Raw genomic sequence first — 144179 nt, 5'->3', positions numbered from 1 at the left:
CTACTAGAAGGTGTCACCCAGTTAGGCTACTCGAGGGTCAGGGACCCACTTGAGGAGGCAGTCTGCCCGTTCTCAGACCTCAAACACCATGCTGGGAGAACCACTGCTCTCTTCAGAGCTGTCAGACAGGGACATTTAAGTCTGCAGAAGTTTCTGCTGCCTTTTGTTCAGAGACAGCAGGCCTTGCTGAGCTGTGGTGGGCTCCTCCCAGTTCGAGCTTCCCTGGCTGCTTTGTTTACCTGCTCAAGCCTCATCAATGGGGGATGCCCTACCCCCTGCCAGGCTGCTGCCTCGCAGGTCAATCTCAGACTGCTGTGCTAGCAGTGAGCAAGTCTCCGTGGGCATGGGACCTGCCGAGTCAGTCATGGGATATAATCTCCTGGTGTGCCATTTGCTAAGACCATTGGAAACGCACAGTATTTGGGCAGGTGTGTCCCATTTTTCCCAGTTACAACCTGTCATGGCTTCTCTTGGCTAGGAAAGGGAAATCCCCCAACCCCTTGCACTTCCCGGGTGAGGCAAGGCCCCCCCCTGCTTCAGCTCACCCTCTGTGGGCTGCACCCACTGTCCAACCAGTCCCAATAAGATGAACCAGGCATCTCAGTTGGAAATGCAGAAATCACCCGTCTTCTGTGTTGATCATGCTGGGAACTGCAGACCGGAAGTGTTTCTATTCAGGGACATGGATGAAGCTGGAAACCATCATTCTGAGAAAACTATCGCAAGGACAGAAAACCAAACACTGCACGTTCTCACTCATAGGTAGGAACTGAACAATGAGAATTCTTGGACACAGGGTGGGGAACATCACACACCTGGGCCTGTCGTGGTGTAGGGGGACAGGGGGAGGGATAGCATTACGAGAAATACCTAATGTAAATGACAAGTTAATGGGTGCAGCACACCAATACGGCACATGTATACCTATGTAACAAACCTGCACGTTGTGCACATGTACCCTAAAACTTAAAGTATTTTTTTTAAAAAAAGTAGCATTCCAAATGCAACTCAGGTTCTACCCTTAGAGGCTCTCACATAAGATTTTGATTCATAGCTGAGTTATGTATAGAGAAAGGCAGGGTTTGGGGTGTCCCCTTTTGCTAATGGAGGTCACGGCTGAGGTGGCACATTTGTGCTGGCAGCCGTGGCAGAGGCTTTCTGATTCAACAGCTCTTGGAAACTCAGTCTGATTCTGCAATAACCCCAACAATTGAAAAATGAGCTGCCCATATCCCTTAAACAGTCCCTGTCTTACACTAGTGGAGTGGATGATTCTGTTGCCTGACACAGAAAACCCTGTCTAATAGTGAATTAGAGTGGGTCACAGAGCTGAAATCAACAATAACAGGAAAAGAATATGCCCCCTTTTGAACTGCACATTTAAGAATGCTTAGAGCACTTACTCTGCATCAGACACCGCGTGCACTGCTCAGAGTACAGCCCTCAAGGAACTACCTGTGTGAATTTCTAAACGTGGGTGTGGGCAGTGGGATGGGCCTGGGTGTTAGGAGTGGTTCACAGATAAAAATAACCAAATATTAAAAGTGATTGTAAGCACAACATATAAAGCTTACCACTCTTGGAAGCCTGCCACCTTTTGAAATCAGACAAATCGGGAAAAAGGAAGAAGGAAAGAGAGGAAAGCAGGAAGGGAAATAAGAAAAGGGAAAAAAAGAAACAGGAAAGAACACTTTATAAATACTTGATCTGCATGATGCACAAACATTGTCTTATTTGAAATGCCATCATGATATACCAAATAGGTCAGGAATATTGGTTCCATTTTAGAGGTGAGAAAATCAAGCCTCAGTCTGGGATTTAAACCCAAGTCCGTCTATCCCCAGAACCCACACTATTTTTAATGTAGTTTAGTGTGATGGGGGTGGTGAGGGACTTAGTAAAACTTTGAATTATCTTTGCAAAGTTGTTAGTTGGATACCTATCAAAAGACTTGACTGTAGAATGAGATTGAGAATTGTGAGCATCTTTTCCCTTGAACTTTAACCAGAGCTTAGTGACTTTTTTCCTCTACATAAATTCAAACCTTTACACTTTGGATGTTTAAACTGGGCAAATTTCAAATGAGGACATGCATGTTTCCGGACATTTCTTCCCATTCCTGAAAATTTTGTTGATTTGTCCTGATGATGTCTATAAATAACTCTGTGGGATGGAGAACTGTAAAGCTAGGAAGAACAAGCCTGCCGGAATGAACTGTGCATTGACAACACAAAATTTCCTTATAGATTTAAAGTAAGCAAACATGTAAATGAATAACCTTTTAAAGGACAAGCTAAATCACCAATAGAGCTTACTTAATTTATTTTGACAACTGCTTCTAATTACTTAATATAACACATTATATGGGTAATAAAAACAGTTAATAATGTAAAACCTCATTGCTGTTTCAGGTTGAGTGAGAGATGTGTGCATATATTCTCCAGGAGTGGATCATGTTGTGAGCGCTCTCTCTCCCTCTGTGTGTGTGTGTGTGTGTGTGTGTGTGTGTGTATGTGTGTCTGTTGGGACAATTTCTTCAGATAAATTTTTGGATTCTCAGATGTGAAGAGATTGAATTCCATATGGAATGTGAAAATATAATTAGTAAATATTGCCAATTCTCAGCTCTGAAAAAAAATGGCTAAACTTTATTTTAGCTATACTATATACTATAGCTAATTTACATGCCTGGCCTTTATGGGGCATCCTGTTATATGTTAATCTAGCGCCCTCTTGTGTAATAGATTTTAATAACAAAGTTTGAGAGTATGTATCATGTTTTGATTTCTAATTTCTAAAGGAATATACTCATTGGATAGTGTTATTATTTTATTTTCTTTGTGTTTTTGTATTTCCAAAGTGTACATAATAAAAATATAGAAATTAACAAGACTGAATTTTCAAGTCTTATGTCATGCCCATGACTGTCAGTAAACTAAAACCACTTTTCTGAATCAGGACATTTCTTAAGAAAGTCAAATTTACTCCCAGGAGGCAAAGGAAAAATAACATTGTAAAACTGTATAATTCATTTGGATCAATTCTTAGAATTTTAGAGCAAGAAGAAAATGTAGCGATCCAGTGAGGGCTAGGAAGTGGCTGGTACTTGCTTTTCGTCTGTGTCATGCTGCTGTCACTGCCCGGGCTGGCACAAAGCTAAAGGGCATTGCTAGTGTTTTATAGAGAAAACAGTTTTCTGATCATTTTTCTTTTTTCAGGAACTCTCACGTGAAAATCAACATGTAAACAGGGAAAGACAGTGCTGCTCTGATCCAAGACAGGAAAGGCGAAGCCCGGTCTACTGTCCCTGGGAGGCAACTGAGGGTTGTGTAGTTTGTGAATCCTTAGGCTTCTTAGGGTCATGGTTTGACAGCACAATTATAGACTTTGCTCTTTTGTGCTGTTATGAATTGAATTGTATCTTACAAAGCTTGTATGTTGAATTCCTAACCCCTCTAGTACCTCAGAATGTGACCTTATTTAGAGACAGGGCCTTAACAAAGGAAGTCAAGTTAAAATGAAGTCAGTAGGATGTGCTGTAATACGACTAGCGTCCTTACAAAAAAAAAAAAAAAAGGAGGAAATCGGTGTAGATAAAGGCGGAGGTTTGGGTGATGTCTCTACAAGCCAAGAAACACCACATATTGCCAGCAAACCAACAGAAGCTAGGAAAGAGGCATGCAACAGACTCTCTCTTACAGCCCTCAGAAGGAACTCACCCTGCTGACATCTTGGTCTTGAACTTCTAGCCTCCAGAACTGTGAGAGAATAAATTTCTGTTGTTTTAAGCCATCCAGTTTGTGGAACTTTACTATGGCAGCCCTAGAAAATGAATCTACGTTCGTACTCAGTGGCATGGTGGGTTGTTCCTGCTGGCTGAAGTAGTACAGTCAGCACAGATTGTAGGTTTAGGCTGCACAATTAAAAATCCCCAGAGATAGGATAACTTTGTAGTATAATGTAATAAATAATCTATTGTAAAAAATAATTATCTCAATAAACAAAGTGCTTTCTAATTGCCCAGCAGTCTTCTAAATGTTTATTTTTATGCAGAATTATTTTTATTTATTTATTTTTATTTTTTGAGATGGAGTTTCGCTCTGTCACTCAGGCTGGAGTGCAGTGGCATGATCTCAGCTCACTGCACACTCTGCCTGCTGGCTTCGAAGGATTCTCTTGACTCAGCCTCCTGAGCAGCTGAGACTATAGGTGTGTGCTGCCACACACGGCTAATTTTGGCATTTTTTGTAGAGTTGGGTTTTTACCATGTTGGCCAGGCTGGTCTTGAACTCCTGACCTCAAGTGATCTGCCTGCCTCTGCCTCCCAAAGTGCTGGGATTATAGGCATAAGCCACCGCGCCTAGCCCATTCTTTGTTTTCTATTTGGTTTATTTTTATATAATTTTTAGAGCTTCCATACACGTTGCCAGTTTCATGCCTCATTATTTTAAAGTAACTGCTGGCCATCAAGACATTTCACTATACCAGTTGCATGACTTAAAGATAAGAGCATTTTCATATTTAGCCAAAATAACATTTTCTCACTTTAAAAACATTATTTTTAAAATAGTCATCTAATAGCCAGTCCACATCTAAATTTCCCTAAAAGTCCCCCAAATCACACATACTTGGCTTGTCCAAAACTGGATCCAATTTGAGACCACACATTGCGTCTAACTGCCATTTCTTGCCCCTTTTAATCAGGCCAGTCACATTTTAATGGCACTGTCTTGCTGAAGAGAATAACTCATAATGAAGAAAATATATCAAATTCTGGATGTCTGATTGTTTCTTTGTGGTATCATGTAGCTTGGTTCTGTAAATTGGAATTTAGGTATAAAGGCTCTATTCGATTTGGGCTAGACTACATCACAGATGATGTGTTTTACTTCGTATTGCATCTCATCAGTAGGCCCACAGTATCTGGTTGTCCACCAGTGGGATGCTGAGAGAGACCACTGAGAGTGGGGATAACATCTTGATCCCTCTGTTGCAAGAACAAACTAATCTCTGTGGGGTTATCATGGCCTCATACAGGTGCCTAGTTCCCTACCCATCATTCATCTGATAGTGTCAACACCAGTTCTTGGCCTGACTGGTTAATTTAATTAAGTGTTTCAAAATGATTATTTCCTAATCCTGTCACTTCATATGTGTTGATTGGGAACATTCCTTATTAACTGGAGCTTTCTGGTTACCCTGTGATACAGTCTCTGCTTAAAAGAAAGATGAATTGTTTATTCTTTCCCATTACTCACAAATTTTGAAAATAAAGAACTGGTTTAATAATTGTTTTAATTAATGATATGTGATATCCTTTTTTCCTTGACTTTCTTTTTGTTGGTGTCATTATAAACTCTGATTTTTAATACATTTAATGCATTTCAAAAAACTACAATCATAGGGCAGGGGTGGTTGTTCAAATGGTTACAAATGTAATCAGTAGAAGACACTTTAAATCGCCTTCTGAGTCCTTTTGATAGGACTCCATTAATCTTTATGAGTTTCCTTGCTTGCTTTTGGGCACAAGATCTAAATCCCTTCAGTGGGAAATCATATGAATACTTTGGTTTGAATGATGATGCACTCACCAAAATTCTTATGTTGAAACTGAACTGCCAGTGTAGTAGTACTAAGAGGTGGGGTCTTTAGGAGGTTATTAAGTCATGAGGGCAGAGCCTTCATGGAGGGGGTTATAAATGGACCTTATAAATGGACTCGAGGGAGTGGGTTTGCTCTCTTTCACTCTTCTGCCATGTGAGGATGAAGCGTTCCTCCTCTGTGGCCCTTCCATCCCTTCTACCACATAAATACAGAGTGTTCCTCCTCTCTGGAGGTCACAGCAACAAAGTGCCATCTTGGAAGCAGAGAGCAGCCCTCACCAGACAATTGAACCTGCTGGCACATTAATCTCGAATTTCCCAGCTTCCAGAACTGTGAGAAAATGGAATTGTGTACTTTATAAATCACCTGGTCTCAGACATTTTGTTATAGCAGCACAAACAGACTAAGACAGTCAAACTCACCTTTCTAAGAGTGCTAATTGCTAATGCCGTGACATTGTATCTTGGATATACCATGGACAGAGTTGGAAGTTGGAAGATAACACTTTTTTAAGAACATGAGTTCATATTGGTATTTTCAGCTTTAGCATTGCAGTGTTTTTACTTAATTTCTTTAATTTTATAAATGTAACTCTTTCCTTTTGTATTTTTTCCTATAATGTAAAGAAAATACTTTTAAGAAACAATACCAATATTACCATTGAAAAAAGTTTTAAAAATCTGTGTATTTTGTCCTTAGAATGCATCTCAAGGACTGCTGGTAAGACGGCCGAATAGAAACAGCTCTCATCTGCAGCCTCCAGTGAGATCCATGTGGAAGGCAGGTGATTTCTGCATTTCCAACTGAGGTACCTGGTTCATCTCATTGGGACTGGTTGGACAGAGGATGCAGCTCACGGAGGGCGAGCCAAAGCAGGGTGAGGTGTTGCCTCACCCAGGAAGCACAAGGGGTCAAGGAATTCTCTCCCCTGGCCAACGGAAGCCATGAGGGACTGTGTCATGCCATGAGGAATGGTGCATTCTGGCCCAGATACTGCACTTTTTCCACAGTCTTCACAACCCGCACACCAGGAGATTCCCTCTGGTGCCTAGGCCACCAGGGCCCTGGGTTTCAAGCACAAAACCGGGCGGCCATTTGGACAGACAGCAAGCTAGCAGCAGGAGTTTTTTTTTTTTTTTTTTTTTTTCCATACCCAAGTGGCGCCTGGAACATCAGCAAGACAGGACCGTTCACTCCCCTGGAAAGGGGGCTGAAGCCAGGGAGTGAAGAGGTCTGGCTTGGCAGGCCCCACCCCCACGGAGCCCAGCAAGCTAAGATCCACTGGCTTGAAATTCTCGCTGCCAGCACAGCAGTCTGAGGTCGACCTGAGATGCTCAAGGTTGATGGGGGGAAGGGGCATCCACCATTGTTGAGGCTTGAATAGGGTGTTTTATCCTCGCAGTGTAAACAAAACCGCCACGAAGTTCGAACTGAGTGGAGCCCGCTGCAGCTCAGCAAGGCCACTCTGGCCAGACTGCCTCTCTAGATTCCTCCTCTCTGTGCAGGTTATCTCTGAAAAAAAGGCAGCGGCTCCAGTCAGGGACTTTTAAATAAAACCCCATCTCCCTGGGACAGAGCACCTGGGGGAAGGGGCGTCTGACGGTGCAGCCTCAGCAGACTTAAACATCCCTGCCTGATGGCTCTAAAGAGAGCAGTGGATCTCCCAGCACCGTGTTTGAGCTCTGCTAAGGGTCAGACTGCCTCCTAGAGTCAGTCCCTGATCCCTGTGTTTCCCGACTGACAGACACCTCCCAAAAGGGGCCAACAGACACCTCATAGAGGAGAGCTCTGGCTGGCATCTGGCAGGTGCCCCTTTGGGACAAAGCTTCTAGAGGAAGGAACAGGCAGCAATCTTTGCTGTTCTGCAGCCTCTGATAGTGATACCCAGGCAAACAGGGTCTGAAGTGGACCTCCAGCAAACACCAGTAGACCTGCAGCAGGGGGACCAGACTGTTAGATGAAAAACTAATCAACAGACAGGAATAGTATCAACATCAACAAAAAGGACGTCCACTCAGAGACCCGCTCCAAAGGTGACCAACTTCAAAGACCAAAGGTAGATAAATTTACGAAGATGGGGAGAAACCAGCACAAAAAGACTGAAAATTCCAAAAACAGGAATGCCTCTTCTCTTCCAAAGGATCACAACTTCTCGCCAGCAAGGAAACAAAACTGGATGGAGAATGAGTTTGATGAATTGACAGAGGTAGGCTTCAGAAGGTGGGTAATAACAAACTCCTCCGAGCTAAAGGAGGATGTTTTAACCCAATGCAAGAAAGCTAAGAACCTTGAAAAAAGGTTAGATGAATTCCTAACTAGAATAACTAGTTTAGAGAACATAAGTGACCTGATGGAGCTGAAAAACACAGCAAGAGAACTTCGTGAAGCATACACAAATATCAATAGCCAAATCAATCAAGCAGAAGAAAGGATATCAGATATTGAATATCAACTTAATGAAATAAAGCAAGAAGATAAGATTATAAAAAAAAGAATGGAAAGGAATGAACAAAGCCTCCAATATGGGACTGTGTGAAAAGACACAATCTATATCTGATTGGTATACCTGAAAGAGAAGGGGAGAATGGAATCAAGTTGGAAAACACCCTTCAGGATATTATCCAGGAGAACGTCCACAACCTAGCAAGACAGGCCAGCATTGAAATTCAGGAAATACAGAGAACACCACAAAGATACTCCTCAAGAAGAGCAACCCCAGGAAACATAATCATCAGACAATTCAGGAAATACAGAGAACACCACAAAGATACTCCTTAAGAAGAGCAACCCCAGGAAACATAATCATCAGACTCACCAAGGTTGAAATGAAGGAAAAAGTGTTAAGGGCAGTCAGAGAGAAAGGTTGGTTTACCCACAGAGGGAAGCCCATCAGACTAACAGCAGATCTCTCTGCAGAAACCCTACAAACCAGAAGAGAGTGGGGGCCAATATTCAACGTTCTTAAAGAATTTTCAACTTAGAATTTCATATCCAGCCAAACTAAGTTTTGTAAGCGAGGGAGAAATAAAATCCTTTACTGACAAGCAAATTCTGACAGATTTTGTCACTAACAGGCCTGCCTTACAAGAGCTCCTGAAGGAAGCACTGAACATGGAAAGGGACAACCGGTACCAGCCACTGCAAAAACATACCAAATTGTAAAGACCATCGATATTATGAGGAAACTGTATCAACTAGTGGGCAAAATAACCAGCTAGCATCATAGTGACAGGATCAAATTCATAACATAACAATATTAACCTTAAATGTAAATGGACTAAGTGCCCCCAATTAAAAGACACAGATGGGCAAGTTGGATAGAGTCAAGACCCATTGGTGTGCTGTATTCAGGAGACCCATCTCACATGCAAAGACACACATAGGCTCAAAATAAAGGGATGGAGGAATATCTACCAAGCAAGTGGAAAAAAAAAAAAAAAAAGCAGGGGTTGCAATCCTAGTCCCTGATAAAACAGACTTTAAACCAACAAGGATCGAAAGAGACAAAGAAGGCCATTACATAATGGTAAAGGGATCAATTCAACAAGAAGAGCTAACTATCCTAAATATACATGCATCCAATACAGGAGCACCCAGATTCATAAAGCAAGTCCTTAGAGACCTACAAAAAGACTTAGACTCCTACACAATAATAGTGGGACACCCCGCTGTCAATATTAGACAGATCAATGAGACAGAAAATTAACAAGGATATTTAGGACTTGAACTCAGCTCCAGACCAAGCGGACCTAATAGACATCTATAGAACTCTCCACCCCAAATCAACAGGATATACATTCTTCTCAGCACCTCATCACACTTAAATTGACCATATAATTGGAAGTAGAATACTCCTCAGCAAATACAAAAGAATGGAAATCACAACAAAGTCTCTCAGACCATGGTGCAATCAAATTAAAACTCAGGATTCAGAAACTCAATCAAAACTGCACAACTACAGGGAAACTGAACAACCTGCTCCTGAATGACTACAGGGCAAATAAACAAAATGAAGGCAAAAATAAAGATGTTCTTTGAAACCAATGAAAACAGAGACACAACGTACCAGAATCTCTGGGACACAACTAAAACAGTGTTTACAGGGAAATTTATAACACTAAATGCTGACAAGAGAAAGCAGGAAAGATCTAAAATCGACACTCTAACATCACAATTAAAAGAACTAGAGAAGCAAGAGCAAACGAATTCAAAAGCTAGCAGAAGACAAGAAATAACTAAGATCAGAGCAGAACTGAAGGAGACAGATACACAAAAAAACCTTCAAAAAATCAATGAATCCAGGAGCCAGTTTTTTGAAAAGATTAACAAAATAGACCACTAGTCAGAGTAATAAAGAAGAAAAGAGTGAAGGAGCAAATAGATGCAAGAAAAAACAGTAAAGGGTATATCAGCACTGATCCCACAGAAATATAAACAACCTTCAGAGAATGCTATAAACACCTCTACACAAATAAACTAGAAATCCTAGAAGACATGGATAAATTCCTGGACACATACACCCTCCCAAGACTAAATCAGGAAGAAGTTGAATCCCTGAATAGACCAATAACAAGTTCTGAAATTGAGGCTGTAATTAATAGCCTACCAACCAAAAAAGTCCAGAACAAGACAGATTCACAGCTGAATTCTACCAGAGGTAAAAAGAGGAGCTGGTACCATTCCTTCTGAAACTATTCCAAACAATGGAAAAAGAGGGAATCTTCCCCAACTCATTTTATGAGGCCAGCATCATCCTGATACCTAAACCTGGTAGAGTCACAACAACAAAAAAAGTTCAGACCAATATCCCTGATGAACATCAATGTGAAAATCCTCAATAAAATACCAGAAAACCGAATCCAGCAGTACATCAAAAAGCTTATCCACCATCATCAAGTCAGCTTCATCCCTGGGATGCAAGGCTGGTTCAACATACACAAATCAATAAAAGTAATCCATCACATAAACAGAACCAATAACAAAAACCACATGATTATCTCAATAGATGAAGAAAAGGCCTTCAACAAAATTCAACAGCCCTTTATGCTAAAAACTCTCAATAAATTAGCTATTGATGGAACATATCTCAAAATAATAAGAGCCATTTATGACAAACCCACAGCCAATATCATACTGAATGGACAGCAGCTGGAAGCATTCCCTTTGAAAAGTGGCACAAGACAAGGTTGCTGTCTCTCACCACTCCGATTCAACATAATATTGGAAGTTCAGGCCAGGGCAGTCAGGCAAGAGAAAGAAATAAAGCGTATTCAAATAGGAAAAGAGGAAGTCAAATTGTCTCTGTTTGTAGATGACATTATTGTATATTTAGAAAACCCCATTGTCTCAGCCCCAAGTTTTCTTAAACTGATAAGCAACTTCAGCAAAGTTTCAGGATACGAAATCAATGTGCAAAAATCACAAGCATTCCTATACACAAGTAACAGACAAACAGAGAGCCAAATCATGAGTGAACTCCCATTCACAATTGCTATAAAGAAAATAAAATACTTAGGAATACAACTTACAAGGGATGTGAAGCACCTCTTCAAGGAGAACTACAAACAACTGCTCATGGAAATAAGAGAGGACACAAATAAATGGAAAAACATTCCATGCTCATGGATAGGAAGAATCAATATCGTGAAAATGGCCATAATGACTAAAGAAATTTATAGGTTCAATACTATTCCTACCAAGTTACCATTGACTTTCTTTACAGAATTGGAAAAAACTACATTAAATTTCATATGGAACCAAAAAAGAGCCCACGTAGCCAAGACAATCCTAAGCAAAAAGAGCAAAGCTGGAGGCATCATGCTACCTGACCTCAAACTATATTACAAGTCTACAGTAACCCAAACAGCATGGTACTGGTACCAAAACAGATATATAGACCAATGGAACAGAACAGAGGCCTCAGAAATAATGCCACACATCTACGACAGTAACCCAAACAGCATGGTACTGGTACCAAAACAGATATATAGACCAATGGAACAGAACAGAGGCCTCAGAAATAACGCCACACATCTACGATCATCTGATCTTTGACAAACCGGACCAAAACAAGAAATGGGGAAAGGATTCTCTATTTAATAAATGGTGGGAAAACTGGCCAACCATATGTAGAAAACTGAAACTGGACCCCTTCCTTATGCCTTATACAAAAATTAAGTCAAGATGGATTAGAGACTTAAACGTAAGACCTAAAATCATAAAAATCCTAGAAGGAAATCTAGGCAATACCATTCAGGACATAGGCATGAGCAAAGACTTCATGACTAAAACACCAAAAGCAATGGCAACAAAAGCCAAAATTGACAAATGGGATCTGATTAAACTAAAAAACTTCTGCACAGCGAAAGAAACTATCATCAGAGTAAACAGGCCATCTATAGAATGGGAGGAAATTTTTGCAATCTATCCATATGACAAAGGGCTAATATCCAGAATCTACAAAGAACTTAAACAAATCTACAAGAAAAAAACAAACAACTGCATCGAAAAGTGGGCAAAGGATCTGAACAGATACTTCTCAAAAGAAGACACTTATGCAGCCAGCAAACATATGGAAAAAAGCTCATCATCACCGGTCATTAGAGAAATGCAAATCAAAACCACAGTGAGATACCCTTTCATGCCAGTTAGAATGGCGATCATTAAAAAGTCAGGAAACAACAGATTCTGGAGAGGATGTGGAGAAATAGGAACACTTTTGCATTGTTGGTGGGAGTGTAAATTAGTTCAAGCATTGTGGAAGACAGTGTGGTGATTCCTCAAGCATCTAGAACCAGAAATACCATTTGACCCAGCAATCCCATTACTGGGTTAGGTGTATACTCAAAGGATTATAAATCGTTCTACTGTAAGACATATGCACGCTTACATTTACTGCAGCACAATTCACAATAGGAAAGACTTGGAACCAACCCAAATGCCCATCAATGATAGACTGCATAAAGAAAATATGGCACATATACACCACGGAATACTATGCAACCATAAAAAAGGATGAGTTCATGTCCTTTGCAGGGACATGGATGAAGCTGAAAATCATCATTCTCAGCAAACTAACACAAGAACAGAAAAAAACAAACACTGCATGTTCTCACTCATAAGTGGGAGTTGAACAATGGGAACGCATGGACCCAGGGAGGGGAACATCACACACTAGGGCCTGTTGGGGAGTGGGGGGCTAGGGGAGGGATAGCATTAGGAGAAATACCTAATGTAGATGATGGGTTGATGGGAGCAGCAAACCGCCATGGCACGTGTATACCTATGTAACAAACCTGTACGTTCTGCGCATGTACCCCAGTACTTAAAGTATAATAAAAAAAAAAGAGAGAGACAATTATTAACTTCAAGGATAACAAAAATTTGTGTAGAGAAGGAAAAGTAGTCATGACGTTTACTATATTTTTTAACTGATCTAAAGTATTTCCGTGGCTTAATGATATAGGGTGACTATGAATCTAACCAAAATTATATCATAATTCCATAGGGGTGAAGGAGTGTAGCAAGGTGTGCGGCAGATGCGCCTGACAGCAATAACTCAAGCATACTCTGAGGATGACCCTGTGTGCGTTTCACAATCTGAGCTAAGGAATCCGGGAGTGGCGAACCCGGAGATTCACTCCTTATCTGTGAAGGGCATCTGAACCCCTGGTTTGTTACTTTGAACACAGATGGTACAAGGAATCTAGGCCTTTATTTTGGTTTGAACGAAGGTTGCTAGGTGGAGGTTGCTAAGTGAAAATGCTATGTAAACTGCATGCTTTTTACAAACAGTAGTGATTCTCCTGTCCAGCTGCCACTCCTGAACTGCTGTGTATTTAAGCCCTCAATAAACCTTATGTCTCATTGGGAAAAAAAAAGGAATGCATCCCATTAAGAAAGTACAGTCAGGTTACTTAGTTTTAAACTTACTTAAAATATATCTTTCCTCTGTGGAGCTTCCCTAATAATTTTATATACAAAGAGGTTTATTTGCTTTGTTTGGCTTTCAATTTTAGCAGTTGAGATTTTAATGACATTATATTATTTAGTAGATAATGACTCAGAAATTAAATTCAAATAGAAAGCCCTCCTTTCTCTCCTTACTCGTCCACCTCATTTCTTCTCATGATAGGTAGTCATTTTTAATTGTGTCTTCTTTATCCTTCCAAAGATTTTTGTAAGTCCGTTTTTGCCTTATTTCCTTCCTTTCCTACACAAAAGGTAGCATATTATTTATTGCTATACTCCCTTGTTTTTGTACATGACAAGATAGCTTGGCAATCTTTCCACAATAGTGTGTCTCTACCTTCTTTTATGATTGCATGCAGTACTCCGCTGAGTTTCCTAATTGAACACTTTCTAAACACTGTCACTCTGGTTCAGGACTATGTAGCCTCAGGAGTGTAGATGGAGCCAAAAATATATATATATTATTTTCATGTCTCCTCTACCCCACCCACACCTTGCAACAATGGCATATGAGTATTTCCTGGATTCCTTCAATCAGACTGCCCTGGAAATGAGCTCTTGGGGAAGGAGGCTTTGCATAATGCCAATTTTGATGGTGTGGGTGGCAGCAGGGTTGTTAGGCTTTTGAGTGGTTCTCAGCTTGGTTTCTGGTGGAGAAGTGGCATGGGTGATTTTAGCAGTTGCAGATATGGTAGAGTCCACTTCCCGGCAGCAGGACAAACAGCAGCACCTGGTGCTGAAGCCATGGTGAGGGTCTTCTTGTCAGACCCCCTATGCAGTGATGTTGGAACCTTGTTCCCAGAAACTTAGCCTTGAGCCTGGTGTTCCAGACCACACAACACATCTCTTAGCTGCCTGGGATCCTTTTAATAAATTCCTTTCCTGCTTAATTGACTAGAGTATGCTTTTCTTGCTTATATCTAAGAACTCTGACCTAAATACTCTATGAGAAAATAATGATTAACAACACTAAATATAGAAAGTGAGAAAAGGAATGTTCTGCTGTCCTTCATTTGTAATAACTTTGATCTGCTCTCTCTCAGTCTGTCTGTGACATTTCTTTTCTCATTACTCTGCTTTAAAAAATGCCTAAGTTTTGAATTCCCTATGTTGCTTCTTTCTTGTGTACCAGGATGGTAACTGGAGATATGAAGCTGAAATTTAGCCCTCTACCTGTCAGCATTTCTCAGAACCCATTATTCTTGCTTTGTTCTGGCAGCAAACATGGCTTAGTGAATGGACTGCTCTCAAGAGAAAAGAGAAGAGAGTCAAATTCGGGATATGTTAATCTTCAAAACATAGTCTTTTATTCCAAAAGCCAGATGTTTGAAGATGCCAAGAAGTTTGTTTGGTTAATTTCTTTTCTCTTCTTTTCTTTTTGAGACAGATTCTCACTCTGCTGTCCAGGCTAGAGTGCAGTGGCACAATCACAGCTCACTACAGCCTTAATCTCCCATGTTCAGGTGATCCTCTTGCCCCAGCCTCCCAAGTAGCTGGGACTACAGGTGCGTGCTGCCACACCTGGCTAGTTTCTTGTGTTTTTTGTAGAGATGGGATTTCACCATGTTGCTCAGGTTGGTCTTGGACTTCTGAGTCCAAGCAATGCACCTGCCTCGGCCTCCCAAAGTGCTGGGATTAGGGGCATGAGACACCACGCCTGGCCTGGTTGGCTAATTTCATAACTGGTTTTTGGAAGTCCAAAATCTTATCTTCAATTATCACCAGCAAAACTTGGAGATCTCACAGATTAATTTATACCCAAACCATAGAGCTTAGACATATGAAGGATGTGATAAGAAAGGGTTTGGGTTTTTCTCTTACTCCTAAAGGAGATGCAGCTGAGTAGGCAGGTGGACCTGGAGAATCCCTAAGTTGATACGGGAGAATAGGAGAAAGCTTTGCACGTCTGGCTGCCCAGGAGCAGAGGGACACAGCAGAAGCAGTCAACAAGAGAGTAAAGGAACAATGAACATCAGCAACAGGTGTCAGCAAAGAAGACAAATGACAGGCCCTTGCCTGCCCTTGGTACCAGGATCCTTGTGATGAATGACTTGGCCCACTTCCTGGATTATGGGAGCTATGTGAGAATGTTGTTGCTTCATGGTATTATCACTATTGTTATGAATAGGCAGGAGCACTCCTCAGCCACTGCTGGAACCGAGCACTTGACAATTACTGTAGGCTACTAGAAGGAGCAACCACTGACTCCTTAGAGAGCATCAGTGCACAGCTGGGCCCCCCACACACTCAGACCTGGGAGGCTCAGAGTTCAGAATGAAGTAGAATGTAGGATTCTGAGAAGCCAGGAGTCCTGCATCCCACTGGTGACTCCACCAGTGTCCAATGTTGAAGGAGCTGAAGTTAGCCTGGAGAGATTCAGAAAAGGGGGAAAGGAAGAGGGTGATCCTAGGAGGCTTGAGATACAGAGAGAAAACTTGGATATTCAGGCATCACTGAACCCCTAGATGCAGATCTGGGTAAAGTCTGATGTGGCCTGGACAAGGCTACTAACAAGGGTCTTAATTGTTCCTTCTCTTTTGCTCTTCTTTAGCCCACAAGTGATCTCGGATGCTTTCCATGGCTCCTTCCTCTTCCACTAATCCTCCCTTGGAGCTGGGATGACTCCAAGTACAGGATTCTTTGATTGGCTCAATGAGTCTCATTTTTTTGGCTTTTGGCTTTTAATTCCTGCTTATTAATCTATAGGAATTCAACTGGTTTTTATTATTAACATATACATGTTTATAAATTAAAATGTGTGGGGATTCGTACTCCTTCCAATAACAGACTGGAAGCTCTTATGAGACAGGGAATTCACCTTCTACAGGAGGCATTGTATTTTAAGCTATGCAAACAGGAGAATTTTAAAATGTTAACTGACATCTATGCTTCTCAGTTCTGTTGGGAGGAATGGCTGAGTGTCTGTCCTCAGCGTCATAGGTGAAAATACCAAACAGCACTAGATGTTCCAAACTTGTTTGTTTTTCTTTCCCAAGAGCACTGCCTTGCACCTCCCTAACAAGTTTCACCTGGTGGCTCACCAAACCATAACCTTATTCAATAAATTTGCCAGGAAAATGATGTCACAGAAGCTGAACTTAATAACCTTTAGAACAAACCAGGATTTCTGGCTTCCCTGGTTGACTCAAAGTATCTGGAGTACTTGTTCCTGTTTTCTTGACTTTATTCTACATTTAATTTTATTTAAAACTTTGTATTGACTGGCAAATTAATGAGGTTTAATGAGATAATATATGTAAAATATCTCATACTTTACACAGCTTTGACACCAGGCAAGTTCTCTCAATGTGTGCTCTTCTTATTACCTGACCTTTGGAGAAGTTCTCCTATTTTACATCCTCTGATGTAATCATGTACCACATTATATGAGAAAGTAATGTCAAAGTTGTTGAACATGCGTGCCATGTTTAACATTTTTAAGGTATCCTCCCTCTCTTATTTTCCCTGCATTTTCTACTTTCTAAAATGGCCTCGAATATTAACACAGTAAAAACTACATGAAAAGAAACTGCGTTCTCTGTGCATTTCATGGCCTCTTTACCCAGAAAAGGCTGGCCTAGTTTCTTATTTCCACAGGGACATTTTCCACAGCCCGCATTCAGCTTGACTGTTAGCAGCCGTGGCATGTGTTTTTGTTTTTTTTTTTTTTCAGCCAAATCTAGACATCCACACAACCCTGAAACTTGGTGAGAAAGCTGACACGCCTCTTGGGAAATGGATTTGTAAGAAATTTACCATTCATTTGGGCAGACTGACTATGCTGAGATAGATCTCTGAGGATACGACGATGAGATTCATGTCTAGAAAATGCGTGGGGGAGAGTTTCTTGTCTTAAACTTGCTTATTCTCAAGAAGAGAAGGTAGTGTTACCTTTTGCTACCAGGGAGCTTTACATGAGGATGAGCAATGACAATGTCAGTCCGGTTCAGTGGTTCTCAAATTTTCATCTGCATCAAAGTCACTTGGGAAGTTTGAGAAACGACAGAATCAGGGCCCCTTCCCTCTCTCCTCCTCCCCCAACACGAATATGCCTTAAAACTACTGCACCGACTCATTGGCAGGTGGTCCACGGACCAAAATCTAAGACACACTGGTAGGGTTCCTTCACAGCCTTTCATTTAATAATAATTTACTTTCATTTAATGAGAATGTCCTGGGTGCAAATGATTGAATTGGCCATTATGAACAAAAACTAATGCATACAGTGTATTAGAAAGAGAATACAATATACTGATGGTATAACACTATCTGGCATTTGCATGGAGTTTCTCAGTTTTCAAAGCATATTCACATTCATTGCTTCCTCTTTCCATCGACTATGTGAGAGGGGCAAGAAAGAGACTGGCATTTCCAACTCACACACAAAAGAAGAGAACTTGAGTAATTTCCCCAAGTTTCTATGGCTACTGGCTGACAAACATGGATCATATCCAGGATTTTTGACTGCTGGGGCTGGAGGTCAACTTATCAAACTTTAATGAGAGGTACATTATACTCCTGTAAGATACAGGCACAAAGCTGTACTTATACGAATGTTCACTGCTGTGCTGATCACAGGGAAAAAGTGGAAACACTCTAAATGCTCATCAATAGTGGCCTGGTTAAAATACATATATATCATTCATCCATACAGGCAATGTTCTGCAGGCATTCAAAAGGATAAGGCAGATCTTTATTAACATAGAAAAATGTCCATGATGCATTGTAAAGCTAAAAAGAAGTCACTGAAATCTATGCAGAGGATGGTCCATTTATGAGAGAAAAAAGTTTATGCATGAATTTAAAACTCTGAAAGTTCACTTCCTTCTACACATCTAGAGGGAAAGAGGGACAGAGACAGAGATGGAGAGAGAGATGCAGCTTACTGGTATTTTGCCTGGTGCCCTGGGGAACAGGTGCTGTCGGGCCGACAGTGATCAATAGAATCTTTTCTGGACCCTAAATGGAATAAAACACTCAGAAGATAATTTCTCCAAATTAAGTTGTATGTGAATTTGGAAAATATCTGGCAGAGAAAAAGAAAAATAAAATAACTGCATTGGGGGTGATGGCCATTGGTTGGGGGCTTCTCTCCTGAGTATCACAACTCCATTCTTAATTATAATTATAATACTTACCATTCCATTTTATACAACATAACACTGTAGCACTAATGTATTTTCAAACTGCAATAAATTCTGTTCAAAATAAAACAAGTATAGATGCATTTCTCAAATAATGGGTCTTCATTTGCAAAAAGGCTCTTAGATGAAGAGACTAGCGTCTTTAGTGGCTGATTTATGTTTTTAAAAATTAAATGCATTTTGTGCTAGTCAATATCCCAGAAAACTTTTCTTTGGTGGACACAGATGATTATTTAAATTCTTCACTCTGTTAATGAAGACAAAAATCTAAATGAAAAGAAATTAATTCCCCTAAGAGTGGTTTGTAACATTTCTAGGTCATAGGCCCTCCCTTAAGAATCTGATGAAAGTGAGGAACTGTCTTCTGAACACACATTCCCATGATATATTATAGACAACTTCAGAAGCTCAAGGACCACTGAGCCCATCCACGGATGCCAATTAATCAACCCTGCTATAGAAGCTTGTTCTTTTAAAATGCAAATCTAGCAATATTTATTTAGAGAATATTTTTAGAGAACCCATCCTATGCAAAAGCTCTATTAGGTGTGCAGTAGCAATCTGTGTTTTAACAAGCCCTCCCGGTGATTCTGATGCACGCTTGTTAGAGATTCACTGGCTTAAGCCAAAATACACCATACTCAGGCCTTGCTCCCAGAAGCTCTGATTTATTTGGTCGGGTGTGGAGCCCAATCTTTGGTGTTTTAAAAACCTCTCCAGGAACTTCTTACATGCAAGCATTGTTGAGACCCTTTGGTTTAAACACTGGGGATGTGCTTTCTGGTTTCTGATGAACATTTATAGCCTCCAAAAGAAGAAAGTCTGTTGTCCACACCTATGTATCAATATCTATGGCTCCCAGCATGCATGGTAGCACAATGTGTTTAGTCTGAGAGGCAGCAGCACTTCAGTCATGTGGCAATTAGGAGACTGTGTTCTAATATCCCCTTCACCCCCCTAGTTAATTTACTCTTCAAGAGCAGGAGCCTCAAATCCTGCTTCTAGTTAATTGATGAACGTTAGTTTCTCTTTTAGAGTTGTGTTTTTCTTTTTTTTTTAATGGGAAGGGTAAGTACAATCTCTGAGTGCTCTATATGAAACCAGAAGATAATAAATCCATTCTTGGGGTGGAGACTTTTAACTTCCAATTGCTGTCCTTAGCAGCAAATAGATCAATTTTTGTTACTGATCAGCTGCTCTGCTAACAGTTTCTGTGAGAAACATCTATTTCACAACTAATGGAAAAATCTTGGCTTTGAAGAGTATCTAGGCTTTCAATTCACACGAGAAGCAATTTTTGCAAGTCACTGCCCTGTGGAATATTTGCACGGAGTCACTAAAGTCAGCTAAAATAGACATTGCCTTATTCGATGGAGTGGTCTTTATTAAATGAATATATATATTATATCTATATTATATACATTATATACATTCATCAAATACATATTTTATATATTCATCAAATACATATTATATACATTCATCGAATTTATATTATATATATTCATCATCTTCAAAGCTTGAAGGACTACTTTATTTATTTATTTTACTTTAAGTTCCAGGATACATGTGCAGAACACATAGGTTTGTTACACAGGTATATGTGTGCCATAGTGGTTTGCTGCACCTATCAACCCATCGTCTAGGCTTTAAGCCCTGCATGCATTAGCTATTTGTCCTAATGCTCTCCCTCCCCTTGCCCCCACCTCTGACTGGCCCCGGTGTATGTCATTCCCCTCCCTGTGTCCATGTGTTCTCATTGTTCACCTCCCACTTATGAGTGAGAACAGGCGGTGTTTGGTTTTCTGTTATTGTGGTAGTTTGCTAAGGATGGTGGCTTCCAGCTTCATCCATGTCCCTGCAAAGGATATGATCTCATTCCTTTTTATGGCTGCACAGTATTCTATGTTGTATATATGCCACATTTTCTTCATCCAGTCTATCACTGGTGGGCATTTGGGTTGGCTCCAAGTCTTTGCTATTATGAACAGTGTTGCAATAAACATACATGGACATATGTCTTTATAGTAGTATGATTTATAATCTTTGGGTATATACCCAGTAATGGGATTGCTGGGTCAAATGGTATTTCTGGTTCTAGATCCTTGAGGAATCATCACACTGTCTTCCACAGTGATTGAACATTACATTACCACCAATAGTGTAAAAATGTTTCTATTACTCCACAGCCTCGCCAGTATCTGTTGTTTCTTGACTTTTTAATAATTGCCATTCGGATTGGCGAGATGGTATCTTATTGTGGTTTTGATTTGCATTTCTCTGATAATCAGTGATGTCGAGCTTTTTTTCATGTTTGTTGGCCGCCTAAATGTCTGCTTTTGAGAAGTGTCTGTTCCTCTGTTCATATCTTTGCCCAGTTTTTGATGGGGTTGTTTGTTTCTTGTAAATTTATTTAAGTTCCTTATGGATTTTGGATATTAGACCTTTGTCAGATGCATAGTTAGCTAAAATTTTCTTCCATTCTATAGGGTGCCTGTTCACTCTGATGATAGTTTCTTTTGCTGTGCAGGAGCTCTTTAGTTTAATTAGATCCCATTTGTCAATTTTGGCTTTTGTTGCAATTGTTTTTGGTGTTTTCATCATGAAATCTTTACCAATGCCTATGTGAAGGACTATTTTATAAGTTCCTATGAAGATGTTAGAAATTCTTTGGCAGCACAAGTTCATTGACTTGTTCAGGTTCACATGGAGTTGACACAATAACACAGTTTAGCATTATAACCACACACCAATTTTACCTCCTTATGTTGCAAATTTGATTCATAAATGGTAATATAAACTTTCAACTTTATCATGTTGGATTATAGAGGTAAATGTTACAGAAAAACTAGAAAATAATAAAGTGACAAATTTAGGGGAAAAGGAAAGCTTAAGCAAAAATAAAGTAATTTTGTTTCTGTTTTTAAATTTTCTCATACTCCATTTTGCAGATGAATAATAAAGCAATTTTGACCTAGATTCCTTGTTTTCTCACCACATCCATGTCCTCTGGATGCTTGTACCTTGTGCTGATGTGGAAATGGCAAATTTTGAAGAAAGAGATGAGGTTGCTGATGTTAGGAATACTGTTTTCTCTATCCATAAATAAATGTTGATTTGTTACATTGAGATACCTTTTCAGAAAATTAGAATTTTAAATCCATACAATATTAATCCTGTCAAGGATCTAAGATCTTGGTATAGGTAAAAAGAGAGATGCCTAAATTCAGCAATTATTATATCAAATGCCAGTGTCATTCATTTGCATACTGTTTGTGCTGTTTTGGGAAATCAAATGCTGAAATAATTTTTAAAGTTTAACAGTATTTTTAATAGTAGTCAAAAGTGAAATCTAAATATTCATTATTCAGATGAATTTATGATACAATCGCTTGACAGAATACGAGTATATCTTTAGAAACATTTTAAAATAAGTTTTGATAATATGGAAGTGTTAATAAAATAATTCTAAGAGAAAAAAGCAAGATATAAAATAGTCCCCAATGAACAAAATATGTAAATACACAAAATATTAGAAAGTAATGTGACAGAATATTAGCCGTATTTGTATATATGGGATGTAGGATTGTGGATGATGTACATTTTCTTGTTTATTCTTTTGAATATTTTAAATATTTTATAAGAAAACATATCCACTTAAAAAATTATTTATTTATTTATTTTTGAGACTGAGTTTCATTCTGTTGCCCAGCCTGGAGTGCAGTGGTGCGATCTTGCCTCACTGCAACTTCCACCACCCAGGTTCACGTGATTCTCCCACTTCAGCCTCCAGAGTAGCTGGGATTACAGGCACATACCACCATGCCCAGCTAATTTTTGTATTTTTAGTAGAGACAGGATTTCACCATGTTGGCCAGGCTGGTGTCAAACTCCCGACCTCAGGTGATCCGCCTGCCTTGGCCTCCCAAACTGCTGAGATTACAGGCGTGAGCTACCATACCCAGTCATTATCCACTTTTTAATAAGAAGAAAATGTTAGTTTTGTCTGTCAGCAGGAAGAAAAAGAAAAATTATAAAGGATCTGGCAAATCACCCAGTGAATAGCTAACAATTGACTAATTGAAGTGATAAATGTCCCCAGTCAGTCTCATTAGAGATATTTGTGTTTGGATGCAAAACTTTTATGAAAGTATATTTGTTTGTAGAAAACCACAGGTTCTTAATACCTTCCTTGGAAGTTTTTCTTATAACATATTAGTTTGTTTATATTCATTGTTTTTGTGCCGAAAGTAGAGTACCAAATGCTTGTACAAAGTGTGTTCTCAATAAATATATCTTGAATGAATGGATGAGCTTACCAACCAGCACGTATGTCTAGAAGTACTTGTCATATAAATGTTTTAATCATGATTTTCTCTAAGCCTTCTCTGGGAAGATTAGTTTTAATATATCATAAACAAAGCAATATGAATCCAACTAATACTAAAACTACAGGTGTTTTAATACAGGTGTGACATACTTTTTTTCTGTTGTAGAAAAGAGAGTATCAGACCTTGAACTTGCATCCAATTGTCTGAAAGCATCAAAAACAGAAGCCCCTCCCCAAAGCACAAACTTTCCCTGATGTTGACTTGTAACAGAGTTTGGCAGCCAAGTTCCTGGATGTTACACATTAAATGCTGCTCATAGTCCTGCCTCCAACTGCCTTGTTGGCAAAAATGTTGAAACTCTAGAAGGACCATGCTCAGAAGCTAGACCTAGGGGGAATGGTAAGCAATGGAAACTCCTAAATCCAAGAAAGGAACAGTGACTGCATTCACCCACTTAAGAAACCACTTATCCTTAACAATAGTTGTTTTTTTACTTTTGGGGGTTTGTGGCTGTTCCTTAAGATCCTTTTTTCCACTGACTTTTACAAGCAATTTAGGGCCTCTTTTTGAACAGATATAAGTAAATCAGCCTGTGATATTTCAACATAAACTGTTTCAAAACATTTCATATGACTCTTTGTTTATTTATTTTTCCCCGTGCTTTGAAATTATAAAAAAATTTGAGGGTGATTTTAGGCTACACATAAAATGTGATAGTCAATTTGTTAGAGAATATAAAATTACAGTTAGATAGGAGGAATAAGTTATAGGGTTCTACATCACTTTAGGAACTACAATGAACAATAATATATAGTTTCAAATAGCTAGAAGGAGAATATTGAACATTCCCACACAAAGAAACAATAGATGTTTGAGATGATGGATATGCTAATTACCCTGATCTGATCACTGTACATTATATGTATCTAAATATCACTATATGCCTTGTAAATATGTACAATTATTATTTGTCAGTTAAAATAATCAGAACCAGAAAAATTAAACTGTACACACACACACACACACACACACACACACAAACCAATCTGACAAACACTCAAGTAATACAATCTGACATAATTGGCTACAAGTAGGAAATAAATTTTGCTTTGAGTTTCCTGGAAAACAGAGTCCAAAAGAAAACTCAGTTACATAGTCTTCATTGTACAAAAGAAAGAAAACTTGAGTTTCTCAGGCCAAGAAAAGATTTCATAGCACTAAGTTCTGAAAGAAATTACTCAGTATACTTGTGTAGGGATTTTTTAATGACATGGTACACAATGACCTCAATATCACACAGGATACACAGATACAGATTTTTTAAAGCTGCTTCTTGTGCTCTTCCAAACAGGTCAATTTCATGATACTAAAAAACCAGCCAGAGACATCAGTCTGCATTGAATCAAAATAGTGCCCAAGGATGTCACATTCTTAGAATGAACTCTGAATAAACCCTACACTAAAAATCAGAATGCATGGATTGCTTCACCTTCGATTATTCACCTGTTAATAGATACAGATATGAAGTATCACTGATCAAAGGAGGTTCCAGTCAAACGTGAAGATGAAGCAAATGGTGGGGTTCATATTCTTTGTTTTTCCTTCTTTTTTTATAAATTTTATTCTATTTTATTTGAGACAAGATCTCACTCTGTCGCCCAGGCTAGAGCTCAGTGGTGCGATCTCAGCTCACTGCAACGTCCACCTCCCAAGTTCAAGCGATTATCCTGCCTCAGCCACCCAAGTAGCTGGGACTACAGGCATGCCACTACACTTGGCTAATTTTTATATTTTTAGTAGAGATGGGGTTTCACCGCGTTGGCCAGACTGATCTCGAACTCCTGACTTTAAGTGATCTGCTTGCCTTGACTTCCCAAATTGCTGGAATTACAGATGCACACTACACTCAGCTGATTTTTTGTACTTTTTGTAGAGATGAGGTTTCACCATGCTGTCCAGACTGGCCTCAAACTCCCGGGCTCAAGTCACCCGTCTGCCTTGGCCTCCCAAAGTGCTGGGATTACAGGCGTGAGCCATATTTTTCAATAAAATCAAGGGGTATGCCAGTTCATCCTGAGAAGTAATTCTAACTTGACTGACAAAAGGACCTGCACAGAAAATTAAGTTTTGTTTAAATACCAATCTTGGTACTACTTGTAGATCAAATTGCTTTTCAAATCCACTTTTTAAAGTGTCAGCTTGTAACATTTGATGTTTGTATGGTGTAAACCTGTAACTAAATGGGACAAAATATTTCAAAATTATCCAGTAAAATGATAGTATTTGGACTAAAAATTACTCTGCTCAAAATTAGCTTCCCATTAAAATCAGCTTTGGGCAAGTTAACCAGCCTCTTTGAACTTATTTCCACTTTGGAAAACAGGAATATATAATCAAAAGTCAAATGGCAGCCAGTAATCTCATGCCTGTAATCTCTTTGGGAGATTTGGGAGGCTGAGGTGAGTGGATTGCCTGAGTTCAGGAGTTTGAGACCAGCCTGGGCAACATGGCAAACCCTTGTCTCTACAAAAAAACATATAAAAAATTAGCTTGGCACAGTGGTGAGCACCTGTGATCCCAGCTACTTGGGGGACTGAGGCGGAAAAATCACTTACACTCGAGGTGGAGGTTGCAGTGAGCCCAGATCGCGCCACTGTCACTCCAGCCTGGGTGGCAGAGTGAGACCCTGTCTCAAAAAAACCAAAAACCAAAAAACAAACCAACCAAAAAAAACAAAAAACCAAGAACAACAACAACAAAAAAAAAACAAAGAAAAAGTAAATGACATAAATAACATAAAAGTGTGTTTACACTATGAAACACCAGGCAGATGCCAGAGATTATCATTACACCTGTTAAAGTTTTTTAAATGACCATCAGAACTTCGCTCAGACTAAAGATTCTGAAAATGACTCTCATAATTTCTGCCTAAAGTTTTTTACCCATTGTGATAGTTACACGATTTTATGTGTCAACCTATCTGGGCTGAGACGCCCAGAAAGCTGGCACAATACTACTTCTGGATGTATCTGTAAGGGTGTTTCAGTGAGATCCTAGCATTTGAATCAGTAGACTGAGTAAAGGAGAGAGCCCTCACTCGTGCAGCAGGGCATCGTCTAATCCACTGAAGGCATGAAGAGAACAGAAAGGCAGAGAAAGGACAACTGTTCTCCCTGCATGAGCTGTGACATCCATTTTCTGCCACTGCAGGACATTGGCAATCCTGGTTCTCAGACCTTCAGACTTGGACTGAGACTTATACCATTAGCTCCTCTGATTCTCAGGCCTTCAAATTTGGATTGGACCCGCATCCAACACCACTGGCTTTCCTAGCCTTTCAGCTGGCAGACAGCAGATCGCAGGACAGCCTCCATAATCTAGTGACCCAGTTCTTCATAATAAATATCTTTCTCTGTATCCGCATATCTTTTATTGATTCTGCGTCTCTGGTTTACTCTGCCTAATGCACCCATTCAGTTTAACATGTAGTTGTTTGAGCACCCACAAAATGCTTTCAGAGAGACAAAAGAAATGAAAACATGGCTCCTTAACACAGAAGGGATTAGGAGACAACCTTTAGAACTGCATTCCATTACATGATGATGTTATCAAATAATGCAGTGAGCATTCCTGGCAATAATAATAATTCTGCAAGTTGAGAGCTGTAGGAGTTGGGACCTTTGTGGGCTGACTGGGAAAGCTTCTTGAGGCAGTAGAATGCCACAGAGTGATTCTCTGTCTTTTCCTTCCTTCCTTCCTTCCTTCCTTCCTTCCTTCCTTCCTTCTCTCTCTCTCTTTCCTTCCTTCCTTCCTTCCTTCTCTCTCTCTCTTTCTCTCTTTCTTTCTCCTTTCTTTCTCTTTCTTTCTTTCTTCTTATGGAATCTCACTCTGTCACCCAGGCTGGAATGCAGTAGCTCAATCTTGGGTCACTGCAACCTCTGCCTCCTGGGTTCAAGTGATTCTCCTGCCTCAGTCTCCCAAGTAGCTGGGATTACAGGCACCCACCATCATGCCAGGCTAATTTTTGTATTTTTAGTAGAGACGAAGTTTCACTATGTTGGCCAAGCTAGTCTAGAACTCCTGACCTCAGGTGATCTGCCCACCTGAGCCTCGCAAAGTGCTGGAATTACAGGCGTGAGCCACCGCGCCCGGCCCCATAGAGTGTTTCTTCTCCTCTTCTAATCAGGTCCTCTGTAATCTTGTCACACAGCTTTCATTAAGTATTTAACAACTGGTAAAATGTCCAATGAAGTATTTTTTAAAATTTCCCCAGGATTGAGATTCATATTTTAGTTTCTGTGTGAGATTAAATTTTTTTGCCTGAGTTCAGATCTTAAAAGATTTAACAAAGTTTGAGTCATTTTAATATCACACAAGAAGGGGAAACAATTTTATTTCTGTACACTGGGAGCACTATGTATGATGGCTAGCTGTCAAGATAGATCAAGGTACTAATTGGACAATGTGTGAGGGATTGGAAAACTCCTCCACTTCTTTAAAATTTCAGAATCTATATATGTACAATTTACTTCAGAAACTAGAATAGATAAGAAATGTGACCAAAATTTGATTCCGAAAAACATACAGATGAGATGGTGTAAGACATACTGAAATAAGCAGGTCTATTCAGAAGAAAAATAAACCTGCTAATTTCTCAAGCCAGTTGAGATCAGTCCATCCAATCAGAAAATCTCATCCATTCACTCCAAAATTACAGTCAGGGATTATGGTAAGGTTTATTTTTATTTTTATGTTTTAGACTCAAATACCATTTAATGGGTCATTTATAAGAGAAATGACAGGATCCTTAATAAAACCTAAGGTTATTTTTTTTTTCAGACAGGGTCTCAGTTTGTCACCCAGGCTGGAGGACAGTGGTGCAAACATGGCTTATTGCAGACTCAACTTTCTGAGTTCAAGCAATCCGCCCTCCTCAGCCTCCCAAGTAGCCGGGACTACAGGTGTGCACCACCATGTTCAGCTATTTCTTAAAAATTTTTTTGTAGAGACAGGGTCTCACCATGTTGTCCAGGCTGGTCTTGAACTCCTGTGCTCAAGCAGCCCTTCCACCTTGGCCTTCCAAAGTGCTGGGATTACAGGCATGTGTCACCATGCTCAGCCCAACCCAAGGCTATCGAAGTAGGTCCAACAAAGAATCTTATACACCCCTTCTACATGTTATTTGCATCTTTCAGTTTGTAAAGATCAAGCCTACTCCCTTCATATCCCCTTGGAGTTTCCTCTGGTAGTTTCCCTCTTCCTTACCCTCAGTTACACCTTTAGCTTCAGGAGAAGCTGGTATCTAAGAGCTTCAGAGGTTGGATGAACAGTAAATCTTTAAATTTTAGCAGAATTCCCCAGGATAGTAATAATGACCATATTTTTAGATTTTCTCATATGGTTCTGATTTCATTTTTTAAATAATAAAGGTGATATATTTAAATTTTTAAATTTAAAAATAGAACAACATCAGCATTACAGCTCCCTGTATCACGTTTGCAAAAATAGAATTTCCTCTATTACCTAAAACTCATCTTGATTTCTATTTCATAGCCCCTCTCCCACTTGGCAAGAAACACCCTCAATCATTTGCCATTTCCCTCCATGGCCCCTATCCTGAATTGGGTCACAGTCTTGCCCAGGGCCAGATTTCAGTGTGAACGGTGTCCCATCTGGTTTTCAGTCCATGCAGGTGGCCATGAAGGTGTCCACAAACCACAGGAAAAATTCCTGTGCACCCAGTCGTCCTCAATTGCTGCCAAGCTGTGACTGGGGCAGAAATCATTCTGATTGCTCTCCATCCACCTGAAGAAACACACCTCCCTGTCATGCCCAGCTGGTTGTTGCAAGATGGAATGCGGAGGATCTTAGGGGAGAACTGGCTGCCCAGAAACCGAATTCTCTCCCAGAGACCAAACCCCTCTGTTCTGATGGCCTCCATGTTTCCAGGGGTATCTCTAGGTTTTTCCCAGAAGAAATCCCTTTCGTTTTATAATTTTGGCCAGAATACTTTATTTAGACCCAAATCCTCTCTTTACTCCAAGACTTTAGGAAATAAAAGCCAAGAAGTTTTGCAATCTTGTTCAACTCTCTGCCTTGCCACCTCCCTGCACTGAAGCTGGAAGCACAAACCTGATTCTCTCTTAGGTGAGGAAAGACGGAAAGAGAAAGATACAAGGAAAAAGGAAACAATAGATTTACTGTCTCAAAATGTTTACTCTCCTCATCTGTAAATAATTATGTTTCTCCAGTCCTAGTAGTAAAGGTTTATTTGTTTATGTCTAGTAATAAAGCTGGAAAGATGGTGAACCCTAGTTCCGATGTTACACGCTACTGGAGAATGATCTCTTCAAATGTTTGCCCAAAATGACCATGCACAGTACAGATTATTTTAGGGATCACTTAGTCTTCCCCTCTTCTCCCTGACAGAACATCAGCCTCTGCAGTCCTGCTAACGCACAGGGCCACTCAGACCAGTTATTTACAGTATAAATTGCTTAATGCTTATTTATGCATTTCACAATCATCCTTTAATTGTCAACATCAAATGAGGTAGGTAGAAGTTGCGTCATGTCCTGACTTTAAGACTTTTTTTACACTCCCCTTTCTCCGATATGCTTTCAGTTAACATTGAGGAAACAAAACTCTCAACTAACTTGTGCAGAAGCCAAATGATAACTATAAAACACTTTATATAAAACCCATCACGGCCGGGCGCGGTGGCTCAAGCCTGTAATCCCAGCACTTTGGGAGGCCGAGACGGGCGGATCACGAGGTCAGGAGATCAAGAGCATCCTGGCTAACACGGTGAAACCCCGTCTCTACTAAAAAAAAAACAAAAAACAAAACAAAACAAACAAACAAACCAAAAAAACTACCCGGGCGAGGTGACGGGCGCCTGTAGTCCCAGCTACTCCGGAGGCTGAGGCAGGAGAACGGCCTCAACCCGGGAGGCAGAGCTTGCAGTGAGCTGAGATCCGGCCACTGTAATCCAGCCTGGGCCACAGAGCGAGACTCCGTCTCAAAAAAAAAAAAAAATAAATAAATAATAAAATAAAAAACCCATCACAACATTTTTGATAGACTATTAATAATTTAAAACAAAATGTGATGTTAAAAGCTCGTTTGAAAATTCCAAGAAGCACAACTAACTATATAGATCATGAAGCAGTGCATGTAATCAATACATGTGGAAAAACATTTATTCCCATTTGTGTTTATTTTCTGGGCTTGTTTATGATAGAATTATTGGTAGAGAAGAAAGCTAGCTAAATATACTAGAAGCATAAATAATGCATTATTTACGAGAGTGTTTAACCCCACTAAGATCATTTAAAATGAGTAGGCTGAGTATGAGGCTCATGCCTGTACATCATTTTGAGAGGCTGAGGTGGGCGGATCGCTTGAGCCTAGGAGTCTGAGAACAGCCTGGGCAACGTGGCGAGACCCCATCTCTACAAAAAATACAAAAATTAGCTGGGCATGCTGGCACATGCCTGTAGTTCCAGCTACTTGGGAGGCTGAGGCAGGAGGATCACCTGAGCCCAGGGAGGTTGAGGCTTCAGTAAGCTGTAATTGGACCACTGCACTCCCACCTGGGTGACAGAACGAGACTGTCTCAAAAAGAAAAAATATAATAGTAACAATAATAGATAAAATGAGTAGTGCTTTAGCAACATCCTTTGCTTGCAGTTTATGTGTTAGTTTGATGTATCTATAACTTCAAAAATGTCAGCTCTTTTATTTACTATTTTATTTGAAGGTAACATGTACTACTTTAAGGAAGAGCTTTTATTTCTTCCCCATTTATTTACTTATTCCTTGCATCACCATGGACTCAGAAATTCTTATTTTACTCTACTTGTTATAATCAATTACCATCATTATTTATTTTGTGGCTTTGATTGCCCCAGATTTAGCCAGTCTTTTTACTGCTATATCTTTTACATGATCCTCTTATTTACTTATTTGAGACAGGGTCTTGCTCTGTCACCACGGTGGTGCATGCCTGTAGTCCCAGCTACTCGAGAGGCCAAGATAGAAGGATCACTTGACCCCCAGGAGGTGCAGACTCAACCTCCCAGGTGCAGACTCAACCTCCCAGGGTCGAGTGATCCTCCCATCTCAGCCTCTTGAGTAGCTGGGACTACAGCATGCACCAACATGCCCGGCTAATTTTTGTATTTTTGTACAGCATGTGGTTTCACCATGTTGCCCAGGCTGGTCTCGAACTCCCGGGCTCCAGCGATCCACCCTTTTTGGCCTCCCAAAGTGCTGGAATTACAGGTGTGACCACTGTGTCAGCTGATCCTCACATGTGTCGAGCACTTCCTTACTTTCCGGTACCACAAGAAATTTCAGGCTTATTTTGTACTTGCAGCTTATACTTTCTCTCATCTAGTCCTGGAATGACCCATTTCTCTAAGAAGCCCTGGTGCCTTTTATTTGAGAATGGTAGATGGAGACCAAGATGCATGTGCAGAGGTACCCATTGGTACTGGGAAATCAGTCTCCAGCCTTTTTCAGCAGAGAGCTGAGAAATATATGTACACACACACACACACACACACACTCTCTCTCTCTCTCACACACACAGTTCTTATTTCTATATCTAGTCACCTGAAAATATATTGAAAACCATGAGTTCATATGGATCCTCTGACCTAACACCACTGAACGTATTCTAGCCTTTTGCCTTTCCTTATATCTAACTCCTTTTTTCAGACTGTGGGAATCCTGGCTTTCTTTTCCACAATTTATTTACTTGCCATATGAAAGTAAGGTCCTTTGTCCATATTTCCCCCTTTGTTTTCCCTTAATGACTTTCTAAAAAAAAAAAATTATTTTTAATTTTTGTGGGTACATAGTAGGTATATATATTTATTTTGAGGTACATGAAATATTTTGATACAGGCATGCAATGTGTAATAATGACATCATGGAGAATAGGGTATCCAGCTCCCCAAGCATTTATTCTTTGTTTTACAAACAATCCAAATATATTATTTTAGTTATTTAAAAGTAGAAAATTAAGTTGACTATAGTTGTCCTGTTGTTCTATCAAATAGTAAGTCTTATTCTTTCTATTTTTTTTGTCTCCACCTCCCCCTATCCTCCTACTACCCTTCCCGGCCTCTGGTAACCATCTTTATACTCTCTATGTCCACGAGTTCAGTTGTGTTCATGAGTTCAACTGTTTTGATTTTCAGAGCCCACAAATAAGTGAGAATAGGCAATGTTTGTCTTTCTGTGCCTGGCTTGTTTCACTTAACACAATGATCTCCACTTCCATCCATGTTATTGCAAATGACAGGATCTCGTTCTTTTTATACCTCAATAGTACTCCATTGGGTATATAACACATTTTCTTTATCCGTTCATCTGTTGATGGACATTTAGGTTGTTTCCAAATCTTGGTTATTATGAGTAGTGCTGCAATAAACATGGTAGGGCAGGTATCTCTTCAATATACCGATTTCCCTTGTTTTGGTTGTGAGATCGCTAGATCGTATGGTAGCTCTATTCTTACTTTTTTGAAGAACCTGTAAATTGTTCTCCACAGCGGTTGTACTAATTTACATTCCCACCAGCAGTGTACGAGGGTTCCCTTTTGTCCACTTCCTCACCAGCATTTGTTACAGCTTGTCTTTTGGATGAAAGCCTTTTTAACTGGTGTGAGATAATATTTTAATTTTGATTTGCATTTCACTGATGATCAGTGATGTTGAGCACCTTTTCATGGGCTTGTTTGTCATTTGTATGTCTTCTTTTGAGAAATATCTATTCAAATCTTTTGCCCATTTTTTAATGGGGTGACTATTTTTTTCCTAGAGTTGTTTGAGCTCCTTATATACTCTGGTTATTAATCCCTTGTCAGATGGGTAGTTTATAAATATTTTCTCCCATTCTGTGGGTTATCTCTTCACTTTGTTGATTGTTTCCTTTGCTGTGCAGAAGCTGTTTAACTTGATCTGATCCCATTTGTCTATTTTTGCTTTGGTGCCTGTGCTTGTGGGGTATATTACTCAGGAAATTTTTGACCAGACTAACATCCTGGAGATTTTCCCTAGTGTTTTCTTGTAGTAGTTTCATAGTTTTGAGGTCTTATATTTAAGTCTCCTTAATGATTTTTAAGAGCTCCTTTTCACTAGGGCTGTTGGCCCTTTGTTGCTCAAAGTGTTTCAAACATATTTTTTCATTTACTTTTTTATTTTTGCTTTACAGTATTTACAATTTTTTTCTCTTCTTTGGAGTTAGTGTCTTATATGTGGTAATGGTATCGTGGATGTATGCATATGTCCAAGTTCTTTAAAATGTATACCTCAGGCCAGGTGCGGTGGCTCACACCTGTAATCCCAGCACTTTGGGAGGCCGATGCGGGCAGATCACAAGGTCAGGAGTTTGAGGCCAGCCTGACCAACATGGTGAAACCGCATCTCTGCTAAAAATACAAAATATTAGCCGGGCATGCTAGTACGCACCTGCAATCCCAGCTACTCAGGAGGTAAAGGCAGGAGAATCACTTGAACCTGGGAGGTGGAGGTTGCGTGAGCTGAGATCGCACCACTGCACTCCAGCCTGTTCGACAGAGCAAGACTCCCTCTCAAAAAAAAAAAAGTATACATTAGATATGTATATTTTTGTATGTCAACTATAAATGGATAAATATTAATAAAGCTTAAATTTTTCTTAATTTAATTGAGAAATTAATCAAGTTTATTACTAGAATTTATTTTTTTAAAAATAACATAAAATGATGGAAATAGACAATTACCATCTGGCAAACGTCACAGAAATAATTTACTTTAGTCAAGAATCATCAATGGATGCTAAACTTAGTGGATCAAAGTGTGATGAGAAACAGGATAATTATATGATATTAAAGTATTGCCCCCACAACATACTTATTTATTACAGAGGAAAAATAGCAAATTTACAGAGGAGAAACTTGAGAGGTACTACTTTAACCAAGTGATTAAAGTTAACACTCACAGTAATGGGACAGACCAACGTCAAGTCCCTCCTAATGTGATACACTGAGAAGTACACCACATTGCTTTTGTAGCATTCTTGAACAAATGCGGAACTTGAATTTAATTAAAGAAGACCTTGGATGAATTTAAGTTGAGAGACTCTTCAAAAGTCTGAATTTGATGTAAGACAGAGAAAAACTGAGGAACTGTACCAGGGGAAAGGAGACTAAAGATACATGGCAATTTTTGGCAAGCTGATCCTGAGTTAAGGGTACCGATCATATATGATTTTCCTGGATCCCAAACAGCAAACATCATGGAAGCAAGCACTAAGTAAAATGATTATTCAGTAAATACCTATTCGCTGATTGATTATTAAAGAATCTAGATGTGTAGAGTCTTCTGACTTTACCAGCTCACCTCTTCCTTAGTAGGAATATTTGTTCCAAACTACCCACAGAATATAGGTGTGCAGTTAGGTATGCCAGAGGAGTTCTGTCCTTCATCAGATAATTTGTAGCACATAGGCTGAAAAAGAACTGAATAGCTTTGAAGGTGCTAGACTCCGCCAAGTGAAGATGCTTCATGATCTCAGCCATTACTCCAGTGTATTTGTTCTTGACCCTGAAGAACTAGAGAGCAAGGCCTCCTCGCAGACGTGTCATACCTTCAGAGAGTCTATATGGGGGATGGATATCTCGTTTACTTCTCCTTTTGGGAAATGTCACTGGGAAGATCATAAATTAAACTTCCCACTGCATTTTGTCTATTTTCAAAAATACACCTGTAGACTTTCAGCTTCTGAGAATGGGAAGCTCACATAAAAATAGCCAGGATTCCAGAGTCCCTGAGCCTACCCTGGCTCAGAAGGCTGCCCAACAGAAAAAAGAAAAGAAAAGAAAAATAGCCAGGATTTTTGTAAAAAAAAATGATAAATAATATAAATCTACACATCCATAAAGCCTAGAAAATCCCAGAGGGATATATGAAATCCAAAAAGGATGTATAAAAATATATACCAAGGTACATCACACCAAGGCTACAGAATGTCAAGGTAAGAGAGAGAAATCTGAAAACCATCTAGACAAAACCACTGTCCTCCAGAAATGCTTCAATGGCAGTTTAGATGAATTAGTTTCCAGAGCATGAGCCAAGCTATTTTATTTTGCAAAAATACTACTATCTCTTAAATTAATACAGTTTTGGTTTTCTTTAATAATTACAAGAAACTGATATCAAGTGCTAATTTATAGATGTAGTAAAACACTTCAGCAAACAATAAAATTTTGTTTTAGTTTTAGTTTTATTTTCCAGAGAAGTTAGATTTTGAGGGCATCCATCACTTAATAGACCAAATCAAGAGAAAGAAGGCATGGAAAAATAAAATGTAAACTTTGATTGACTATCTGCTTTTATGAGAAGACATGTTGGATTTTCTCCAGGTTATTTTTTCTGTTTTTCAGAGTGTGTAGTTCATTACTCATTGGTTTCAGTTTCTGAAAGATTCTGAAAATCCCTTTAATCTCTTAAAACCTAAAGGTCAACTCTTGTTTACAAGAATGAAGAAATCCTGCAGGTTTAGGTGACATGAGCATGTGGGAATAACATTAGAAGTATCCAGTGTTATCCAAGAAACATGGAGGATCCAAGAAATGTGGATTTCATTCTCAGTTCTAGACTCAAGTAGCTATCAAACTTGGAGAAGCTGCTCTACCTCAGGGGCCACAGTTATTTCATATCCTATAATTCTATGGCCCAGGCCACAGTGACCTTAGAATAAATCCAGATCTCAAAAATGGACATGCACAGTAGTTCCCTGGCTCCGATCCTCACCCACTAGTGCAGAATGTTAAATCTTTGAATTATTCCTAGGAATACCAAGAGGCAATCCACATGTGCTCATGAATCTACTGATTTTAATTCCCTTTTATTTACACCTTCCGTCTTCTTCTCTATTTTTAGACTCTCTTTAGGGTTCTGTAGCTGAAGACTCCAAAACAAAACTTGAATATCTTCCCCTTGACTTCAATGCTATAGTTCAGGGACTGGTTTGGACATTGGGTGACATCTTTGGACACCTCAGGACACCAAAGTGGCTGTTGTTCCCTCTTTGGATTCCTGTCTGCCATCTGGTCCCAAACAGTGCTGCCTTGAGCTCCCTATGCTTATAGAGAGAACAGTTGCACTGCTCTTTAACAGTTTGTTTCCTATAACCTCCACATTCATAAGACAGCCACTTCAAGTCTGGTGGGGTAAAGAGAAAAGAAAGGAAGGAAAGGAAAGAGAAGGCCTCTATTAACATATAGTTGCGAAACAACCGGAGCCAGACACTTCTTCTTATCAACCTTCTTTTTATGGCGACCCACTCTGCTTAGGCTACTAATATGCCTTAAGGGGTTAAGAGAATTCCTACTCAAAGAAATGACTGTGTAACTTACCCAGAGATCATCCAGTTTGAACATTTCCATAAAATCATACTGTGTAGTGTTCCAGGACCAGGTCCAACTTTACTGTATTGGATATAAGGGGTCTAGGCAATGCACCAAATAAAATGATTCCCTGAAGTCTCCCCATTCAAGATTTAGTCCTTCAAATTTTGTGTATATTCCAGTCTTTGGTAAAAGTGCTAAGAATCCTGGGCCTCATTTGGAAATAATTCTTATCCGTTAGCTGGCTGTTGAAAAGACAACGCAGAAATGGGCTGTAGTTTGGAGCATCAGAAAGAAAAACAAGTAGAGGGCAAGAGTGTGTCATTTTTTTTTCTTGTCCCTCTCATTATGCAACTTTTTTTTTTTTTTTTTTTCTGAGACGCAGTTTTTCTTTGTCACCCAGGCTGGGGTGGAGTGCAATGGTGCGATCTCAGCTCACTGCAACCTCTGTGTCCCGGGTTCAAGCGATTCTCCTGCCTCAGCTTCCTGAGTAGCTGGGATTACAGGCATGTGCCATCACGCTTGCCTAATTTTTTATATTTTTGGTAGAGACAGGGTTTCACTGTGTTGGCCAGGATGGTCTTGAACTCCTGACCTCGTGATCCACACAAATTTGATAACACTTGACTTTTCCAAGTCACTGACAAAAATGTTGAACAAGGCAACACTTTTGCAAACACTCTGTGACATTCCACTGGAAACCTTAACCCAGATTGGCATAGCTCCATTAATTAACCATCAGTCGAGGTATTGCCTTGGCCTCCCAAAGTGCTGGCATTACAGGCACAAACCACTGCACCCGGCATCATTATGTAACTTTTAAATTCATACTTTCTTCATCATTTTGATAATATTAATTGGGGCTGCTAGGGGTTGAATTACATCCCTCCAAAAGATATGTTGATGTCCTAACCTTCAGTACCTCAGAATGTGGCTGTATTTGGAACCTGGGCCATTTCAGATATAACTAGTTAATATGAAGTCATACCGTGGGGGTGGGGGGCCTTAACCCAATATGACTGATGTCCCTATAAGAATACAGCCATGTGAAAACACAGAAACACAGGGAGTGTGTCAAGTGAAGACACAGGATTGGAGTGATGCATCTAATGAGCCAAGAAATACCAAAGACTGCCAGAAAACCTCCAGAAGCCAGGAAGAGGCAGGAGGGATTTCCCTGCAGGTCTCAGAGGGAGCATGGCTCTGCCAACACCTGGATTTCAGACTTCTATCCGCTAAACTATGGACAAAAATTTCTTTCTTTTCTTTTATTCTTTTTTTTTAAGCGCCCACTTTGTGGTACAAGTACTTTGTCACAGCAGCCATAGGAAACTAATACAAGCGCCTATTATGCGTCATATCTCATTCCAGTAGCTTTGGATCAAGGCCAAATAAGATGTGGTCTCATTCCCAGGAAAATGCCAGATAGGATTTTTCTTTCAACATGTGGTTAAGAGATCTGCAATGTTAGAAGGGCTTTTGAAACCTCAATATACATAACCCTAAGATAAATGAAAGAATTGGAGCTGAAAAAAGTAGATCTTTGGTAGAGTGATATTGGTGAGACATACCCTATCTTCTTCCTTTAGAAGTCTTGAGATGACAGCTTTGGAGATTGAAAAAAAAATAGCTTGTGTTAATAATAAAAAGGAAGCAGCAATCACTAGAAGTCAGCATGAGTTCACCAAGAACTGGACCTGTCAAGGCCAGCTCATCAGCTTTGACAGGGAAGTCGGATTGGCAGAAGACAAAGGCAGTAAAGTGTGGTGAGATTTTATTGAGACACCTGATAAATTCCCTTATGATGTCTTTGTGAACAGGATGGAGTGGTTGAGTTGGAAATTAGTAATCAGTTGTACCTCGCCTGATGATTAATTAATGGAGCTATGCCAATCCGGGTTGAGGTTTCCAGTGGAATGTCTCAGAGTGTTTGTAAAAGTGCTGCCTTGTTCAACATTTTTGTCAGTGACTTGGAAAAGTCAAGTGTTACCAAATTTGTGTCTGATGGACCAGATGACTCCACCTGTATTTGGATATGTGCACTTTGTTCTGGATGCCCTATTTAGGAAAGGCAGAGGGAAGCAAGATGTTCTGAAGAAAGCGAGCAAGTTGGTGACCTGAAGGAAAGTGGCAACTAAGTAACACAAGAAATTGGTGAGGTATTTGGGAATATTCAGCCTAAACAGTAGAAATCCAAGAAAGACATGACAGCCAAGAGATAATGTACTTTACTTGGATTAAAGAGTGGTGACCAATGGTTCAAATGACAGGAAGGCAATCTCAGCTTGGCATACGAAGAGCTTTCAGGATGTGAATTTTTCAAAGAAAAAATTCTAGCAATGAAATTTGAAAGTTAGCAAATCTCTATGCATTGATTTATAAATTTAGTAAAAATTCTAGCAGCATATTTTTAAGGAATTAAGTTATTCCAACTATAGGAGAATAAGACCCATAAAAGATAAATCAGTTTTGAAAAAGAAGAGCAAAACGGTTACTCTTGCCTAAACAATGATAAGATGTACCACAAAGCCGTATTGATAACCTGATGGACCTGGTGCAGCCATAGGTAAATAAGTCAATGGAACAGAAGAAAGAGGTTAGTGACAGACAGCACTCCAATCAATTGCAAAATGAATGACCGTTCAATGGGTGTTGTTGAGGAAACGCATGCGTGGATGATACAGGAAAAATAGACTTGGAAAATGTACACAACATACAAAGATGGATTAAAGAACTAAGTGAGAAAGACAAGCTCTAAGTCAAATGGAAGAAAATGTAAAAGTACATACCTACAATTTGGGGGTTGGCAGGACTTTAGTAAGACTTCCAAAGCACAAAGCATTGGGGGAAATTATGCAAATGTTTATTTTAAAATTGAGGATTTTGAGTGATAACATAAAAGGTTATCAGATTTCTGACAGGTTGGGAAAAGTTATTTGCGAAGTCAATGCCATAAGAGGTTAATATCTAGGCCCTATGAGGAATACCACAAGTAAATATTTAGGATATACAAGCAAACCCACAAGAAAAAGATAGGAACCTATTTGGAAAACAGTCCTATCAAAATGGACTCATGAGACTTTATTTTCCTCAGTTAGCCATTCAATAAATATTTATTGAGTGCCTATTGTATACCAACACTCTTCTATGCCCTGGGGATACAGCAGACAAAATTCTCTGACCTCATGGAATTTAAACTCCAAAATGTTCTTTCCCACCAATAGGAAAAAGAAATTAGTTTCTACTAAGTGAATTTTCCCTTTAAATTACAATTACATAATTTTAAAGTCAGAAGGATCTTTAAGGTGCCTTTATTTTAAATTCATACTTTTGTATGGTGACAAATGGCAGCCCAGGGGCATAGAGGCTGACACCTCCCCAGCGTTTAGACTATAAGCTCAGCTGAATCCAGCTTTTCTTCTACAACCTGTGTTGGCAATGTCTCTGAGCTTCAGTTTCTTCGTCAGTATAATGGCACCAATGATAAGACTTCACGTAAAATTGGTATAAATATTAAATAAGGTATTTTGAAACAGAACAGCATCTGACACATGGTAAAAACTCAGTGTTAGCTATTTTTATTTCTATACTTTGATTATGATATGACTCCACAATTATTTTCCTATACACCATATTTCAAAAATGGTAACCTCTCTGGGTTACCAATCAAGTAACTAATTTTTTAAAGTAATAATTTAAAAAAAGAAAGTTATATACTCTTTATGATAGTGTACCCTAAAGGTTTATGAAATGTCTCTCATGGATTAATCGTTTAACCTCATGTGTGAAATCTTAACTCAGGATATTAGGGCTGGAAGGGATGTGATAGACAATCCTGCCAAGCCTGGCCCTTCTTCTACAAGGAGGTCTTCAGAGATCTGGAGGAGGAAAGTGCCTTGCCCTGAGTTCGCTGAGCCAGAACAATAGGACTTCTTCTGTAGTTGTGAAACTTGTCAATTGTCTAAGTCTAGGTTAATGCCATCTGGCTGGCTTTTTAAAAAGAGTGTGAAGTAAGAACATGAATAATTGTCACTTAATTAGAGACCTAGACTCAGAGGAATTATAGTTACTCCATGTATGAAAAATTGCAAGACTGTTGACTCTGTCATTCTTCAGTTTAGTGGGTGGAGCCAGCTGTCCTCATTAGAATAAAGGTTGTTTATTCAACCCAAGTATAAATGGAAAAAAAAGATGTGCCCTCTGTCATTGAGGGTTGACTGACTGGAGAGCTCAAGTGCAGCAAAGAGAAGTGTCAGAGCATGAGTGCTAAGTCCAGAACCATTGGGATTATTGGAGCTCCTTTCTCAAAGGGACAGGTAAGGAAAAAAGTCTTTCTTTGAATTCCTGGAATTTAGTTGAAAATTTTGGACTTCGAAATTTGTAAGGTGTTATTGTCTAGTTAGTTCAGTTTTCTGATACAACCTATATTTTAAAGTCCTCTCACCATTTTCCAACATTGTATAATTATACTCACATACCCACTTACTCTTGCGGCTCCTGATCTCAGCTAGAGCTAAATTCATTTGAACCTACAGAATGTTTTCTCATATTTTTTAGGAGAAAATATTTTTCTTTGAATTGAAATGGACTATTTCTGCATTGTAGCTACTCATTTAGGTTTAGTTGCTCTTGTTTTTGATGTTACTGTGTGTGTGTATAGGAAGAGAGAATTTTAAGAAATACATTTGTTTAGTTACATAATTAATGCCTAGAAAAATTTAATAGTTTGGCAGTAACCTTCAGACTTCTTATGATTTGGATAACCGAAATATTATTGCTTCATGCAACTTCGTGAATAATTCATGTTATGTTAGGTTTTTAATGATTCTATGAAACTGTTCATTCATGGTCTAGATAGAATCCTTTATGTGCCTCACATGGAAGGGGAAAAAAGAACAAAAAAAGAAAGAAAATCCTACTGCAGTTTGGCGACTCTAAAAGGATTTTAATGGATTTATGAAATTCCCAGACTTCCTTAGAGCCACCAGCTGTGAATCCACACATGCCAGCAACATCTGAACACACTTTTTTTTCTGCCTGGGCACACTTATTCTAGTAAAGAGAGTGTGATGACAGAACACCATAGACTTCAACACACATCTGTGCTCAAAAAGGATAAAAAACAAAGAACAAAATCAAACAAGACAATGTGTGAGTTGAAACTGCTAAGGTTGATTTTCTCCAGGTTTCTCAGAATCTGGGCAGCGTTTTGCTTCCTTTTAATTTGGAACCCTTGCTGTGTACTCTGACTTTTTACTGCAAAACAAATTGAGAGAGGCCAGAGGTTAGAGGCCCAAACAGCATTTGAACTGTCAGTAAATACTACTTTGCTTCTCCTGGAAATCCTCCAAAAGTCTCTCCCAAACACAGGGACATTTTGCTGACACAGAAGTGCTCCTTTTAAAATCCACACTGTTCTCACCTACTCTTGAACAGGTTATAATAAATACATAATTTTAAAAATTGACAAAAGGGAAGCAAGTCTCCTCCTTTTACCACCCTTCTCCCGTTAAAACATGGTCATGAGAATGGAGTTCATTGTCTCATGATTGTAAGGACTAAGAGAGAGAGATTTTTTTACACTAAGTCACAGAGTAGAGAGGATAAAATGGCCAAGATGTAAGTATTTGTCCTCACCTAAAGGAGTTACAGGTTTGACAGGTAGGCAAAAGGAAATGATTAGAGAGCAGATGACTAAAGTGTGAAGTCTGAGAAAGGGCTTCATCCCTGTCTCACCTCGTTGAAAGGCTTGCAAGGCAGTGAACAAACAATAAAGTAGGTATTATTTTTACCTTGCAGTTGGATTAAAAAAAGGCTCAGAGAGGTTTGGTAATGTGCTCAACATCACACAGGCTTGACTGCACAATTCCAGACAAGATAATCTGATTCCAATGCCTATGCCCTTGATTTGCACTGATGTCTCTTCAGACTATTCAACTCCAAAGGTGACTTTATACTTGTGGCCATTGAGGGATTGGGCCCAGCTTAGAAAGTCAGTGGAGCTGACAAAGCAATTTCCAAAGTGGGCAGATAGAGCAAGCAAGAGGAAAGCCCAATTATGAGAAGCCATTTGAATAAAACAAATAAAAATGAATGCTAGAAAATGTAATGGCTGTGTGATAGCAAATAGAGTGTCAACTAAGGGGTCTATGAGCTTTGTTCTAAAGTCTGAAAGGAAGAAGGGTAAAAAAGCCAATGAGTTTTATCAAACTGAGGATTGAGTATCACTGTATGTCAGCTCTACACTACAAAATATAGGCCCCAAATGTAAAGCAAACTGGACTGAAATCTACCAACGAGGAAAAAACAAAAACAGTCACAAAACTAAAGGCAAAACATGAACCAAGCAGCACCCTATTGGGGTTGAAAGAAGGAGAAATTGTGTCTACTTGACTGGGGAGAGGGAGGCGTGTCAAGCAAAAAGGTAGTAAAGAAGCAAAATGTGTCAGGCAGAGGATAGGGTGGGTGCCTTGATGCTAGGGACAGGAATTTAACATAAAGGATTTGCCTGGCACCCAGGGCAAGTCTTCTGTTCCTTTGAATGGGGAAGAAATATTTGCTTGCTTTGATGCCACAGCCCCAATCTGAAAGATAGACACACGCGTCTTTTAACACATTGTCTCATCTGACAACATGTAATCATTTTCTGATCTAAAAGCTCGTCGGAAATTAAAATCAGAAAGATTCAGAAAAGAACTGTGCCTTTAGACCTCTAATTGTTCAGGGGGCTGAGGAAGACTTGCCCCTTGGAGGAAGAGTGTTAGCTTCCCTAATGTCAAAATGGCAAGGGTAGAACTTCCCATCTGCTGTTTAAGCAGGCCAAAACTTGAAATTAGTGGGTGGGTCTTTGTTTGTAGTTTTCAGCTCCCAGGTGATGACTTTTTCTGTTGCCTGCTTTCTCCCCAAGAGCTCTAGCTTACTGCTGTGAGTACATGCACATAGGCCTCTTTCATGTCACACTCTTTCGATGCTTTTGCCCAATTGTTCCCTTGGTTTGCAGAGTTTCTCCGTCACTCTGTCTTGTTTTCCTAACTACCTACTCATGTTGCAAGACTCAGCTTAAACAGTATTTATTTCTTGCAGCCTTTACTGACACACCCTGTCCCCAATAGTATTAAGGGCATCCTGTTTTTGTTACTACATTTTATGTCATCATTGAAGCAGCTATGTATTGTAATTGGGGTTAAGTGCCCATATCTCCTATCAGCTTATGAGGGACTCAAAGTCAAAAGCTTTTTCATTATTGGATCTCATCTACCAGACTGCTTTTGCACAAACTATGTGCTCACTATGTTGATAACATGGGTTGACGGGAAGAGGGGATGCAGGTTTTGGAATCCAAAGACCTGAATATGAACACAGGCTCTGCCACTTATTAGCTGTGTGCCAGTCTAAAAACCATATAACCTTTGTGATTCTAGTTCTTTCTATTTGGCTTAAGAGTCATTCAGTCTACCTTGCTGTGAAGATTAAAAGAGATGATGTAAATTCCTGGCTCTGTAGGAACTCAAAAGATGATAGTTACAGTTCAACTGATTAAATAATGAAAAGGGTTCCTGCTGTGAGCATCTGATGGTCATGATAATGTCTGAAGTGCTTTATTTTTTAATTGTTCAGCCACGAGGAGGGGTGGAAGAAGGCCCTACAGTATTGAGAAAGGCTGGTCTGCTTGAGAAACTTGAAGAACAAGGTAATTTTTAAATTGAAAAATGATCAGCCTGATTTCCTCCCCACTCTGAAGGAAGGAGCAGACCCCTGTCAACCTGGAGTGTTTCTGGAATATTTACACCAGAATTGCCGTACTGGCTTTAACCTGAGAAACACATCCTACAAAAACAGCAGGGCATGGGGAGAATGCTCAGGAATTGCTGATGTACATCCTCACTCAGATATTTTATCTTTCCAGCCAAACTACAGTATAAGAGAAATTGCAGATGCAGGAACGGGGGTTGGGGTGGATGGTAGGGGAGCCGGGGAAACAGCAAATGGAAAGCAAGGTGCAGCAGGAAGTATGCTACTAGCAACAGGATCCCATTTGTGAAATAAAATAAAATAAAACAGTAATAATGATAATAACAATAGTGCCTAGTGTTTGCGCAGTGTGTATATATATACATATGCATAAGCATGCAAATGTAAGTTTACATATATTTTTAAAGTATGGGCTCAATTATTTGTTATCTTTACATATAAGATGCTGATAAAGTGTTGGTCAGGATGTGGAGCAACTAGAACCCTCATATATTTCTGATGGGAATGCAAATAATACAGCCACTTTGAAAGTAGGTGGGCATTTTCTTAGGTAAACATATATTTACATTTTAACCTAGCAGTTCTACTTCTGGGTGCAGAGAAGTACAACTACAAACATTCAAGTACAAGTTTTCACTTCTCTTGGGTAAGAGATTTGTACTTGAATGTTTGGGGGCAGCAATATTTATAATAAACAAAAAATGGAAACAGCAAAATGCCCATCAACTGGTAGATGGTTAAACAAAAAGTGTCACATCCATGCAATGAGATAGTACTCAACAATAAAAAGGAATGGACTGGCTGGGCGCGGTGGCCCAGGCCTGTAATCCTACCACTTTGGGAAGCCAAGGTGGGCGGTGGACTGTCTGAGCTCAGGAGTTCAAGACCTGGGCAACACGGTGAAACTCCATCTCTACAAAAAATTAGCCAGGCGTGGTGGCATGCACCTGTAGTCCCTGTAGTCCCAGCTACTCAGGAGGCTGAGGCAGGAGAACTGCTTGAACCTGGGGGGCGGAGGTTGCAGTGAGCCAAGATTGCGCCACTGCACTCCAGGCTGGGTGACGGAGCGAGACTCCATCTCCAGAAAAAAAATAAAAAGGAATGGACTGCAGACACAGGCAAGAACATGGTGGATCTGAAAAACAGCAGGCTAAGACACAAAAGACTACACATTGTGTGATTCCATTGATACGACATTCTGGAAAGACAAAAGCATAGCAAAAGAAAGCAGATCAGCAGTTCTTGGGGCTGGGGGCAAGAATTACCTTTAAAGGGGCAGGTTGGAATTCGAGAGAGAATGGAAATGTTTTAAATCTTGATTGTGGTGGTGGTTTCAAGACTAGATTTTTTCAAACTCATTGACCTGCACACTTAAAATCAGTGAGTTTTAGTGAACAAGAATTACATCTCGTAAATCTTGAAAAAAAAAAAAAAGACAAATACAGACACCCAGCTGAGAACAGAATGCTTGGGTAAATGGACTTGTCCCTTAACTGACAAGAATAATTTGGTCATGTGTTACAGCAGGTGAAATTTCTTGGAGGCATTACTAAATCAGATTCAGACATACATGTAACAAATACCATATTTAATGGCCAGTTAGTTCAGAACACTGAACTGATTCCATATAACAGTTTTACGTGAAACTCTCTACTTTTCAAGCCTAATTCAAGGCCTTTTAGGGAGCACACTCAGTCCTTAGGAATCTGGGGTTACCTGCAATTTTTCCTTACTAAAAAGAATAACTAAAAAGCTTTATTTCCTAAGCTTCCAAAGTGTTAGGTTCAGTGCTAAGCACATATTCACATATTCTTATTTATTTATGATAATACCACTATGAGGCAGGTTCAATGGATATTTTGTGTGTGTGTGTGTATCCAGATGAAAATATACCAGTGCTTTTTAAATTTTCTGAGAATACATATATATATATAGATAAATATATATTTAATTTTTATCAAAATGAAGCATGCTTACTATAGAAAGGTAAAAAGTACATAAGCAGAGAGAGACAGAGAGACAGAGACAGAGACAGTGACATTCCCTATTAAGCCCAAGCCAGAAGATTATCACTGTTCTATTTTGGTGTCTAGTCTAACTGGATGAATTCAAGAAGTGCTTACTGAGAGCCTGGTATGCAGCTGCACCAATGTGTGGTACTGGTAACATGTCAAGCAAAAGCAGACATGGGTCTACCTTCCTGGGATTTACAGACCTTTCAGGGTTTTCGTTTGCTTATACTTGTGAATATATGCCTATTTTATATAATTGGGATCATCCTACATAGACTGATTTGTAATCTACTTTTTAATTTAGTAACTAAAAACTTTTAATTTTAGAGTGTGATGTGAAGGATTATGGGGACCTGTCCTTTGCTGACATCCCTAATGACAGTCCCTTTCAAATTGTGAAGAATCCAAGGTCTGTGGGAAAAGCGACTGAACAGCTGGCTGGCAAGGTGGCAGAAGTCAAGAAGAATGGAAGAATCAGCCTGGTGCTGGGTGGAGACCACAGGTCTTGTTGAATAACTGTGTCTATGGGAGTCTGGCACAAAGGAAATGTAACCAAGGCCAGAAGAAGAGAGAAAATATAGAAATATAGATGGAAAAGCATTGACCTATATTTAATATCAAATTTTCTGCCTTTAAAAAATTTTGTAGGTTACTAACTTTATTATAGAAACAGACTTAGCTCAATCTGAGGTCTTACAATATCTGTATTTTGACCTAGTACAGCAGAAAATGTATGAAATATGAATGGATTTCATCTAAATATTCATCACAAGCTTACATTTCTAAATAAGTACATGAGGCAATTCATAGCTTATTTGTTCTTAATTGCTGATAATATATACAACTCATACAGGTCAACAATTTCAAAGTATGGGTTTTTCATTATAAAATAATGATTATAACATTTTTGAAAGCATCAGACACACACACAAGAAAAAAAAGTGATAATCATACTTCTCTAACAACCATTTCAACCAGAATTGAAAATCTGGCACATTTCTTTCATGGCATCTTTTTTTTCCTTGTACATGATGATTTTGTTTAACAAGTGTGTGTGTGTGTGTGTGTGTGTGTGTTTGTGTAAGAGAGAGAGAGAGAGAGACAGATGTCTATGTTGTGTTCTCACTCTACAGTGCAAATTTCCTTGTTGCTTCATGGGATGTGCATAAGCATCATAAGCATCAGTTTTTTAGTTGCTGCATGATTTTTCATCAAGGGGTTACATCGCTATATATGTACATATTGTCACATATTCAGGTTACATTGTAATTTTCACCATTACAAATAATGTGACAAAGGCCATTTTTGTGCATGAGCCTTTTTAAATATTTACCCTCAAGGCCTAGGATAATTTTCCCTGAGAGGCCTGATTAGATCTAAAACCAGAAACACTTCTATGGCTCTTGAGCTCAGTGACTTCAGGCCTCCTCGGTTTCCTCTTCTAAAGCCAAACTGTTACCAGGGCCTCTGTATCAAAACTGCAATTGGGAAACCGAGGCTCGTTTTCTTTTGTAAGTGGAGAAATTTGTAAATGGAAATCTGAAGAATGGCACATGGCAAGACAAGAAACCTGAAGGGAAAACAAACGTTACATTGAATAATCCATACCTGAACATGAAGGCATGATTGCTTTCACTTCGAGAATCTAAAAGCTAATGATTCTCTGAGTGATACTTAAACATTCACAAATGGGAGAATACAGGCATTGTATAGTATTAGCTTGGTGCAAAAGTAATTGCAGTTTTCAAATGGCAAAACCACAATACTTTTGCACCAACTTAATATATCCTAACTTTTAACTTCTGTGCAAGATATCATTTATGTCTTCCATTCCAGCAAAATGTCTGGAGCTTGAAGTATTTGGGATGAACTTTGTTCCTGGTTGAGTGGGTAACTAGATGCATTGAATAGAATGAGTGAACACACACGCCATACGCTGGCTGAGGAACTTCTGAGTAAGAACATGTAAGAACTTCTGAGTGATGCTCCCAAATTATAAAAGAGCTGGATTTTAAGAAAAATTGAAGGACTTTGTCATAGTTCACTTGAGAGAATTAAGTATTTCCCAAGAGAGATCAGTGTGCAGAAAATGATCCAAATTTAACTCTGAGAATTGAACAGTGTCTCATGCTAAGGAATTTCTTGTGTAGCTAGTGTTTTTATACTCATTTATTTTTTGGCTAAGCTCTAATCTGTGGTTTTCTTACAAGGTGGATTTTGGGGGTAAAAATCACAATTTTTTTAGTAATGCAATCGATATAAATATAACTAGTTAGTAAGCACTAAGTGTAAGTGATGTTTTCTCTATTGTTACAACTGATTGGCATCTTCAATTTAGAATCTATCAGAAATATCAGACACTGTGACTTAAAGGAAAACCAAGCGGGAGCATTAAGTGAGTGAATAATATGATGTATGTAGTGACACTGCAAACTTGATGTTCACACAAAATTTTTCCCCCAAAAGTTTGGCAATTGGAAGCATCTCTGGCCATGCCAGCGTCCACCCTGATCTCGGAGTCATCTGGGTGGATGCTCACACTGATATCAACACTCCACTGACAACCACAACTGGAAACTTGCATGGACAACCTGTATCTTTCCTCCTGAAGGAACTAAAAGGAAAGGTAAAAGACTGGTTGGTACTCTAGTGCGGAAGAATACTTTTTAGGAGACATTCAGGAAGTGGAAGGGAAATGAGAAATTCCATGTTATCTTATTCTTGGTGTAATCTCAAGTCATTTTCTCTGCAGCCAGTAAGCAAAGGGTTGGTTGATAAAAGGCAGTAAGGCTGTCTATCTCTGCCTTGCAAACTGACTTAATATATATTTTCTCTGATGATTCTTAAACTATCCTTTTAGTAAGTGGGGCAGAGAGTAATCATTTATAAACAGGTCACTGGAGGTTCAGAGGTTAACCAACTTGCCCAAGATATATGCCAAGCCTATAGTGAAGCAAGGGCTAGCACCAGGTCTCCTCATTCCTTCCTCTTTCCACTACATGCCACACAGTCCTGCATTCTTACCGAGTAGTCTTTCTATATCATAGAGTCTTTTCAAAAAAGAAATTTGAAAATTTCAGATACAATGGTTTATGGACTAATGTATTTACTGGGAGAAGAACCTGTCTAAATCATAAGAGAAAGAACTATCTCCCTGCTCCCTAGAAACTTCTTTTCTAAAAGATGGAAAATAAAATGTCAGATTAAGATTTAATATTATAGCTTATAACTTTTGTTGATATGCCATAGTGTATCAATAAAGTTTTTATTGATATAATTATAATATTTTGTCCTTATGATGATACAAGAGGTTAAAACCTCCTTATGTTAAATGCTCAGAAATAATGTCTTTTGAACTAATGACCAAGGGATGGGTTTATAAACTTGCAAAGTATCTACCTAGCACATGGGAAAAACTAAACGTGGCTCCAGGACAAAGCAGATATCATCATATTATGATGTGAATAACCAAAGGACAGGTCACGAATTTCCCTCAGCTGCTCTAGGCCATCCTCTGGATTAAGAACTTACTGAGAAAGGGAAGTAAAGAAGGAAGCTACCAAAGTAATGGGAGCACACTCATTTCTTTATAGAGGAGCCCTGGGAAAGAAGGGCCCAGCAGGAATGGGGCACAAAGTAGGTAAATGCCAAGTGGTTCAAGGCAAAGTCAAAGCAATCAAGGGGAGGCACACATCCCCTTCTTAATTATGTATAATTTTTACACGATTTCTTCTATATTTATATTCTAAATATAAGATATTTGCAGTCCAATAAGTGTCTTTACCTTTGAATGTAGGATTTGTTCAAGAGAATCACACATAACCAAGTGAAAACATTGCAATTTTAGATTCCCGATGTGCCAGGATTCTCCTGGGTGACGCCCTGCATATCTGCCAAGGATATTGTGTATATTGGCTTGAGAGACGTGGACCCTGGGGAACAGTAAGCTTATTCCTTGATGTGATTTGCCTTCATTTTTGTCCCTTTGTGTGCTAGATGTGCTTTACTGACCAAATCTATGAGAGAAAATTAAACACCAAGACACATACACACACATACACCCACACACACATATTTATATACATGTATATACATATGTATCCAGGCAATTAAATCTCAATTGACTTGCTGTTAAAATACAAATAAAACTATATTGAGTTAGGTTCACAGAACCTAAATATTTTATATATTTTACTATATTGATATTTCCCTTAAAAGGAGACAGGCAGGCACAGTCAGCCTTATTAATTATCTTAATTTCTCTTTTATAGCTACATTTTGAAAACTCTAGGCATTAAATACTTTTCAATGACTGAAGTGGACAGACTGGGAATTGGCAAGGTGATGGAAGAAACACTCAGCTATCTACTAGGAAGGTAGGATTCTTTTGTGTGTGCACACGTGTGTGTAACATAAAAAGTTGGTACTGACATTAACCAATGTAAGTTATTAATAAAGTCTTTATGTGAAATAATGGGTTGCTACTTTTTATAAAGCAAGGCAACAGATATATTTATTGATGAAATGTGAAGCCATCAATCTTAAACTGAAATCCTTTCCCATTTTTTAAAAGAAAGAAAAGGCCAATTCATCTGAGTTTTGATGTTGATGGACTGGACCCATCTTTCACACCAGCTACTGGCACACCAGTCGTGGGAGGTCTGTCATACAGAGAAGGTCTCTACATCACGGAAGAAATCTACAAAACAGGTAGTTAACAATCTGAGGGAATAGAGAAGCAAGTGTACACTTGACTAATATATATTCATACCTCCTTGACCTGAAAACAAGTCCCAGTTGACACTTACAGAATGTCCATCAATCACATGATGCAATAACTAAAGTGTTTTCCATTGGTTACTACCTTTTTCTGTTAGTGGATAATCTTTCAAGTCTGTCTGTGCTAATTTCAAAATGTCAACTATTTTATAAATTACATTATTACAATTTGTTGTTGTAGGGCTACTCTCGGGATTAGATATAATGGAAGTGAACCCATCCCTGGGGAAGACACCAGAAGAAGTAACTCGAACAGTGAACACAGCAGTAGCAATAATCTTGGCTTGCTTTGGAGTTGCTCGGGAGGGTAATCACAAGCCTATTGACTACCTTAACCCACCTAAGTAAATGTGGGAAACATCCGATATAAATCTCATAGCTAATGGCATAATTAGAAATCTAATCATTTACTTAAACATAGAGTTGTCTTCCTAAAGATTTGTTCTTTCAGAAAAATGTTTTTCCAATTAGTATAAAACTCTACAAATTCCCTCTTGGTGTAAAATTCAAGATGTGGAAATTCTAACTTTCTCAAAATTTAAAACTTGTATTTTCTAACTTGGCAAAAGACTTATCCTTAGAAAGAGAAGCATACATTGATTTCCAATTAAAAATTTGCTGACATTAAAAATAAGCACATTTACATAAGACCCCATACATAGAGTGAGACTCCTGGAACCGGGAGACAAAGCTACCCCATCTGGAAAGGCACTATGTGTTCATGTCGTTCAAAAGATGTGATTTTTTTTATAATAAACTCTTTAAAACAAGACTGTATTGTGTCTACATATTTCTAAATACATGCCACACACACACACACACACACCCCCCACATTCACAATATGTCCTGCTTAAAAACTACGAAGATTGTATTGTGTCCACATATTTCTAAATACATGCAACAGACATACACACACACCCCCCACATTCACAATATGTCCTGCTTAAAAATACTAAGCAGGACGTATTTAAGAATTGTAGGCTCATGCCCATAATCCCACTGCTTTGGGAGGCCAAGATGGGAGGATCTCTTGAGGCCAGGAACTTGAGACCAGCCTGGGCAACACAGCAAGACCCTGTCTCTAAAAAATAAAATAAAATAAAATAATAAAACTATTAGTTGGGTGTGGTGGCACATGCCTGTAGTCCCAGTTACTCTGGAGGCTGAGGCAGGAGGATCACTTGATTTCAGGAGTTCAAAGCTGCAATGAGCTATGATTGTGCCACTGTATTCCAGCTTTGGTAACAGGTGAGACACTGTCTCTAAACAAAAAAATTTAAAAAACAAAACATTTTAAAAGTCAACAGTGAAATCATCATCCCCAAAACACTGTGAGGCCTTGAAGCTATTTAAACTCCCTGGCTATGGTTTCTTCAACTGTAAAATGGGTAATAATAGGTTTGGGCAATCTCCAAGTTCATTGGGCTAGATGTCCACATTTTACTTTTTCTAAACCTCATACATGATTCTGGTTAATATTTTCAAAGCATGGTTGCTATTCAAGTAGCCTTTTGGGAGACGGAAGATATTCCTGGCTGGGTGTGGTGGCTCGCACCTGTAATCCCAGCACTTTGAGAGGACAAGGAGCTTGAGTCCAGGAGTTTGTGACCAGTCTGGCAACATGGTGAAACCCCATCTCTACAAAAAATACACACACACACACACACACTAGCTGGGCATGGTGGTGAATATCTGTAGTCCCAGCTACTCAGGAGGCTAAGGTGGAAGGACTGCTTGAGCCCAGGAGACGGAAGTTGCAGTGAGCTCAGATTGTGCCAATGCACTCCAACTTGGGCAACAGAATGAGACCCTGAAAAAAAAAAAAGATATTCCCCAAAATCGATTCAGGACCCACATAAATCAAATTGCTAGTTTGTTTTTAATAATTACTAATTCAGCTGAGGATGTCATCTAAAATTATCTGTCGCTTCCAATGTTTCACCTTTCACTCACTACAATTACAGTTTAGCCATATCCTAAAAACTCATCTCGGTTCTGCAATGTAGTAAGGAAAATGGAAAAAACAAACCAGAGTAAACAGTAATCAAAACAAGGGAAGCAAAGTTTTTCTCCTCCCAGCAATTAATGTGAAAACTCCAAGAGGTTCTGTAAAAAAGGCAGGTCCATGAATGGATTTCTTCTGTGTTTTTGGTTTAACAGTATATGATAAAGGGCCCCTACAATCTGATTTTTCAAATGTAACACAGAATTTAAAAACTGTTACCTCTAACTACTAGGCCTTCGAAAGATACACATTTTATTGAATTAGTTTTAGACGGTAGCAATTATAATGGATCTCACTCTAAGATACATTGTCTAATACAGTAACCACATGTGGTCATTTAAAGTTTAATAAAATGAAAAAATTCAGTTCCACATTTCAAATGCCACATAGATAAATGTAGCTACTAACTAGTGTATTGAATAGCACAGGTAAAGAACATTTCCATCACTGCCGAAAGTCGTACTGGACAGAACCACTCTAAACTTACTATTAATTTTCAAAAAGAAAAACTTTTAGGATGTGATAAATACAAAGACATTTTTCCCCCCTCTGCTGTATTCTAAACCCAAATAAAGTTTTTGTCTTCCATTAGTCTCTGACTAAAAACGTACTTAAAAGCCTATCCAGGGAAATTACATTCCCATGTTTTTAAGCTAAAGAGGGAAAACTGAATTTTTAATAAATTAATTAGAATGTTCATGTCCTTGAGAAAGTGATTATATTGATTTTCATTTCCTCTGTTTGTATAATACTAGAGTCATAATTTTATTCTCATTCTAGGATCAAAAAGCAACAAATTCCTCAAGGCAGCAAGAATATACTGACACTATGTTAAGATTAATACTTGAAATAATTTCTAGCATTTTTTCTGGGTAATTTTAAGAATGAGTCTAAAGGGGCCGGGCGCGATGGCTCACGCGCAATCCCAGCACCTTAGGAGGCTGAGGCAGGCGGATCACGAGGTCAGGAGATGGAGACCATCCTGTCTAACACGGTGAAATCCTGTCGCTTCTAAAAGTACAAAAAAAAATTAGCTGGGCATGGTGGCGGGCGCCTATAGTCCCAGCTACTCAGGAGGCTGAGGCAGGAGAATGGCATGAACCAGGGAGGCAGAGCTTGCAGTGAGCCGAGATCATGCCACTGTACTCCAGCCTGAGCGACAGAGCGAGACTCTGTCTCAAAAAACAAAAAACAAACAAACAAACAAAAAGAATGAGTCTGAGTCTGCAAAAATTACTTTTACCATTATATAAATTTTTAGCTGGACTTGCATGGCCAGTAATGATTTAGTGATGGCAATAACATGAGCTACAAAGAAAATAAAGTTCTAGGAGGAACGTATTTAGAAATATGAATTTAAATTACAGTTGGTTAAATTCACTAGTTCTTTCTAAAAGAATCTGTAACTCTTAATTCCTAGGCCAATGTCAGTCACCAACTGTAGTGTAGGACCCACAGAATACCGCATTTCCAACTGACCCCAGCCAGCACACCGCCTGGCACACAGCCGACGTTCATTCCAAAGGAGTCATGAAACAATCACGTGGTATATTCATTCAGCAGACTTTACTTATTTTCAAGTCTTTCACAATGCCAATGCCAATTCCCCCAAAATTAACGTCTCTCAAAACCCAAGAAATTCTGAAGAAATAAAATGTGTACTGTATTTACAAATACAAAATTAAAAAATTTTAAGACTATAAAAATTGAAGAATTACGTCATCTGTCAGGTGAGAGTGTCAATCTGCAAAAGCAAGTATTTTTAAAAAAAGAAACTGGAGAATCAATCAAGTTCAAGAACTTTCAGATGTTATTTTCTTACATGGCTTCCAACTCATTTTATACAGTAAGTTCGAATCCATAGCAAAGGTAATAAAACTACCAACTGACCTTGATAGAAACTATGGAAATTTATAACAAAATTTCGAGTCATTTTAAAAAGAATATGAAGCCTTGTTTGCTCCTACAACGCAACAAAGTCTAGATTCTTTTTCTTGATAAAAATCTTATTATTCTGAAAATCTATCAAGAGATTTATGCATAAAATATTTGTAATAACTGTTTTACATGTGTGGTGCCTTTAAAATAATATATCTGAAGACTAAATATGTCATTAATAATAAAAAATACAAACAAAAACAATGGCTAGAATAGGAAAGACTGAAAGTGCCAATGACAAAAGTCCTTTGATCACAGATAACCTCTATGTTCCTATGTAGCTCTAATAAGTTGTTATGAATATGAACAACACGTATCTTACTTGATCTCTTAGAGACAAAAATATAGATAGGGAGATGGGAGTTATAAGGTGTCCACAGATTCATCATTTGAATCAAAATAAAACAATCTGAACATCATCACTGCTTCTATCACCATAGCGTGATCACATTCAGATTGAAAAGGTATGAGTCCATTCTCAAAGATGGATGTATTTCCACTTTCTCCACAGTACAGTCTGGCTTCACTGAGTTACCGGTAAAGACACGGGCACCTGATTAGACTGAGGTGCTGGAGACCCACTGTTCATAGCTTGTGGAGGCACTGCAGCTGGTTCCATCTTGCTAATGTGTGTGATGAATCGAAGACGAAGTTTTAAAGCTGGTTTTAAGTTACAGATAATTTTCTCTACCTAAGAAATAAAAACACATTAAAACGTACTTTAATCAGAGAATTTCAACTTCTCACATTTAAAGCAGGATTTACACATATCCTGAGACAATAAACTAAGGAGTGGCGTGGGGTAGATGAGAAGTTTCTCAACATGTTCTGTGTTTTACGAAAAGCAGATACAATTCTTTCTTGCATGAGAAACAACACATTCTCCCTCACACACACCCATTATATATTCTATATGCATGTTTGTACATGAACCATATGTATATTCATATATAGGCATATACTTACAAAAGCATATCCACTTATCTAGCTAGCCAGTCATCCCACTACCAAAAGCTAGCAGAGTTTACACTGGAAATTTCATATATCCAACAAGCTGATCATTCTTTTAAAATGCCATCTTTACAGAAGCATGAAGCATAATTATATTTTAAAGTTCTTTGAATAACTCATGTCTGCAACATTTATATACAAAACTAATTATTTTTGTTTTGATTTACACTTGGAATTAACTAAATAATATTAGATCTACTCTTTTGAAAAACACTAAGGACACAAACACATCAAGTCGTTTCACAGCTTTCTTAGCTTTACTCAAATGCTCTTTGACCTTTTCCTTTCTGTACTACCTTGTGTTAAAGTTTCTTAGGCCCAAATGTAAAGAATACTTTTTTAAAAAAAAACAATCAATTTCTTTTATAGTTTCTCTGCATGTTCTGTGTCGTAACAAAAGCCGATATAATTTCTCTCTTTCTTACATGAGAGAGAACAGGTCAACTCTCTTTGACACTGCTGCTGAGACATAAAGGAGTCAACCTCCTTGGTATCTCAACCCAAAGAATTGGGAGGGGTATCTCAACCCAAAGAATCAGTTATGATTCAAGGTCTTTTTCTACTTTCAGACATCCCTATTAGGAAGTTCCTCTTCATATGCTAAGTCAGGATGTCCTCCCTTTAACTTTCCCAGAATTCATACACCCTCTAAAGTGACACAGAACAAATCTAATCCCTATTCCAAATGAAAACCCTCCAAAATGCTGAGGGCATAAATAATGCCCTAGGACTTTTTTTCTTCAGGTTAAGTATTCCCATATTCTTTAAATGCTCTTCATGAGTTAGTCTCTAGTCAGGATTAGTCTAGAATCCTGACTTTAGTCTTCTAGTTATGCTGTGGTTTGTCTAATGTCACCATGAGTGTTAGGAGAAGTAGGAGCTCCTTTACTCATCACACAACAACCTCTCTGCTCGTATTTCAGCAGCCATATCCCACTGTTTCTCCCTAATGAGATTATTATTAATTAACCCTCTAGGTCTTTTGGGGGAAAAGTACAAGAAATTATAACATGTATTTACTTTAATACTACATCTAGAATAATATGCCTCTGTTGCCTAAAAAGGTCTCAAACCCACCCATTTTCCTTAAAAAAAAAAATTAGACAAAATAAAAATAATCACTCAAACCAAAAAAGTCTATTACTACATGTTCAAGTTTTCTAAATTAAACATCATTAAAAATAATTAAACAAATTCAACTTACTTGCTCTTTCACGCTATCACCAGTAAACATATACTTCATGTGATATAGGAAGTCGCAGATGGGATCCATGTAATTTAAATGGGTGCTACACTGGTCGACATTCAGCAGCATGTCATAAAACGCCACACCAATCTATTTAACAAATAACGTAAAATTATTTAAGTGATTAAAAGCAATTCAATAATTCAGCATGATGCAGCTAGGCTCCATTATAACACTCACACTGGGGGATACTGTCTTTGTTGTAGAGCTGTCATATACTATACATACCTCTATGCACATGAGATATGATATGGATTGCATTTATAAAAGAATCTATAGTGCTACAAAATGCCCCTGATAAGGCTTAAATAAAATTTCTCTTCATAGTTTAGTAATTTATCTTAAAATTAAGAGATAAACAATCCCCTTTCTAGACACCATCTCTTGATGTCTAGGATAACTCCACTCCTAGGGATCCTTTGGTTTATACTTTCTTAGTTCCATTTGGTAGCTCTTGCTTTAAGGTTCTACTCCTGGGTGCTTTCCTTGTTTTCGACATCTTATTAGAAGAGACTGACTTCATCCATTCTCATGATTTTAATTAGTTCCTCTGCATGTAAGATCTCAAGTGTAATTCTCCATCCTTAACCTCTTCTCAACCTTCATAATGGGTATTTCCCCTGCATCTCCAATTCAATACATCCCACCCTAAATTCATTACTGGCACACTAAGTCCTCTAAAGTTGCTCTTGGATCCTGTTAAACTAGTTTCACTACTAATGGTTGTGACCTGCAGTTTCAATAACACTGGTAAGAAACCTAAATAGATACTTCAGAATTTAATCATGTCACAGGAAATCCAGATTATATTTTACCTCTATCATACAACGAGTTCTCTCTTGCTGAAATCTTTGTAAAAATGGTCCAACAAGATGGTATACATAAAGCAACTGGAATTCAGTCTTCACTATAGGAAGAAGCACTTCAGTGAGAAACCTAAAATTTGAAGATAAAAATAAAAATCTCCTGTGACTTGAAATCATTTAAATTGTTTGAATTTTGTTAATACAGTATTTACAAAGTATTAAAACAAAACATATTTTTTAAAAAGTTCCTTTTACTTTGGTAACAATAATGTTTTTAATTAATCTCACATCTCTCACTGGCTATTACTTTCATTTGATTATTTTTATTTATTTATTTTTTTGAGATGGAGTCTCACACTGTTGTCCGGGATGGAGTGCAGTGGCGCGATCTCAGCTCACTGCAACCTCTGCCTCCCGGGTTCAAGCAATTCTCCTGCCTCAGTCTCCTGAGTAGCTGGGATTATAGGCGCACGCCATCACGCCTGGCTAATTTTTTTATTTTTAGTAGAGACGGGGTTTCACCATGTTGGCCAGGATGGTCTTGATCTCCTGACCTTGTGATCCACCCACCTTGGCCTCCCTAAGTGCTGGGATTACAGGCACCCGCCACCACACTCAGCTAATTTTTTGTATTTCTACTAAAGATGGGGTTTAAATCAGATTTAAGTCATTCTTAATCGTAAAACTACTGATAGGTGAATTATCTGAAATAAAAAGAGAATAACCTAACAGAAATGCCACTCTCAAGAAATTTCAATCTAATTAATACCATTATTATGGTCAAGAAAAATAATCAGGAAATAGGATAATATCAGTTATTCAGTCTAAAAGGTAATTTTTGGGATATATTGTGGAAAAAGCATGCATTTGACTAAGCTTCTTCAAACTATAGTGGAAAACTAGATTATTAGATTATTACTAGCACATACAAGTCAATTTTTAAAAAACAATTCTGAAGCAAAAGGAGCTTTCTGATCAACTTACTTTGCAAGTTGTTCTTTTTTTGTTGTTTTTTTGAGATGCAGTCTTGCTCTGTCACCCAGGCTAGAGTGCAGTGGCGTGATCTCGGCTCACTGCAACCTCCGCCTCCTGGGTTCAAGTGATTCTCCTGCCTCAGGCTCCTGAGTAGCTAGGATTACAAGGAGCACACCACCACGCCCAGCTAATTTTTTTATTTTTAGTAGAGACAGGGTTTCACCATGTTGGCCAGGATGGTCTCGATCTCCTGACCTTGTGATCCACCCACCTCAGCCTCCCAAAGTGCTGGGATTACAGGCGTGAGCCACCGCGCCCGGCCACGAGTTGTTCTAATGAATGAAGTATATACCTCATCTGTTAATGAGATTAGAAAAAAAATGATATACATCAAATTTCTTTTTTTTTCAGATGGAGTCTCACTCTGTCACCAGGCTGGAGTACAGTGACGCGATCTTGGTTCACTGCAACTTCCAACTCCCTGGTTCAAGCGATTCTCCTGCCTCAGCCTCCTGAGTAGCTGGGGTTACAGGCACACGCCACCATGTCCAGCTAATTTTTGTATTTTTAGTAGAGATGGGTTTCACCATGTTGGCCAGGATGGTCTCAATTGCCTGACCTTGTGATCTGCCCGCCTCGGCCTTCCAAAGTGCTGGGATTACAGGCATGAACCACCGCACCCAGCCTATGTCAAATTTCTTTAAGAAATTATTATACTTACTTTGGAATGAGAGAAAGTTGTCCGATGCTAGAATGGTGCCACACAGCATGTGCGAGAGCTAATGTATAGCTACAACTCATCTCAGAGTAGGACTGATGACAGGCAGTGAAATCAAAGAGGCGGAATGGATAGCCAACCCACTCTGTTTCAGACGTCAAGCTGGGGCTGCTGATGACACTCACAATTCGATCATGAAGAACAATCCAATACGGCTCCTTTAAAATTGGAGGAAGGCTAGTGAAAAATATCACTTATCCAGCATTCCACCCCAAAGTCTAAAGTAATAGTGTTTTCTCATTCTTTAAAGTTTTCTATTTCTCCAGCTTCTGCACATACAGTTGGGTGACTTTGTAACTGGTCAAATTAAGTCAGTAACAACCTGGGTGAAGTACCTGTGAGTTAGGGGGCTCCATACATGTATCTGTCCAGCTCATTTAGGTACCTGATATATACTATGCAGTAAATCAATTAATTTATCAAACAATAAATCTATAATTTTATTATTTATTTAAAAATAATAAACTTGTTAAAAATGTGTGTGGAGGTCAAAGAAAGGAGTCTTCATGTGAGCTGGAAAAGTCAGGGAAGGCTTCATTCACTGAGAAAGGAGGCTCTAAGCTAGCAAAGAATGAACAGGCTTTAGAGAAGGTGACGGAAAGAAGTAAGCTCTGGAATAAGAAAAATGTCTTATTCACTCACATTCGGAAGTACCTAAAACATGTTTTAAGCACTATGTGCAGGAACAAAAGCTGTAGATATACAACATGTTAAGTGGCCAAGAGTAGATCAGGCTATGATGTAAAAACTAAAGTTGGATAGGTAAGGTGGTACCAGAAAATGCAGAGACCTGTAAGTCACATAGATATATTTAGATCTAATACAGAAAGGCAAACACTAGTCACTGTAGATTTTTAAAGCAGTAATAATATGAAAAAACTTTAAAAACATAAAATACTTCATTAACTTGCATCCTATATGCATCTTTTTCTTTTTGCTGACATGGAACAGCTGGCTATATTTCATCACTAAGCACGAATCACAATTATTAACTCACTGGTAGGGCAGTGATGATCAAACCAATTGCATTCATCCATGCTGTAATGTTCTCTCTTGGCACTAAAGGCTGACTGCAACCGGCAAAAAACAATGTTTAAGTATGAATTTATAAAAACATTTTAGATGGTTGACAACAGATCTTATTTTTAAATAATATATCTAATTCAGAGGATCAACAACTAATTCATTTCAATAAAACAATGGGGAATTTTTTATTGAATAAAAATGTAATAAGTATAAAAACTCAAGAAGGCTTTTTAAAAATACTTCCTCCCCAATCATTATCCCATACTTCACGCTAATTTTTAAAAGAATCTTGAAAACAAGATGAAGAGAATCTTGTTTTAAGTGACAAGTTAACATTATGCCTATACTAAACATCAAACTGCTATTAATGAGCAGAAGTAGGAACAAACCCGGATCTTAGGATCCTGTCCAGGGCACATTCCATAACTCCTATATCACAAAGACAAGATTTGGAACCAGAAAACAGTCATCATCCAACGTGCATCAGCCTTTCAGCAACAGGTTTGTCTTAAAGCTCCAAATAAAATACCATTCTGTTTACTAATAAACAACAAATCTTACTGCATGAACCAGAATACATACCTTTTCAGGACAACATTTAGAAGGGCATTCCCAACCTCTTTGCCTGAAACTGCCAAGGCCATGAGCTCCACACAAGTAACATGGAGAGCGTGGGCAGCTGGGTTGGGAAACTCATTGAATCTCCAGTCACAGTTTGGAAAGGGACCAGGAGATTTGCCAGCCATAGGTACACACAGTTAAAGCAATAACAACTGGAATATCTCATCTGATTATCAATTTATCTGATTATGAGCTGCCAAGAAGTGATTTATCTACACTTAGAGAGATTAAGAGGCAAATACAAACCAAATGCAAATGAGTTTGACATGATTGAAATGTATTAAGAGCAACCATGTGATTAACCACAGGCATAAATGGTTGGTCTTACAGGTGGGTTCTTATAAATATGACATAATAGGCACAGATGCAACCAAGGTATACCTAGGTTTCATAAGCCTATTTCTTTTAATAGTTATAAGACATTAATATGAAAATTATTTTATAATGAGTCATTCTGTTGCTTCAGAAAATAAATTCCTTTGTGTAGGAAAATAAGTCATGCTCATTTATGTAGAATTTCTCTACCTAGTAACACAGTGGTATGGTTATAGACATTAAGTATAGAGTGCTAATAACTGAAAACATAAAATCAAAATGAAGAAATAAACATACAAGTATATTTTCACTAAAATATACCTTTTTCATAAAGAAAAATTTATCATTTATTATAATACAAACATTAATTTTTTTAAAGTAACAAGATCCTACGTTCTCCAGCAGCACACAGATGCATGTGCTAAGAAACACAGTATTTAAGAATAAGATTTTTTCTTTGAAACGAATCTCCATAAAGTCTATTTTTAAATATAATTTTTTTTACCACTTATCCTCAAGTTCTAAAATAAAAATTTTAATAGAATTTCAGCCTATCTGGCATGATGCTGCTAATTTAAGATTTCAAACCTTTACAGAGATGAAAATGGAAGTGATCTTAAAAAAATTAAAACCTTGAAATATATAAAAAATTACTTTAAAAAGCAAAAATATGTTCTCATAAATCAAAATACCATTATTTCTGGAGAATCTGTAAAATCACAATAAAAAGGATATTATCGACTAGTCTGCCAATCAATCTGCAATAGTAGGTGTCATCTGGAACCCAAGGATTTTCCTCTCGTGCATTCATAGCGCACTTCAGGTAAGTGTCACTTAGACACCAGCCCTGCGGTCGATTATCCTTGAGAGAGCCAATGATCGCATGGACGAGTTTTCGCTTGAGAAATGCGCGGTCTCTCAGGTGCATTTCATAATAGTGCAGAGTATTATACAGATAAGTCACTGGACGATCTGCCAAGAAAAAAACATACCACTACAATGTTTAACTGGTTACTAACAACTGTGAAAAACTGACTAACTGCTTTCCAGATAACTGGAAAACAGCTCAGAAGATTATGACACAACTTCACATGCTGGGCAATTGTATACTATGAATATTTTAATCTGAGGATAAGCAGAAGGCTCAGAATGCTTCTAGTAATATACAGTTGTATTTGTATCTGTTTTTATTTAAGTGGAAGCAATTCCATTTCTGAAAATTTATCCTGCATAAATTTTAATCCCTTGACATACAACAAGGGATGTCACTGCAGCCCTGTTTACACTAGCAAAAGATGAAAAATCGCCTAAAAGGTCAAAAACAGGGGACTGATAAAGTAAATTATGGCATGTATGAGGTAGCTCTTTATGTACTAATACAAATGACCAACGCTAATACATTATAAAGTTGAAACAAACAGGGTACAGAATAATATGTGTAATATATTTTACTTGTGTTAAAAACAAACAAACAAAAAAACCATCCAGGATATCTAAGAGGGGATGGCAAGAGACTGGTAACATTGGCTGCCTCCTAAAGAAAGAAACTGGCTAGCTGGAGGCCAGGATGGGACTAATTACCTTTCACTGTATACTCTTCCCCACTAAGTGTGTATCTTACCTAATCCAAAAGAAAAATGTTTTTAAAAGAATGCTCACTTGAACTTTATGCCTATTCCATCGGGTTAACACACAATTCATACTTCTGCTTTGAGGGAAGGTATCTTAGATTAAAGATGAAGCAGGACTGCCCGCCAGACATTTTGTTCCCACAGTGGCTGCTCCAGGACCTTCACATTTCCGTCACTGACCCTGCCACTCTCCAGTTACTATGCTTACAATTTTAGAGTTGTCTTTTTCTTTCAATATTCTCCTTATAATCAGCCAATGAAGTCCTGTTCCGTCTTTTGTGACCATTTGTCCCTTTTCTGTCATTTTCAATGCAACCATTGTTGCTTAGATACTAATCACACAACTGAGCTTTTTGACATGTCCTTGAAATGGCTTCCTCCTAAGATTGCTGCCAACTATAACTGGATGTAGCTTTCTGAAATACTGTTTCCTATGCCATGATCATACTCAATAACTTCCAGTTGATTATTATCTGCAATTATAAAATCAGCCTAGCATTCAAGGTCACCTAAGTTAGGTACAATCTGTCTTTCCAACCTTATTTCTAGAACTCTCTGGTAAGAATTTTCAATTCAACCCAACATAGCAATTCTTCTTCAAATATACCTTATTTTATCTCCTCCATGATTTCCCCCAAATGATCCCTTCTGCCTCATATGCTGTCTTTTCCCTGCTACTGCTACACAGTTCAAATCCTACCCATCCAAGAAGGCTGCCAAGATCTGTTTAGTTTATAGTAACATCACCACTTTTGTTTGTATTTTTATGTTGTATATTTTATACTTCATGGCACCCTCCACAGTACTTATCCTCAAAACACTTCAATTTAAAAAAATTAAAATAAAACCTTTAGAGCCACTATTACCATCTGGTCCTGCCCAGCCCACTTTTGATAATGGAGGTATTAGACGAAATTAAAATTTGAAAAAGCTCACCATGAAATTTATATAAGCCTCCTAGGTGATCCAGTAGAGTCTCCAATGATTTGGATACTGGAAGCAACTCTAAAAATCTGTGGATTACTATATCAAATACTGGAAGGAATCGAAGACACACATTCCCAAAATAGATGGGCAGATAGGGAGACTGGATCTGTACAGGAGGATCCACCTGTTCCGCAAGGCCCTCAAAATACAACTTCTCTGGATATTTCTGTGGAATTGAGAAGATGATAAATGGTTAGAGCATTTTTTAAAAAAATTCTCTTAAAAGAGCTAAACGTGAAAACATTTAGATTTTTTTTTACAAGGAAACATTTTAAATTATACCTCATTACACTTTACTTCTTTTTATACAAGTACTTATGTCCACTAAACTGCAGTTTCAATTTATTCTCAATGTTACAGATATTCTCAAACCTTGAAGAAGTTTAGAGAGTTAACCTACTTCTATATAGAGCAGAGAAAAAACATTAGAACCAGAGAGAAAATGGCCAAATCAGTTCATCAAATGCTCAAGTATGGTTTTATAAAAGTATTATTTTAAATACTAATTAGAACTAGTACCTTGTGATAATTCATGTGCTTGGTGTGCCAGTCATTCTGTAACCAGTGCTCTGGGGAATTTTCCTTCACAAAGTCACTTACTCGATTTCTAAAATCGTTTGGTTTGAGTAACAGCAACTGAATTATGAAATAACAAACCTGGGCTTCATTTCCTTCATGACTACGCATGGCCTTTGAAGAACAACAGAAAAATTATATGAAAATGTTCAATCTGTGCGAAACCATGAGGGCCATTTGAAAGCCTAAATTTTAACAAAGTAAAATCTCACCACCATAATTTCCTTAGACGTCTAGTCTATCCCAAACCAACTGTTCAGTATTCCCCAAACATACATGACCTTTCTTGCCTATTTTGGTTTACTATTCCTTCTGCCTGGGATGTCCATCTTTATTTTTAAAAATTTAATCTATTTTTCACATCTATCACCTAAGCAGATAAGATTTCTCACTGTTTCCTGGAAATATTTTTTCTGCACCTCCACCTTATCCTGTTATCTTATTGATTTATAGACTTACATTATTTCCCCTAAAATATAATAACTACTTTTATATCTATGCTCCACAGCTAAGGGGTTAACGTTAAACTATGCCACTCCAAATATCACCACCATAGAATTTTTTTCAATGTGGCATTTTTCAGCCGACTTCAGCGTCTTTTTAAAAAATCTACCGGAAGGCTAGGCGCGGTGGCTCACGCCTGTAATCCCAGCACTTTGGGAGGCCGAGGCGGGCAGATCATGAGGTCAGGAGATCGAGACCATCATCGCTAACATGGTGAAACCCCATCTCTACTAAAAATGCAAAAAAGTAGCCAGGCATGGTGGTGGGCGCCTGTAGTCCCAGCTACTTGGGAGGCTGAGGCAAGATAACTATGTGAACCCGGGAGGCAGAGTTTGCAGAGAGCTGAGATCACGCAGCCTGGGTGACAGAGCAAGACTCTGTCTCAAAAAAAAAAAAAAAAGAAAGAAAAAAGAAATCTACCAGAAATAGACATCAAAGTCAAGAGAGAGAGAGAAAAAAAAAAAAAACATTTGGGGAATGTTTGCTACCAAAGTGTACAGAAATGGTTATATTAGCACTCTGTAAAGAAACACAGTGACTTACTGCTACTACCTGCCTCTAGTGGGAGTTTTGGAGAATCAACTCAGGGTCTAATAGCTCATATTTTTAGAGTATCACAAGGCTAGGACCACATCTATTTTATTTACTTCTATACCTTCTATACATAGAACACAGTTGATATTCAATATGTACTTATTAAATGAATGAATAAGGAAATTGGGGCCGGAAGCAGTGGCTCATGTCTGTAATCTCAGCACTTCGGGAAGCTGAGGAGGGAGGATTGCTTCAGCCCAGGAGTTCGAGACCAGCCTGGGCAACATGGAGAAACTCCATCTCTACAAAAAAGTTAAAAAGAACAAAAAATTCGGTGGGTATGGTGGCATATGCCTGTAATCCCAGCTACTCAGGAGCCTGAGGCAGGAGGAGATTGCTTGAGCACAGGAGATTGAGGCTGCAGTGAGCCATGATCATGCCACTGCACTGGGTGACAGAGTGAGACTCTGTCTCAAGAAACAAAAAAACAAAACAAAAAAAAAAGAAATTGGAAAATTTGTAGTTCTTTAGGGAAGTGACAGCAATGCTTGATATAGTATAAATTCATTAAATCCTTCAAAGCAATATAGAGCAGACTGGCATAAGATATGTTAGTCATACATCTTGATCTAAAAGAGAATAAGCTTAGAAACATATATTTATTCTTACCAGGCAGAGAATTAATCTGTCCAGTGTAACAATGTTATACTTCCATACCATGTCATTAAGAATTTCAATGCATTTATTGAGTTGCTGACCCCCTGCTGATGTAGAAAACTCATATACCAGAAAATCTGCAAATGTCCTCACATGGGCTACCAAGGCCCTGGCTCCAATTCTCTCTAATACTCTGGAAGGCAGAGAGTAAAACATAAACTCCATTGTTGTATGGATACAACAATTTGCCAAATGGAATGCAAATTAGGTTTTTGACTTACCTATAGCCAATTTGATTAATATGATCTGTTTCCAAGAGCATTTTCCAGAGAAGACAAAGAAAGAGAGGAGGGGAGCCCTGCATAGAGAAGTGGGTAATAATGTCGTTTTCATTGCTCATTGACTTCCACTTCCTATACTCCTCCTCCACATTTTTTTTCAGATTAAAACGGCTTTCCTGAGGCACATTATTTTGTTTGAAGAACGCCTAAAAAGAGGATCAGAAGTTTATTTCATTGGTTATAGTAGAAAGAGCACCAGATATGCAGTTAATAAACCAGCTCTAGGCTTGATTCTGACATTAATAAACTTTAGGTGACCTTGAGCAATTGAGCAATTAAGGCCTGAATTTCTGTATCTGGAAAATACATAAGCTTGACTAGATTATCTCCAAGATTCCTTTTCCTAGATTTCCTAAACTGAAATTATAAGCAAGCCTGAATTTAAAGCTTCTTCAATCATCTGTTGATACTTCCACCAGTCTTAAAGAGAAAAAAAAGAATGAAATGTCTCCACCCTTTGGCTACATATGTTAGTGTCTCTAAGGAAAATCCACTGCACTAGCCCAGTGATTCTCAGAGTGTGGTCCCAACACCAGCAGTATCAGCATCATCTGGTCTTACAAGAAATGCAAAATTCTCAGACCTTATCCCAGATTTACTGAATCAGAAGCTCTGTGGCTGGGGCCCCAGCCATCTGTAGCTTAGCAAGCCCCCCAGGTGATTTGGTAAATTTGAAAACAAATGCTCTAGCCCTAACAGGAGTTACGAAAAATGGACGTTCATCATGCCTAACATTTTTTCTGAAAAGGAGAAGACAGATCAGGTTTGCCTTTCTCCCTACTAGAAAAGCCAGGTTTATAGTTTTTCTGGGATTAAAAAAAAAATTCAGTGAAGTGTCATATGTGTGCACTCTGTGAAGCTCCATTACATTATACTTCTCCCCATTTCAGTTCTATGAAAGAGAAAAAATTTTCAGGTACTATGTTAATTTTCATGAGATTCTGAAACCATTAACTATTTTTTTCTTTTTCAAATTTTTTCACTTTTTTTTCCTCTTCCTACTCTTCCTTCCCTTAAAACTGCTAACTAAGGTGAAACCACAAAAATTAAACTTTTAGAAACATGCCCAGTCCCAGAGTAGGACACAGAACAACTTGAGAGATTTTGGAAGTAACGACATTTTTTTTTTTTTTTTCCTAGAGATAGGGTCTGGCTCTGTCACCCAGGATGTGGTGCAGTGGTGTGACCATAGTACCCTGTAACCTTAAATTCCTGGGCTCAAGTCATCCCCCTTGCCTCAGCCTCTCAAGCAGTTAGGACTAGAGGCATGTGTTACCATGACCCTAAATAATTTTTAAAATAAATAAAAGCTAATTTTATTCAGATGTCACCAACACTCACTCTAGAACACCACTGTGAATGGGAAGAAGGATTTCATGTGTATTCAATAAGTAATTCAAGACAAAATTACCTGTAGTGGGCCTGGAAAACAGCTCAGGGTGTGTGAAGCCCAATTATGAGGAGTGAAACTCATGATGGTCTGAAGTATGTCTTTACACCAAGTTCCCTGAATTGAATCAGAGCCTGTAAAAAAATCTAAACATAAACAAATAGATGTAATCCAGATATAAGTGATTATGTCCACAACTCATAAAAGATTATAGCAAAAATAGTAATTAAGTACACTAAGAATTTCACTGTAGTGCATTCATTGCTTAACTAGTTATATCCAGCTTAGAACCTAAATTTGCTTAGTTTCTGAGTGATCTGGATGATCACATTAGAAAATATGAGAACAATTTATGAAAAGATGACAAAAGACATTTGCAATCTCTTTTTTTGAAGTTACAGAGTACCAGTGATAATGGTACAGGTCCACCACTACTGTTCATTTATTTTGACACTGATTTAGTAGTACTTTATTTGGCCAAGGGAACAGAATAAAGAAAGATGTCTTTTTTGGAGAGTGAAATAATTACATAATGCATGTATAAATCTCAGAATTGAAGAGGGTTCTTTACATAAAACAACATAATTTACATAAACGTATTTGAGGTTGCTAAAATCAATAACTATCTCTTTAAAACATCAGTTCTAAAGTGTGGTCTTCAGACCTCTGAGGGATTCCCCAGTAGCCCTTCAAAGATTCAGTGAGGTCAAATAATAAAAAAAAGATATCACTGGCTTTTTTACTAGATATGATCACTGACGGTGCAAAAGCAATGGTGGTAAAACTGCTGGCCCTAAGCACAAATCAAACAGTGGTGCCAAACTAGATGAAAAGGCTTTGTATTCTCCACCACATGCACTCAGTGAAAGAAAAGTGCCAGTGTCAATCTCGACACTTATTTTTAATATCATATTTAACAAAATGGGAAGCATATGCCTAGTGTTCCAAAGTTTGATGGGTGTCTTGAGGAAAAACACTTGTGTGACTGACTACTGAGTTAAATCAGCTGCATTTTTTTTTTTTTTGAATTCCAATTTTACTTGAAAGAATGTCTGACAGAAAACTATAGTTAGCTAGACTTAAGTATTTAGCAGACATTTTCTTGAAAATTAACAAAATGAGCTTGTCACTTCAAGGAAAACAAATGATAGTAACTTTTACCAATGATAAAATTTGACCTTTTAAGTAAAAATGGAAATTTTGGAAAACATGTATCTACCACCATGACATGACAGCATTCTAAAACTTAGATTTTTCTAATAAACTTTGCAGTGATATTAACAAATGTAATTTTCTGATACTGTATGATAAAATGTCAACATTTGCTAGATCTACGTAACTCAGTGAACCAATATTTTCAAAATGAATAACTCATGAAGTTACAAAACATGCATGGATTTAGAAATCCACTAAATGTACAAAACAGATGTTCAGATTACAATGTAACAAAGTACGTGAAGTTCACTGATAGGGTTTTGGATTCCACATTGCAACTAACCTTTAAGCAACTATCATTTTTCCATGTGATGTCAAAGAACATTCACAACGATCTGAAAAGGCTATTAAAATACTCCTCTCTTTCTAACCTCATCTGTGTGAGGCCACATTTTTTACTCACTTCAACTAAAACTTCAATGGATTAAATGTCTAAGCAGATGAGAATTCAAACTATGTCTTCCTTTACATCAGGTATTAGAGAAGCAAAAATGTAAAACAATGGTATCTCTTCTCACTAAAGTTTTGCTTTACAAAATATACTTTTTTTCATAACATCATATGCTAACATGTAATGTTTATTATTACTATTTAAAAACAAATTAATAAATATTTTTAAACTTTATTTTACTATCTAATAGAATAAATATCCATAGATATAATCCATATAAACAGAAACTCTTTGGGAATTTCAATTTTAAGAGTGTAAAGCAGTCTTGAGACCAAAAAGCTTAAAGAATTACTACTTTAAAATTATGGAAGACAACTGAAAACTGATGCTCAACCCAGTTATTAATAGAATGATGTTACACAAAAGAGCTTCCATAAATGAATGAAATAGTGAAGATATCAAAACAACTGGCTTTTTTTGAACAAATGAAAAGTATCTTTTTAGTATGTTATACCCATAGTAATTAGTAGAATCACGGCACACTTTAATTCATCTGTTTTTGTTTGTTTGTAGTCACATAGTCACCGTACCTGTTACATGAGTTGCTCTAGCCAAGGTCAATATCAAGGCTCGGTTCAGTTCTTCAGATTCTGCTGAGAGCACTGTTTTGGGATCACTAAGGAAGCGTGTAAACTGCGGTTGTACCTCTGAGCTACCTAATGCTGTTATAAGCCTGAGAGCAGTGCTCTCGACACTGAAAAGTGGGAGAAAAAAAAAGAAATGTAAAAAAATTTCAGAATTATAGAATTAAATCTAATTCTAAGGTTAATTACAATGGAAAAACATGCAATCTATATGACTATCCCTTCTTTAATTAAAAAAACACTTTTGTGTGAGAATAAATGTCGCTTAATTTGTTTAAAAAACCTAATGTGTCCAATTTTATAGTGAAAATCTTGACATTTTTACACATTTGAAAAAGATGACTTGCCTATAGGACTAAAAAATTTCACCTGGAGATACTGCATTTCAAAAATTATATTTTTCTATCTAAAATATATTTTAATTTAAAGCAAAATCAACGTGACATAATACTTTAACCATAATCTGAAGTATACTTAAAAACAGCATTCTAAAGGGCTAAGTTACAACATAATAATAAATACCCTGAAAGTACTAATTCTCAGTCCAAAGATCCTGAAGCAAGGACTCAACTATCTTAATCAGTTTCTATTTAAAAAGCTGGACTCTGCTCCTATAATGGAAACAAAATACTTTAGAAGCAGAGAAGTTTTATGACAGATGAATTAAAAAAAAAAAAAAAAACCTATAAGGCAAAGGATTAAGAACCTCATCTCCAAGAAAGTTTCTAGTAAATCTTAAGGAAAGATGGCCTTCAACGAGCTCACCAAAGATGGAGCTGGTTCTGGTTTGTTTGTGCAACTGCAGCCAAAGTATGAAGATGACTCAGGAGCTGAACTCGGTAATGAGGCTGAATATGATGCATCCGGTAGCTAAACATCTCAAGGAGTGTATGTAAGATCCCCCATGCATGTGATTTGAAAACAGTTGGCAAAAGCTGACCTGGAGGAAAAAGACAATTTAAGGTACCAATTAGTAAAGGCTATGCATTAAAAGATAGTTGAAGAAAGTCACATTGAGTAAAATATAAAGATTTGATTGCAAAAATACACACGCACACACATATATATTCTCCACATTTTCTTATTTTCTACTTTAACAGTAAGGAAAAATTCAGATCCTAACTATAATATCAATTATTTTTTCCTGGGACTTGGCAAGTGATAATCATGTTTATCTGGAAAAACAAAATGAGACAAGATACGAAAAAGCATTAATCTTCTCAATTCTGGTATCTTTTATTTTTAGACAGTTAATGTTCCATACCTTTTGAAGTATGAGGTTCACTTTTTAATACAAAAAACTGTATTTTTACACCTGCCCTTGTTTCCTCCTACCCCCGAGAAAGTTTTATTCAACAATCAGTTATCTAGGAAGACTTACTATGGCTAAAATTAAAACTATGCTGTATTCATGAAAAGCTGGAATTACGATGAATCAGAAAAACACTTCTATATTAGAAAGTATCTATTATTTTAGAACTACATAATAAATAACTGACATTATAATGTATCTTCTGCAATCTAAGAAAATTCCTTCTTTACTGCCAGTCAGCCTTTTGTATGCACTGGAGGACAGCATTACTGCCTCAGGCAGAATCCATTTGCATGAGGACAGGGACCATGTCTATCCTTCTCACCACATCCCAGGCACCTAGCACATTAACCTTTTCTTACCACTTTACTTAAAAATGCAACAAACCCCCTCTCCCACCCTCAAACTTCCTATTCTTTTTTGCTTTATTTTTCTCTATAACATGTATCACCTGACATATTATATATTTCATTTATTTAACGTCCCCCTCCATAAGCTCCATCATAGTGGTGACTTGTTCTCTGCTGTGTCCCCGGAACTAGAAAAGTACCTTTAGAGTTAATGAATGGGTTAATAGTTATAAACACCAGAAAGTCCTGTCTTACTGATAAATCCTTTGATGCCCAAAGACTCTATTTCCATATAGACCAATAAACGACTGTAAGTTTCCACTAGGGCTGGAGCCAAGGCCACACTGGACTTTGCATGAGCAAGTTTTATCACCCTGGTTGCAATGCTGTGAATAAGGCTGAGGAGAAAAAAAGGGAAGAAAATAAAAATCCATATTTTTGACATAAACATAGGCGCTACTCTACTTAGAAGTAACTTAGTATAATTTGAACTTAAATGATTCAAATGAAGTTGATTCATTTAATGTGTTTAAACTGTGTAGGACACTTGGTAAGGATGCACTGCACAACCTGAGACTCATTCCGATTTCCATGGTGCTTTCAATATGCACACGGATCCCCCTGCTCATGGGAAAACAAACTTTGGGTTCAACTTATAAGAGCAAGCTTGAGAGATTTTGGTTACTCAAATGATGCATCAAAATACATTTGGGAAATTAAATAACTTCTGTCACAGATTTACTTTAATACATCACAGCTAAGACCCAAATGTTAGGTTCTAATGGGGCTTTGCTCAAATCTGTTATACATGCAAGTGAAGCACATGTGTAATTCTATCACAATGGTTACCATTTGAAAAAGAGCATAGCTTTACCAGAACTGATGCTCCACTTGGAGGCCCACAGACAAATTCTCTGTGGCCTATACGGTGGTTGTTTTAAATTTGAGCCAATACTTAAAGGCTGAAAGACTAGTAATAAAAAATCTGGATTTCTAGCCCTTCTCAAAAATGTTGGAAGCTCTAGCTACACTAGTCCTCCTTCTTAACTATCTACAAAAAACGAAAAAAAAAAAGTGCAAAAAAATTTTATAATGCTTATCTCTCATGGAGAGATTATGACAATTACTTTCTTTGGGTTTGTTTATCCTAGAATTCCTATAATAAAAAATATTTACTTTTGTAATAAAATAAAGCTTTTTTTTTTCTCTAAATGTACCTGACTATGAAAAATTACACACATAAAACCATGAAATAAAGGTTTATACTATACTCGTATCAATTCCCTGACATGGAATCAAATTAATAAAAAGAACATACCTCATTTTGGCATGAACTGTCAGTGAATCCAGGAGGTTCATAGGTAAGGGGGTAATAGATCCTGAAGCCATACAGTTTGTTCCAGGGAGAGGTATCCTCATAATTCCATTTCCATAAATAGTTTCTACCAGAGCTCCCATGGGTAATGTAAAACATTCTGAATTTGTAGAGTATGCATTACACAATAGAGCAATCTTATAGTCATTCATCTGTAAACTTTTATTTCTCAGACTCTGCTGCAGGAACCTAAAAATTCATGTTCCATTAAAAAGAAAAAATGAAAATTACTTCCATAATGTTAATTTGTATTTTTTTAAAAGTTCAATTTTATGCAATTATTTATTAATGCTATCTTTGTTCCTATACGTATTCGAGTTTCTGTGTAAAACGTATAGTGGGAATACACATAGAAGTTGGGGTAGTGTTTCAGAAGAAAAATAATTTTAAATAAACAATTAATGGGTATCTGTTAAGTATGCACTACATATACAGCCACCATATTAGGCTAAGTTTCAGAGACTAAAGAAATAACTCACAAGTCTGTGAACCAGGTTTCTACTTATTATCTGTCTGCATAAACACAACAATGTCTTCATTATAGATATCACTTTGAAAAGGTGGTTAAGGGGTATCTCATAAAATGAAAACCAAATGAAATATCAAGTCTGACTCCCCTGCCATATCCTATGAAGAGATGTGGCAGTCTTTTTCAGAAGTTCTAGGTGGGAAGTTAGGCTATTCCTAGCACCCTTGACTACAATACAATACAATACTATCTAAGAATGGTATCTTCTTTGAGTCATCACAACTTTGGAAGAGATATTAAGGGGCATGCCAGCCAGATCAGCTCAATCATTCCTGGCAGCCCACAGATGAATATCTCAGTCAGCTCATGCTCAAGTTCCAAGCACTTGAGAAATTCTGAAACATTTTTACATTTATGAAACTTGATATGCTTTCATTATATTAATAACTTTATAACATATACAACTGAAGATCAGCCTTGAAAAATTTTTTGTAAAAATCTATACATAAAAGCAAGACTAATCTTGTAGCTGTTTCCTGATATAGGTGCTGGTCAGATTCTCTTGCTATGACATATATCTCAAGTATTTGCCCTTATCTATAGTGGGTATGGGGAGATTTTCAAATTTCACACAAACACCGAGACCAATATTAGTCTACAATTCGCTATTAATTAAACAAGAAAAATAAGTAAATAAGTATCAAGCAACAAATAACTTACTCATGGTGAAGTCTTAAGGAATGAGGTATTGGAATCTGTAGCTTGGAGTTGTCATTTTGAGCTTTTCTATTGAGATGAATCCAAATACAAGTCATTGCAAAGGCATGGGTTGACTGGGGTTTGTTAATATCAGGAACTGGAATATACTGAAAAATAACAATTTGAAAAATAACACAATAGAAGAAAGAGAAGAATTAAATAATTATGTGTATTTTAGTAATCAATTTCTAACATAACTCTTTTTAGCATATCATATCTTACTTTAGCCCCAATAATTCAATAATACAAATCAGAAGGTCTAACAGCCATAAAATTTTGAAATTATTACAAGGTGCTTTACTTGGTATATGTTTTTACTTAAAGTAACACAAATTCACAGGTGCTTTGTCAAGCTTTTCCTACTATCGCAGAGCATTCTCAAATAAAAATAATTTTTTAATTTTTACTTTTTAAAAATTAAAACGCATCATCATGAAATCATACTAAATGTGATAAATGTAACTAAAAACAAGACTTTCTAAAAGTCTCATAATAATTTTTAAGAACATATAAAAATCTAAGAAATATGCAACCTAAACGATTATCATTAAACATATTGACTATTAATGGGTAAAATGATATGGGTGTCTGGGATTTGCTTGAAAATTGCCCAACTTTAACAAAAAAGATAAGGAGGACAAAGACAAAACAAGCGTATTTCTTGATGATGGGTATCATATGGTGGGGTTACAGCTAGTGCATGGTGGGGTTACTGTAACCCCACCACATTATATCCATCATCAAGAAATACTCTTGTTCCATCTTAAAATTTTCTGGGCAGATCACCTAAGGTCAGGAGTTCAAGACCAGCCTGGCCAACACAGCGAAACCCTGTCTCTACTAAAAATACAAAAATTAATTGGGCATGGTGGCATGCGCCTGTAATCCCAGCTACTCGGGAGGTTGAGGCAGGAGAATTACTTGAACCCAGGAGGTGGAGGTTGCAGTGAGCCGAGATCACGCCACTGCATGCCAGCCTGGGTGCAAGAGTGAAACTCCGTCTCAACAACAACAACAATTCATAATAAAGTACTTCTAGAAAATGGCAATCATCAAAATACATCACATTTTACTCAAATATCTTACATGATAAAACACCCAGGGGACATACTGAGGCTCAACTGCCAAAGAAAAAATAGCTATTAATAGAGACTGTTATCTGGCCATTCAATGATGTATATAGATTAAAACAGTTTTCATCATTTCTAAAACTGCAGACCTACCTAGAATGTAGAGAAAGAGCTTGCTACACCTAATACTCAATTGTGATTTAGCATAAACTTTAGAAATACACAAAATCACACTAAAGTCCTTAAACATAAATTAGACATAATTTACTCATCACACTGTTATGAATAGTTACTCAGTGAAGCTTACTTCTTTTTCTGGGTATAGCAAGTCGAAGAGCTTCATCACGGGGAGAAAATCAGCTAGTGCATTTTTCTGAATACTTCCAGAAATGAATTGCAGGAGAACCCACATAAGATGATCTCTGCCTTTAATCAGTCCTCGCCCTGCTAACTATAAAAGATGTTTAAATATACATGTATACGCTGCTACTTAAAGAGATGAATACAGGAAGTCTTTTTTGTTGTTGTTGTTGTTGTTGTTGTTAAGGAGAAACCCTGGTTCTTGCTCTCAGAAAGTCAGCATCTAATTTTGGCACTTAGTAATTACTTACTCTCAATTGAAGACACACCATGCAAAACCTGCTAAATTATTTTAGTATTATATGTATGCTTATTTGTCCTCCTTATATCTCCTTATATCTCCTCCTGCTCCCCAAAACAACTATGCATATAAAACATGCAGTTTTAGAACATAGTCAAGTTGATCATGTGTGCATGAGAATCAAGTTTAATATGGGATAATTCTTACTTAAAAAATCTCATCAAAACCTGGGGAATACTCTATCATACCAAAAGGATTTTTTTTTAAATTTGAAATTATCATGGACTGGTTATCATAAAATGCTTCCTGGTTTTCTGTACATTTTGTTTCTTATTTATTTATTTATATCTTTTTAGAATAAGGATAGAGATGGGGTCTTCCCTTGTTGCCCAGGCTGGTCTCCAACTCCTGAACTTAAGCGATCCACTGGCCTCCGCCTCCCAAAGTGCTGGGATTACAGGAGTGAGCCACCCCGCTCGTCCCCGGCCGGTTTTCTGTACATTAAACAGAAACTAATGGTGGTTTCTGGGAGAAGGTGGTTAAAAGGATTTTAACAATATTTACGAAAAATTTTCCCCAAGATAATCCATGCTGTGGAGATGTTATATAAAACAACATTTATTTTATTCCCATTCAATATGTCTAAAATTTTTGACAAAAAACGACTTTTCCCACAAACTTAAGTCTTCCACTTGTCTCCCTTTTTCAGATTCATCATCCTCCCTTCTATTCATTCCCAGAGTAGGAACCACTGAGCAAGCCTAGACTCCTGCTACTCCCTCTATTCACTGTCAGTCACCTAGTTCTATTCCACTTCAGTATCCCCCATCTCTGGCTCCTCCTTTCTGCCCTGGTTTAGGCCTTTAGCACCTAGCCCACTGCAGTATCTCTCACTGATTTCCTTGCCTCCGGCTTTGTACCTGTCCATCGCTACACCACCTACTTTCTCCATGTGGACACTAGCATTTTTCCAACTTGCATATGATGATGCCATTCTCCTCTGCATTGCCTCCAAAACAAAATCTAAACTCCTTAGAACAGGCACATGGCCATTTAAAGTTCTCTATGTCTGCTCTTGCCTTCCCGCCTTCCTTATCTCACCAACCATTTCCCCTTTATATTTTTATTTCCAGTTCTCACACATCTCTATCCCTTTCTAAATGATGGTCTTATAGATAGGAAACACTTTTCTTTTTCTCTTAGCAAGTTTCTATTTGCCCTTCAGGTGTTAGCTTAAAGATCTCTTTGATACAGCCACCCCTGATATCTCTGATAGAGACTATTCCTTTTGTTTTGTTTTGTTTTGACATGGAGTCTTGCTCTGTCGCCAAGGCTGGAGTGCAGTGGTGTGATCTCGGCTCACTGCAACCTTAGGGACTATTCCCTTCTATTTGTATTGCAGGGAAATGTGCTTTCATTATAATAACTATTAAGATATAATCATACTGTTTGTGTGTTGTGTGTATATATAAAATATCTCCTCCTTTAGTGAGGTGCTTCTTGAGGATATTACAGTGTCTTTTCACCTTGTATCCGCTGGTGCCTGCACTGGGAATACATAGGATGAATGACTGAATCCTGTTTTTACAGTGACAAGAAAGTAAAAAGTTAAGAAACTATAAAAGCAGTGAACAGGACAGAAATTAGGGCTCAGAACTTCTGCAAGTTCTAAAATCACTAGGGAAAGCCCATAGCAGTCTAAAATCCAGTAATCAACAGGTGAAGTCACTCCGACCAAAATATTTAGTACATACCTTCTGATGAAGAGAAAGCACCATATGTGGAAAACTTGCAAACTGGAAAAGCACAAAGAAAATGAGCTGACTTGAGAGATGTTGCCACAGGAGTTGGCTTGTTCCCCCATCGTCAAACTTCTCCTCGGTCTCAGATCGCTCCATGGCATAAACAACCAGATCCACCAACTGGTCCTCCAGCACAGGGCAGCGCTGCTTGTGCTGTAGGGCAGAGATTAAATACAGTATTCCAAAAGCCTCTCGGTTAGTTTCAGAAGTTACCAGTTAATGAGCATTAATTGTAACAAGAGGCTGAGAAGCATGGAATGAAGTTGAACTTAAGAAGTTAAGGTTAGATTTAGTCTATTAAAGCTGCATCATGTTCTATTATCATACAGGATACGTTTCAAGAAAAAATGTTCTTAGTTTTCCTACAAAACAGACTTCCCATTAACTTTTGACTTCCACTATGGACATTATTCTTTCAATTTGACAAAGGGCAATGCATCGTAGAAAATTCTGTTATTTATCCTTTGGAAAAAGATAACATTTTAAAGGGCATATGAAACAGGGATAGCAGTATTAATTTTGCAATCTAAGTCAAAAGATGAAAACTCTGGATTTACAGGGAGCAAATATTGTGACAGAACAAATAAAGCAGGTATGTGAATCTCTTTATTTTAAAGTAATCCCTATAAGTTTACACTAACTTTATATACAGAGGTATACCTAAATAGCTACCAAATTATTCAACATCTGTTTTCAATGTGTGGTATTGGTCCAGACACTGAAATGGAAACTTCTTCCACAAGGGGAAAAAAATTGATCTCTGTTCTTCCTTCTTGGAAGCCAAACATAATGCAGCTTTAATTTTAAATTAGACCACTTTAAAATCTAAAACAAGAAAAAGAATTCAGTTTAAACACTAAAAATGAGAATGCAGCTTCCCTTTCTAGAGGCAAAAAGATCTGTGCTTTTAAAAGTGATTTAAAAACTATACTTTTACCAAAAGAAATATATTAAGCCATGTTTAAGCCATTTTCATATTTCCTTTATAAATATGTCATATGACTTAGTAGCAGGCAGTTGGAAGCCCTTCTAGTGAATACAATTACTAATACAGATCTTTCCCCCTAAACTTTAGGTGTGATTATCAGTCTTTTGCCATGAAAAAGGGATATGATTTTTTCAAATTTAGGGAAAAAATGCAAAATGGGGACAAATTTGGAAATAAACAAGACATAATGAATAGCATCCCCTCTTTTGCATGCTCTTTGCCAGCTCCAAACTTGTAAAGCTCCAATATAGCTGCAGTTTCTTAAAGCATGCAAATAAAACAAACATCTATCCAAATGATAAGCATCAATGGTTGTTTCATATTTTTTCCAAAAACACAATGCCATGACCACAGTTCAACCACATTACAGGTTTACAAATAGCAATATTAACACCACCAGTTGAGACTACAATACTTTTCCTCCAAATGTAATTATCATTATGAAGCAGAGCAAAGTGCAACAGACAACACTACAGACTATTTCTTAAATCAGCATGCAAAACTACTGTGTACAGGGCTTGAAATTCACTAGTTCTGCCAACCACCAACAACCTAAGAAATGTGTCAGACAACACAAATTTAGAGTGAGATCATTCAAAGTATACAGAGTCAGAAAAAATTGTGAAAAGAAGTAAAGCCAGGATTTCCAGTAGGAATTTTTCACTAGTGATGGGAATTTGCTTCCAGTTTGGAAACTGACCAATTTGTCATCTATTTCTCCATCCATAATGGTCTTCCATCAATCTGCTTTAGGAAAAAAGAGCAAACTAAATAAAATTGGTTTTTAGCACCTGAGTCATTTTGGAGTTTCCCTTTTTAGTATTAGCTATTTAAGAAAAAAACTGGATTTTCACCTACATATTTTTAGGCATGTAGTGACTGTCATACAGTTAATGATTTTAAAAGGAAAGCAAAAATATTACGATTTTGACAAAGCAAGAACTAGGAAATTTACAGTTAAAGCTGATGTTCTTTCAACACGTGCCATGACCCTTAACTTTTCTGTCAAAAATTAAGTCAGTCAGGAATCTCTACGGTACCTAATGCTCCAGTACCTGAATATAGCAGAAGAGCTCTCAGGATTAACTATAAATTTCCCAGGTGGTTTTAGTTAAAGTCAAGGATATTTCTCAAATCAAGTTTAAAGACAGCTTAAATATGTTGCTTTATCTGCAAATTTTGGTAATATCAAAAAAAAAAAAAAATCTGAGCTACAAAATGATCTGTACTGCTACTTCAGAATAATAAACTGCTTTAGTTTTCAATTATTTAAAGACAGGCACATTAAAATTAAGACTCTCTACTACATAGCAGATGGTTTTACAAAGTGGAACAACCATTTGTAAAGCAGTTTCAGAATCTATGAATAAAAGTTAACTGTCAATCACTAGGCTAAGATTATTTCATAAGCCAATGGATGCTATGCCTGTAACTGTTCACATCTTGTTTTGTGAAAGCTTTGGTGAATTTAAGTCTTCAAAACACTGACATATAAAGTTAAATTTGTTAGTGTACATCATAACTATACGCCTACTTAGTTAAAACCTGTTTTAAGACTATTTACATTCAATATTTTAACAATTCTATTTCTACCTAGTAGCCCAAACTATACTGAAACTTCATTTAAAATTTTCAGCTTTGATAAAAGCTAAAAATCAGGCAAATGACATTAATAGAAACATTAATATTAACCCTTGACCTATGCCCGATTCCTTCCCAGCACTATTTCAAATGGCAAATGATAGCACTTTTCAGTCTTAGCATCTCATATCCTATATTGAGTAGTACTGGACACTTTTCATGTACAGTTCTCATAATGCTTTTGCAGCAAAATTTTAACATACTGTACTTAGGTAAGCTTAAATTAATTTTAAATTATTTCAGTGATGTAAATCAATTTTAAAATAATATCTATTCAGGCGAAGTTGGGAAAAAAAATTCCTTTCAATGTCATTTTCTCTTTCAAAATCATATTCACTGCTTTAACCGAGAAAGTTACCAATAATCAGAATAATTTCAAAGAGAAACTTACTGATTAACATAAGATCAAATGAATGATGAATACTTCACTGTCTCATAGTAGCCAAGGTTGATACACCATCATGTAAAAGCCTGAGGAGTGTATCTGTTTTACAGTGCTTTTATTTGGCAGAAAGAATACAAACTTGTGTAAGCACATAAAAAACAAGACTTTTCCACTGTGAGTTGAAGTCTAACGCTCCATCTTGCCGGTCACGGAACTGGGCTATTTATGACTTGCTGAATGTAACCAATAATAGCATAAAATACAACCCAATTCCTACTGGAAAATGTAATGTGAACAGCTCTTAAGGTTTCAAAAGCTATGAGTAAATTATCACATTGCTAGAGAAAGGACAAGAAAGTATAGTGTAGGATGCAGTTCTGTAATGATAAAAGATGTAATACGATGATTTGGTTATCTTTAATCATATGCTTCTTATCCTGTGTGTTCTCGTTTTCTAGTCTACTTTCCAGTAGGTAAAAATATCATGTCAACTGAGCATATTATCTTCTATCTACACAACCCTTAACTAAAGAGTTTTCTATGAAAACGATTACTGATGAATTGTGAATTTTTGACAATGTTTACACTACAGTGGTACCAATACTAAAAATGTTCTGTCAGCATTTCCATTATAAACTTTATTTTTTATGGATTTATGTCTTAGTCATAAACTTTTTAGGTTGAAACTTGTTATCAAAATGATCAGATCAGAAATACTCTCAATTGTTTCGTCAATTTCTAGTTTGACAAGAGCTGCCCGCCCCCAAAAGAAAAAAGCTTAGGATAGCTAAGGATATCTGGGGGAAGGTATTTGCAGCTCAAATGACCATGGGTACATTTATCCACCAAACTGTAAAAAAATTGAGTCAAATATGACTTAAGGTTCACTGTAAAAATTACTTTTAAAACATAGCATGAAGCATTCTTTCAAAGTTAACTGAATACTTACCTCTAATTCAACGAAAGTTGATCAGAATTAATGACTTGGTATTTAAGATGTTAAATTGACAGATTATATGAGGTAACTGTCAGATACTCTAGTGTGAAGCAGTTTCAGTTTCACATGTACAAAAGCTTGTCCAAACAAGGAAACTTGGCAAATTTTTCAGAAGAAAAACTTAAAATAATAAAAGAGATACTGCTACTAGGGTGAGGTTTGGCATGCAAAGTTTCAACACTGAGCAAGTTTTATGGCCAAGCTATATGTCCTTAAAAATAGGGCTTTATAAATGGAAGCACTGGCACAACCTTCACTATAGTATTGCAAACAGTAACGCTATTTTATATAACCTAGACAAGAACGTCTTTTTAAAATCAAAAAGCTGGTCTATTTTAATATGTTGGGCTCAAAAATTTTTAACAAAAATAATTGGAACCACTATTTTGTTTAAAATATCAAAGGTGAAAAGTCCTAGAACAGACTTGGGACTGTATAAGAGTTTGATTTATAAAGTTTGGCCATAGTGTTTTTCTCCCACCGAAGGTGAGCGTCAGTTGAGAGGAGCTCACTCTAGGAGGAAGGCACTTTTGGCAAAGACTGACAAAGAAGGGTGTTTGTCAAGCAGGTGTGGGGTCACCTAAGAGTCTGACATTTCTTAGTCAATCCCCATGTTTCCAAAAAAGCCTTTCCTGTATAAAGTTTACCACTCCAACTTTTAAAAGCAGCATATCTCTATTAAAGTGCCTTTTTTCTCTTTTTTGTGTTGTTTTTGTTTTTGTTTTAAGGCAAAGCAACGTAAGTATTTCTGTTGTTGTTATTTTTCTTTATTTGTTTTAGTAGTCTGGAAAGATAAAGGCCACCATAAATCTTTCCATCTCTGAAAATTCCACCAGGCTAGCTTTAGCCCTAAAGTAGGAAAAAGTAAATGGAGTGGGAAGGAAAAATAAATCATCAAAAAGTGACAGGCTTCACTGAGTGCCAGGTGTTGTCTCTTTGTTACCAAAAAAAAAAAAGAAAAAAGAAAAAAGAAAAAAAAAAGAATATTAAAAAAAACAAACACCAAAAAAACAAAAACAAAAACAATCCACCAAAAATAACTCTCATATCCCAAGAAGAAATCATTTTTTAGTGGCCTTGGTCTCAGCATGGTCCTGCCAATTTCAAGCCCCGACCATACACGTATTCTCTAAATGGAATCAGTGGCTACAAAGCGGCCAGCGTATCGTTAGTCACAATACAACAGTAAGGTTGTGAACATACCTGAGCAATGTTCAAGGTCTAGAGCATTGGAGGATGGGCAGGACAAGACAGGACAGAACAAAAATAAAGGAAGAAAAAAAGAAAAGACAAAACAGTGACTATGAGGCCAGCCTCAAGGAACCCAGAGTCAGCACAAACCCTCCCACATGTTAAACCACCAAAAACAAGCAAACACACACCAAAAAAAAAAAAAAAAAAAAAAAAAAAAAAAAAGTCAGCAAGAAGGCCACGCTGAAGATACCAAGGGTTATATAAAAACAGACACCCAAACAACAAAAAAAAGACAAAAATTATGGTTAAGTCATGTGTAGGTTTCTCTGGCAAAAGGTATACTTGAAACTGGCCTTATAGAAAAAAAAGCAATGCAAAATAAACCAACTTTAAAAATTTTTCTTTTTAGATTTAAACATTCTTAAAGTAATATATAAATGGTAGGAATAATACATTGTTTAAAAAACTATGTATATTTTTGAAAGTCACTAAGTAGTTTTTAACTGTTTTGCTCAGTTAGCTATAGCAAAGAAAAGAGAAAAGAATAGTGCAGATTCTATGCAGAATTTACTAGGTTTCCAGCATAGTACAGTACCTGCTTATTTAAACCTAGCATATTGCAGACCATATCCCTGGAATAAGGCTGCTCCAATACATATCTCAACAAAGCAGTCTGTGGTTCAAAGAGATCCTTTAAAGAAAATAAGAAAATCATTGCTTCAAGATCAATGTCAACATTAATCCAAATTATTAGAAATGAGATTTTAAAATCCTCTAAAGGCACTCGTTACCTTCACAGAGTAGGCAGTATCTAGTGGGAAAAAAATCATAGGATTTTAGTGCTTACAGGTCATCTGCTCCCACCCCTCATTTGCCTCATTTGACACCTGAGATGAAGCGGTTTGCCCCAAGGTCATACAGAGGGTAACAATAAAGATAACACTAGAACCAGACCTTCCAATCCCCCTTCCCCAGTGTACTTTCCACTATACTTTCCCTGAAAACGCAGAAGGTTTAAAGTTTTTAAATTTTAGCATCTCACTAATGTCAATTTATATAGATTTTGTCCTAGGTGATCATGTTTCTTAGACATAAAGAAGCATCATTAATAATATCTTTGCTTCCTTTCTGTTAAAACTTAACAAGTCAATTTTCTAGAAGTCTTTCTAGGCATGTAAGTATACAATTTCTGATAGTCAAATTCAGTTTATAATAAATAGTACTAGGCCAGGCATAGTGGCTCATGCCTATAATCCCAGCACTTTGGGAGGCCAAGTTGGGAAGATCTCTTGAGCCCATGAGTTTGAGGCCAGCCTGGGCAATATGGCAAAACCTCATCTGTACAAAAAATACAAAAAACTAGCCAGGCATGATGGCATATGCCTGTAGCCTCAGCTACTCAGGAGGCTGAGGTGGGGAAGGTCACCTGAGTCCCAAAGGTCGAGGGTGTGGTGAGCTGTGATCATGCCACTATACTCCAGCCTGGGTGACAGAGTGAGAGCCTGACTTAAGAAACAAATAATCAAACAAAAAATAATACTAGAAAGCGACATTAAAAACAAAATCTTTTTCAGAGTTTTCCAAATGACAGGCTGAATGTTTATTCAATGTCTTGAATATAGACCAATCAATTCCCTATTTTCCTAATAAGATTCAAAAAACAGCTTTTTAGCTTAAAGCATATCAACTTTTTGAGAAGTAGATGAAACAGCGATAAGCCTATTTATATTTGTTAATTTTGCCTGCCCAAACTTAAAAGATATTAATTTAAAAATATTAATTTATGTTTATTAAATAGATTAATTTAGAAGGATTTCATTCTAGTTTATTTTAACTCTTCCATGATGCTAAATGGTTTCTAAGTCATCTAAAGGCTTTCTAGAGCACATCGTCTTCATTTCTATGTTGCTGGGGACATAACATTTTGATAGAGTTAATGAAAGTTTTTCTTCTTACAAACCTCAAGCACTGCTTGCATAAGGTTAGCTGGATGTTTTTAAATGTCTCCTTAGGTGGATGGACAGATAGAAAGAAAAAAAAATCACTTTATATACCTATTTTTAAGATAATCTTTAAAAGACTATGCTATTGTAACTATGATGTAAAAACCTTAGAAACAGTTATGGCATTAAATTTCTTTTTTTTTTCTTTTAAATTCATTTCTATCAGCCTGTAATCCCTCTCTATTCACCCCATCTACCAGAATGTCTTTGTTTACTGTTTCTTTCTTCATTTTAACAGTAAAATGTCTGGGAAAGGGGTCGAGTACATAAACATTCACTTCAATGTGCTAATTTTAAAGAATTCCTGAGGCATTTTAAAACAGAATAACCAAAGTGACTGTTTTACGAAGACGTTCTTATAGCAACAGTTGACAATGTAGATATAGTTGTAAAAAGAGCAACTAGGCCCAAAAAATTATCAGTCCAGTCAGCAAGACTGCTCACTAATGCAACAATTTAGAAGGACTGGTGCCCCTTAAAGGGTATATCAAAATTTCAGTGATTTGAAAAAGCATACCCTCTTCCCTTTAGGGTCAAACTTAGAAATGTGACTTCAAATATAGTCACATTAGTCTTAAGTATCATTGTAATGAAGTAATTTTCTGTAATTTTCTGTTCAGAAATGTAATCTAAGAAGAATGAAGACAGTTTCTAAATACTGTTTTACAAGTGTAAACAAAAACACTATTTCCAAATTTGGAAGGACAAATAACTTGATAGCACAGGTGTTAAGAGTGCAGATTCTGGAATTAGACTGAGTTCACATTTAAAAGCTCTACCACTTTTAAAATGTGGGGACTTAATCAAGGAATCAATTTAAAATTTCAGTTTCCCACCTCCAAATACCTTGCCAGAGGTGGACCACTGGGGCATAAACACCCACAATAGCATCAACCACAGGGTATATTTGGATACTAGAATAACATGATAAACTATAAGCTACCTTTCATTAAATATTTACTTCTTCAGATTATGAAGCAACAATTTAGCATCACACATAATCTAGGTTGAAGACTGTCAAATGGACTAAAAGTGTCATTATATTTAGCAACATACCTTATCATATGGCAAAAGGCCTTTCAAAGGAAAACGAAGAGTTGCAGGATCCAGTTTCCATGAATTACAAATGGCACCCGAGTTATTTACAACTGGCAGAAGACTACAGCGACCTGGACGTATCACAAAAATGTTTTTAAGTAAATGTGAACACAGCAGTACTTCATTCACTTCATAAATATTTAATGAACATATATGCTGAAATAGGCATTGGTTTGGTTTAAAAATGGCTTATAAAAATGTTTCAGTGAGACTGAAGTTTGGGAATTTTATTTTTAGTTCAGATAGTTGAAGATCAATTTGCACAGGCTTTCCAGAGTTGAAAATGTTGCATTTTGTCTAAATGTCTAGGGCAGAGATCAGCCAACTATAATCCATGGGCCAAATCCAGCCTGGCACCTGTTTTTATAAAGTTTTACTGGAACACAACTGCCTTTGCAGTCCAATGGCAGAGCTGAGTATTTGGAACAGATTCTGTAGCCTACGAAGCTTAAAATATTTACTAAATGGCCATTTACAGGAAAAAGTTTAAGACTGCTAGTTCAGTGTCAACATGATTAAACTTTATGCAGGATATTCCTAGAGGCCTTACATGTCACATATGACTATCAGCTCATACATCCAACTGCCTAACAAATATTGTCACTTGGATGTCCTACAAGCACCTCAAACTCAACATGTCTCAAATTCATCATCCTTCTCCAACCTACTTTGCTTCCATAATTCACTACATGATATCAATATCCACTCAGTTACAAAAGCTAGAAATCTGATAATTATCTGTCTAGTGTCTATTTAGATTATTTTTGTATTTTCAGTATCTAGAATAGCACCTGGCTCATAGGAAGAACTCAATATTTGATCACTGAATAAACAATGGTCTATATTTCCACACGGTTCTGAGGTCACCATGATTTCCAGAAATAATTCAAGAGGATATGTGGGCACTGCAAAAATTGCCAAATCACATGGTTATTTTTAAAAGAAAGTTCAGAGACTCTAACAAAACATGGGAAAATGGAAAATTAGATGAAAGGAAGAGCAAAAGTGGGAATTAGAATGGGCTGAGTGAGCTTGACACCTTCACGTTCTATAGCCACAGAGGGACAGGTCTGTTGAGCCTTCCAGCTGCCTAGAAATTCCATGGTGCTTTACTAGCTGTATTAAAATGTCTTTCTAATCACCAAGAAACTCACTTCTAGAATGGTTTTAAATGAAGATGAAACCCATTCCAGAGAGTTTCTTTTTCCTCCCTGTATTTGGCACACAAAGTAAGTGAAAACAAGTGAAAGACATTATATTAAGCTCTTAGAGAGTCACCAATATGACAAGCCACCAAGGCACATATTAAGAGACCATCCCTCAGCTTTGTTCAATAGTAAGATTTCTAAAAATCAGGTACTATTTGGCATATTTAAAATTGTAATCCTACCACAAATGGAGTTTATCCTTGCTGTGGGCCTGAAGGTATCCACAAAGTCTGATACTAGGTTTCCAAGTAACTGAAGAGAGAAAAGAAAGAGGGAAGTCAAGTAAATAAGTACAAAAGGAAAATTGAGACTGCCCCTGAAATATCGTGAACATTTACATAAAATGAGATAATATATGTAAAGATTTAGTACACTGCCCTGGCACATGATAATTGTTTAAAGGTTAGCTCCCTTTTGCTTCCTTCTAAAAAAATCACTCACTAGTTCATCTGTCCCTGAATTAAACCAAGTCACACCACCATATCCTTAGCTATTTGATGAAGCTGAGCATATTTTATCACATGGCATATAAATTGTCTCAATGGAAATGCAGAGAAATGAAAGAAATACATCATGATTAAAAATATACATATTATCTAAGGATAAAGTCATCATTAAAAGAATAAGCACACAAAAATAAGATTAATATAACTGTTTTTGACAAAATACCCTTTTCCGTGTGTGAGACAGGGTCTCATTCTGTTGCCGAAGCTGGAGTACAGCTCACTGCAGCCTCAAACTCCTGGTTTCAAGTAATCCTCCTGCCTCAGCTCCTGAGTAGCTGGGGCTATAAGCACGTGCTACTATGCCTGGCTAATATGTGTGTGTGTTTTTTAATGTTTTGTAGAGACAGAGTCTTGTTATGTTACTCAGGTTGGTCTTGAACTCTTGTCCTCAAATCATCTTCCCACCTTTGCCTCCCAAAGTGCTGTGAGCCACCAAACCCAGCCGAAAATTTATATTAAAAATTTGGGAAATATAAAATTTACCCAGTGTGGAAGTTTGCCTTCAGGATACAGTTTCCTGATCTCAGTGACTGCAAAATAGGCTGGTAATAAGCAGGCATTTCTTTCCAAGATATATGCTATAACCTAAGAAAAATAAAAATGCCACATCATTCTTGACTAGTCCCACATATAAGCTCTTTATTTTATTTATTATCATTATTCATTTTATTGTTTTGAGACAGGGTCTTGCTCTGTTGCCCAGGCTTTGAGTGCTGTGGCACAATCATGGCTCACTACCATCCTCGACCTCTGGGGCTCCAGTGGTGTTCCCACCTCAGCCTCCAGAGTAGCTGGGACTACAGGTGTATGCCAGCAGGCCCGGCTAACTTTCTAATTTTTTGTAAAGACAATGGGCTTAAATGAGCCTCCCGCCTCGGCCTCCCAAAGCATTGGGATTACAGACATGGGCCACTGAATCTGGTCCATGTGAGCCTTTTAAATATAACAATGATAATGACAACAAAAAAAGATATTAAAAAGTAGACATGTTACTTTCTGGAGAGATGCTGGTCAAAGGACAAAATTTCAGTTTGACAAGAGGAACAAGTTCAAGAGACCTATTGGACATTACGGTGACTATGGTTAATAACAATATAATGTATACTTCAAAACTGCTAGGAGAGATTTTAAGTGTTATCATTAAAAAAATAAGTATAATATATATACACACACACAGACAACTGCTACTTGTCGATTAAAATAAAATGTAGAGATAGTATTTATTGGATTTATTGGGTTTTAACTGTAGCATAAAAGAATACATTTATATGTAAAAAATATCTAAAAGTAAAGATTAATAAACAATGGAATACATTGTTCAATGTTAGTAAATAATCTTGCACATGCTTTAAATATTGGCACACTTAAACAGGAGAGCAACAGACCAACGTAACAATTCTTGCAATACTAGTTACAAAGTACAAAGATCTTTTAAGTGGTCCACATGCTGAGGTCTTGTAATGGTTTAAGCTATTTTAATTTCTATTTCATTGTTTTTGTAATTTAAAACCATGAATTAAAATTTAAAATGTCCTTTTGAAATATAAGGGAACTAGCATCTTTTAAAATAGAAATGATTTTTTTTTTGTAGAAGAAATACAGCATCTCACAAAATACCATAAGTATTAAAAGCACAGACCTAAACAAAGCTAGACTTTTTTGAGGTTGTGATCATGAATTTCAGATATGTCTAAATTACCTCTCTTGCTGCCAGAAGCTGCTGTACAACAGCAGAGCTCACTGTATTAGGAATTGTCAAAATCTTCTCCAAAATCACTTTTAAGAGATCTCGAACACCCTGATATAAGAAAAAAGACATGGGTTAAAATTAAGTAGTGTCTACTGTGTTAGCTAAAACATCCAAAGGTTTCAGGGTTATATATTCCTTCCAGGTCACACCTTTAAATTTTCTAAATCCTAGTTACTAAGTCCCTAACATTAACTCAAGAGAAGAGTCATGTTCCAAAACAGAATTCTAAAGACTGTCTTACAATACAATGAGCAAAAAAAGTCATTATACAGTTTGCCAAGCTTTTTTGGCCCTCATAACAATAGAAGGGTTTCCACTGTTACAAGGGTCAAACACCTTAATTTATACATACAGACAGAAACATATTTTAACAAGACTTGAAAGCACTCTGAAAACTTGAGTAACAGTATCAAACTTTTTGGTAGATGACTCTTTCTGCTCACTCCCTTTTGTGCTGGGATTATAGGTGTGAGCCACTGTGACTGGCCTATTCTCCCTTCTCATCCATCACATATCTTAATCTCTCAAGGATATCCAAGGCTATTCTGTTAATCATTTCCACATATCTAACACTAGTTACATTATCTGATATATAAAGAAGAAATTTCATTCAACATGCATTTATTGACTATGAACTAGGTAACCAAGTTTGTAAAAGACAGAACATATACATAAAAGAACAATTATGAAGTACCATACAAATAAGAAGGCAAAAATTGCATAAGTCCGAGTAAAGAGAAAATAATTAGCAAAAGCTTCTTAGAGTTAACTGTGTGATAAATCATGATTTAAACTAATAATTATCTGTTAGGTCATTATCTGGTAAGTCATTTCAGATTAGAGAAAATGCAGAAATAAAGCACAGGGTCAGACACTAGTAGTTCTTGGGAAAAGGACAATGACAAAAGTCTCCTTTTCATTAAGATACAGAATGGCTTTTGTAGCTATGGAGTCCCTAAGCCGTTTCATGAGACAAAACTAGAGAGTGTATGTTGTTTTTGGTCAAGAGCCCAAAGTGCTGAAGATATTAGTTGAGATAAGACTCACGTCCAAGGGAGGTGAAGCAGGTCTTGCTCCCTTCATCAGTGATGCCTACCATCCCTTCTCAGTTCCACACACCCCTGCTCTGTGCTTTCATTTGAAGGGATCATAACACTTGCAGCATGAAGGAACATGGATTCTGCTTTGTGACTTCCCTACTCTTCATAAAAATGTATCAGCTACCTGTATTTATAAGAATGTTGGGAGGGGAGTAGAGGAGCCATGGGAACAACTGAGTAATTTTAAATCTCTTCAGGAAATATATCACAAGAAATAGACAGATTTTGTAAATGCTTCCACATCATGTCTCTCACCTGAAAGTAGGATATGCACACTGAAAAATCAATCATATCTGAAAACAATCACTTTTTATAATGAGAAAAATATACCTTGTAATCCACTCCCCCAATTATTTTCCGAACCAGTTTAAATGTCAAGGCCCAAAGCTGTGTTCTTTCCCACTCAAGAGTGTCAGAGTTTATCAGGGATTCACAAACCAGCCTATAAAAAAAGAAACAGCCATTCCAGTTATAAGACAGAATTTTCCAAGTTCTCTAATAGCCACCGACATGGTTTGGCTGTGTACTCACACAAATCTCATCTTGAATTGTAGTTCCCATAATCTCCATGTGTCATGAGTAAAACCACTTAAATCATGGGGGACAGTTTCCCCGATCCTGTTCTCATGACAGTGAGTTAGTTCTCACAAGATCTAATGGTTTCACATGGGGATTCCCCCTTCATTGGGCACTCATTCTCTCTCCCGCTGCCCTGTGTGATGAGGTGCCTTTTGCCACGATTCTAAGTTTCCTGAGGCCTCCCTAGCCATGCCGAACTGTGAGTCAATTAAACTTTCCTTTATAAATTACCCAGTCTCAGGTATGTCTCTGTTAGCAGCATGAGACAGACTAATACAGCCATAGTCTATGGACTGTATTATATTTATCCTCTCAAATATCTTTCATAAAAGTGCATTATTACTAAGTACACTTATAAATATGTATAGCATTTTACATTCTTTACTTGTATGAAAGATCAAAAACAAAGTAAGAATGAAATAATATTCACTACGTTATATTTTACTAGAAAGAAGTGTATCTGGAGCTTTCAGTTACATGTTTACCATCTATCACCTTGTGGTACACTGGATTTTTCCAAGAGGGTGGCAACAAGATTTTTGATCCCACATCTTCTTCTGAAATGTGACACTGACATTTCTCCCAAGGAGAGGTAGGGGGAAAGTCTATGTTCTCACTCCTTAGATGTGGGCAGACCTAAGACTATGGCCGAAAGGATGCAGTATGACTTCTAAGACAAGGTGACACAATTTCTGTCTAGCCCTCTTTTGCACACTTGCTGTTAGGCTCCACCATGAGGTGAGAAAGTTCAGGCCACAAGGAGAGGGCCTGTGGAGGTTCTGGCTAATAATCCCAGCTGAGGTTCCAGATGACAGCCAGGAACCAACCACCAGATATCTGAGTGGGGAAGCTTTTGCCATGCTCCAGCCCCAGCTACATCGATCATTAATCATTAAGACCTTGAGGAAAAAGTGCCTCCTAAGCCCAGTCAACCACCAAAACCATGAATAATTTTAAAACCTGAGTATTATTGTTTTAAGCCATGAGGTGTTGAGGTTATGCAGCAAAAGTAAAGTGTTACAAACTAATCAAAGAGATTAATCTCAGCACCTGGGCAGAAACATCTGATTTTGAGCCCACAAGCATTATATAATTCTAAGATTATGACTCCTAAAAACTAAAACCTGAGGTATTATATAAAGGATTACTTGATGAACCTCACTTTCTTCTTCATTCTCTTATCGTTTCACAACAACAACCTCAACCAATTTCTAATCACATATAGAAAAGAAAATTCGTCAGATTGCTCATACCCATTAAACGTACCTGGGTGGAAGGAGACCAGTCTCAACTGCCATTGCTAAGCAGTCATAAAGAAAAGAAATTCTTTTAGGACTATGCTGACCATGAATAAACTTAACAATCCACTGGATACACTGTTCATGAGACTCCTGGAAAATTAGAGAATGATTTTATTTGGGGTCTAAAGTTACATTTTTATAAGAAATAGCTAATACTACAACTGGAAGTATACCAATACTATGAATGAAATACTTCACTATGAGCATCTGTGGATGAAAATAATTTTTTAAAAAAGGAAAATTAAAATGTTCAGATTTAGTATTTGTCACATTAAGCTTAAAATTTTGCAATTATATAGATAAAATGCTATCTTTTTATTACATGGGACCTTCAAAAGTATTAATTAATTAACTAACATATCAATGGTCAATAGAAAACTCTTAACACAGATCATTGTAAGGCATTGTAAACATTGCCCTTCATGGCATATATAAATATTACTGTCACTGAGGGTAAAATTCATTACGGATCAGTATGTATCAGCCTTATGAGAATTAGGTGTGAATCTAATCCCTAAGAGCCTAAAGAAGAGCCCATTATGAATCTAATAACATGTCACATTTCTAGACTTGCAAAACTTTAAATATGATGTCAAATGTTGTGCTGTATCAAAGTTTATCTTCTAGGATATCTCCAAAAAGAGCCTATAATGTTCTGCTTCTCTCCATGACCACTGTTCTCATACATACTTCTATTGTGACACATATAACAATGATTTGGAAATACCTATTTTCTTCCTGGTTTCTCCATTAGAGGGCCACATCATAATTTATAAAGTGTTTAATGAATTTTTAAAAAAAATTTTGGAAAGATGTTCAATATCACTGAGAAGTGCAAAATAAAATTATACTGAGATAAAATTTCTCATGTTTTTGATCAGCAAAGATCAAAAAGCGTAACACTCTATTGTGAGGTTATAATAAAAAGATACTCTCAAACACTGCTGGTGGAAATATAAACTAGTACAACCCTTGTGGAAAATTTAATAATTTCTATAAAACTTACAAACCAGTAAGGCTTTTGACTCAGCAATATTATTTCTAGGAATTTATCCTATTTTTCAGGCATAATATTATTCATCACAGCACTGGTTAAATGAGAAAAAGTTAAGAAGAAACTTAAGAGTCAGTAGAAGATTGGTTAAATGGAGGAAGGTACAGCCATACAATGGAATATTACGTTGCTATTTAAAAAACAAGTAAGAAAAGCAGCAGAAACCTCTGCAGACGCAAACGACTCTGTCTGACAGCTTTGAAGAGAGCAGTGGATCTCCCAACACGGAGGTTGAGATCTGAGAAGGGACAGACTGCCTGCTCAAGTGGGTCCCTGACCCCTGAGTAGCCTAACTGGGAGACATCCCCCACTAGGGGCAGTCTGACACCCCACACCTCACACGGTGGAGTACACCCCTGAGAGGAAGCTTCCAAAGCAAGAATCAGACAGGTACACTCGCTGTTCAGAAATATTCTATCTTCTGCAGCCTCTGCTGCTGATACCCAGGCAAACAGGGTCTGGAGTGGACCTCAAGCAATCTCCAACAGACCTACAGCTGAGGGTCCTGACTGTTAGAAGGAAAACTATCAAACAGGAAGGACACCTACACCAAAACCCCATCAGTACATCACCATCATCAAAGACCAGAGGCAGATAAAACCACAAAGATGGGGAAAAAGCAGGGCAGAAAAGCTGGAAATTCAAAAAATAAGAGCACATCTCCCCCGGCAAAGGAGCGCAGCTCATCGCCAGCAACGGATCAAAGCTGGACGGAAAATGACTTTGACGAGATGAGAGAAGAAGGCTTCAGTCCATCAAATTTCTTAGAGCTAAAGGAGGAATTACGTACCCAGCGCAAAGAAACTAAAAATCTTGAAAAAAAAGTGGAAGAATTGACGGCTAGACTAATTAATGCAGAGAAGGTCATAAACGAAATGAAAGAGATGAAAAGCATGACACGAGAAATACGTGACAAATGCACAAGCTTCAGTAACCGACTCGATCAACTGGAAGAAAGAGTATCAGCGATTGAGGATCAAATGAATGAAATGAAGCGAGAAGAGAAACCAAAAGAAAAAAGAAGAAAAAGAAATGAACAAAGCCTGCAAGAAGTATGGGATTATGTAAAAAGACCAAATCTACGTCTGATTGGGGTGCCTGAAAGTGAGGGGGAAAATGGAACCAAGTTGGAAAACACTCTTCAGGATATCATCCAGGAGAACTTCCCCAACCTAGTAGGGCAGGCCAACATTCACATCCAGGAAATACAGAGAACACCACAAAGATACTCCTCGAAAAGAGCAACTCCAAGACACATAATTGCCAGATTCACCAAAGTTGAAATGAAGGAAAAAATCTTAAGGGCAGCAAGAGAGAAAGGTCGGGTTACCCACAAAGGGAAGCCCATCAGACTAACAGCAGATCTCTCAGCAGAAACTCTCCAAGCCAGAAGAGAGTGGGGGCCAATATTCAACATTCTTAAAGAAAAGAATTTTAAACCCAGAATTTCATATCCAGCCAAACTAAGTTTCATAAGTGAAGGAGAAATAAAATCCTTTACAGATAAGCAAATGCTTAGAGATTTTGTCACCACTAGGCCTACCTTACAAGAGACCCTGAAGGAAGCACTCAACATGGAAAGGAACAACCGGTACCAGCCATTGCAAAAACATGCCAAAATGTAAAGACCATCGAGGCTAGGAAGAAACTGCATCAACTAACGAGCAAAATAACCAGTTAATATCATAATGGCAGGATCAAGTTCACACATAACAATATTAACCTTAAATGTAAATGGACTAAATGCTCCAATTAAAAGACACAGACTGGCAAACTGGCAAGACACCTCAGTCTGCTGTATTCAGGAGACCCATCTCACATGCAGAGATATACATAGGCTCAAAATAAAGGGATGGAGGAAGATTTACCAAGCAAATGGAGAACAAAAAAAAGCAGGGGTTGCAATACTAGTCTCTGATAAAACAGACTTTAAACCATCAAAGATCAAAAGAGACAAAGAAGGCCATTACATAATGGTAAAGGGATCAATTCAACAGGAAGAGCTAACTATCCTAAATATATATGCACCCAATACAGGAGCACCCAGATTCATAAAGCAAGTCCTTAGAGACTTACAAAGAGACTTAGACTCCCATACAATAATAATGGGAGACTTCAACACTCCACTGTCAACATTAGACAGATCAACGAGACAGAAAGTTAACAAGGATATCCAGGAATTGAACTCATCTCTGCAGCAAGCAGACCTAATAGACATCTATAGAACTCTCCACCCCAAATCAACAGAATATACATTCTTCTCAGCACCACATCGTACTTATTCCAAAATTGACCACGTAATTGGAAGTAAAGCACTCCTCAGCAAATGTACAAGAACAGAAATTATTACAAACTGTCTCTCAGACCACAGTGCAATCAAACTAGAACTCAGGACTAAGAAACTCAATCAAAACCGCTCAACTACATGGAAACTGAACAACCTGCTCCTGAATGACTACTGGGTACATAACGAAATGAAGGCAGAAATAAAGATGTTCTTTGAAACCAATGAGAACAAAGATACAACATACCAGAATCTCTGGGACACATTTAAAGCAGTGTGCAGAGGGAAATTTATAGCACTAAATGCCCACAAGAGAAAGCAGGAAAGATCAAAAATTGACACTCTAACATCGCAATTAAAAGAACTAGAGAAGCAAGAGCAAACACATTCCAAAGCTAGCAGAAGGCAAGAAATAACTAAGATCAGAGCAGAACTGAAGGAGATAGAGACACAAAAAACCCTCCAAAAAATCAATGAATCCAGGAGTTGGTTTTTTGAAAAGATCAACAAAATTGACAGACCACTAGCAAGACTAATAAAGAAGAAAAGAGAGAAGAATCAAATCGACGCAATTAAAAATGATAAAGGGGATATCACCACCGACCCCACAGAAATACAAACTACCATCAGAGAATACTATAAACACCTCTACGCAAATAAACTGGAAAACCTAGAAGAAATGGATAATTTCCTGGACACTTACACTCTTCCAAGACTAAACCAGGAAGAAGTTGAATCCCTGAATAGACCAATAGTAGGCTCTGAAATTGAGGCAATAATTAATAGCCTACCAACCAAAAAAAGTCCAGGACCAGATGGATTCACAGCTGAATTCTACCAGAGGTATAAGGAGGAGTTGGTACCATTCCTTCTGAAACTATTCCAATCAATAGAAAAAGAGGGAATCCTCCCTAACTCATTTTATGAGGCCAACATCATCCTGATACCAAAGCCTGGCAGAGACACAACAAAAAAAGAGAATTTTAGACCAATATCCCTCATGAACATCGATGCAAAAATCCTCAATAAAATACTGGCAAACCAGATTCAGCAGCACATCAAAAAGCTTATCCACCATGATCAAGTGGGCTTCATCCCTGGGATGCAAGGCTGGTTCAACATTCGCAAATCAATAAACATAATCCAGCATATAAACAGAACCAAAGACAAGAACCACATGATTATCTCAATAGATGCAGAAAAGGCTTTTGACAAAATTCAACAGCACTTCATGCTAAAAACGCTCAATAAATTCGGTATTGATGGAACGTACCTCAAAATCATAAGAGCTATTTATGACAAACCCACAGCCAATATCATACTGAATGGGCAAAAACTGGAAAAATTCCCTTTGAAAACTGGCACAAGACAGGGATGCCCTCTCTCACCACTCCTATTCAACATAGTGTTGGAAATTCTGGCTAGGGCAATCAGGCAAGAGAAAGAAATCAAGGGTATTCAGTTAGGAAAAGAAGAAGTCAAATTGTCCCTCTTTGCAGATGACATGATATTGTATATTTAGAAAACCCCATTGTCTCAGCCCAAAATCTCCTTAAGCTGATAAGAAACTTCAGCAAAGTCTCAGGATACAAAATTAATGTGCAAAACTCACAAGCATTCTTATACACCAGTAACAGACAAACAGAGAGCCAAATCATGAATGAACTTCCATTCACAATTGCTTCAAAGAGAACAAAATACCTAGGAATCCAACTTACAAGGGATGTAAAGGACCTCTTCAAGGAGAACTACAAACCACTGCTCAGTAAAATAAAAGAGGACACAAACAAATGGAAGAACATACCATGCTCATGGATAGGAAGAATCAATATCATGAAAATGGCCATACTGCCCAAGGTTATTTATAGATTCAATGCCATCCCCATCAAGCTACCAATAAGTTTCTTCACAGAATTGGAAAAAACTGCTTTAAAGTTCATATGGAACCAAAAAAGAGCCCGCATCTCCAAGACAATCCTAAGTCAAAAGAACAAAGCTGGAGGCATCACGCTACCTGACTTCAAACTATACTACAAGGCTACGGTAACCAAAACAGCATGGTACTGGTACCAAAACAGAGATATAGACCAATGAAACAGAACCGAGTCCTCAGAAATAAAACCACACATCTACAGCCATCTGATCTTTGACAAACTTGAGAGAAACAAGAAATGGGGAAAGGATTCCCTATTTAATAAATGGTGCTGGGAAAATTGGCTAGCCATAAGTAGAAAGCTGAAACTGGATCCTTTCCTTACGAGACTTAAATGTTAGACCTAATACCATAAAAACTCTAGAGGAAAACCTAGGTAGTACCATTCAGGACATAGGCATGGGCAAAGACTTCATGTCTAAAACACCAAAAGCAACGGCAGCAAAAGCCAAAATTGATAAGTGGGATCTAATTAAACTAAAGAGCTTCTGCACAGCAAAAGAAACTACCATCAGAGTGAACAGGCAACCTACAGAATGGGAGAACATTTTTGCAATCTACTCATCTGACAAAGGGCTAATATCCAGAACCTACAAAGAACTCAAACAAATTTACAAGAAAAAAACAAACAACCCCATCGAAAAGTGGGCAAAGGATATGAACAGACATTTCTCAAAAGAAGACATTCATACAGACAACAGACACATGAAAAAAGGCTCATCATCACTGGCCATCAGAGAAATGCAAATCAAAACCACAATGAGATACCATCTCACACCAGTTAGAATGGTGATCATTAAAAAGTCAGGAAACAACAGGTGCTGGAGAGGATGTGGAGAAATAGGAACACTTTTACACTGTTGCTGGGATTGTAAACTAGTTCAACCATTATGGAAAACAGTATGGCGATTCCTCAAGGATCTAGAACTAGATGTACCATATGACCCAGCCATCCCATTACTGGGTATATACCCAAAGGATTATAAATCATGCTGCTATAAAGACACATGCACATGTATGTTTACTGCGGCACTATTCACAATAGCAAAGACTTGGAATCAACCCAAATGTCCATCAGTGACAGACTGGATTAAGAAAATGTGGCACATATACACCATGGAATACTATGCAGCCATAAAAAAGGATGAGTTTGTGTCCTTTATAGGGACATGGATGCAGCTGGAAACCATCATTCTCAGCAAACTATCACAAGAACAGAAAACCAAACACCGCATGTTCTCACTCATAGGTGGGAACTGAACAATGAGATCACTTGGACTCGGGAAGGGGGACATCACACACCAGGGCCTATCATGGGGAGGGGGGAGGGGGGAGAGATTGCATTGGGAGTTATACTTGATGTAAATGACGAGTTGATGGGTGCTGACGAGTTGATGGGTGCAGCACCCCAACACGGCACAAGTATACATATGTAACAAACCTGCACGTTGTGCACATGTACCCTAGAACTTAAAGTATAATAATAATTAATTAATTAATTAAAAAAATAAAAAAATAAAAAACAAGTAAGAAAGGAAGGAACAAGTAACTCTTGGACTGATAGGGAATTACCTTTAGATTATTATTAGGAGAAAAAAAGTGCTAATTAATTAACAGTGTACATGGTATATGATCATGCTATAAAAGTGTTTCTATACGCATAAAATACTTCTAGAAGAAAACATAACTTGAGGATATCGGCTAGAGACAGAAAAAAGAACAGGTAAGAGAAGAGAAAGAGACTAGTTATTGGATCCACCCTTTTTATACCTGTGCATTTTGAACCATATGAATGTATTACCTATTAGAAAATAATTAAACAAAAGGTTAAAACATGACTGTATTAGCATTATATGATCCATGTCTGGAGTGGCAAATCTTATCACCAGTGGCTGACACACAGTTCTCATTTCCCTACCCATAATACACCATGAGAAAGTAAGGCACTACTGGAATGTGAGCTCTTCGAGGATGACACATTTTGTCTTTTTCACGGATACATTTTCTGGTAGCTGTTCTTTGTTACTTTTACAGTTTGTTTCCTCATTTTTACTATAATATCTTCCTATCGTTATTATAGAATCTTGGTATTCCTATTGTAGCATCTTTGTATCAATGCTGTGCCAATTCCTTTATTAAGTAAAACAAATGGAATGTGTATCTTTGACAAGTAAAGCTTAACACATCTGTTTTCAAGTGTATCAAATAAATCCGAATAGGATGAAAATGATCTTAATTAATCTAACATAGGGGAGTTTTTTTCTTTTTTTTAACGTTGCACACTGTGCAGTATCAACTTGACTTCTCAACATAGGTTTTCCACCGAAATATACAAATTAAAACAAACGTAAGCCAGAATAAAAAATGATGACAATTTTATTTCTTCCTTCTCAGGAAGATCTTAAGAGTAACATCAAAGTAAATGTTAAAGGAAAAAAAAAAAAAAGAAGGGGGCAAAAATCATCAGCTGAATGTATTAAAAATGAAGTGCTCACCTGAGAAAGACCACCCCAAAACTGTCTGAAGGCACCCAAACAGCTAATTAGTTTTGTTTTCTCATCTTCAGGAGTATCCATAAACATGCTAAAAAAATAAAAATTACATTATTTGTCATTCGTTTTAAAAAGGTAATTACACACAATCAGAATAGTGGATCTTAGAACCTTCCAACACGAAACTAAGTAAAATCTGACAGATACAATCACATGAAAACACAAAAATCCGCCACGCATACACTCACCCAGGAAAAGCCTCTTCTATAACTTCCGTTTTCTGTAAAAAACAAACAAACAAACAAACAAAATGTAAACAATGTTAATTTTTAAAAGGCGCCTCCCTTAGCCAAGTATTACAATGTAACACAGGACAAGTCACCTTAATCAGCTCTGAAACTATCAGTACCTGTCGGGCCTGTCACTGTATCGATTTCAAAGGATACAATGAACTTGACAGCAGTTTGAGAATCACTAAACCTCCCCGCACACAACCTCGATGTCAAAACAAGAGAATAAAAAGGGAAGCGTGAGACGAAGTTGCCCAGGCCAGCTTCCTTGGTCTGCTGCCCCCGCGTCTACCCGTCCCCGAGCCGTAGTCCTGGATGGCCGGCAGCTGCACTCACCACCACCTCTTCGAAAATGCTCTGCAGTTGCGTCTCCATCTGTACTATTACCCCCGCCTTTCCGGGGTGCCCGGTAAGGCCCGGGTCAGACCCGAGCTCTGGGAATATATGGGGCAGCGGGTCGGAGACCGCCGGAGGAAACCGTAGCTCTCCGACGTCGCTTCCCTCCCCCAGTGCTTTACCGGGGAGCCTTCCCTCCGCAGCCCAGCCAACTGGAGGAACCTGTACCGAAGACCGGAAGGGCCCGGTACGCTCTGTTTGCAAACCCCGCAGAAACCAGCGGCGCCGCCAGACGGTTCCGTCTGTGGAGAAGGGCACCCGCAAGCCGGACGAGAGCGCCCCCAAACGGAACCTTGAGCCCAAGGACCCCGGAGGCGTCATCGACCGCAGGCCGCCTCCTCCCGGCTGGAGAAGGAGTTGCTTCCTGCTCGGGACTAACCCGTTTGCAGACTGGGAAATGAAAAGCTTGAAACCCAGAGGCTGCAGCCTGCGGAAAATGCTGGAGCCGCAGCTGATGTCTGTGAGCAGCTGACCTTCTGGACCTCCATCAGCGGCCTGCAGCCAGGAGCCGAAGCCACAGAGACAGTGTCTTCTCAGCTATGATAACCTCAGTGCAAATGCGATTGACTGACTTTTGAATGCCAAACCAATTTTGCTTCTATGGTATAAATGCTACTTGGTCATAATATATTATCCTTTTAAATGTATTGCTGGATTCTATTGGCAATATTGTTGAGAATACGTGTTTTTCTTCATATGCCACCGTCATCACCAACCCCTAAAACATCTGTTATGCCTTTTCAATGATTAGCTTTCTTTACCTCAAAAAGAAAATTGTTGATGAGAGTCATAGACATCCAAAGGGCCTTTCACTTCTTTGAGGGTTGTGAAATGCCACAAACTGCTAAGCATGAACTACTCCTTTGTAGCTGCTAAGTGATGAGCTGATGAGTCCCCATTAGTGGTTTTGTTATACAAGTCTCTGACCTGGCATAAATTTAGTTTTCTAACAACTTTAACATGCACATGCAACCATCGTTGCCCACACAATAGCTACTAAAAGCTTAAAAGAAATAATTCAGATTCCCTGCTGGAGAAAAACTTGAAGAGTTAGGCTTCGTATATTGTTTGCTAGGGTTGCCATAACAAAATGCCACAGACTGGGTGGCTTAAACAACAGAAATTTCTTTTCTTGTAATTCTGGAGGCTAGAAGTCTGAGGTTGAGGTTGGTAGGGTTACTTTCTATAGAGCCCTCTGTCCTTGGCTTGTAGATGACCTTCTTCTCCTTGTGTCTTCACGTGGTCTTTCCTTTGTACATGGCTGTGTCCTAATTTTCTCTTCCTAGTAGGACACCAGTCAGGTTAGGGCCCATATAGCTACTCTAAAGAGCTTTAGTTTAGTTGAAGAAGTAGACATTTTAAACCGTAATATAGTGTAATATGTGCAATACTAGTGGTGCTAATAATGTGCCAGGGGGAAAAGGAGGAAATACAAATTTTTCTACAGAAAGGGATTTAGAAAGATACCTACGTGAGTTTGCTTAGACTGCTGTGAATAGCATACTATAAACTGGGGGGTAATTTGAGTCTGAGCAAACTGAAAGCTGATAATTCAGGCTTCTTGTTCCATCCTTGTCCTATCATGATTTAGAGTGGGGGACTAAAGAGCCAACTGGAAACTCTGAGCAACTGGGCCGGGCTTATCAACTTTAAGCATCATTATAGTGTGGTCTGGGGGCGTTGTTTCTTGGAGAATCCCCAAAGTTGGTATCATCAGGTCTTTCCCCTTACGTTGGTCTGAATCATCAAGGAAGATACATCTAATCTCTTATAAGTGGGTAAAGTACTGACTGGCTGCCAACTGTCTTGCAGCCAAATGAAACACGAAGCCCAAGTTCTCAGATTATGGTTTGCTCAGACTCGAATCACCCCAGTTTATAGTATGCTATTCACAGCAGTCTGACCAAACTCACATAGGTATCTTTCTAAATCCCTTTCTGTAGAAAAATGTGTATTTCTTCCTCTTTCCCCCTGGCACTTTATTAGCACCACTAGTATTGCACAGATTACACTAGATTACCATTTAAAATGTCTACTTCTTCAACTCGACTAAAGCTTTTTAGAGTAGATACAGAAACTAAACATGCCTGCATTTCTTAACACATGGCATAAAGTCTGATACTTGGTGGTACTCAGTCATTATTCATTACTTTGGGTAGAATAAAAACATCTGAAGTGCCTTTATTTTATGGGCAAGACTTCCTTTGAGGTAATAGCTATTTCTGGAATGCTGGATGTAGAGAAAGATTTGGAACACCTAAAGAGTCATACCTAGTAAAGTTATTACAATTTATAACAATTGGGTTCACTGGACATTTATGTATGTGGTAGCTTAGACTCCTAATGTTATTTCTGAAACTGTTATAAAATTTTTTCAGCAAGTGTTCACTGAATGTCTTCTAGGTGTTCGCTACTGTGCTAGACACTAGAACAAGACTGCAAGCCCAAACTGACCTAGTTCCTGCCACCACAGAGCTGACATGGCAGAGAGGAGTTTAAAGGTTTGGGAAGATAACTTGGTTCATGCCAGGTTTCAGAGATGTAAACAGGACATGGCCTGTACCTTCTCCTTCATGGACAGGCACCGTGGGAGCACTGTGACACTGAGCTCTACCTCAGAGAGCCCAGGCAGCATGGTTGTTTTATAATGTCTCTTCTGGAGACATCTCTAGAATCTGAGTCATAAATGAGGCCCTCATGAGTACACTAAAAATGAGAAGAGCCTATGAAAACCTGGAAAATGTTTGGAAATAAAATTATTTCTGAGTTTCAAAATGAACAAGAGAGGGCTCCTAGAAATCTAACACTACTAGGGAAGATGTCTGTCCTTGAGACAAAGTAAGAGAAACAGTCTTCCAGGAACCAGAGACAGCCTTAGGAATGCTGATCATTCAGTAGGAAACAATTGCTATGCCACAGGAGTCATCACATCAGGTTCCTCGTCTCCAAATTGATTATAGATGTTCATTGTGCTGATCAATAATGAGATTTTTACTTATTTAGTCAGAAAATATCTTTTCACACACATAGGTACTGGCAAACAGTGGTATCAAACTGTGACCATTGATTCTACTTTGCCATAGTCATTGTTTGGAGGACTAGAGCTGGACTCTCTATTCCCTGCTGAGGTGTTTGCTTTGTCTCCCAGTGTATACCATTCCCTCTCAGACCTGGTTTGGCACTGCTGACATCAGTCTCACCAAGACAGCCAGTTCTCAATTCAGCTTCAATGTTGGATCTCCACTTGCTGAGGATTAGCTTCTGTCCTTCCTGTACCAACTGCCTTGGTTAGCTTTCTGATTGCTTTGTGTGCTTGTCAATCTCCTTGTAGGTTTTTCTGCTTTTTCCTCATGACTGGCCCTCCCTGAAGTTAGTCACCTGCCCATCTATCTCTGGCATTATGTTATTATGTGAAGTCTCCCTTCCTTTGTGGACTCCTTCTTCCTTTTGCTGTTGGACCTGAGCCTAGCATCCGCCTCACCTCCACCACCCTCCTCAGTGCGATTAGTTTATCTGGGCTCTCCCAGTCTAGCTTGTCCACCTATCACCCAAGCTCTAGCACTGGAACCAGGAAGGGCAGGTTCCTGAGACTTAAGGAAGTAGATGTTGGCAGGCCCCTAGGGCTTTTCTGAAACAACAACAACCCATTTGTTGCCAGAATTCTGTGGACATTGGGACCTTCTGTAACATGAGGAATGTTTATGGTTTACATTGATGGGTGACTTAATGGTAGCTGCCTCTCAGAATGCAAGTGTTCTGGGCCATTAAGCATTAAAATGTTCAGAGTAAAGTTTTCGGAACCAAGAAGGTACAGGTTGTTCTGAAGTTGAAGAAGAAAAGAAAAGAAGGTACAGATTGTTCTGAAGTTAAAGAAGAAAAGAATAGGCAAGGTTTCAAGGTCCAGTTAACTTAGAAAGTGTAGGTTCAGATCTAAGTGACACAGGCAGTCTATTCCAAAGTCTAAGCTGCATGGAAGGTGTGGTTTTGGCTTGTGTCCATTGATCAGGTGAACTGTTAGGATTAAGGTTTTTTGTTTTTTCTTTTTCTTTTTCTTTTTTTTTTAGATGGTGGTCTTACTGTGCTGCTCATGCTGGAATGCAGTGGTGCCATTATAGCTCATTACAGCCCCAAACTCCTGGGCTCAAGCAATCCTGACCACATCCTCCCACCTCAGCCTCCTGAATAGCCAGGACTACAGGCATGCACCATAACTCCTGGATAACTTTTTATTTTTCATTTTTTGTAGAGACAGGGTCTCACTATGTTGCCCTGGTGGATCTCAAACTGGCCTTAAGTGATCCTCCTGCCTCAGCCTCCCAAAGTGCTGGGATTACAGGTATGAGCCACTGCATCCAGCCAGGAATAAGTTTCTAGAGCTTGAAAGACTCAAAAGAGGTTGGGGTTTAGAGTTCAGTTAGAGGAATTGTTATAGCTGAAAATGCATTGCCAACCATCTTCACTATGCCTACTTGTATTATACATAGGTAGATTCCTTAAGGTTTATTCATCTCAGGACCTGAAGGACTAGGATGTGTCCCTATTATCATATCCAAAATTTAGTGACTTAGAGATAATCTAATAATCTCTGATAATTCTGAAAAATGAAGAATTCAATGTCCAGAATCAATTAATTTGTAACAGAGACAGTCACCTACAAGCTAAGCCTTTATCAGAGGCCCCCTGACTTCCCCTTCTAGGATTTTTTTGGTGTGTTTTTCAGGGTTGAAAGAGGATGGGGATACACTTACTATGTACCCGCAATTTTTTTTTATTAAAAAAAAAGAAAAGGGATGAGGGATGAGGATGAAGGAAGAGAGAAGTGAAATTCTGGCAGTGTAGGACATAAGGAATCACTTAGAAAAGATACAGAGTAAGAGTCAGTAGTACCTTGGTGATATGGTTAGGCTTTGTGTCCCCACCCAAATCTAATCTTGAATTGTAATCTCCACATGTTGAGGGAGGGAAGTGATTGGATTCTGGGGGTGGTGTCCCCCATGCTGTTCTTGTGATAGTCAATTTTCATGAGATCTGATGGTTTTATAAGTGTTTGACAGTACCTCCTATGCACACATTCTCTTCTTTCTCCTGCCACCATGTAAAGAAGGTTCTTTCTTCTCCTTTGCTTTCCACCATGATTGTAAGTTGCCTGAGGCCTCCCCAGCCATGTGGAACTGTGAGTCAATTAAAGCTCTTTTCTTTATAAATTACCCAGTCTCAGGTAGTTCTTTATAGCACTGTGAAAATGGAGTAATATACTTGGTGTACAAAACTGGTATAGAATCAAGTTACATTTTGGAGAATACCAGGAAGAAGCATCTGAAAGGGCAACTGGAGTGTCAGAACCAGGTTAAGAGCAAACTCTGTGGTGCAATGGATAGTGCATTGGACTTTAGCCTAGATTGAAAGAACCAGGTTAAGCTCAGCAACTAATGCTGGTGCTTTCACTGGTTAGGCCTATAGATGGAATTGGTGAAGTTGAGGGTATACCACACTAATTTTTAATTTTTCTAATTCTGAAACCCAGGCTCACCTGATTGTGGCAGTGGGGAATGTCCAAAATCTGTAGGATAGGGCAGGCCGGCAGACTGGCAACTCAGGCTAATGCTGCTGTTTTGGGAATGAATTTTTTCTCTGGTAAGCCTGTTTTTGCTTGTAAGGACTTCAGCTGATTGGATGAAGTGCACTCACATTATTGAAGACAATTTCCTTTTTTAAAGTCAATTAATTGTAGTTGTTACCACATCTACAAAATATCATCACAACATCACCCTAGATTAGTGTTTGATTAAATAACAGGATACCGTGGCCTAGCCAAGTTGACACACACAACTAATCATCACAGCAGGAAGGAAAAGTAGGATTCCTAGCAACTGAAGGTAAGGTAGAGTCAGCGCACTGCCATGAGTGCAAGTAGGCAATCAGAACCCAGAAACCCATAAAAATGGAAGGCACATAACAAATGATTAGATAAAAGCCACAGATCCTAGGAATCCCCTAAATCTGAGACAAATTATGACATAGGTTTGGTCTTTGTTTTTAAAAAATAGGTATGATTCAACAGCAAAATACTCTGAAGAAGGAACTGGTGGCATTTCACTTCCGAGATATCACTAACTAAAAGAATCGTACATAAGTGACCAAGTCCCTTTGGTGGTCCTCTGACCTTATCTGTAAAATCTGAACATCTGATGAGAATAATGACAAAATGTTTGCAGAAAAGAATTTGAATGTAAAGTGTTTAGACTGCCCTGAGCTACATATCAAATCACTAAGAGGGATATTTATTTATTTGTTTGTTTGTTTATTTATTTATTTTGAGACAGTCTCACTCTGTTGCCCAGGCTGGAATGCAGTGGCATGATCTTGGATCACCGCAACCTCCGCTTCCCAGGTGCCAGCGATTCTCAAGCTTCAGCCTCCCAAGTACCTGGGATTAGAGGCACGTGCCACCATGGGCCTGGCTAATTTTTGTATTTTTAGTAGAGATGGGGTTTCACCATGTTGGCCAGGCTGGTCTCGAACTCCTGACTCCATGTGATCTGCCTGTCTCAGCCTTCTGAAGTGCTGGGGTTACAGGTGTGAGCCACCATGCATGGCTAATTTTTGTATTTTTAGCAGACATCGGTTTTCACCATGTTGGCAAGGCTGGTCTCGAACTCCTGACCCAGGTGATCCTCCCGTCTCAGCCTTCCAAAGTGCTGGGATTACAGGTGTGAGCCACCATGCCCAGCTGGGATATTTTAAAAATACTGCTGCCTTAGTCAAAACTACATAAGATCATTAAACTGAAGTGGAACCTGGGCTTCATAATTAGAAAAATTAAAAATTAAAAAGAAAGAAAAAAAAACCCCAAACTTCTCTGAGTACTTCTAAGTTCATCCAGTCTGGAGAGTCAGGTGCCCACATTATTCAAATGTTTTTTTATTATGATTTTTAAACACATGATACTCCATGTGGTTCCCGGAAAGAAATCTGCAAGAACCTGGATTTGGTTGTCTTTATGGCATCTTCTAGTTCTAAAATGAATTCCTTCTGTATCAACAACTAATGCTGATGCTTTTGCTGGTTAGGGATATAGGTGGAATTGGTGAAGTGGGGAGGTCTACTGAATCAAGGGAGTGATGGAAAAGACGAGCACAAACCCATAATGCCAGAAAGGAAAAGTGGCTCTCGTGCTGCCGATTTATTTTTTATTTATTTTTATTTTTTCATTTTTTTATATTTTTGAGACAGGGTCTCACTCTTGTTGCCCAGGCTGGAGTGTAGTGGCATCATCTCGATTTCCTGGCCTCAAGTGATCATCCCACCTCAGCCTCCTGAGTAGCTGGTACTATAGGCATGTGCCACCACACCTGGCCAATTTTTTGAATTTTTAATAGAGACGGGATTTTGCCTCGTTGCCCAGGCTGGTCTCCAATTCCTGGACTCAAGCAATCCTCCTGCCTCAGACACCCAACGTGTTGGGATTACAAGTGTGAGCCACCACAACTGGCTATTTTTTATTTTTTGTTACAGGGCTTCACTCTGTCTCTCAGGCTGGAGTTTAGTGGCATGATCATGTGGCAGGCCGGGTCTCACAAACAGGCAGGCCTCCATAACAACTGTTTCAGCACTGACTGAATGGTTAGGTTAAATATTAAAGACTGAGAGAGCCACTGCCCTTACACAAAAGCTGGAACGAGTAACAAAGGCCACCAAGATTCTTGCCCAGGTCTTCCCTGGCCTTGAAGCATGAGAAGATAATGAAGGAATACTCACACTCCTTGTGACAAGACAGTCGTCAGGAGATTCCCAGCAGCTGCCGGGTGAGGTTTTCCTGGGGACTCTCCTGAGGGCTGTCCCATGCGCAAAACCACACGTCCCTCTCCCTACCCGGAATAACGGAGATCAGGGTGGACACGCTCAAAGGGTAAAACCAGATTGTATACCAGGAGCCTATTATTTTCCTATCTGGGTTTGTTAAGCTGTTTGCCTGGTACTGCCAATAGGGCTTGCTTATATATCTACTTTGCATTTGGTTAAGATCAGTTTTGAGTGGGTTTTGAATCTGTTCTGCCTGAGTGTACCCACCCCCTCTTGTCTTTGTCTGAAATCTGTCTCTGCTTGTTTGTGTATCTGTCATGGCTCACTGCAGCCTCAAACTCTGGCCTCAAGGGATCCTCACACCTCAGCCTCCCCAGTAGCTGGGACTATTGGCATGCGCCACCATGCCTGGCTAATTTTTATTGTTGTTGTTGTAGAGACAGATTCTCCCTATGTTGCCCCAGCTGGTCTCAAATTCCTGGACTCAAGCAATCCTCTTCCCCATGATTTTCAGAAATAGTGTGTAAATCCCATGTTTCAGACATGTTTAGTTAGAGTAGTGACGCAGTCATTGTATTTATATTGGAATGCATTCTTTTCATATTTTTTTTTCTCACTGCTTTTAGGGTTGGAAGAGTTTAGTTAGAGTACTGTTTTCCAAAGGGTGTACTGCAGTCTACAGGATTCTGATAATCTTTTCATTAGAGAAGAGTACTCAAGCTTTATTTAATCAAGGGAGTTATTATAGAACTCATGTTCCATGGAATCACACTTTGAGAATGACTGCCTTAGGGTCACTGAAAGTAGAAGAGCTTAGCATCCACTATTTGCTAAAATTCTCTTTGGCCAACACAATTATTAATTTAGCTTCTTTCATCACAAAACTGTAACCCCTTTTCAGCATGGAGTACACTTGCTAAGATGCACCAGTCTAGATAAATAAGAAAATAGTGAATTTAAATTGATTAGTGAAAATTGCTTGGATTTGGGGACTTAGAAGTCTTGGGTATCAGTTCTAGTTCTGGCACCTAGTAAATAAGTAACTTTGAGCAATAAGTCATATATAATAATTTAAATAATCAGAGCCTTAATGTGCTCACCTAAAAACAAGAATAAAATGTTTATAAGGGATATTGTTAAGTTTGACTTGAGCTAATGTGTATACAAACTTGTCAAATTGTGAACACTGTAAAAAGCAAGGCATAATTATCACAGAGCTATGTACTTTATATTGGTTCAGTAGGGTTTCAGAATTTCTACTATAGTCAAAGCACGTTTTGCTATATCGATTTTCAACTGCTATGAAGTTTATAGAAAACCAGAAAGTCTAAAATTTCTGTGACAAGGCTTTTTGTTTGGGGTTATTTTTAAAGAAAACAGAAGATCAGATTGTATTAAAATTTGATGATTGCATTATTCTTGTTATATACGTCTTGACTAGTATTTAGTAAAAGTTATAAGGAAAAAAGGAGCAGTTGTCTGCAATATACTAGAAATGAACTTGAATCTTTTCACACTATTGTTATTACATTTTTCCTCTCTCCAGATTGCCCAATCACTGAAGAGCTGTGATGTTCCTAAACAGTTAAAAGTCAAGCACAGCTATGTAACTCATACAGTTTATCTTTGCCAGACTAGACGAAAGAAGGAGCACTACTGCATTCTGATAAAACAGGTCTATGCAGCTACCAGGATAATGGAATCTATGTTGACTTTAGCAACAGAACAACCTGTTAAGAAGAACACTCTTAAGAAATATAAAATAGCTTGCATTGTAAGTACAATTCTTATTTTTAGTCTTTCCAGTTTTGTGACAAATGTTAAAAGTATGATTTCCCATTTACATTGCTTTGTGTTGCTATTAAAATGTAAACTTTTAAGTAACTGTATTAAGTATTATCCCTTATGAAAACTCTAATGCAAATTAATATCTTAAATCATATTTTACAAGAAATTTGAGTAACAACAAGGTAACATTTCATTAATCTCAAAAGTTGGAATCCATGACAGAATGCTTTGTGATTCTGATTTTTTGCATGATTATAACTACCTCTCAATCACTTTTTTATGGCATGAGTATTTTAAGACAAGAAAGTGAAAAATTAAAATAATCATGTCCTATTATTTACTGAACCAACAATTTTATCCTATTTTACTTCACTCCTAGAGATAGTCTCTTTTGCCTATTTTCTCTTTCTTGTCCTTTTATGTGGTAAGATCTCCTGCCACCACTCCTCAGCCCCCCAAAAAAATTTCCTTGATTTTTTCTTTTTTCTTTATTTTTCTTAATTTAAAATTTTTTTCTTTTTCTTTTTACTCCAGAAATATGCTTATCCATTTCCTTGATTTTATTACTCTCTCTTTTCCCTTCACCATCAAACTTTTGGGGAAAAGAGAGCTCATTTCATTGCTTCAGTTTTCTCAGCCCCCAACCATTCCTTCATGCTCCAGCTTTGTTTCTCCTGTACTAAGTCCCCAACTCAAAAGTCAGTCCTCCTCATCCTTTGTCCACTTGAATGTTCATAACAACAATAACTGCCTGGTACTTTCTCATTCTGAATTATTCTCTCCCCTTGCTTCTTCCACCATGACACTGACATTTTCATTTTTGTGACTTTTTCTTTTTCTGCAATTTCTCTATTCTCATGAAAATTACAACACAAGCTTCACTAAACCCTATCTAAGATCTCTTAAGAAATCTCATGTTCTCTAATAGTCTTTTTAATTTTTATTTTATTTTTGAGATAAGGTCTCCCTCCGTTGGGATCTCAACTCACTTCAGCCTCTGTTTCCCAGCTCAGGTGATCCTCCTGCCTCAGCCTCCTGAGTACATGCTACAAGGCTCAGCTAAGTTTTTGTGAGTTTTCTTTTTCTTTTCTTTTTCCTTTTTTTTTTTTTATGTGGAGACTGGGTTTCACCATGTTTCTCAGGCTGGTCTCAAACTTCTGGATCAAGTGATCCACCTACCTTGGCCTCCCAAAGTGCTGGGACTAAAGGAATGAACCACTGCACCTGGCCTCTAGTGGTTTTAAGAGTCATATCCCCAGCCAAGAATTCCAAGTAATCCACTAGCTCCAACTTTTTGCCCAGTCTCTGTCACACAATTTCTTTTTTTAAAAGATGTTATTATTTTGCTAATATGTATATTTTTAGAGATTGGGTCTCGCTATGTTGCCCAGGCTGGTCCTGAACCCTGGGCTCAAGCGATCCTCCCACTCAGCCTCTTGCGTAGCTGGGGACTATGCGTGTGCCCCAGTGCACTAGCCTGTTTCAAATGCCTGCTTCCTGACTCCTGACTCAGTACCTCATACCAAAACTAATTGCATTATTTTTTCACACCTATCTTGCTGCAGTTTTTCCCTGTATCCCACACTTTAAGGTCACCACTATTCTCTGTCTCTCCAGAATTGTTTCAAGAAGTAAATAAAACAACGTAAAATAATGTGTGTAAGTATTAAGCCCAGTAACAAAATAAATCCTGAATATATTCCATTTATTCTTTATCCTTCTGGGAATTTCAATTTCAGAGTATTCTTTACAGCTGTTATGCTAATATATATATATTTTTTGTTTGTTTGTTTGTTTTTTTTTTTTTTTTGGAGACACATTCTTTCTCTGTTGCCCAGGCTGGAAGACAGTGGCATGTTCATAGCTCACTGTAGCAACTCGGGCTCCAACTTGGGCTCAAATGATCTTCCCATCTCAGCCTTCTGAGTAGCTGGGACTTTAAGCATGTTTATTATATTTATCCTAGCTTATCAATTCAGGACATTATAAAATCTTCCACAGCAAAATTTGTGCATCATTAATTTCCCTTCTTTGTATCTTTCTAGTGGTTTTTGAGTATATAATGAAGTTCAATATTTTTAAATTATCGTTTCAAAAGTACCCTGATGTCTTCAAACTTTTACTAAAGTTTCATTTAAACATTTTGACGGTATCTGCTGTGTTTCTAGCACTCTTTGTTTAGCCCAGTTAAAGCCAAATGATGTGTTCTCAGTGGTTTTTGACATTCAGAGTATTCTCCCCACTTTGTTCACCACGTAACATCATTTTAGATATATGTGCACCCCAATATCATGATGCTTTTTTGGAATTACATATTTATAGTAAATGATTATAAAGGCTTAAAAATAGACTTCTTAGGCACAGCACAGTGGCTAGTGCCTATAATCCCAGCACTTTAGGAGGCCAAGATAAGAGGATCGCTTGAGGCCAGGAGTTCCACACCAGCCTGGTCAACATAGTGAGACCTCCAACTCTAAATAATAATAATAATAATAATAATAATAAATAAGCCTTTTACTCTCAAGGAGCTCACAGAATAATGTAGAAAACAAGCCACAAATATATGGAACAAATACAAAATCATGAAGAAACAGATTCTAACATTAAACATTGTGAAGTTTTAAAGAATCTTAAGAACAGCTAGATGTTGTTGATTTTTCTAGCAAGTTTGAACAGCCAAAGTACCAAAGATAAGGTGTAAACCAAAATATGTTAATTTGTAAGTCTATGACGTGTGGGGTTTAGCAAAAGGAGTTCCCCAATGTTGTTTTTCTCTTTTGTAGTAACTCTAGTTTCAGTCGCCTGTGTCTTCTAAGCACCATGACAAGGGATGAACTGCTAATGGTGTTATTTAGTAAATATTTATGTTCATTTTTTTCCCTCCATCCTCTCCACTGAATGAATACATACTGAAAGGTCACTGACCCTTGGGCTAACTTTGAGACTTCACGTAAGAATTGTTTTCTTAGTATTTTAACATAGCTTCCCCAGTGGTTGAACTCACTTCCATTGTAAACATTAGATGTGTTAATTTTCCAGTTGACTTTCAGAACGAAATCAACCCTCAAAAAAAAAAAAAAAAAAATCGTGTAGTTCTTAATTACCTAAGCAAAATCTGATTTTTTCTTTTGTGAAAGTTTTTTGTGTGTGTGTCTGAAACTATAACAAAGGTTATTGTAAAATACTTTCCTAAGTAATTTGATTGTGTGTCCTTTTGCCATTCTTCATGACAACACACAGTATTCAAGCCCTGTCATCCAGCATACTTATCTCTGGACTTCATGTAAGATCAAAGAGGGCAGCTAGAAGAATTCTCTTTAATTGTATCAGAGTTTAATCTAATCATAGCATGAAGTTCGTTACACCAAAGGGCTTTGTCAGTAGAGTGATAATGAATGACACAAACAATCTTTGGTCAGGCAGTTTCCAAATTACCTAACTGGTTTGTATGAGTGGAAGACCAAAGCAGATCATTTGCCAGTTAACTATTTGGACAATATATTTTTATGCATGTTAAATAGTATCATCATCCTGTGATAGAGTAGAAAAAAAAGCCCTGCTCCCTTAGAATGAGGCAGTTAAGGATTTAATAGTTCTGGAATTCTTTTCAATAAATGATCTACAAATGGGTGCCTGGTTTAAAAAAAATGGCCCAGAAAAATGGTTTTATGGTTTTAATTCTTAACTTTAACTCAATTTGCAGTTAAGTTCATTGCATTTGAATGGTAAATGTGTTTGAATTTGAAGATCTGTAATAACTGGTATCTTTAAATTCTTCCAAAATATTCTTTCTTATTTTCAAGCATTAAATAAAATACTATACCTCTAGTTAGGCCAGATACTAGATCATTGTTGGATCTGGCATCTGGCATAAATAGCATGCTGCAGGTACTTAGAGAGAATACTGAGAAAGGGTGGTTATTTGTATCTGTGTAATTTTTTAAAACATTATAAAAGCTACTTTTTCTTTTTTGCAATAGGTTCTTCTTGCTTTGTTGGTGATCATGTCACTTGGATTAGGCTTGGGGCTTGGACTCAGGAAACCAGAAAAGCAAGGTATACCCCTCAGTCTTTTCTCTGAGCATTCCCTTATTTCTTATCTCTTCGGACCTTAATTCGTTAAAATGTATCTCCCATCCCAAGCCTCCTCTGTCCTCCATGCAGCATTCTGCTCCTAGACATCTCCCACTCTGCACTCTACTTATCTGGAGCCCACATCTGTGGTTGGCATTGCTCACTGTACTTTCTGGACTTTATTTTTTCACCCTGCTCATTTGAGATTCATTATCATTCCAGTGTGTTTTTCTCTTACCTTTCTCCACCCCCTTTTTTTTTTTTTTTTTTTTTTTTTTTTTGGCAGGGTCTCACTCTGCCTTTCAGGCTAGAGTGTAGTGGCACAATCTCGGCTCACTGCAGCTCCTCCCTGCCCTCAGGTGATCCTCCCATACTTGAGCTTCCCAAGTAGCTGGCACCACAGGTGGGTGCCACCACACCCGGCTAATTTTTGCAGTTTTGGTAGAGATGGGGCTTCACTATGTTGCCTAGGCTGGCCTCGAACTCCTGGGCTCAAGTGATCCCACCACTTCAGCTTCCCTAAGTGATAGGATTACAGGTGTGAGTCACCATGCCCGGCCCTTCTTCATCTTTATAATGGACTTTGGTAAGTGGATAACAGGCTTTTCATTCCGCTCCCACTGTCATTTTCAACATCTGATGACAAAGTATCTAGCCACTTAGTCTTTAAAGTCTTTGTTGCTTCATTCTCATGACCTCCTGCCACTACCCTGTGCCTTGACACCATGCTAGAGCTGTTCTACCTTTAAAATTTCTTGGTTCTTGATTGGGCAGTGCCAAATTTTTGAAAAGTAGTACATAATAATATCTTCAAAAAATTTGTTTCTCATAAGAAGCAAAGAAAAACAGGAGAAATATGTTCCCAAATATAAAAATACCTCACATTCCTTTTGCTGTATTTCATTATTATGAATAGTAAATGCACCACTTACAAATGACAATATAAAAAGAATTACCTATAATCTTTTTACATATTATTTTATTACTTTTACTAAGGTGAAGTATAAGGCCAGTTGCTAGATCATTCACGTCCCTCCCTTTCTGTTGTTTGTTTTTTGAGACAAGGTCTCACTTTGTTGCTCAGGCTGAGTGCAGTGGCGTGATCACGGCTTACCACAGCCTCGATCTCCTGGGCTCAAGTGATCCTCCCACCTCGGCCCCTCAAGTCCCTGGTATACAGGCATGCACTACCACACCTGGTTAATTTTTTATTTTTGTGTAGACATGGGGTCTCACTATGTTGTTCAGGCTGGTCTCAAACTCCTGGATGCAAATGATCCTCCCACCTTGGCTTCCTGAAGCATTGGGATTGCTGGTGTGAGACACTGTGCCCAGCACCCTCACCCCATTTTTGTCTTCTTAAAAATTTTATGAGCAATAATCATGCCTCAAATAAACCTCATTGGCTACTATACTGCCACTGCACAAAGCTCTGGACCCCTTTTTAAATTTGACTAAAACCTTCTAGTGTGACTCCAGTGGAGTAAGTCTCATTGCTGCAGCATTAGGAAGCCTCAGTAAGGTTAACTGGCAATTTTCCAGTCATGTATCTACTTGAGAAATACTCAGTTTCCCTAATATGACCTAGGAGCACAGTAGAACTGAAAAGTTGAATAATTGCTGGAAGATTACTGTCTTCCCTTGGTCACTTGGCTGTTGTGTTTCTGGGCCATGGTGCCATTCCTTGATCAAAGAAATGTTGACCGGCCATTTCAGTGGTATTGTTTTGACGTTAGTACACACAAATGGGCATCATTTCTTGGCTATTTTACCCCCTAAATCACATAAATTGATTGCAAAAGGCATATCTAATGTCTGAACAAAACCTCCTTTTGTTCCAGCTCTTTCATTCACTTTAGTACACCCATTGGCTGGCTTCCCAGAGTCATTTTTCCTTGTCCTCTTCCTTTCATCTGAGTTGATCAGCCCTATGTGGCAGCACTCTCTTCCCTCTACCCAGCAGGGCAGTGGTAATTAACTCCAGCCTCTTTTTGCCAGCATCCTTAACATAGTCATCCTGTTTACTACTCATTTTTCCACTGCATCTATTCTCCTAAACCCCAACCCTGAGTCATTTTCACCATTTTCCACTCCAGTTAACTCACCTTCCATAGACATTATGTATTTTTTTTCTAATGTGAGTTTTAAAATCTGTGCATGTTCTTACAGATTTACTGTCATGACTACACATATTTTTTGATTGAACATTATATGCTTGGTATTATTACAATTACTGGAGATAAAGTGGTGAAGACAAGAGACAAAATCCTTCAAGGAGTTTATATTTTAGCATGCAAGACAGACAGTAAAAATATAAATAAAAATATATATATATATAATAAGATAAAGTGCTAAGAAATAAGTAAAGCCCAAAAGAAGGAATCAGGGTCGTGTTTGTGTGTGTGTGTGTGTATGAAATAATTTTTGAGTAATGACTGAAGGAAGTGAGACAGAAACATAGGGACTGTTGGGGAGAAACATTCCAGGTCAGAAGGACTATGAAGTGCAAAGACCAAAGGCAGGAGCTTGCCTGGCATGTTCCCTTTAAGGAATAATAAAGAGGCTATGAACTAGAACTAAAAACACTACAGAGAGGTGGTCATAAAATGAGACCTATTAAATAAAGAGGAGCCCGATCAAGTAAAGGTTAGTATGTCAAACCCTGGTCTTCAACTTTCATTCTGAGTGTGACAAGAACTGATTGCACGATTTGGGCAGAGGAATGATATGCTCTGGTTTGCTTTTTAATAGAATCCCTAGGGCTACTGTGTTATGAATAGATGGTAGAGTGAGAGCAAAAGTAGAGAGACCAATCAGGAGATTATTCCAATAATCTGGGCAAGCCTTATGTCTTAAACCAGGGCAGTAGCATTGTAGCTGGTAAGAAGTATTTGGATTCTGGATCTATTTTGATGGGGTAGATAGATTTTATTGAAAGACTGGATTTGGAGTAAGAAAGAGAGGTCAAGAATGACCCCAGAATTTTTGCATGAACATCTGGAAATATAAATTTCCATAATTGAATTGGGGCAGATTGTAGAAGGAGCTGATTTGGGGAGAAAAATCCGGGGCTCAGTTTTGGACCTGTTAAATTTGCTAATTCTATTGGACGTCTAAGTGCAGAAGTCAAGAATGTAGTTGGACATATGAGGCTGGCTTTAGAGGTGAAGTCCTGCCTGGGCATATACTGTGGTGCTTGTCAACATATGTGGGATTTAAACCATGACACTGGTGTAGAACAATCTTAAAGAATTGGGAAGGTGAAGGGGAAAAGCGAAGAAGACTAGGAAGGAGCAGCCAGGAATGTGAGAGGAAAGCCAGGTGACTAATGTATTCTAGAAACCAAGTGCAGAAAGCTTTCGTAAGAGGAGAGTGTACGAAAAAACGTAAAGACCATCTATGTAAATGGTTGTGATATATCTAAATCTACATTTTTTTTTTCTAGTTTTTCATTGAGCACTTTTTGAGACCCATCAGAATTGTCATGCATACATCTGTTCTTATGCTTCTACTGTGTGCTACTTTTTGGCATGTACCCAACTTGCCAACCAACCTATGCTCTCTCCTGGTGCTGAATACCCAAATTGGCTTTAGTTCCTCACCACCACATAAATACTGCAAGTTCCCTTACAAACCTGTATGATAAGTACTTTGCCATAGACCAAGGAATGAAGTTTCAGGAAGTTAGGGTTTTTATCTTCTTAACTCAGGTATGTAGTCCCAGATTGCTTTCTAGAATGGCTGCTTCAGCCTACCCTACCTTCCTTTACCTCACCTCTCCACCAGCCATTGCCATTATTCAGCTCTCTAATTTTTGGCAATGTGAAGTTGGGTATGGAATAAAGTCTTTCATTTTAGTTTCTATTTCTCTGTCCTGTTGCTCTAATCCATGTTGGTTGTTCTCTTGGTCTGGTGGATGGTTGAGATTTCCATTAGCCCATCTATTGTGTTAGATCCCATGATTTTAAAATCTCTTTCTTCTTGTTTCATTTTCTCATTTTGCTAAAGAACAACTTGATCGCTTTCTAAAATAGGATGCATGAAAGAGATAACTTGAGTCTTTGCCTATGTAAAGACATATCATTCTAACCTAATACTTGACAGTTTGGCTAGGTATTGAATTCTAAGATGGAAATAATTTGTTTTTCTAGAAATCTGAAGGTATTACTTTACTGTCTTATAGCATCCAGTGTTGCTTTTAATATATTTGGTATTTTAATACATTTCTGATTAGTGATCCTTTGTAGGTTGCTCATAATCTCTCTGTGGAGGCTTTCAACATCTCTTAATCCTGTTGATCTTTTAGTGTGAGTTTTGCCCTGGGAAACTTGGTGGACAACTATGATGTAATAATTTATGCTCTTCAATTCTGGAAAATTTTATAATATGATTTCTTTAATAACATAAGCTCCATTTCCTCTTTCACTTTGAGGCCTTACCTCCCTGTTCTAAGATCAGTTAATTAGCAGCCTTAGTTATAACTGCACAGTTTCTTGGTTATACAAGACAACAAACTCGAAGTCTCAGCAATTAGGACTTGGAATCTTCTTGTGGACCACAGTTCTGCTTACCATATCTCTACTGAATTTTTCTTTACTTCTCTCATATTTTTACTTCCAAGACCACCCTGAATGTGGGGTCTTTTAAAAAAAATTATAGTTCTCTTATTTTGTTGACACAGTATCTTCTCTATTTTCTGAGGATCTTAGTACTCTGGGTGTGTGTGTGTGTGTGTGTGTTGTTATTTTAACTCTTTTGCTCCCTGCATTATTTCCTTTTCAATCAAGTTTTTCTTTGATGTTGTTTGTTGGGTGTTTGTCTTTCATGTAGGTTGCTGTCCTGCTATCCTCAAATGTCTGGGGACCATCTGTTCCTTTTCAGAGTAAGGGTTGCTTTTTCTTATCACAGTTACCCCCCTTTATGTCTATTGTCTCTGTGATGAAAGCCACTCCTTATTCCTCCAGATTATGAGCTTCCTAGTCTGGAGTGGGAGGCAGGGTGAGTAGTCACTGCTTCACATCCAAGCTTTTACCAATTCTCCTACATTTAGCCTTGTGCCTGTTCCCCTCTTCTCTTACCTAATGTCCCCTGTTTCTCTTACTTAATGACCTCTTCTCTTACCTAATGACACCCTGGGACCTCTCTTCTAGGGTCCTAAGGGAAAGCCCTTGGCTTTTTTTTTTTTTTTAATTTCCAGGACTCCTTCCTCTTAGGCACCTAGTTGTTGCTTCCTTCATTCTGCGATTTCTGTCTTTCAAAATTCTTTTTCTGCTTCTATCTTCTATTATTTGATTTAGAGTATTTATATCTTTTTGTAAACTATTTTCCTCTTCTTTTTGTGAAGATTTGTGGAATTTGAGGAGATGGAAGAGGTAAATGAGTTTTATCAACCAGCTACTTTTTTTTTTTTTTTGCCTCTCGAGTAGCTAGGACTAAAGGCACGTGCCACTGCACCCAGCTAATTTTTGTATGCTTTGTAGAGACGGAGTTTCGTCATCTTGCCAAGGCTTGTCTCAAACTCCTGAGCCCAGGCGATCTGCCTGCCTTGGCCTCCCAAAGTGCTGGGATTACAGGCATGAGCCACTGCACCAGGCCTCAACCAGCTACTTTTAAAAAGAAAACTGTATTCTATTTTGTAGTTCGCTTTTTTCCAATAATAACATAAACATTTCTCGAAATCATTAAAACCGTGAACAATAATGTTTTAAAATAACTTCTACTGGCATCCAGAAATGCTTATAATGTTATTTTATGTAGATATAATAATTTAATAAGTCCTCTCTTTCATGTACATTAAGACTGTTTCAGTTGTTAAAATATTTTTGAAATTATGTATAACACTATGGAGAACATTTCTCAACATAGATCTTCGTATGTTTCTTTAGTATAAAGTCTGGAAGTGAAATTGCTGAAATCAAAGGATATAAAGATTTTTTTAATTAATAAAAAATTTTAAGCATACAAAAGTAGGAATACTAATTTAATAAATGTCTATGTATCATCACCCCACTCTATGAATTCATGACCAATCCTGTTTTATTTATACCTTTCTCCATAACCTCCTCTACATATTATTTTGAAGCAAATACTTGACATTATTTCATTTCTATAAACATTTCATTGTGTATTTCTAAAAGGTAAAATTTTTTTAATGTTTTATAATATTGGAGATAAATATTTTAAAGAAAATGTTCTCCACTTTGTAGATAGACTTTTCAAATATTAGTTTTGCATGGGTAATATAATCTCATTATTTATTTAAAAGGTTTTCTTCCACTGCCATATAATAGCTATCATGTTTCCCTCCTCAGAAATAGCTAAGATTATCATCACATTATTGTATATTCTTATAGAAATTTTATAACAGCAACTTTGTATTTGTGTTTTCACGTACTCCTTTTGCCTTTCTGCCTTTCTGCATCTTTCTTTTCTTAAAATTTACATTTTACAGCTTTTGTTTCATATTGTAAAATAACGTTCCTGAAAGATTTTGTGAATTTATACTACCAATAACTGTATATCTCATTGATTTGCTAGTGAAAAATGATCATATTTTTCTTATGTTCACTAACTTTTTACAGAGTACTTTGAAAATCGTCTAAGTCTTCTGTTTGATGTTTTTTGGGGTCAAACTATAGTAGGATGAATTCAGGAGATCTAATGCTCTGAGAATTATTACTTTTAGTGCCTGTTATGTCAGTCCTCATTGTCCTTAACCTTTCTTGCCTATTTTGAAAATGAGTATTCTAAAATACTGTCCTTAACCGCTTAACTCCCGAGACATTTCTATTTTGATAAGCTCCTAAAATTTTTTTGTATATGTTGTGAGGCAAGAATGTCAAGAGATTCCTTACCCTATATAGCTAGCCAGTTGTCCCATTACTGTGTGTTATTCACTGTTACTTTGCAGTTACCACTTAAAATTTTTTATTATATAAAGTCTCTACAATTATATCTGCATTATTTATCACTTAATCTGCAATTACCAGCACAGTGCCTGAAACATAATGATGCTAAAATAAATATTCATAGAATAAATAAGTAAATAAATTAATTTAAAATTATGCAGTGGTTTTCAAGGGAGAGAAACAAGTTGTGCATAGTTGAACTTTCCCACACATACTATTATACCCTCCTTGCCTTCAAACAACTCCTTTAGAATGCAAAGTAGAAAGCAAGTATCATAGGGAATTATAGATAATTTTCAATGGGAATCCCTAACAAGGAGAAATGATATTTAGCTGGGCGCACACACTCCTCGCACAGTGAGAACTACAGAATTCCCATTGCTTCTTATTGCTAATATGCTGATGACTCCAAGTCAGTATCCTTAGTTTATGCCTCTCTTTCCTGAGTTTCAGACTCAAATATTCAGATCCCCTCCTAAATATGTATTTGCTTAGATATCTGGAAAACTGAACTTCCCTTTTTTTAGTGCCTTAGCCTTACATTCTGGAAGTCATCTTTGGCTCATTCCTCTTCTTCACTCTTTATATAAACCTGAACTCAAACTAATTGCACTTTAATTTCTCTTATCTCTATTTACATCTTCCTTATGTGTGCTGCTACTATCCTCCTTCAGGCCCTTATCATTTTTGGTTTGGGTTAAAATTTCTTGCTTAGTTCAAGAGTTTCCATCCCTACCCTACTCACCTATTTTCCAGAGTGGCTTTCTAAAACACAGATCTAATTCATTACTCTCTGCTTACTCTTTAATGACTTCCCGTTACCAAAGATTGGGCTTCAAGCCTCTTAGTATGGCATATGCACGTTTCCTCACTCTAGTCCACCTCTACCTTTGAACTCTACCCCTTAGCCATCATAACCCATCTGCTATTCTCCAAATATGCCTTCCTTAGCTTCACTGATTTTTAAAATCTTGATCCTTTCTCAAGACTCAATGGTGTCCTTGAATCCCCTTGCTAGTTTTTGTCCCACCCCATGTGCTCCCATGTACTTCTTGAACACATGATTATTATTATTATTATTATTATTAAGGCAGAGTCTTGCTTTGTCGCCCAGGCTAGAGTTCAGTGGCACAATCTCAGCTCACTGCAACCTCTGCCTTCCGAGTTCAAGCAATTCTCCTGCCTCAGCCTCCCAAGTAGCTAGGACCACAGGTGTGCACCACCATGCCTGGTTAACTTTTGTATTTTTAGTAGACATGGGGTTTTGCCATGTTAGCCAGACTGGTCTCAAACTCCTGACCTCAAGTGATTCTCCCGCCCTGGCCTCACAAAGTGTTGGTATTACAGGCGTGAGCCATGGCGCCTGGACATATCAGTGTCATTATTTATTACATTGCACTGGTAGATCTTGTAGCACCATAAAAATCATCTAGTTGTCTGTCGTAGTCTGTGCCATGTACTTCCTGTATGCTTCCACTGTTTAAGTATGAGATATTGAATAGCTGCTAAATGTTGGGGCCCTATTTCCTTTACTTTGCAGGCAGCTGCAGGAAGAAGTGCTTTGATGCATCATTTAGAGGACTGGAGAACTGCCGGTGTGATGTGGCATGTAAAGACCGAGGCGATTGCTGCTGGGATTTTGAAGACACCTGTGTGGAATCAAGTATGAGTTCTGAGAATAAGTTTATTAGCATGTTGGTTGTGCCACTATTAATACATGTCAAATTTTTTTCTTTTCTTTCCTTTTGTTTGAGACAGAGTGTCACTCTGTTGCCTAGGCTAGAGTACAGTGGCATGATCATGGCTAACTCTATTCTTAATCTCCTGAGTCCAATTGATCTTTCCACCTCAGCCTCCTGAGTATCTGGGACCACAGGCATGCAGCACCACACCTGGCTAATTGTTTTTAACCCCATCTCTACTAAAAATAAAAAACTTAACCAAGTTGCCTAGGCTGGTCTTGAACTCCTGGGCTCAAGCAATTCTCCCACCTTGGCCTCCCAGAGTGCTGGGATTATAGGCATGAACCACTGCGCCAGGTCTGTGTCCAAATTTTCATCTACATACCTTGTGTATTAGTTTCCTAGGGCTGCCATGACAAAGTACCACAGACTGGGTGGCTTAGCCAACGGAAGTTTGTTTTCTCACAGTTCTGGAGACTGGAAGTCCAACTTTTAGGTGTTGGCAGAGTTGGGTCCTCCTGAAGACTCCAAAAGAGAATCTGCTCCATGCTTCTCTCCTAGCTTCTGGTGGGTGCTGGCAATCTTTGGCTTGTGGCAGCACAGCTCCAGACTCTGCCTTCATCTTCACATAATCTGTGTCTCTAGAGTCACATAGTCTTCTCTCTGTCTGTGTCTATGTTTAAATTTTCCCTTTTAATAAGAACACCAGTCATACTGGATTAAGGCCCACCCTAATGACCTCATTTTACTTAATTATCTACAAGTAATTTTTTTTTGAAACAGTCTCACTCTTATCTACAAGTAATTTTTTTTTAAACAAAGACAGAAATGAAATAGTCTGTCATTTCTACTTCACTAATTAGCTAGAATGTTCTACAATGAGAAATATCCATGAAGCAAAATGTTTTGTTTTTGCTAATTTTTGTTAAGATTTTAAAAATTTGTTAAATTTCCCCCATTTGATATCAGTTATTCTCATTGGCTATTTCTTTTTTTTTTTTTTTTTTTATACTTTCCTTTTTCTCTTCTTAGACTGTATGTCTATAGTTATTAAATCCATGTCTTTTTTTTTTTTTTTTTCTCCTGAAACAAAAGCCGGATTGCAGCAGCACAATCTTGGCTCACTGCAACCTCCACCTCTTGGGTTCAAGCAGTTCTCCTGCCTCAGCCTCCTGAGTAGCTGGGACTACAGGAGTGCTCTACCAAGCCCAACTAATTTTTGTATTTTTGTTGGAGACGGGGTTTCACCATGTTGGCCAGGCTGGTCTTGAACTTCTGGCCTCAAGTGATCCCACTACCTCGGCATCCCAAAGTGCTGGGATTACAGGTGTGGGCCACTGCACCTGGCCTCAGCAAGTAATTTGGAACTGTTTCTAAATAAGATCACATTCACAAGTAATGGGGGTTGGGACTTCAACGTCTTTTTAGGGGACACAATTAAACCTATAACACCTATACACGGTCTTACTATCATTTCCCCTTAACAATGCTAAATACAGAATTCACACTTTATTTAACCAAGGTTGAGGAATAACAGGCTATGGTAAATGAAATACTGTATCATTACATACGTTTCAGTGGAGTTTTACTATGGCTGAAGTTCAACATCTTGTTTGTTTCATTTGCAGTGGTTCTCAAACTTCAAGGTGCATAAAAGTCACTTGGAAAGCTGGTGATTCTTGATCATTCTGATGCCAGTATTCCACAGGGCACAATTTGAGAAATGCTGTTCTCTAGGTGGAAAAGACAGCTTGCAATGTTTAATTCCCTAAATAATCTGGGAAGGTGGTGGAGGGGGGTGTCTAGTGGTTGGAGGAGAGTGAAGATTAGAAGAGTGGAGTTCTTTACTTTATGTTCCCTGAAAAGGGCAAGAGGGAGAGGATAACCCAGTATAGATAGAGATCTGTGTTCCCTTTACTTAATCTCCAAAAACGTTTTCTTTCTATGTAAATGAGAAATGCTGGAGAAGGAAGAAATCTATATATAACTGAGGTGGACAAAAGTTACCTATTGAGAGTGTTTGTCTCAGAACAAGGCTGACGTTGATTTTAGTCACTGTTTCCTAGCAAGTGGCAGTGCCAAGCCACCTTCCTCCAGCCTCTTGCTGCTTTTAGCAATGGGATTTATTGAAACTGTTCTCATCCTAAGCCCATAGCCTGGGAGAACCCCCGAGGCATGGGTGGCAGCTGCTTTGTCACTGCTGTCACTTTCCACTGAGAGGTACCTTGACCTGCCTACATTCTCAAAGACATGACTGTGCTCCTGTTACTTCTGTTGTCACCTTTTCTTCCTTGCTGCTTGTCCTTAGACAAGGCTGGGCAAAGCTGCTCTTGGGTGGCAATAATCAGTCAGGGCCAGTGATTCTTCACTTTGGGGAGCTCCTGCTCTTGGATGGGAATAGGAGCCGTGTTCAGATCTTCTTCAAGCTCACAGTGTACCTGCTAAGTAAACCTGGGTTGTGGTTTATAAAGCTGCATTTCTCTGTGCCACCTAGCTAATGAAGAAAAGTGGTGGTTTACCCCTCATTTGGCATTATGTATTTTCATTTATTAATACAGATAAATGAAATTCTTGGTTGTATTATTTGATTGTATTATTTACAATCAAGAATTGTATTGTATTATTATATTTGGTTGTATTATTATAATATAGCAGTAAATAAATGAAATTTGTATATTTTATATTGGAGGCTTAAATGCTCAGAACTGAACTGTATCATTTTACAGCTCGAATATGGACGTGCAATAAATTTCGTTGTGGAGAGACCAGATTAGAGGCCAGCCTTTGCTCTTGTTCAGATGACTGTTTGCAGAGGAAAGATTGCTGTGCTGACTATAAGAGTGTTTGCCAAGGTAAGCAGGAGTATGTTGACTCATTTGCCCCTGCAAGTTCAGAGGAACTCCGTGAGTGTCCTAGAGCTATGCTAGTCTGCAAAAATCAAAACAAGTCAGAGAATCTTTAGTTACTCCATGTAGAAGAAAAGATCAAATGCATTTACTGTGGGATGAAATGTGGTTTGTAACCACAGAGGAGGAGAACTCACAGCATAGATATAGAAGAGAGATCTTAAAATTCCTTATTTGTCTGTAAGGCAAAGTCTTTTCCAATCCAATGACCTTGCCAGATGCAGTTGTACTTTCAGACACTGAATAGCAGATCCCAAAGTTAAAATATAGAGAATGAGGTTTTCTAGCTCAGATATCATCTTGTTAAGCCAATGTTGTTATTGCCAAAACAAATGTGTCCTCAATGGTTTAAATTGCTAAGTATCCTCACGGAGTTAATGTAGAGTCAAGATTAGGATTCAGGTTATTCAACTCTTTATTCTATCCACTACCCACTTTATAAGTGATGTGACTTAAAAAAAAAAAAATCACCAATTCTTCCAAACATCTGATGAAATTTATGAAAAATGCATATATACATATATCAACCAAATTTCTTCAAGCTATCAATCCCTTTTTATAACCTCACACCAAACTGAGCTGACAATGTTAATACTTTTGACAAAAAAAGATTAGGTTGAATTCTGATTTCTGAAATTGGATGAAAATATTGTAGTAGAAACCTTAACTACAATCTACTAATAGAAAATAAGTTGTGTACCAATGGATGAATCAGTTTTTATACAAAATATAATTAAAAATCACCTGAAACGGGTTATTAGAAAAATCTGAAATGGTAACTCCTTTTTAAAAATAATAATTACTCAATATTTAATATTCCATACCGCATCATTTCAAAATTTCTTTAATTTCACAAGGCAAGTATAGGTTCTAGTCTGCTTCTTTCTCTAATAAATTCACTGACCATATTACCTCTGACCTCTCTAGTCTCCCTTCTTCTGTTCCAATTTGGTAACTTTTAACTTTTTAATCTCAAGATGGATGCTTAGGCCATGTGGAAATTTTTTTTTTTTTTTGTTACTGAATTCACTGGTTACTCTGATGGAGTTAATGTAATCATTTCAGTTTATTTTTTAAAACAAATATAAATGTTTTCTCACTCTGAGCGTTAACACTTTATATTTTAAATGTTAAATGTGCCTACCAGCTTTTAGAATTAAAAAAAGCTAAATGATTTTTGTCAAAATTGCATCTTTTGAGAGTAGTTTGAGAATTTTTATCAAAATTTTATCTTCCGAGAGTAGTTTGAGAGAATTTGAATCATTTTTGTTTGAGAAACCAGCTAATTACTTTTATATTTTGTTAAGTTTAGAATTTCTAAAAACATTATGATAAATTTCTACCACATACAGAGGTAGAGAGAATATTATGATGTTTTCTCTCTAAGTCCATCAACTATTTTCAGCAGTTATCAATTCATGGCCAATCTTGTCTCACATTGGCAAAGTATAATTTTGAATATAAAATGAACATGTCAAAGATTTACTAACTCATTTATAAGATAACCAACCAGAATTAAAGCAGGTTCAAAGAGAATAAGAAACTAAGCTACTAAATTGTGTATATAAGACTGAAAGAATGTTGGAATAAAATCACTAGAACCATATCTTTTGGTGGGACAGAAATGAATTGCATTTCTGTAGGACAATTTATTTGCTATCAGGTATGAATCAGTTATATTGTTATTTGTTTTCTACTAGTTATTTATTACTCCCAAATAAACAACTTGTAAAATGAATAATAAAGAGTAAGCTGGATAAAGATACATACCCCTTGATAATTGGATAATATATTGTTGGGCTTTTTAGGTAATTCCCAGCATGACATTAAAATGATGTCTAATGATCAGTCCTCTTGCCTATTTCCAACTTTTAGATTTTTTTCTTTAACAAAATATGCTCATCATTGCCAGCCTCTCTTCCATAATTTTACATTGTTTCAAAGCAAAACCAAGAGTATCATTCATCTAAAATATGTATTTAGCTACATATTTTAAGTACATATCTAAAAAGATAAAGATAATTTCCATCAAGAGGCACATCATGCCTGCAGGTGTGTTTTTTGGGATATGTTAGCCATTGATAAGCATTGCCGAGATCCACTAGGCATTGCAGATGGTGACAGTCATAGTCTGTCATTTCTACTTCACTAATGAGCTAGAATGTTCTACAATGAGAAATATCCATGAAGCAAAATGTTTTGTTTTTGCTAATTTTTGTTAAGATTTTAAAAATTTGTTAAATTTCCTCCATTTGATATCAGTTATTCTCATTGGCTATTTCTTTCTTTTTTTTTTTTTCTTGATACTTTCCTTTTTCTCTTCTTTAGACTGTATGTCTATAGTTATTAAATCCATTTATTCTAGCAGTTGGGAAAATACTGTTCTTGAGGCAAAAAACATTATCAAGAAAAAGAAGAAATATCTTTTTTTCATCTAAAAGAATCCCCTTTGGGGCTGGGTGTGGTGGCTCACATCTGTAATCCCAGCACTTTGGGAGGCCAAGGCGGGAGGACCACTTGAGGTCAGGAGTTCAAGACCAGCCTGACCAAATGGTGAAACCCTGTCTCTACAAAAAATACAAAATTACCCGGGCATGGTGGCCCTTGCCTACAATCCCAGTTACTTGGGAAGCTGAAGCAGGAGAATCGCTTGAACCAGGGAGGTGGAGGTTGCAGTGAGCCGAGATCACACCATTGCACTCCAGCCTGGGCAACAAGAGTGAAAGTCCATCTCAAAAAAAATAAATAAATAAAATAAATAAATAAATCCCCTCTGTTTCTCTTGGTAAAGATAGACTTCCTGGTATTCAGTTAGTACAGATTACTGGTCTCTACAAGTCACTAGAGACACTGCCTTTGCCAACAACTGAAAATGCACTTTACGTATTTTAGAAGAAATTAGTCATGGGACTAACAGAAATTAAGTAGTTGCTTCTCGTTTCTTGTCTGTGGTGCAGCAAGTATAAAGATTTCGATCTTATGCTTTTCAGGAGAAACCTCATGGCTGGAAGAAAACTGTGACACAGCCCAGCAGTCTCAGTGTCCAGAAGGGTGAGCATGACGGATACAGGGATTTTTATCCTCCTTTAACAAAGGTGCACATAAGAATGTAGTTAGTTCAGACGCAGAGTAGAATTTCCTCCACTTCATGTACATTTCAAAACAGAATAGTTCACAAAGGATTAGATTTCTTGTGGGTTCCAAGTTCTAATGGACTTTTGTTTGCTTTATTTTTTACAAAGCCCTTTTATATTAATTTATTATATTCATGTTTTACAATGACGACTTTATTATGTTTTTGTCTTTGAGACAGGGTCTTGCTCTCTTGTCCAAGCTGGTGTGCAGTGGTGCAATCACAGCTCACTGCAGCCTTGACCTCCCAGACACAGGTGATCCTCCCCATCTCAGCCTCCTGAGTAGCTGGGACTACAGGCATGCCACAATGCTTGGCTAATTTTTTATTTTTCTCTCTCTCTTTTTTTTTTTTTGTACAGATGAGGTTTCACTAGGTTGCCCAGGCTGGTCTCAAACTCTTGAGTTCAAGTGATCCACTCGCCTTGGCCTCCCAAAATGCTAGGATTCCAGGCATGAACCACTCTACTCAGCCACAGTAATGACTTTTAAAAATCAGTTGGAATATTAAATAAGTAATATTCCAAAGGTCTTGTGGTCAGGATTGAAATTAGCTTGAAATTACTTCTGCCAGAACTCCTTTTCCTTTTTTAAATAACTTAATTCCTGCCTTCTTTTTTTAAATAAAGATAGGGTCTCGCTGTGTTGGCTAGGTTGATCTCGATCTCCTGGCCTCAAGCAGTCCTCCCTCCTGGGCCTCCCAACGTGTTGGAATTACAGCCATGAGCCACTGTGTCTGGCAAGAACTCTTTTCTATTTCACATCTTGGTGCCTCAAATTTCTTCTTGTTAAGAGCAGGGAAAGAGGTTTGTGCAGGCCTTGAAATGAAAGGAGGTCTTTGAAGGGTGGATGAGGAGAGCTTTGTCAGGGGGCACAGGTGATGAACACGTGAGGTGACACTCCTGCCCCACCTCTCCCCTGCATCTTTTCCACACGTTTATCATGGCTGCTTCGCTGACTGCCGGGGCCTGGAAATGTGCATCACCTCAAGCCAGCGCGGATTCCCCATTTCTCCATCCACCCCTCTGCCCTTCACACTTTTCTGGGCCAAGTAAGGGAGAATGGTGGAAGGGTGGATGAAAAAGAAATGAATACCTGGCTTTAGGAGGAATTGGTAGAGGCAGTTTTTAAATTTAAGTATTATTATTATTATTATTATTATTATTACTATTAAGAGATAGGGTCTCACTCTGTCACCCAGGCTGGAGTGCAGTGGCGTGATCACAGCTCACTACAGCCTCAAATTCCTGGACTCAGGCTATCCTCCCATCTCAGCCTCCCAAGTATTTGAGACTATAGGCATGGGCCCCCACACCCAGCTAAACATTATTTTGTATTTTTTTGTACAGACAGGGTCTTACTATGTTGCCCAGACTGGACTCAAACTCCTGAACTCAGGTGATCCTCCTGCCTTGGCTTCACAAAGTGCTGGGATAACAGGCATGAACTACTGTGCTGGCCAGTGGAGGCATTTTTTGTTTCAAGACAGGGTCTCATTCTGTTGCCCAGGTTGCAGTGCAGTGGCGTGATCATGACTCATAGCAGCTGCCACCTCCCAGGCTCAAACAATTCCCTCACCTCAGCCTCCCAAGTAGCTGGGACTACAAGCATGTGCCACCATTCTCAGCTAATTCTTGTGTTTTTTGTAGAGACAGTGTTTTTCCACGTTTCCCCGTCTGATCTCGAACTTCTGGGCTCAAGGGATCCTGCCATCTTGGCCTCCCAAAGTGCTGGGATTACAGGCATGAGCTGCTGTGTCTGGCCCAGTGGAGGCATTTTTAAATAGTGTTATTTCATTTTGAAAAGGAGTATGGATAATGTGCCTGTTTTTCTTCCGTGCTACTTTGGTTTGTAGCTCAGATTCAGCTGCTCTCTTCCCACCTTGTGGGTGGAAGAGCAAAGGATTAGAATAAAATGAGAGAAGTTTGAGTCCTGATTTTGCCTGTGGGTCTTTTGCACTGGTCACTTCCCTGAGCTTCATCTATGAAATTGAAATAATAATAATAATCCTGTGTCTGATCACAGGATCAGACAATTTCATGTGAGAATTAAATGACCTAAAGCAAGGGAATATGCTTGGTGAGTTATCAAGCAGTAGGTTAATTTTAGTTCTAGTGCATGGTGCATAGTAGGTACTCAAGAAATTGTTAATATTTTTCTAGTGAAATTTTTCTGTAGTCACTTGTTTTATTGGATGAACCTGATACTTGAATCTATTAAGGTGTGCCCATGGTATTTTCTCATGGGTCAAATTACCCTGTCAATTCATCTCTGAAAAGCATACTAATACCGGCTAATATTCATATAGTTCTTATTATGTACCAATATGTACATTACACAATAGTTATCTTACATATTATTCCTTATAAAAACCCTTTGGTTCTATTATCTCCATCCTCATTTTACAAAGAATGAAATGGAGGCAAAAGCTGTGAAATCACTTGCCCAGTGCTGCATTGCTAGTGGTTGCTGGAAGCAGGAAGCAAACCCAGGCAGCAAGGTCCCAGAGTCTCTGTGGCATAACGCTCCCTCAAGTCGTAGGCTGAGCCCGTGATGCTGTGCGATTCATCAGAAGAAGGGGTAAGGGCCTGAATAAGGGGAAGAATTGTTTGAGGCACCAAGACTCCCTCACCTGTTGATAACCGGGAGGAGAGAGACATTAGGTGAGCAGGAAGGTTTTCACTAAAGTCTTTGTAAAGAGTCTCAACAAACCTAGATGACTAAGCCCAAATGATTAGTTAGAATGGTCTTCTCCAAACTGGCAAATCACTGTCCCCCTGAGGATTTGAGAGCTGGAGCAGCATCCCAGAGAAATTACAGGACTGATTTGGCAACCTTGATGCAAGGCAAGACTAGAAAGGAACCTGGTGAGGAAAGGGGTGGTGGTAGTGGTCAGTAGGACACTGACCATCACCTACAATCCCCTCATTCTCTTTATTCCATTGAAGTCATTCCTGCCTATACCTTCCATCCCTGCAAGGAAAATGGACAATGATGATTCTGCTCACCATGAATAATATTTGCTGGTAAAAATTTTATAGTGGCTAAAGACATTACATAAAACCCTCTTGCCAGACATTTATGCTAGTATTCTCTTTGCTTGTTTGCCTTACTATTTTGCTAGTGATCATAGTACAGTAAGGAGGTTAGACTCTTAAATTAGACAGATGTGAGCCAATAGCCTAGCTCTGCCCCTACTGGTGGTGGGACACCTTGGGTAAGCTACCTGATCCTAGTGAAATAACAGATCGGAGATGACAGTTCTTGGCATGTAGTGAGCTCTTACTCAAGCTTCTTCACAGGCAATGAAAATAATATGGATGCAATGTTCAAGTTTTTTAGCAATCAGAGAAATAAAAACAAAAAGAAGATACAACTTTTACTCCATGAAATAATCAGTACATCGTGATTTGTGTATATAAAGTCCCAGCTACCTGTCTTGTTTATGAAAGTACTGTATAAGTTAATATCTACTGTTGGGAATGAATTGTGGCAATATTTTAGTCTCCTTTGAAAGTTTGTCGTAAGACCAGGAAATGTGATCTTTATGAATTTATCTTTAGGAAATAATTAAGAATGTTTTAGCTACAAGAAAGTTCGTATCAGCAGAATGTAAAATGCACTTTCTAGTTAGCTTGGACAGGCAAGCTGGCCATTAAAAAAGGAGTGCATTGGATCTTTGGATCATTGGATCTTGATCCCACAGACAGTTGACCCTGTCTTTAATCTTCAAAGTTATTTTAATGGCATATTTATGAATATAAAATTTTTAATCAGAGTTATGTTAATGAGTTTATGAAAAAAATAAATACTTTCTCATGCAAATTGCACTAGGCCACTTTAATTTCTTCATGAATTTTCTGCACACTGCAGTTCAAACAGTCCCAGTTTTCCATTTTTATTTTTAAATTGAGGTATCCTATAGTTCATATACATTGAAATGGTCCTATCTTAATTGTATAGTATAATGCAATTTGGAAATTCACTAAGTGATGTAACTTACTAATATAGAATATTTCCAACATATAGAATATTTCCACCATCCCAGAAAGATACCTCATGTCCCTTCCCATTGCTTACTTCCCAAAGACAATCACTATTGTGATTTCTATCATCATATATTCCTGTTTTAGAATTTATGTAAATGAAGTTAAACCACAGGCTCTCTTAGGTCTGGAAACCTAATAACTTTCCACATTGGAAAGTACTCAAGTGCCCGTGGACAGTAGAATAAGTTCTGGTTTATTCATTCACTGGAATATTAGACAGCTATGAGAATGAATGATCCATAATTACTTGCAACAATATGGAGGAATCTCAAACATAATGTCGAGTAAAAGAATTGAGACTCAACAAAATGCATACTGTATGATTTTATTTGCATATAAATGTAAGTACAAAAATAGACAAAGATAATCTATGCTGTTGGAAATCAAGATACTGATCATCCTTGGTGGGGTGTGGTTTGGAAAGTTTAGTGACCACAGGAAGCACAAGCATCCTGATAATATTCTGTTTCTTTATCTGGGTGATGACTACACAGTGGAGTTCAGTTAATGAAAATTTATCAAACTATACATCTGTGAAATGTGTGTGTGTATAACAGAAGCAAAATTTTATGCCAGGCACAGTGACTCGTGCCTGTAATCCCAGCTCTTTGGAGGCCAAGGCGGGTGGATCACTTGAGGTCAGGAGTTAGAGACCAGCCTGGCCAACATGGTGAAATCCCATCTCTACTAAAATTTAGCCGGATGTGGCAGCGTGCACCTGTAATCCCAGCTACTTGGGAGGCTGAGGCACGAGAATTGCTTGAACCCAGGAGGTGGAGGCTGGGTGACAGGGTGAAACTGTGTCTCAAAAAAAAAAAAAAAAAAGACAGTGTCTGGCTATGGCCCAAAAGTTACCCAATTATTTCACCTTAAACACAGGTCTAAAAAAAAAGATTGCAATGCTTTTGAGGTAAATATAACTATCCAAAACAATGGACAAATTTTGTTTTTCATTTTCAGGTTTGACCTGCCACCTGTTATCTTGTTTTCTATGGATGGATTTAGAGCTGAATATTTATACACATGGGATACTTTAATGCCAAATATCAATAAACTGAGTAAGTCTTCTATAACTAGTGGCATGAAAATGATAAAGACACCTAGTTAGTCAATCTCCAGATGATGCAACTTTCTTTCTGACTTTTAACCTTAGTGGTTTGTCTTAGCCTAGATCCTCTCTGACTTTACCACGTGGTATCTACTTTCAATCGGAAGTGTATTTTCACACTTGCTGGCTTCTCCTACCTTTATTTTGGTAGCATGGTCAGCCTTTTGTTTGTTTATTTTGATTTGTTTTGTATTCGAATGTAACTTCTGTCCTCTGGAAATCTATTCGTGTGTACTGCCTTGAAAGGGATGTTTGTCAGACCTGGGTTCTGGGTCTTAGCAAGGTGGATATAACAAGAATCGGATCCTGAAGGCAGGTGGGCTAGACAGATCCAGCACCTCCCACCACTTCAGCAGATGTCAAGTCCAGGATCTATTTCTGGTCCTGGAATTAAACTGCCTACAATCTGACTCTACTAATTGCTAGCTGTGAGGTCTCAGACAAGTTTCCTTCACCTTTTAGTGCCCTAGTCTCTTCATCTGTGAAATGGTGACTTCCCATCTGATAGGATTACTGTGAGAATGTACAGGTAGCTTTCAAAAAATAGCTATTTGATATGTGGCATATGATGGGTGGATTTAAGTAATTGTTATAATTCTTTTATTATCAATTTTACTATGTTATACTTCTGTGTTAGGACACTTAGCCTTCACATAATTTAATAAAAGTAGTAATAAAGAGAAGTTGAGGCTGGACATGGTAGCCAGTGCCTGTAACTCTAGCACTTTGGGAGGCAGAGGCTAGAGCATCCCTTGAACTCAGGAGTTTGAGACCGGCCTGTGCAACACAGTGAGACCTCATCTCTATTTAATAATATTTTTTTTTTTTTAAAGAGAAGTTGAGTACCCAATGACACAGTGCTAAGAAGTGGCATAGTTAAAACCAGAGAACTAACTCCAGGGCCCACACTTTTCACTGCCCTGCAATTCCTCTCTTTCTTCTCCCTCCTCTGAGGCCCTGTTTTATATCCCCAAAGTTCTCAAATTTTCTGTCATTTTTTACTGGTTTATTGTTTTTCTTTTTCTGCAAATTATTAAAAATAGCTGTTTGACTCTGGGTAAGTCAATTGACTTTTCTTGGCCTCAGTTTCCTCATTTGTAAAACAAAATGTCTAGATCTGATGATTTCTACTGTTAATTCCAGCCCTAAAATGCCATAGTTGTAGGAAGATAGACCACTACTTCCAACGACTCAAGGTGCATTGTTTTTTCAGCTTCTCCCTCATTCCCTGAGGCAGATCTTTAGCAAAGAGATTGTTTTCCAAATCCAGGACCTGCCACTTTTCTGCTGAGTCATTTTGTCCTAGAAAGTTAGCTAACACTTCTCAGTTTCTATCTTCTTACCTAAATTTGTCTTGATAAACTGGATATCAAATCTGGTGTCAAAAGGGAATTTGACTAGCCAGGGTGAACTGAACCTTTTCTAAAGTAAAATTCCTTGATTTGCTCATTCCATTGAGAATTAGAAATGACATCAATGTAATACAGCCACTGAGAGCTTTCTGCTTTTGATGTTTAAAATATTTTAAAACATTTAAAAAAATTTTAGTCATGTAAACAACATCTCAATCCTCAAATGTGTGAAGCTATGATCATCTAGGCCTACCTAGGCAAAATGGGGCTGTTAGTTTCTAGGAGGCCCGATTAAGAATAGATGTAGTAGGTAGGGGGACATGTTTTCAGGACATCCTGAGGCTGTTTTGAGGGAAAATTAGAAAAGGATAGATGTGGTTAAATAGGATTCGGATTATGTTAGCCTTGAACTGAGGTATGTGACAGCAGGCATTGCTGTCACAACAATAATAAGGGAGTCCAAGGCCCCAACTCTAGGGTTTCATCAAGCTGCCTGAGTTGGGCCATCATGGTGGTGTAAACCAAGCCTAAACAATATCACAGAGCAGTGAGTCATATGAGTGACTATTAAGTAGACAAGGAAGTGGCTCTCTGAATCACACTTTAGTCAGGCAAGAACATTGTCTTGTCTTAGTGCAGGTGGCAGCAGACAAAGAAGGGCCAAGATCAGGAAACTGTCAAGTAGGATAGAAGTGATTTGGCCTGTTTAGAAGACAGCCTTCCTGAAAAGTTAGATGGGAAACTGTGGATCAAATAAGACTAGAAGTAGCAGGTAGACAGCAAAGATCCAGCTGGTGACATATGCAGAGTTTCAGAGATTAGAGTTTGCAAGTTTGGCATTCATGAACAGCAGAGCTCTTATATTGGCCACAGCAGATATCATTTGCTGTCTGCTTTTTAAATTTTGTTAAGAATGCATAACATGAGATCTATCCTCTTAACAGATTTCTCAGTGTACAATGCAGTATTATTATCTATAGGCACAATGTTGTACAGCAGATCCCTAGAATTTACTTATTTTATAAAACTGAAATTTCATATCCATTGATCAACGATTCCACATTTCCCCCTTACCCAGCCCCTGGAATCCACCATCCTATTTTTTACTTCTATGATTTTGACTATTTTAGATAACCTCATGTAAGTAGAATCATACAGTGTTAGTGTTCCTGTGACTAGCTTATTTCACTTAGTATATCTTCAAGGTTCATCCATGTTACCACATGTTGCAAGATTTTCCTCTTTTATTAAGGCCAAATAATATTCCATTGTATGTATATGCCACCTTAAAAATCTATTTATCTTTTGAAAGAGAAATAGATTGTTACCATATCTTGGCTCTTATGAGTAGTACTGCAGTGAACATGGGAGTGCTAATCTCTTTGAGATCCTGATTTCAACCCTTTTGGATAAATACTCAAAAGTAGAATAGCTGGATCATATAATTCTATTTTTAAGTTTTTGAGAAACCTCCATACCATTTTCCATAGCAACTATACCATTTTGCCTTTCTACCAACAGTGTATAAGAGTTCCAATTTCTGCATATCTTCATCAACACCTGTTTTTTTTTTGTTTTTTTGATACTAGATACCCTAACAGATGTGATATAATATCTCATTTTCTAATTTTTATTTTTAATTATTATTATTATGTTACAGATGAGGTCTTGCTATGTTGCCCAGGCTGGCCTCAAACTCATGGGCTCAAGTGATCCTCCCATCTCGGTCTCCCAAAGTGCTGGGATTGCAGGTGTGAGCCACTGTGCCCTGCCTCATTTTGGTTTGATATGCATTTTTCTGATGATTAGTGACATTGAGCATCTTTCATACACCTATTGGATATTTGTATGTCTTTAGAGATGAACAATATCTTTCTTCTTTGAAGAAATATCTATTTAGGTCATTAGCCCATTTTTTAATGAGACTATTGGATTTTTTGCTATCAAGTTGTAGAAGTTCCTTATATATTTTGGAACTTAACTTCTTATCAGATATATGGTTTGAAAGTGTTTTCCCCCATTTCATATGTTGCTTTTTCATTTTATTGATTGTTTCCTTTGCTGTGCAGAAACTTTTTGGTTTGATATACTCCTACATGTATATTTTTGCTTTTGTTGCCTATGCTTTTGGCATCATGTTCATGAAATCATTGCCAAGACCAATGTCCTGCAGATTTTCCCCTATGTTTCCTTCCAGAAGATTTACGGTTTCAGGTCTTACTTTTAAATCTTTAATATACTTTGAGTTGATTTTTGTATATGGTATAAGATCAGAGTTCAAGTTCATTTTTCTGCATATGGATATCCAGTTTCTGACATCATTTGTTGAAGTAACTATTCTTTCCCATTGTGTATTCTTCTTGGCAACCTTTTTGAAGATTGGTTGACCATATACGCATGGATTTATTGATTTATTTCTGGGCTCTCTATTCCATTTTTTTTTTTTTTTTTTTCTGAAATAGGCTGTCACTCTGTCACCCAGCCTGGAGTGTGATGGTGTGATCTCAGCTCACTGCCACATCTACCTCCCAGGCTTAAGCGATCCCCTCAGCCTCCAGAGTAGTTGAGAATACAGGCACTGCATGCCACTATGACTGGCTAATTTTTGTATTTTTTGTACAGATGTAGTTTTGCCATGTTGTCCAGGCTGGTCTTGAACTCCTGAGCTCAAGCTTGCCTTGGCCTCCCAAGGTGCTGGGATTACAGGTGTGAGCCACTGAGCCCAGCCTGGGCTCCCTATTCTTTTTCATTGGTCTATACATCTGTTTTTAAAAACACACTGTTCTAATTACTGAAGATTTTTAATATATTTTGAAATCAGGAGCTTTGATGTTTTCAGCTTTGTTCTTTTTCAAGATTGTTGTGGTTATCTGGGGTCTTAACGAATTTAATTTTTTTTTCTATTTCTGTAAAAACTGTCATTGGGGTTTTGATAAAGATTGCATTGAATCTGTAGATTGTTGTGGGTAATACAAACATTTTAACAATATTAAGTCTTCGAGTCCATGAACATGAGGTGTCTTTCCATTTGTTTATGTCTTCCTTGACTTCTTTTCCCAATATTTCATAGTTTTCATATAGAAGTCTTTCATTTTCTTAAATTTATTTCTAAGAATTTTATTATTTTCAATGTTGATAAATGAGATTGAATAGTTCATTATTAATACATAGAAATGCAACTGATTTTTTATGTTGATTTTGTATCCTGCAACTTTACTGCATTTATTAGTTCTAAAATTTATTTAAAGCTTTTACATATTTAGAGCTTTCAGTAGATAATATCACTTCTTCTGAAAATAGGCACAGATTTACTTCTTTCTTTCCTATTTGGATGCCTTTTTTTTTCTTGCCTAATTGCTCAGGCTAAGAGAGTGGACAGTCTTGCTTTGTTCCTGATCTTAGATGGAAAAACTTGCAGTTTTTCACTGTTGAATAGGATGTTAGCTGTAGACTTTTCATATAATCTTTATTATGTTGAGGTATTTTTTCTACAGCCATGTGCCACCCAACAACATTTCAATCAACAACAGACTGCATATATAATGATGGTCCCATAAATTATAATGGAGTTGAGAAATTCCCATCACCAGCTAGGCATGGTTGCTTATATCTGCAATCCCGGCACTTCAGAAGGCCAAGGAAGGAGGACTGCTTGAGCCCAGGAGTTCAAGATTAGCCTGAGCAACAAAGTGAAACCCTGTCTCTACCAAAAAAAAAAAAAATTAGCTAAGCAGAATGGGGTGTGCCAGTAGTTCCAGCTACTAAGGAGACTGAGGCAGAAGGATCCCTTGAGCCTAGGAGTTCAAGGTTGCAGTAAGCTATGATCACACCACTGCACTCCAACCTGGGTGACAAAGTGAGTTCTTGTCTCAAAAAAAAAATTATATCACCTAGTGATGTCAGAGAAATTATAATGTCATAGTGCAATGCATTATTCACATTTTTGTGGTGATGCTGGTGAAGACAAACCTACTGCACTGCCAGTCATAAAAAAGTACACACACTTATGTACATTACATCATATTTGGTAATGATAATAAATGACTGTTACCGGTTTATGATTTACTATACTATACTTTTTTTAAAAAGAGATGGGGTCTTACTATGTTGCCCAGGCTGGCTCAAACTCCTGGGCTCAGGAGATCCTCCCACCTTGGCCTTCCAAAGTGCTGGGATTACAGGCATGAGCCACTGTGCCCGGCTTACACTATACTTATACTTTGTACATTATTTTAGAGTGTACTCCTACTTATTAAAAAATGTTAACTATAAAACAGCCTCAGGCAGATTTTCAGTAGGTATTTCAGAAGAAGGTACTGTTATCATAGAAGACAACCTATCTATGCATTTTATTGCCCCTGAAGACCTTTCAGTAGGGCAAGAAGTGGAGGTAAAAGACAGTGATATTGATGACCTTGACCCCATGTGGGTGTGGGCTAATGTGTGAGTTTGTGTCTTAGTTTTTGACAGAAACATTTAAAAAGTAAAAACAAAAAATTAAAAAACAAAAGCTTATAGAATAAAGACATAAAGAAAGAAAATATTTTTGTACAACTGTGCAATGTGTTTGTGTTTTAAATCAGTGTTATTACAAAAGAGTCAAAAAGTTGAAAAAATTAAAAGTTCATAAAGTAGAAAAGTTACAGTAAGCTAAGGTTGATTATTGAAAAACATATATTTTTATAAGTTTAGTGTATCCTAAGTATACAGTGTTTATAAAGTCTCTAGTAGTTTACAGTAACGTCCTAGATTTTCACATTCACTCACCAGTCACTCACTGACTTACTCAGAGCAACTTCCAGTCTTGCAATCCTTATTCATGATACGTGATCATATTTTTACTGTACATTTTCTATATTTAGATAGATAGGGTTAAATATACAAATACCACTGTGTTACAATTGCTTACAGTATTGAGTAGGATAACATGCTGTACAGATTTGTACAATAGACTTTACTATATAGGCTACGTGCATAGTAGACTTTACCATTTAGGTTTGTTAAGTACACCCTATTATGTTTGCACAATGATGGAATTGTCTAACAACACATTTCTAGGAATGTATCCCTGTCTTTAAGCAATGCATGACTGACTGTATTCCTAGTTTGTTGAGAGCTTTTATCATGAAAGGGTGTTGAATTTTATCAAATGCTTTTTCTGCTTCTATTGAAAAGATCACGTAATTTTTATCCCTCATTCTGTTAATGCTATATATCACATTAATTGATTTTCATGTGTTGAACCATCCTTGCACCCCACGGATAAATCCCACATGATCATAGTGTATAATCTTTTCATAGTGTTGTTGAATTTATTTTGCTAGTATTTTGTTAAAGATTTTTGCATCTATTTTCATCAGGAATATTGACCTGAAATTATCTTTTATTGTGATGACTGTATAGCTTTTATATTAGGGTAATGCTAGCCTTATTAATTTGAAAGCATTCTCTTGTCTTCAGTTTTTGGAAGAGTTTGAGAAGAATTGGCATTAGTTATTCAAATTTTTGGTAGAGAAATTGTCAGTGAAGCCATTTGGTCCTGGTCTTTTTCTTGGGAGGATTTTAGTTATTGATTTAATCTCCTTGCTGTTTATAGATTTATTCAGACTTTCTATTTATTTAAGATTCAGTCTTGGTACTTTGTATGTTTCTATGAATTTATCCATTTCTACTAGGTTATGCAGTTTGTTGGCATATAATTATTCATAGTATTCTCTTACGAACCTTTTATATTTGCAGTATCAATTGTAATGTCTCCTCTTTCTGATTTTATTTATTTGAGTTTTCTCTCTTTTTCTTGGTCTAGTTAAAAGTATGTCAATTTTGTTCATCTTTTCGAAGAACCAACTCTTAGTTTCATTGATTTATTCTATTGTTTCTCTATTCTCTGTTTCATTTCTTCTTTAATCTTGTTTCTTTTTTCTGCTAACCTTGGATTTAGTTTGTTCCTTTTTCTGTTCCTTGAGGTGCAAAATTAAGTAGTTTATTTGAAATTGTTCTTCTTTCTTAATGTAGGCATTTATTTCTATAACTTCTATCTTAGAGCTCCTTTTGCTGCATTCCATTTTCATGTTCACTCATCTTGTTTCAAGGTATTTTCTAATTTCTCCTTTGATTTCTTCTTTGACCATTGGTTGTTCAAAAGTATGTTACATAATTTCTACATTATTTGTAAATTTTTCAGTTTTCCTTGTGATATAGATTTCCAGTGTTATTCCATTGTAGTTGGAGAAAATACTTGGTTTGATTGCAATTTTTAAAATATGTTAAGACTTATTCTGTGATCTAATGTGATCTATCCTGTAGAATGTTCCAGGCATGCTTGAGACAAACGTGTTGTGTTGTGTTTAATGTTCTGTAAGGGTTCTGAAAAAACAAAACAAAACAAAAAAACCCCGCTGATTGTTTTATAGGGCTTCTATTGTATATTGTGAGTTGCTTTTATTTTGCTGCTTTCAAAATTCATTGTCTTTGACTTTTGACATTTGATTATAATATGTCTTGGTGTGGATTTCTTTAGGTTCATCTTATTTAGAATCCTTCAAGCTTCCTGGATCTGGTTGCCCATTTTCCTCACTAGATTTGGGAGTTTTCAGCCATTATTTCTTTCTATTAACTTTCTAGTTCTTTCTCTTTTTCTTCTCCGGAAACCCCATCATGCATATATTAATCCACTTGTTGGTGTCCCACAGTTCTCTTAATCTTTCATCACTTCTTTCTATTCTTTTCTCTTTTTGCTCCTTTGCCTGAATAATTTTTAAAGGCCTGCGTTTGCCCCTCTTTGTGGAAATTTTCACTTTATTCTCATCACTTCATTGTTCTCATCACTTCAATGAGCATCTTTATGACAGTTATTTTGAAATGTCTGTTAGGAAAATTGTACCTCTGCTTCATTCAGGTCAATTTCTGAAGATTTATCTTCTTCCTTTATTTTGAACATATTTCCCCATTTCTTCATTTTCCTTTACTCTGTGTTGGCATCTGCACATTGGACAAAACAGTCATCTTTCTCAGTTTTCATGGACTGGGCTTTTGTAGGAGAAACCCTCATCAGTAGGCCTGATCAGGGATTCTGGAGGCCCCTTAAACCTTCATGCTAGTCCAACCTTGTTTTCTGTTCTTAGGGGCCCCAAGTGTCTAGAGCACACTAGGTCCCATTGGTGTTCCAAGATGAGTGAAACTTATCTTGGAAGGAAGCCAGCTCCTTGGGCAGTCACCAGAGAATTTGGATCATTAGATGTCTTGTCCAAATCTTTCACTCCCCAGAGATAAGTTGGGATCTGGATTTTGTTTTGTTTTGTGGGGCTTTTTTTTTTTTCTTCTTTCTCTTGCTTTTTTTTCTCTGTGCTGCACCAGGGAGAGGGGCTATGGTGACTAATATGCTACATCAAACCACTGTGTTTTTTCTCACTGGCCCCCAGGTGACTAGAGTATGCTAGGTTCCATTAGTGCTCCAATACAGACAAGACCGAAAAAGCCAGTCCTTTGGGCAGTCCCTAGAAAAGTTGGGGCATTGGACACTTAGTGCAACTCTTCCTCCCCTGGGAGAAGCTGGGAGTTGGGGTTATTGTCTGATTTCTCTGTGCTGAGCCAAGAGCAGAAGCTGTGATGAGTGCCCGCATGCTAGTTCAAATCTCCTCTTTGTTCTTTGTAGCACACAGGAGACTAATACATGTTGGATCTCAGCTCTTCTAACTCAGGTGAGATAGAAGCCAGTTTTTCAGATAGCACCTGGAAAAATTGGAGTGTTAGATGTGTGGTCCAATTTTTTCCCTCCTTGGGGAGAAACCAAAAGTTGAGAGTTCTCTCCTGATCATATAGCATGGTTCTGGGAATGGGTATTATGTCAAAGA

General features: G+C 37.9%; 3 protein-coding genes and 1 non-coding gene across 14 annotated transcripts in view; 2 read left to right on the top strand and 2 right to left on the bottom strand.

Annotated features, from left to right (window-relative positions):
* The first annotated feature begins 40576 nt into the window (after positions 1-40576).
* ARG1 (arginase 1) lies at positions 40577-51767 on the top strand. Its single transcript, XM_003898184.2, has 8 exons — positions 40577-40768; positions 44070-44142; positions 46544-46718; positions 48683-48842; positions 50064-50158; positions 50488-50592; positions 50790-50926; positions 51177-51767. Exons 1-8 carry the CDS (start codon positions 40712-40714, stop codon positions 51341-51343), a joined length of 969 nt encoding a protein of 322 aa, XP_003898233.1. The 5' UTR covers positions 40577-40711; the 3' UTR covers positions 51344-51767.
* A 2781-nt stretch (positions 51768-54548) lies between these two features.
* Positions 54549-101704, bottom strand: MED23 (mediator complex subunit 23). 7 transcript variants are annotated; one of them, XM_031667437.1, is made up of 30 exons: positions 101465-101703; positions 101087-101118; positions 100842-100929; positions 93041-93165; positions 91526-91637; positions 90045-90143; positions 88829-88930; positions 88022-88091; positions 86590-86702; positions 84126-84221; positions 83540-83557; positions 78278-78478; positions 76230-76373; positions 74814-74959; positions 73568-73813; positions 72505-72647; positions 71353-71527; positions 70534-70697; positions 68359-68483; positions 66888-67093; positions 66619-66799; positions 64855-65025; positions 64285-64501; positions 62453-62689; positions 61364-61529; positions 60753-60825; positions 59699-59913; positions 58012-58132; positions 57155-57286; positions 54549-55630 (listed from the first exon to the last, which is right to left on the bottom strand). In XM_031667437.1, exons 1-30 carry the CDS (start codon positions 101501-101503, stop codon positions 55463-55465), a joined length of 4125 nt encoding a protein of 1374 aa, XP_031523297.1. In that variant the 5' UTR covers positions 101504-101703; the 3' UTR covers positions 54549-55462. The 7 variants fall into 7 exon arrangements, with proteins under 7 accessions (XP_031523297.1, XP_031523303.1, XP_031523302.1 ...); XM_031667443.1 differs by having other exon boundaries at positions 101647-101665; XM_031667442.1 differs by lacking the exon at positions 101465-101703 and adding an exon at positions 101248-101444.
* Positions 101705-109095: 7391 nt separating this feature from the next.
* The window catches only part of ENPP3 (ectonucleotide pyrophosphatase/phosphodiesterase 3), a 118275-nt gene continuing 83191 nt past the window's right edge, over positions 109096-144179 (top strand). For 2 of the 5 annotated variants that reach the window (XR_002521773.2, XM_009206081.4), the window contains exons 1-7: positions 109096-109329; positions 110874-111101; positions 115096-115171; positions 123638-123760; positions 126506-126631; positions 129676-129736; positions 134827-134924. Coding sequence is in view for 4 of the 5 variants with exons in the window: in XM_009206081.4 (XP_009204345.1) it covers positions 111024-111101; positions 115096-115171; positions 123638-123760; positions 126506-126631; positions 129676-129736; positions 134827-134924 (562 nt within the window). In the remaining variant the exon portion in view is untranslated. The other 3 variants (XM_009206080.4, XM_009206078.4, XM_009206079.3) reach the window with 3 other exon arrangements.
* On the bottom strand, positions 116480-116621 carry LOC116275468. The gene has a single exon (XR_004184601.1). It is a non-coding gene; the product is annotated as a U4 spliceosomal RNA (small nuclear RNA).

This window comes from Papio anubis, chromosome 6 (assembly GCF_008728515.1).
Source record: "Papio anubis isolate 15944 chromosome 6, Panubis1.0, whole genome shotgun sequence".
NCBI lineage: Eukaryota > Metazoa > Chordata > Mammalia > Primates > Cercopithecidae > Papio > Papio anubis.
This window is presented reverse-complemented; position numbering and strand designations above follow the sequence as displayed.

Bases quoted from the DNA above. Each gene is read 5' to 3' on its own strand.
- ARG1 (XM_003898184.2), top strand. From the start codon at position 40,712: ATGAGTGCTAAGTCCAGAACCATTGGGATTATTGGAGCTCCTTTCTCA. The intron at 44,143-46,543 runs GTAATTTTTAAA...TTTTAATTTTAG, and splicing joins TGAGAAACTTGAAGAACAAG to AGTGTGATGTGAAGGATTAT. The intron at 50,593-50,789 runs GTAGGATTCTTT...ATTTTTTAAAAG, and splicing joins CTCAGCTATCTACTAGGAAG to AAAGAAAAGGCCAATTCATC.
- MED23 (XM_031667437.1), bottom strand. From the start codon at position 101,503: ATGGAGACGCAACTGCAGAGCATTTTCGAAGAGGTGGTG. The intron at 88,931-90,044 runs GTAATTTAGACA...TATTTTTCTTAG, and splicing joins AGCTTCTGGCAGCAAGAGAG to GTTATAGCATATATCTTGGA. The intron at 88,092-88,828 runs GTAAATTTTATA...TTCTCTCTTCAG, and splicing joins AAGGCAAACTTCCACACTGG to TTACTTGGAAACCTAGTATC.